The 111858-nt window shown below is 39.7% G+C and overlaps 1 protein-coding gene across 4 annotated transcripts; it reads left to right on the forward strand.

The window, feature by feature from the left end:
* Positions 1 to 15153: 15153 nt before the first annotated feature.
* Positions 15154 to 111515, forward strand: LOC146665471 (receptor-type tyrosine-protein phosphatase zeta-like). 4 transcript variants are annotated; one of them, XM_085413170.1, is made up of 31 exons: positions 15154 to 15400; positions 36738 to 36800; positions 43846 to 44025; positions 46340 to 46491; positions 47106 to 47201; positions 48682 to 48748; positions 48828 to 48985; positions 52741 to 52891; positions 66243 to 66427; positions 70678 to 70804; positions 73617 to 73657; positions 73751 to 74618; positions 75570 to 76088; positions 80556 to 80694; positions 87031 to 87113; positions 90563 to 90648; positions 91376 to 91396; positions 92406 to 92502; positions 95475 to 95557; positions 97529 to 97663; positions 97922 to 98056; positions 98446 to 98621; positions 98710 to 98845; positions 101153 to 101299; positions 101462 to 101555; positions 101648 to 101721; positions 101838 to 101954; positions 102325 to 102480; positions 102634 to 102776; positions 105116 to 105251; positions 108825 to 111515. In XM_085413170.1, the coding sequence occupies exons 1-31, from the start codon at positions 15340 to 15342 to the stop codon at positions 108975 to 108977; spliced, it is 4779 nt and encodes a 1592-aa protein (XP_085269296.1). In that variant the 5' UTR covers positions 15154 to 15339; the 3' UTR covers positions 108978 to 111515. The 4 variants fall into 4 exon arrangements, 3 of the variants coding, with proteins under 3 accessions (XP_085269296.1, XP_085269294.1, XP_085269295.1); XM_085413168.1 differs by having other exon boundaries at positions 73751 to 76088; XM_085413169.1 differs by having other exon boundaries at positions 73751 to 76088; positions 97922 to 98047; positions 108825 to 111514.
* The last annotated feature ends 343 nt before the right edge of the window (positions 111516 to 111858 follow it).

Raw genomic sequence — 111858 nt, forward strand, 5'->3', positions numbered from 1 at the left:
TTTCATCCACTCTGACAACTTGCTGTAGTATACATAATTAACAAACGCTGAAGCAATTCCCCTTCTATCATGCCTTTTGTGCGTCATCTCACATGGCTGTCAGTCACTCACCAGTTTTTACTCAGAGCAGAAGATATCCCAGACCATTATAATGCCATTGCTAACTCCCTGTGTTGTCTTGACTGTTAAACATTCAGAGCCTTTGCCCCTCATGCAGAGGTGCCCTGACACCAGTTCCTCTATTTTCAGCCACAACATTCGAGATCTAAACCCTAGCATTGCAGAACTCATCCACCTTTCCCAAGAAGATTTTATTGACAGACTCTTAGCGGGCAATCTGACCAGCTACTGGGCTGATTGGATTACATTTCATTCATTCCACAACATTGGTACCATGTATCATTTGCACATTGATTACTGTCCTTTAAAATCCCCACAATCAAAGCACATCTCAGCAGGATCCATTTCTTTGCCAAAATGTTCACAGGTTCCCCTCGCTTAACCTCAACATTATCTCAGCTGTCACAGTTCATCAAAGGTCTTTGACACAGGCACCCATTCAACCCCACAACATCTGCCCCTAAATCTGGATCTTTTATCCTTCTGCATTTTCACACCCAGGCAGAAGTATGGTCACTACTACCTGCCACGTTGCTACCAGAGCCTGGTTTCTGTCATGGTTCTCAAGATCTGGAGAGGTTGTGGTGTGTGTGTGTTTTTTGTCTTCGCCTCTCCCACCAGGGCGGAACTGGACCTTGATTCCCTGCCTCTGAACACACACCTGTGGCTCATTCACACTGATCCTGGCAGACTACTTAAGATGGCAAGAGAGGCTGCTTCCTCGCTGGATCGTTACATTACCTAGCGTCAGTGTAGCCTAGCCTTTGGAAGTATTCCTTGTGATCACCCAGAGTTTCCTCCTAATGTTGTTTTTCTCTGTGTACAGGCCTTCTAGATTCCCTGCCCGTCTTCCCTGCCGTCTGGATTTCTGTGGATGTGTGTGAGTGAGCGTGAGCATTTTGGAGTGGACATTCAGAGTGAGTTGTGGATTAAGTTGGAGAGGAGTGTATGTACCCCGCCTTGGACCGTCCCCTCGGACCCCCCTCCACCCCCTGGAGCCCCGTGTTATCTGTCTCACTGTATATATGTAGATATTCTCACTTGGTGCCACACTGTAAATAAACCCTCACCTTCTCTCTAAACTTCAGAGTCCTGCGAGTGAGTCCTCTGCCTAATAATCTGTGACAGATTCTTTCACATTTTCATCAAGTTCTCTCATTTTTCTGAATTTCTCGTAATCTTTTGTCTGGCCATTCCTTCCACATTCGTGCGGCAGCATCCACTTCTCGCAAAAGAATCCCTGACCGCTTAATCAAGCTCATGGGCCACTGGTCATCATAAGCCTACCAGTTATACATTTGCAAAAATCTCCAAGACCTCTGCCATGCTCAATCAGTACTACTTCTAGGGGATGTTTTGATGCACGCTCAATCACCCAGCTAAGGATATCCCAAAAAGCTGATTCTGTCCACCTGGACGTAGCGTTTTCAGTGTGTACTGAAAATTTCTTTAGTTGATGTATTAATCACATCACTTTAGTAATAGTAGTAACCCTTTCTGTACTCAGTATAGAAAGCTCACTCTTGACATCAGTTGTATGCATGTGGAATGTGATCACAAGTGGGCCCAAGTTTTATTGCAGCTTCACAGCAGACTCATTTTCCTCTTGAAGGCTGTAGACATCCTGTTGCAGAGGAGATGACAGTTGGTCGGAACCTAGACTGAAGAGATAAGGATCTGCTAATAATTGATCTGCTGTGGAATGTTCTTTGTTTGGGAGGTATAAAAGGGTTCAGGGTGATGTCTTTCCCTCAGAAAAATGGGTTAGGTGTGTGATCTAAACAATTTCAGTGTTTTCAAGCTCGCCTGTTGGTTGCAGTTTTATTCAAGAATTTCCATAACACGTGAAATGAGAAATTTTTCATCACTCATCCAAGTGTCTTTTTCAGTCAAGGATATGCACATCCTCATTATTGAAAGCATGGCCACTGATCTGTAGGTGTGAATAGACAGCAGAGTCTGTTGAGTTGTGCCATCTGCTTAGCCAGTGGATATTTGGTTTCCTCTATGTGTAAATCATGGTAATTGTCCTGGCACTTAACAGCATACACTATATTACTCTGTTTGTGTTGGCTGAACCAATCCTTGGGGATGGACCTATTTTTGGCATAGTGTTTTTTGGGGTTTAAAACCCACAGAGAAGCAGTGTTTAAAGAAAATGCGTCTCTACTGTTCCAATACTCCTGACACATACAGGTTTACTAAGGGTTTTTGCTAAGACAGCAGTTGTCCTTCTCTCCTGTATCGGTTGGAGCTTTCTTTAGGTGCGTTCCCAGCTTTGATAAATGTCCAGCTGGGATAACCACATTCACTCAGGACCTTCTCGATATGATGTTCTTGAAGATCAGTGGTCGTGACAATTTGCATATTAATGATCAAGAAACGGACCTCACAGCCCATTGTTCTTCAGTGGAGCTAGTTTCAGTCATTATTCAAATGTGCTGTTTATAAGCGTGGGGAAACCTGCAGTCAGCTGACACCAAAGAAGTCCCTTGGATGAGTGACAAAATGTTTCTCCCACTGAAAACTTTACGTCCAGATGAACAGAATCAGCTTTTTGGGTACTTCTAGAGGATGCTTCTCTCTTGTGATCTGACTGCACCTGGAGCTACTGCCAGTCCCCTTTGAGCCCTTTCCCCAAACTGCAGCATCAGTTCATGATTCTCCATTCACCATTTTCAAATCTAAATAAGGATGTGGTCCCAGCTAATAAATTTTCCTTTTATTGCTTGGGAACTTCCATTCTCAAAAGAATTACATGGTTATCTTAGGGTTAAATAATTATGCTTTTTGGGGTGGGAGATGAGTAAATGTTCAGAAGTTCAAATTTACAACAAATCTCAACTCCCCAGCAGAAAATAAACAAACAAAAAATACTGAACTTTCCAACCTTCCTGCCCCCAGTCACTTTCATTCAAACAGTTATGGTGCTGTGAAGCTATGTGAAGTTATATGTTCACTTATGGCTTTTATTTACACAAAGATTTGGTTTTTCGTATCAATTTGCTGCTGCAATTTTTCTCCTCCACAAAACAGATAAATCCCAGCAGTTATGCCAATGTTCAAAACAGGTCAGATTTCTTGTCTGTTGGCAGAGCCATATGTTTCAAATACAAGCTGGGTTATTGATTGCAAAGCTCATTGTTGCTGCAGGAGATGTTATGAGGAAAATCAGAGATTGTGTAGTTGGAGTGAATGCAGAAGTACCTCAACACGTTTCTGCCTCTTTAATAAAGTCATCTGTGACCTAGGCTAGCACAAAATAGAAAGTTTTTCCATTGTGTGTCTGATAATGTGTGTGGTGGTCCCAGCCAATACATAACATATCAGCCCTCTTCTCTCCTAAAAAGGATCTTGTTGTCAGTTAAGAGACCACTTAGCGCTCTTATAATCTCATCAGAGTGCAGATAAAAGCAGATCAGACCTGCTGTTTTCTGAAGCCTCCTTCACTGGAGAGGCTGGAGAGGAGCGTTTTGTTTGCCTGTTGGTATGCAGAGAGCAACCGAGGTGCACAAAAACGCTGGTAATAACAGTACATCTTTGTAAAGGTTCAAAGGCTGCCAAACAACCAGTCAACCCAACCAACTAACTGAGATTCAAACAATGGCAGAGAAACATCAAAGTTGAAGGCAGAGCAAAGTGGCCAGTTCCCATCACCTAAATCAATAAAGACTGGGCACAAAGTAAACACAAAGTTAACAGAGGAAGCCACATTCACATGTTACTAACTGCTTGTTTGGAGTCAGGATGAAATGTATTTAATCAAACGCTTAGTAACTGTTTCGTGTAGGGGCTTGGATGGGCTTGGCTGACTTAGGGTGGCTGTAGCTCAGGAGGTAGAGCAGGTCATTAACAAATCTTTGGTGGTTGGTGGTTCTATCCCTGGCTGCTCCAGTCTGAATTCAAAATATCCAGATTAACCAGTCTAAAAGCAGAAAGAAAAAAATTAAACACAGAGAGTGAGAACAAAACATGGGATACAGAAGAGCTGCCTCAGGAAGTGTGATAGCAATGGCACAGATTAGAGGATGGAAGGGTAATAACCCATTTAATCTTGAAATAATGATAAGAAGTAAACTCACACAGAAAGTTCATATTATATGTGTAATTATATGGACATGATCTGCAACAATGCTTAGGAAGATGCATCTCAGAGTAGCATCCACATGGATGGCAGAACCCAAGGTTTCAAGCAAAACAATGACCAAACATGAGACTGACTTCTGTAAAAAAAAAAAATGTGATTCATCAGACCAGACCACCTACTTCCACTGCTCTGTGGTTCAGTTCTGGTGCACAGGAAGAGGAACCCCCACACCGTCAATAACAATGTGCCAGAGGGACCAAGGCTTGGCAAGCCCCAGACCCAGGCCAAGACACACACACATCCCAGATCACCGGCCCCACACAAGTAGTAGGAAACGGGGATGTAAGAAGACCTGCCTGCTCCCCTTACTGCTTATCAAATCAAATCAAATCAAATCACTTTTATTGTCACATCACATGTGCAGGTACATTGGTACAGTACATGTGAGTGAAATTCTTGTGTGCGAGCTTCACAAGCAACAGAGTTGTGCAAAATACAATAATGTAAACAAGCAAAATACAAGAATGGCTACATCTGAAACTAATAATATCAGTGTTAAATGTGAGTGTATGAGGTATAAAAAGTGAGAGGTGAAAACTAGAGTACCATTCAAACTGAGGGGACAGATGCAACACAAACACTAAAGCCCTGTGTATTTTGACTACTATATTTCTTTATGGGACGTGTGTGTGTGTGTGTGTGTGTGTGTGTGTGTGTGTGTGTGTGTGTGTGTGTGTGTGTGTGTGTGTGTGTGTGAGAGAGAGAGAGAGAGAGAGAGAGAGAGAGAGAGAGAGAGAGAGAGAGAGAGATTAGTTGACCTCACAAACACTTGTGATTTTGGCCTGGCAAAATCAAAAGATCAAAATCTACAGGATGCTGCAAGTTCTAAGTACATTCTCCACATTTCATTTGTTTAAATGTAAACATATGAGCTCTAACACTGAGTGTGCTCTGGTTTAAACTTTACCTCTGCGATAAAGCATTATTTTCAATACTGTAGTTCAAGGAGGATCACTAGCTTTTAACCTGCATTCAGACTGCTACCAGCCACCGACCGACTTTTTCAAATGTAGTGTGAAACAAAGAATGACTGATCCCTCAGTTAGGAAAGGCTGGGGTAGGGGGGTCTACACAGTGAGTGGGGTTATACAGAAGGGGGGAGTATAATGACACCCAGTCTGGTTTGTGTGGCATGACCTCATTACCTCAATCCATGTATTCACTGTAATTCAACTTCTGCTGTTGTTTGTCATTTTTAAAGCAATTACAATTACAAATTCATTTAGGGAAGATTGCCTTTTCCCTTTCTGCCTCCTCAAGAAATATTTTCTAGCACCATCTTATTTTCTTCCTTTGTCATCATTACAAATGTAATGTAGAATGAAACAGTTAAGACTGTGAACTAATCCAGGTGGACAAACAGTAACTGTATTGACCTGAATTAACCCGAGGTTAGGTGGAGGGGCAGAACAGTACAATGCTTGGGTGAATTTCTACGCAACAGTAAAGCTTAAATGCACATCAATAAAAACTGGATGAGCTTATCTGATGTCCTAAAAAAAAAGGACTGGAGAACCTTCTCTCAAGAGATTCATTCAGTGACTGGTGCTTTTTCCCATGTAACATCATCTGTGGGTGGAACATTCCAGTAAATATGAAAAAAAAAAAAGAAAGCTCGAACAGATGACCTGGTCTGATTCAATCCCTAGACATCCCTAGACATACCTACCTTCTACCTCACCCAGGTCTAGGTTGTGGGGCCGCAGTTTAAGCAGAGATGCCCGATGTTTAGCCTCTGCTTGATGAAACCAACTGGACCACATCACCTGCAAAAAGCAGTTTCTGTTTCAGTAGTCTCAGACTGAAGAAAAAACTTGACAGAAGACATTCCTGTTGCAGTCCAGTACCTACATGGTACACCAGTTTGACTCATCTGGGAATGCGACATAAAAAGATCTTGTATAAATCACCTTTTTTGAGTCAAGTCATCAAGTGAATGCAGAAAGAGATCTTTATAATCTAACTTTGTGCTTTCCTGTAAATTCACCGCAATACTGCAGGCTAAGGTTATTACTTACATACTTCATTTTGTTTTGCAGGACTTTTCACAATATAAAAAACAGATTGCAAATTAAAATTTCCAGTTCATTGAATGCCACTGAGCAGTCTTTACCTTTAAATAGAATCTCTCTTCTTCCTCTCCTGTATGGTCTTTCTTACATCTTTTTCCATCTCTGAATGCACTATCTTGCTCGCTTTTCTCTTCCCAGAAAATACAGCAGCTGTACATACACACTATGTGACAAAAAGTTTGTGTGTTTGCTGATATTTGTTAGGCTGGCTCACGTTGGAGGGGAAAAATCACTCCCATCAAATCCAGATTGCAGGAAAGTCACTGAAAAAGCACCCAAAAAATCCCTGAATGGTTGCTCTGCGGGGGTACAACTAATTTTATTAGCCTCCTTGGAAACATTCAGCCTAAGAAATGGAAAGAAGGTCCTGCATAAATCAAAGGTAATCCAGAGTAAATTATGCAAATATATTCAATGAGATAAAGAGGGGGTAGTGTGCTCATTTGTTGTGAGGTTTAAAAAAAACAGTCAGTGGTTGAAACTGAATTGAGAAAACTTAAATGCTTGTAGGGGCTCAGCATTTTAGGAAACAACAAAGGGGTGTTGCATCAATTTTAACTCACTGAGACAATAACAAAAGAAAATCTGGTGAGAAAAAGCATACATGACAGGTGGGGTTTGTTGAAGTTATCCCACCTCTTTCTTTTCTTTTCTTTTCTTTTTTTACACACATCCAGCAGTTTCAGTTCATTTCAAACAAAACTAACAATGCTTAGATTGTTTATGAGCTTTGTTAACTGAATAAAGTACATTTAAAAGTTCGATATAATTTATTTATTCAATATCGTTGTTATATTGCAGCTTCAATAATGATCATTAATCTTTTTTTTTAAACTTCAGGTCAGCTGAGAGAAGTAATGGATGGAGGGAATTTTATTTCAGTCATAGAAATACTAAACAAGGAGGAGGTCAGGTCTTAGACTGAAATGGCAGGAAAAAACAAAAAAAATAAGATGTATTTAATTTTATACGCTATGGGACAGATTTATTAAGCTGGCCAAATTATTGTCATGCTACAATCAGAAAATGATCTATCTGTAGTTCTACATGACTTTAGAGCTACTGGGACACACCCACCTCGGCAAAAGCAGAACTGCATTCCTTTGCCCTAAAGCCATCCTTTGAATGAACTTAACTTGCACTTGCAACGGTTGTTTACAGCTGACAGAAGGCCATGGAGTATAGAAACAACATATGAGCACACCTCCTGCCCTTACAGGTCAAATCGCACTAATCCCTCCCTTTCCAAAGCAACCCTGGTTGTCTGTGGTGGCTTCTTTAAACTATAGGGATGATTTACCTGACATCGGAAAAATACTTCAACTTTCTATTTATGATACAACATTAATGTGACAAATCATTACTACCAGAACTTTTCTGGCACTACACTGTAAATGCCCAAGTCAACTACACGGAAGAGTTACATGTGGTAGTTCATTTAAGCTAGCTAGCTGATTCAGCTTTGCTTTAACGTTTAACAATTTCTTGTTCTTCATCAAAGGATAATGCCAGTTTCTGAAATTTGTTCTGGAATTGTTATTTACATCTTTCAAAGTTTAACAGAATTTATATTCTAGTTCCCAAGTATGTTATTTTCTAGTATCTAGTTTGGTATTCATAGTTCTTGATTTCTGGTTTATTTATGTTTGCTCCCATTGAGTCTAGCCTGCCTCTGTCTCATCTCTGTCTCCTGTCATTAGTGTCCCAATTTTTCTTTACCCTCAATCTCCCCAGTAATGTACCCATGTCTGTCTGGTCTATCTGAGTTCTATCTCTGCAAATGCATTTGTAGTCCTGTCCCTCTGTTTTCTCCCTGCCTGTTTCCATGTTCATCTCTCTGTGTTTTGTCCCTTTGTCCCCTCAGCCTGTCATGTTTCCATGTCTATCTATCTCGATTTCCTGTGTCAGTTTCACGTGTGGTAATCTGAGTATGAGTTTGAGAGCAGAGAGCATTGGAGAGGAGAGCGTGGGAGTATAGCCAGCGAGACTCGAGTTGGGCCTGGTAGAGTATGAAGCTTGAAATTTGAACGTTGCTAAAAGGGAGTTTTTCCTTCCCACTGTTGCCAGGTCCTTGCTCATACGGGGTTGTGTGATTGTTGGGAATCTTCTCTTTTTTATTCAACGGTCAATATAGAGGGCGTAGAGGTGAATGTTGTTGTGATTTGGCACTATATAAATAAAAATAAACAAGTTGAAATAAACAAAAATGGGCTACACACAGTTCTGTATTTTCAGAGTGAATTGGGATTTCTTTGTCATGTTAATGTTTTGGTCTCCATTTCAGTGCAAGGTGGAAGCATAATTCAGCAGTCAGAGGGACAGCAGCCCTGAGAACTCCGCCATCACACTATCAGCCATTCCAGTCAATTACTTATCACATTGTGTAAATGATTCTGTACCACTAAGTAACCACAAAGGTGGAATATGATTCACTTTGCTCGTTCATTTACCCTTGCTTTCACAGCACAGGCCTTTGTCTTTCAGACAAAGCTGCTCAGTTCAGCAAACTTCCAGCTGGCTCTAAACACACTACGGTCCCAGCGTATTATTGTGTAAAACAAGAGAGACACGATTAAATCCTGGCCTTGCCCTTAAACCCTGTGCTCAAACCCTCCACTGCATCCTTCATGCAATGGAGCCACTGCACTACTGCGTGGTCTGAACAGAGGGTGAATAATCATCCCAGAAGGTAATAGTGGAGAGAGTCAACAGTCTGCTGAATGGCCTGGCACTCCTCCACAGTGCTGTAGTGAGCATCTTGCTCGGACAGCTTACGAGTGATGTACAAAATCAGGCAGTTGATCCTTTTACCCTCTAGAACAAAATAGCCTTCTGCTTGAAGTTTTTCCTTCCCACTGTTGCCAAGTCCTTGCTCATTTGTCTGCAAAACAGAAGAGAGAGAAAAGTGTGATGGAGGTTTGTGTCTCCTGAATCCAAAGAGGGAGCTAGTTTCACATAAGAGGGGCCTGAAAGGTAAAAGCTCTGCTTCCTATTTTACTACTTATTGTAGGAACCACTACAGGTCAAATGTCCAAGGCAGCAGCCTAAGAGAGCAAAGTGCTCTATTGCGGGGATATGGTACTCTGAGCTCTGATGACGATGAATGGATTATGACACCATCCAGGTAACCAATCACAGCTTAGCATCCCTCTGGCAGGTCCAACCTAACATCAGCACCCTGGTCGGACAAACTGGATTTAACAACATGTGGGATTCCAGCAGCTGTGCTGCAAAGTAGGTTGATCTGGTGGCGATTAGTTAACTACAACACTTCTGATTTAAGAAGCCTTATTAAAAAGGAAATAAGGAAGAAACAGGTGAGGTGAGGAAAGCAGAGAAGGCGTTGCCTACTGTTGCTACTGCAGCAAACACAGAGCATGAGATAGCCAATAGCTTAGATAGAAACTCAGGTGAATCAGAGGCTCTTGGTGCTTCTAAAGTGTTTACTGTTACATGTTACTGCTGCCATCTCTGATAAACTAAGCTAGAGATTCACAAACTTCGCACACTCTGTCACACTACCATTTTCTTGATGAAACAAATTCACCTCTTATAACGAAGTTATCAAGAACATCAGGAGGACAGCGTCACAGATCTGTGACATTATAAGCATGAAACTATGCAGCTGCAGGATGGTTGCTCTCCTTTTCTTCTCTCAGATGGTCAACCAGGGCATGCACAATGGTGAGTAACCATGGTTACAGGGGGGCACTCAGAAACTCTCATGATCCCCAGTAAAAGATCTCAGGTTATAATAGCCATGCAAAATTAATTATGTACCCAAAGACTAAAACCTAAAGAAATATACTGTGAATATAGAGACATTTTAACAAGGTCAGTCCATCATTCCCTCCACGTCTCACTGTCATTCGCCACATGAGCCTTGAAGTCTGTACACATCCTTACCAACGAGCTCAGCTCCATCAACTTTAGAAGCCACTGTCCACTGACAGCCTTGTCATAGTTGGATACTCAGGCTATGGTGGACTTGGGATGCAGTAGACTATGGTCCATGGTCCACCAAACTGTGGTTTGTCTGGGGGGCACTTCTGGAGGAACAGTAGGTGGAGGTCAGGTGTGTGTATTGGGACATTCATAAACATGAGAACCCTCAGGACTTGACAAATCGTCAGTATATTACGCTTCAGGAGTGAGAATGGGCTGGGCCAGCTGACCTAAGAGACCGAGAAGGTGTGTAGGGATGAAGAAGCTCAGAGAGGTAGGGCGGGGCAAGATTGTGAAAGCATTTAAAAACAAACATAAGAATTTTAAAATGAAGCCTAAAAGACACATTGTGACAACCTCTAAATGGACTTCAATACTGATTAATGGAAAACCACTGACTGTTCAGCAGATGTTAGGCTTTTTAGGGCTGCCTTTTTTAGGCTGGTTAGAGTCTAAATCACAAATTATGTAAATATTACCCAACCTCTTTGTGACATTGTGGCACAAGCTGGCAACTGAAACTTGACAGCAACACTTATTTGGACAGTAAAGGGTGAAAATGTACTGATGTACTACAGTTCAAGACTGGACATGGAAAAGGCCAAGCTGGATACATTCAATACCTTGCAGCCCTAGTAAAAGCTATTGAAAAAAAAAAACCTAGCCACATTGTAATGTACCACCCACTAATAGTAAGCACAAATCACAGAGTGGTTACATTTCTCAGCTCATGTGCGTTCATTTTTTCCCCAGCCAGAAAACCCAGAATCTGCAGCATTTTGATAAAACCACACAACACCTATTGAACAGAAGGGATTAACATGGCAGTTGGAATGACTTCCAAAGAACATGAGCCATATGACTATGCTGAGGTGGCTGTAAAGGACATCAGATTGAGACCAGACCTGAGGACAGAGCCTTTAGAAGATCCTGATCTCACCCGATTGGGAGGGTGAGAAGGGGAACGTGGTCTCATTTGCAGTGGTACAACAATCCCCACTTGGGACATCGACTAAACCTACAGACATGAAGCTATGGGTCGACGATGGTAATTACGACAGAAACCTTACCACAACTCACTGAAGATAAGACATTATGGGAATGCAGAAACAAGCAGGAGCCAATGAAATCAATGAATGGATAAAAAAGGGGAGCTATACAGACGGATGGGCTCTTGTTCACATCATGGGAGAATAGTGGCACCAATGAAACTTTGTCAGCCTCTGATCAAGCAAGCACATGGCCCTGTGCATGTCAGTAAAAGGTTAACTCAGAGAAATATGGAAGAATTGTGATGGTACCCACAAATGGGAGACATTTTGTAGAACTACATTGCTCACTGTCTCAAGTGCAATGAGCACAACCCTTTCGTGGGAAAGTTCCCAGACGCCCCATTCAAAGACATTAGCATTGACTTCACTGTCATGGGAGCTGAACACAGAACAAAGGGATAAATATACTTACTGGTAATGGTGGACAGATTCGCTAAATGGGTGGAAGCAATTTTCTGACTGTGACTATGATAGGGAGTGCCAAGAATCATCAGGTCTGGCAAAGGGTCACATTTTAATAATAAGCACTTATCTGAGGTTGTGAGAGCTTTAGGAATAACGCACCGATTCAGGGCAGTATATCATCTGGCATCTCAGGGTATTATAAAAAGAGCAACCAAAATGACATTGGCACGATTGGCATTAATATCCTCACTGCAGAGTAAGACACATTTGACTCCACATGAACTCTTGACAGTGTGTCCAATGCCTGGACCCCAAGACTGGGAACACATCTCCTTGCTTTAGACAACTGGCAGATAGGCTGTGATGAGCACATGACTGCTCTAACCAATCTGACTCGAGATAACTCTAAACAGGTCCAGATGCCTGTAGTAAAGGTAGCTGACTGGGTGCGAGTAAAAGTTCCCAAAAGGACTTGGGCTGAGCCCAGATGGACTGGACTGTATTGAAGCCACTAGGCGCCTTCCCAGCTTTGACAGATGTCCAGCTGAGATTTTCCTGATTTGTCTATTGACAGTACAGGCTAGAATAAAAACAGGTTTTATGTCCAGTGTTGTAATTTTTGTTTTCATGGTGTTACAGTGAGGCAATGCTACTTTCACAGCATAGTTTGTCATTAATAGAATAAATAAGACTTTTGTTGTTGTGGCAGAAAGAAGACAAAAAGATAATTTTGCAACACAAATCAGTGATGCAGATTTAAGATGTACTTTAACTGAAATATAGCAAAAGTTCAAAATGTTCTGATAATGTGGGGACTTATAAAGTGTCTGCTTATTTCTATTTGTACTCTAAATTGCAAACATAAATAGCGACATTAGCTAATGTAGCTTAAACCACTAGAAGTTACTAGCTAATTTGAACTTTCTGATCCACTAGTTGGTATAGTGTGAGCTGCCTGCTAAGAAGCTGATATACTGAATTTTACTTCCAAGGATCTAGACTTTCTTTTAATTTTTTTTAAATTGAGCAAGTACCTTGAGCAATGGTTTCCAGGCTTTCTGAAGGTCTTTCAAAGTTGTTGTGGTTTATTTTACTGGCTTTTCTTCACTCAATGTCAGTCCAAGGGATCAACCAGTGTTGTATCTACACATAACAGACAACTTAGCAAAGAATCTATTTTTAACTAAACATCTGTAGGTACTAGCAGAAAGCTCCCTCAGAAAGTTCAGGCTGTGTTGAAGAATAAAGTTGCTCATACCAAATGTTGACTTCCAAGGTAATTAGTACAAACTCTGTTTTTTACCTTATATATTGTATTTTCATGTTTGGTTGCATATTATAAATAAATCACTGCACCTATTTCCCTAACAAAAACAAATAAATGGGTGGTTCAGTACTTTTGCACAACAGTTTCCAAAACATGTTTTCAACAAACTAAACTAGTTACCTCTATTTTTAGAATGATCTTAAACCAAATACTAAAGGGTGCTGGCTCCCGTCAGTCTTGTCCCAAAAGCTTATTTTTGAGAGTCTGAGCCTTGTATGTTAATTTGTGTCCATTAAAATTCAAAAATATTGTTAAATCTGTATTTCAACTCTGGTGAATAGGTTAAGTCCAAACAGCAGACCAGACATCTATGCAGTGCTAGCCAACACAGTGAGGACCACCACAGCTAAATTAAAAAATTGCAAAAATTGCACTGCAACAAGACCATCCCCTTATGAACACACACACACACACACACACACACACACACACACACACACACACACACACACACACACACACACACACACACACACAGCATACTGTACATTTGCACACATATTATACTGTGCATAGCTATTTCATCCAGTTTGGTTGCTAATCTTGACCCAACCAGACTCACACTCCCATCACTTTGAACCAAAGTAGATACTTTTGTCATATTTTTAATTAATTTAATGAAGCCATACCTTTACAATGGTATGTCATGTAAATGGAAAGTAATTATGTGTGAGTTATTGCATATCTCAATGTCACCATGCATTGCTTACAATATCCTCTAGTGGATTCCAAGAATAATAATATGAAGCTTAGTCTAAGCCTAAGTACATACATGTGCATCTGCTTAGAAATGTGTAAAAACTTACCGTGGATCAAAGAGTAAATGGTAAATGGACTGGTTCTTTTAAAGCACTTTTATACGCTGAGCACTCAAACCACTTTAGCAAGGCCAGGTGCAAGTGAGCAGATGAAGGGGACTCCTTTTTTTGTGACATACTTCTTGTAAAGACAAGAACATTAAAACAAATTCTACTTACATTTCAACTGTAAAACACACACAAGCTGTCACTCTGATGAATTAAACCTGCTAACAGTTGTCTTTGGCCACTGAGGACTGGCTTACATCCTCACCAAGTCTCAGTTATAGCATAGAGGCTAAGAGTAACCTGGTTAACAATAGAACACAAATGGATTTCCACAGTCCCTCTCTGTACGATAACTTTGAGAAAGCAAAATGTACCTGGAGTGGTATAGACTAAAGTGGTGGAACCGGGTCTGCTTTTCTGTGTAAGTATTTATTTACTCTTGTAGAGTCCAAAAATAAAAACGTGGAGCTGGAAATGAGCAGTTACTTTAACATCTCTGATCCTGGACCAGGATTTACTTGGCAATGAATCAATACCAAATTTAGTAGTATCACCCACCTCCATTTGATAAACACGGGAGCTTCTTGTTCCAGAAAATCAGATATTTCACAGAGAGGTTTGAAGTCCCTTGATCAGCCAATTAAATGCTAGACAGACCACTTATGCCTGAAGTGCACTTGTATAGGCGATAGGACAGGTCTCAGCAGGTTTGGGGGATCCCAAGAACAATCTATCCAGCTTACTCATCAACCTTATCATATAATTTTTACTAAACATAGTTTTCCCTTTTAATATTTCACTTAAATGCAAACACACAAATTCTTGAATAACTAGATCAAATGATATAATGATTAGATTAAATCGACTTATTTATGACCTTAGTTTTCTCATCTATTTACTGCTGTCATATCTTATTTCCATTTGCTGTGCCCCCTTTCCCTCTTAATATGTTTCCTTCAGTGTTTCCTAAGTTATGTATCTTCTTTAGTTCTTTATTTTCATTTTCTTCTCCCTTGTTTCATATCCTTATTACTTTCACTTCTTCTTAATCTTTCTCCCCAACCAAACCAAACTTTAAAATGTTTTTGCACTATTTTAATTCCTATTCTACCCTGACACAAATATCAATTAATAAATACAAAATTAACGGCTGAATGAAGTCGTGTAATTGCCAGTGTCTCTATTAATGGTCGTGTGGAGGAATTGAGCCAGTGAAATGTGGGCGGCGCACCGCCTCGGTGTGGCCGCTCCTCTCCAGTCAGCCAGACTGCGTGAAGAACAACGGACAGAGCGAAACGGCGTCGCACACTGGGACCTGCGAGCTGTACTACACATACGTAAATAGCCAACTCACAGCCTGCATAGTACAATATGGAGCTGTGAGGGTCGTGGACCTACTCTCTCTCGCTCTGCATAAAAAACACTACATTGTTTATTTTCCGCATTTACGAGTATTTCCACCAACATGGAGACTACAGGCTTCTGGCTGCTACTGGCTGCACACTTTATCCTTATCTGCCAACAAGGTAAGGCATGTTGTAATTAATGTTAGTGTGTTATTCACAGAAACACTTAATAGTGTTTCAAAAGTGCGGTGGCCTTTTACTTGCTGCGCCAACTTTTAGGTGATCACTAGCTTTAGGTAAGTTGAGCAGTACGCTCTCTCAAAAAACAAAACAAAAAAACTAAACGAAAAAAATCTTTTTGTAGTCTTTGTATTTTGTTAGCATTAGAAAGTTTTTTTGTCTGGTCTATATATATTTATGAACTCATTTTCCTAACTGTGGCTGAGATGCCACACACACACTTCTTTTCTTAATTACTCAGTGGGATCTCAGATTAAAATGTTCTGAGGCATAGAGTGTCACACATAAATTAAACTGGAGCTGTCAAGCATGAAAGGAGAGGTCTGGACACGGTCTAACTGGTTTATTAAGAGTGTCAGACGCTCTGTATTTATAAACAACAGCAATTGAAACCCAGTAACACATTACACAGTAACACATTATATATATATATATATATATATATATATATATATATATATATATATATATATATATATATATATATATATATGTATATATTCATACTCATGTATATAAAATATGATGTTTATATCAGAGATGTGACTTTTAGTTTTGTAGCTGTTAGTTTCTGTGGCTATGGAGACGTTTCCAGTTTTTATTTATGTATTATTTATTGATTTATTTTTTGACTGATGCCATGGGAACGTGCAATCATCATAAATGTTTAGGTTTAACTGTTTCAGTCTACTCGCACGCAAAAACTATACTTAACTGGCAAGTTAGTTGGCAGATCTATATTCGTCTTTCCACCAGAGGAACTCAGGGAGTCTAGAAGTTCCAGGCAGGCAGTTTTAAAAGCTTGTTGTAATATCTCAACATCTATGAACTTTTGAGGTGGGATTTTACAACTGCATTTAAAATGCAGTGAGATGGTGATCTGATGGCACACTGTTGGTGCACTGTTGCCTCATAGTAAGCGTGTCCAGACCCGTGTAGGATCCTTCTGTGTTGAGTTTGCATGTTCTAATCATGCTTGTGCTCCTTTCCTTCAAGAAGTCTAATTTTTTCTACCAGAAGAAAATATGAAAACTTATTTTTTCAACATTATTTTGACAAAGGGGCAGGCTTACAACTGGAGTTGGTCCATAGGCATTGCACAGTGCTGGCCCACTGCTCCCAATGCTTAAGATGGGTTAGATGTGGCTATGCTATAAATATTAGTAAAAATTATATATTGTCTTAAAATATTAGCAAGGTCATTAAAAAGAAGTAACTCACAGCCAGTCTTTGTTTATTGATTTTCATTTGGTTTTGCTGTTAGTAGCATTTAGTAGCTCTTCTGGTACTTTAATAATTTTACATGACCATCCACTGCAGGCAATGTTGTCTTTCAAGTTATTTGCTGAACCCTAGAATCAATTCCTCCGTGTTTAGTTGCTGTTCTTTCAACACTTAAAAAAAAGACTGATAAGTTGGTCCTTCTTCTTGTCTCCCCAAAAGGAATTTGTTTCTTGCACCATCTCCTAGTACTTCCTGGGACATGGTGCAAATTCTAAGTTGCTTAATGGTGCACTATATTTCAATATAAGTCAATATATTAGAGCCAATTTATAGCTTCTATGATTACTGTTTTCATAAAAAATGGAAATACAAAAATGTCTTGCGTTATATTGGTACCTCTGCAAACTTTAAAATCCACAAGAATTTACAATTCTTGTGAGGGGGGTTGTTTTAGCTTTCTGAGAAGGCAGCACAGGAATGGTGGAAGAAAAGATGTACAAGGAGAAAACTCAGCACCATCTGTCCTCCCATAAGATACTTTTGAATGGGCAGTGCAAGCCCCGTGCCCTACTGTGTCTGGGCTCATAGAATCTCCTGCCCACTTATTGTCTAACAGAGAGTCTGCTGACAGATGGCGGTCACAGTCAGCCTGTCTGACACTAAGGCACATGGAGGAGGAAGCTGTGGAAATGATACTCATCACACACAGTGAAGATGCTCACTTCTGGCAAAAATAAATGCTGTTTTTAGTCTGTGCTCACATTTTGTATGAAAACAAATGCGTCAGTGCTTTTTATTTTCGTATAGACTTTTATTTACTGAGTTACTGTATCAACTTCAATGGCCAATCAGTGTAAAGTTGGTGTGTTGAAAATGCTGGTGTTTTGATTCAACTTAAGTTTAACAATCAAATATTCTATAAAAGCCTAGATTCTGTTCTTTCTTTCAGGAAAGACATAAATGATCACCACAGACTACCTCCTGTTTCTCTTTCTTCTTTAGATTAATGTTTTTCCCCCTCTATTTATTTTATCCCTTGATATCTGTCCAGTGCTGCTTGGGGAGACTGGGAAGACATCCTTTGCTGCCCAACTGGTAGTCTGGAGAGAGGGATAAAAAGAGCAGATTTCCAGTTGTGACAGCGGGGATATTTGATGACCAGATTAGGTGGTATTAAGCATTAACTCGGGCATACAGAGAAGCCATCGGTTTAAATCCTCCTGAGTCTCCCCTCTTTTCTTTCCATGGGCCCTTGGCTGAATGCTGGCTATGGTTATTTGGGGAAACAAGCAGACGGGTATTTGGTGGAGGTCAGCTGAGGAGGCCAGTTGGTCGAGCTCAGCCCAGTGAATTATGCTGTGAGAGGGGAGATTTGTTTTGAAATAGCAGGAAAGGGGGCAATGACATACAGAAGAGAGGTCTAAGGGGTAGAATGAGGTGGAACGATGGGGTGCAGAGCAACACAGAACAGAAGAGGGTAATGGGTGTTTTTCTTCTTTTTTACAGGGGATGGGAAGGTGGGGAAGTGTGATTCACGATGGCAGTGTAATTTGTCCGAGTGGTGGTGAGGACGAGAGGGCACTGTCACACTGTGAAGCTGGTGCTGAAGTGTGAAAGCACATTTTGTTAGGAGTGGGGAATAAAGTAAAGAGTAAATGCACACATTTGCCCTCCAGTACCACAAGATTGTAGGCTCACAGAGTGATAGAGCACAGGTTAAGCAGCTCTTCTTCCTTTGTTGCATTTTAACAGCCCCAGCAAAGCCCACTGTGCATTTTGGTTCTCCAGCCTCACTTTGTAGTCCACTTTTGTGGACTATAAAATATGTCTTGGCAAAAATGCTGAGGAAAGAAACATACATGTTTGTCTCTTTCTGCTCTTATGAAACAAATGAAATAACAAAACTGTGAAAAAATGTGAGTAAAACAATACGTCGATTTACAAACACATATTCTCTTACAACATAATATGTGTCGGTCTAGGTTTACAATCGTCCAGATCATGGTAGTCTAAGGAGCTTGAAAAGAAAGTGACTGAACTTCTTTAAGTTTCTTGAAGATGCTTCATCTCTCATTTAAGAAGCTGCTTTAGTTCTAAAACCAAATGGTGGATTCCTAGGTATTTAAACCCTAGTGGGAGTTGTCCTGTCGTGTCCTGATCATTGACCCAATATTGATCATGTGACTCATCATATTAGCCAAGGTGTGAAAAAATGGCACAATTACCAGCAGAGGTTTTGGGTGAAACCTCTGTGAGACCTTGCCTCACCCTATCATGTGACCTATTGTGATCACCTGACACAAGATATGAGTGGGGGTTAATGCGCCTGAGAAGGGATCTTAAAACTGCATTGTAGCTGGCAGACAGTTGATGTCACCCTCTCAAAAATGTTCAAAGATGGTCGTCCACAGTGGATATAGATAGCCTCTTTCAAACCATCTGTCTTCTGTCCAAAATGTGAACATTGTCACCCTTGAACGAGTGATCTTTGAGCTTTAGATGCAGATGTACAGCTGTCTTGTCCTGTCAAGGTGGCTCTTCTATGTTGTCCCATGTGGAGCCGCTGTTTCGTTTCTCCAGTGTCTGAGCAGTCCTCACTGCACTGCACAGTATACAACATTTATAATATCCCAGTAAAGATTGGACGTCGGATGTGCAGGTCCATCGGTCCATGACCAATCCTGGACATGTATACAATGTGCAAACTTGGTCCACAATTTGGATCTCCAACCATGACCCAACTTGGACTTTGGGTCCTTTTTTTTTTTCTTTAGATGTCATTTGGACATCTATGACAGGTGCAAGAAATTTACATGATAAATACATTTTTTTTGTTTTATTTTTTTACAAATATCAACATTTTTTGTTATCAACATGATGCATATGAATAGAGATTATTTATAAACAAACAAAGTTTATTATGCGTTAGCCTGTTGATTTACTCAGTACATGTGGGTATTTATTTATTTTTTTGTTATTTACATTTTTTCAGTTTTTCTTTGACTGGGTTATTTATTTCAATTAATCAACTTATGTTTTTGTAACCAGGTTAAAACAGATTTTCTTTTTTTAAGTTTTCTTTAAATGTGTTGAAATCCATGTTAAAATGTAAAAATAATAATGGCATTTAGTATTTAGAATTCTTTTAAAAAATTATTTTAAAAGGAGTACAATGTGTTTAATAAGTTTAAAAGAGCAGTAATAATAATTTTTTTTCGGGGCCCTCAAAGCGCTGTACAATTCCACTATTCATTCACACACTGGTGGAGGCAGCTACAGTTGTAGCCACAGCTGCCCTGGGCCAGACTGACAGAAGCAAGGCTGCCATATCGCGCCATCGGCCCCTCTGGCCATCACCAGTAGGCGGTAGGTGAAGTGTCTTGCCCAAGGACACAACGACCGAAACTGTCCGGTTACAAGACGAACTGCCAGCTCTTTGAGCCACAATCGCCACACAGAGAGCAGTATCCTGTTTTACTGTGAAGAGCTTAGAAAGAGGTTGTGATCGGTTGCAGGACTGGGAGAAGTTGTGATGGAAAGTATGAGAAGTTTGTAAAAGTGTTTATATATGAACTGGACTATCTGCTCGACAGTCTTTATCAGTGCACACATTTTGCAAACTGCCTGTGAGAAGCTGGGGACATTTCTGCTCAATCTGCTGCTCAAATCCACCATGCAGCTGCTTACCTTTGTTTTAGCTTAAGAGCCCGCGCCATCTTGGAGAGCTCCACTAATTACGCTGCATTCCTTCACACATAGCTGTTTCTGTACAGAAATCATGCTGCCCACCCTCTGGAAACATGGGACTACAGTGCCTATAGAAGCATAATAAAAATAAAAAATGTCTAAAATGAGTTGAAGTTTGACATTGAAACAACGTCCACAACAACCACATTTTACGGAGACCAACACTAGATGTTCAGTAGATGCTGAAAAAAAAAAGTTGCCTGGCATTACAAAACAACAATGTAGTGGGATAGAGAGCCACATACATACACTTAACTGTTTCATCCAGAGGTGTGCTGACTCTCCACAGGCAGAGTTCTTCATGTTTTATATTTGAGAAGCAGCCCCACATGCCTCCCCTTTTGTTGATTTGTTCATTGATGACTGACTTCTCAAATTGTCCTGTTTGGAAGATATCGTTTCATCTCTCAACGAGCTGAATTTCAAATTGCAAGGACAGCACAATAATGGCAACATGTTCTCACATTCCACAAGTCCCTGAAGCTATGGGTTGCATGACATAGACACCAAAACCATGTCTTGCACTGTGTTATAGGACTGAGAACAGTATAATGTTACTGATGCGGAAGGGAAAACATCTTGTTGGGCTTATTCAGACACACTAGCTACGCCCATTCACAACTTTCATCACTATTTTTGAGTGACAGAAAATGGGTTCAAATTCCCTTTGAATTTGAAAGCGTGGAGGGGAAAAAGTAGAACTATTATAGCTGAGCAGTTACATGCTGAAGATGATGTAACAGTGGGCATATCACCATTAAAGACAAAGTCACCAGCAGAGATATTGAGCTATTAGGCAATGGCATGAGACTCTACTACCCACCAAGGGAAATCTAGATATAGTTTGTGATGTTTTCCATTCTGTCACTAGTAAACTGGAGATAATGTAACCCCATTTCCTCTTCCTGAGTATAATCACACCTCTTTGGATCACTCTACCCTCATTCAGCTAGTGTGTTACATGTCCCACCAGAGACAATAAAACACTGACTTACTACACAAAAGATGCATATAGCTCATCTCTCCTGTGTATAAACATTTAGAACACAGGAAGCTTTCATCCACATTGTGTAAAGAAAACCTCTGAAGGACTGTTTTGATGCAACAATGTGGGGATTGCTTTGTGATGACCATGGAGAGGACATTGATTGTCTGGTGGATTGTGTAACAGACTACATTAATTTCTGTACAGATAATGGTGTATCCCACCAGGACTGTACATCAGATTCTTGATATCAAGGGTGTTCTTAAGCAGAATAGGAGAGCCTTTTGAGTCAGGAAACAGAGAACAACTGAAGAGTATACAGAGATAGCTGAGGAGAGGCATTAGTGAGGGGAAAACACTTTTCCATTACTACCTACTCAGATTGACTTCCCAGGTTTGCCATGGTTCTCAGAGTTTTCCATTAGGTCATAGTACCTGGTACCAGGTACTAAAGTAGTACCTAATCTGCCTGGTTCCAAGCCCCCAAATATCACACTGGGAAAATCAAACAGCTGGTGATGGACTTTTACAGGCACAACCATCCTCCTTCTGCACCAGTGAACATTCAGGGAATGGACATTGAGATGGGGGACTCATAAGTACCTGGGTGTTCACCTGACCAGTAGATTGCATTAACAATTCAAAGGCCATCTACAGGAAAGGACAAAGCAGGCTGTATCTGCTACGGAAACCGAGGTTATTTGGAGTGCAGGGTCAGCTCCTAAAGACCTATGGGGGTGTCCAAACTCATAGGCTGCATCCTCCTGAGGCCGCATTTGTTGGCCGATTACGTCACAGTGTCGCGACGAAGGCTGTCCAAATTTGTAGACTCCTCCAAATGCGGCCGACAAGTGCTGCCTCCTTTTCCAATGTCAATCCAAGCTCACCTTTTAACATGTTACTTACAGTAATGGAGAGAACAGCAGCGGTCAGTTTGAGTCTTGGTATTGTTGTTATCTTAATAGGAGCAACTCTGGTCTTTGCTGTAAAGCACAATGCACTTTATCATCTTTGTTTACGTGTCTTAAATACGAACAGTGACAGTAAGAATATAAACTTGTGTCAGAAAAGCCATGCAACTCTGTTTTTACAATTTGGTCAAAGTCTTTAGGAACATAACAGTGTGATATTATGATTTTCTCTATGTTGTCTAAGTTGCTATTGTAGTTATTCCACATTGGCCTTAATTCACTGGGAAGTGGATCATCCCAGCTTGTGCCTTGTTTGCATGTCTCTTGAAGCACTCTTTTGCCTGTAAGTAGAAAAGGGGAGATGAATCTCAATGGGCCGTAAAGGGATTCAGCCATAGACGGGATGCCTTGTCTTGTAGCACGTTATTGTTGGGGCGAAAATGAAACCTGATTGTCTGCATCAATATGAGGCATCAAATACTACTCTGAGTTTGTCTGGTTTTTGGGGATGATATATCCTGCGGTGAGGAATATACCACTTTTCTCCTTCTTTTGCTTCACTGTGCACTTCCTCTGCATCACCCTTTTCTACGATTTCAATCAAACTTTATATGTTGTTCCTTGTACATTGGGTACAGTTTGGTTTGAGGCTTTGAAGCCGCACAGTGGCCATTTGCTTATTGTCTGGTAAGAAGGGTCTCTCCTTAAATGGAAGTGGCATTTCATAATGTCCTTCAGTGTTTTTGTAAATCCCTTCCTTTTAACATGTTAAGAAAGAGAATGTCATCTTGAGACACTGACCTGTTATCCTTGTTATCGTCCTTAAAGTCAGACTCAATAACCTTGATTGCATCAGCTGGAGTCACTAGTGGGAGCTCTTTAACTGCAACTCTGACACAGAGTAGACATACTAGAAGAGTCATCGTAAGACAATGCCAGGCGTGCAATTCTCCAGTCCAATGCTGTGCGAACTGCATAAGGTTCATTCTCTCCTCCTAAGATTACTTGCTTTGGAGGAGCTTAGCTTATTCCTGAGAGCAACTCTAGCCAATTAAAAGGACAACTTCACAGTCTGGTGGTTGCAGCCTATTCTGTGTTGATCTGAATTTGTGGCTGGTTTGTTGCTCATTTACCATTGTCATAGTTGAAGTTGTGCAGAGTGGAGAGCCTGAAATGATGTGATCAGGTTGCACATGATCTTGGCTTCAGAAGACATGAACTTGGCAAAGTCCTTTAAAACTGGAAACTTCCCACTTTCTTTCATAAACTGAGTAGCTTGACGATTTCACCTTGCAGCTGCCCAGTTTGGTATCATTTGAACAAGTTTTTGGTTCTCCTCACAATCGTCGAGAATATTTAAACCTTCCCCTGAATCCTGTGGAGTCATTTGTTTGGATCTTTGGCCAATTTGCCAGACTTTCTCTGAATGCTTTCTGTACATCAAATGGATGTTGTACATGCTAGGGCTGGGCCATATCATACCGTTCACGGTAATACGGGTATAATGTTTTTGGTCATATCGCCCTGCTCTAGTACATGCATCCCTGTATGCTTGACTGTCATTTCTGTAGAAGATGCCATCAAGCGTTTGTCAAGCTGGACCTCCTATGTATTTCTTTAAGTAGTGCAGTTTGTTAACAGGGGAGATGTGCAGTAAAGGAAGCTTTCCACTCGTTGAATTGTATTGGTTCACATGTTGTACATACTTGTTTTTACCATTCATCGTAAACTTTGAGAAGCCGTTTTTCCTTTCTATGGGCCTCCTCCTCCGACAGGGCAATGTAGTTGACCATTGGATCCCAGAAAACCTGGGTTGGAGCTGTGGAACTGGAACTTGAAGTGGCTCTCACTGGGACCACATAGCTGAGTGTGGGTTGATCTCCTTCTCTGTTTGGGATAGAGCTCTTTTCAGCTTGGGTCAAGCTCCTATTGAAGCATCCCCGGTTAAAAAGATGTTCTCTCAAATGGTTGGCCACTGTCCCACAAACGTTTTGGATATTGATCTGGTTCGTTAAGTAACAGAGGTGGCTGCTAATCAGTTTCAGCTGCCCTTTTTTATCTTTTCTGACATTTTTTTTTGTTTGTTCAAAACTAGTTTTGTATTTGGCTAGGGTCGGTGTCACCAGTGGTAGCATGAGGTGATACTGGACCCTACAGAGGTTGCACAGGCAGTCAAAGTCCATTGCCAAAAGGTTTGCTGTTTCGTCCCAACACAGTATCAAGAGCATGGAAGAGATTCCAGGAGACAGGCGCTCTAGGAGAGCTTGTCAGGGCTGTAGAAGGTCCTTAACCCATCAGCAAGACCACTGGTACCACTACACCACTTGCTCCTTTGTGCAATGAAAAAGCAGATTGTCAGAGCCCTACAAAATGAACTCCAGCAGGCCACTGGTGTGATTGTCTCTGACCAAACAATTGGAAACAGGCTTCATGAAGGTGGTCTGAGAGCCCAGTGTCCTCTGGTTGTCCCTGTGCTTTACAGTTTTTATAAATGAGAGCAAGTTCAGCTTAAGCACATGTGACAGACCTGAAACAGTATGGAGAAAATTACATTATTAAGCATGACTGGCTTGGTGGCGGGTCAGTGATGGTCTGGGGAGGGATGCACAGACCTCTACAGGCTGACTGTCCCTGACTGCCATTAGGTATCTGGTTGGAAAGATCAGTGGGTTTTGAGTTCCTCCTGGTTCATGACAATACTCACCCTCAGTGCAGAGAGTTTGCAGGCAGTTCCTGGAGGATGAAGGAACTGATACCACTGACTGGCCCCCGTGTTTGCCTGACCTAAAGCCAGTAGAACACCTCTGTGACAGTTTGTTTCTTTGAACTCTGGCTTGATAAATTTTATTTCCAATATATTATGTGGCTTTCTTTTGTTCCTAACCTAACATTACCGAGTATATATCTAGTAACAACTATACCAGGTATTAACTAGAGATGGACCGATCCGATATTACATATCGGTATCGGTCCGATACTGACTTAAATTACTCGATCGGATATCAGAGAGAAATAAAAATGTAATTCGATCCATTAAATATCAAAAAAGCACCTCACAAAACTTGCGACATGGCATAACTTGGCCCATAACCGTAGTACGTCGGAGCAGTATGCCTCACGTGATAGAGCGGCTGTGTGTATTTGCAGACTCGCTACCAGCCCGGCATTTCATCTCCGAGGAAGTTATCCCAGAGAGAAGTAAAGCAAGTGTGTAAGTTCATCTCTGAATGTTTGTAAAGCATAGAGATTAACAACCGATATATGGAGCGACTGCCTCTCTCTCCCTCACTCTTTTGCTGCTACTTCAATCGTGAAACTGATCAATGATCAGCTGATCGGCTTTTCTGTCGCGAGTCCGTCTCTCTTGTTTGTTTATTGCCCACTTTGTGCCAGAAAGAGGAAACCAGCGGCTGAACAACAGCAGCACGTTTAAGCTTGATAATCTGTTGTTAGAATTTATTTACTTTCTACACCAGGATCCTTTTCTACGCAGCTGACGGCTGGTAACTGTGCAGGGGCGGATCTAGCAAAGTTTAGCCAGGGGGGCTGATAGGGCATAAACAGGGAAAAGGGGGCACAAAGACATACTTTTATTTCTTATTCTTATTTAAAATGTTTAGCTTTTAATAAATAATTATCCGAATCTTACACTCAAAGTTTTAATCTGATGTAAAATGTATAGAAGTCCATTACTGTATATAGAAACTATCATGCCTCGTCCCTGTACCAAAGACGCCTCGTCCCAGTGGCCCCCAGGATTACAGGCCCGTGGCACTGACCTCCCACATCATGAAGACCCTGGAAAGGCTCATCCTGGACCAGCTGCGACCCATAGTAAGACCACATCTGGATCCCCTTCAGTTCGCTTATCAGCCTCGTCTCGGAACAGAGGACGCCATCATCTACCTGCTCAATCGTGTCTACACCCATCTGGACCAGCCGGCGAGCACTGTGAGGGTCATGTTTTTTGACTTTTCCAGTGCTTTCAACACCATCAGGCCGACCCTCCTGGGTGATAAGTTAGCAGCGATGCAGGTGGATGCTTCTCTGGTGTCCTGGATTGTTGATTACCTGACAGGAAGACCACAATATGTACGTCTCCCACAGTGTGTGTCTGACAAGGTGATTAGCAACACAGGGGCACCACAGGGGACTGTCCTCTCCCCCTTCCTCTTCACCCTCTACACCACAGACTTCAGCCACTGCACAGAGACCTGCCATCTTCAGAAGTTTTCTGATGACTCTGCGGTGGTTGGATGCATCAGCAGGGATGATGAGACAGAGTACCGGGCTGTGGTCGACTCCTTTGTCACGTGGTGTGAGCAGAATCATCTGCAGCTCAACGTGGCAAAGACCAAGGAACTGATCGTGGACTTCAGGAAGACCAGGAAACACTTGACCCCTGTTTCAATCCAGGGGGTCAGTGTTGACATTGTGGAGGACTATAAATACCTTGGAGTACACATTGACAATAAACTGGACTGGGCTAAAAACACCACAGCACTTTACAGGAAGGGCCAGAGTCGTCTCTATTTTTTGAGGCGACTGAGGTCCTTCAACATCTGCCAGAAAATGCTGAGGATTTTCTATGAGTCTGTTGTGGCCAGTGCGATCCTCTATGCTGTTGCATGCTGGGGGAGCAGGAAATCATTCCTGCCTGTGGCCATCTCCCTGTACAACGCATCCACTTAACACACTGTTTGCTGCTACAACTACACATGTTTCTTTTCCAACTATTTATTTATGAGTGACTTATGTATGTATGTATGTATATATATGTATATATTGTACTATTCTTAGTTAGCGTATTGTCTGTCTTGTCTTAATGTTGGTTTAAAATGGAGCACTGTAACAAAAAATAATTTCCCCCAGGGATCAATAAAGTATTCTGATTCTGATTCTGATTCTGATTAAGTCTAATATACCCTAGTAAGCTATAGTACTTTTTCCTTTGGGAAGGTACGATCTGTGCAGTCTGCAATTCTGTTGAAGAAAGATGTTGAATCTATTTAATTATTCTTGAAAAATAATTTATTTCTGTACATTTTTTTTCACACTTCATCAAATTAAAGTTGATTACGTCGATTAAGCATCATAAGGTGGAGGGTGGTTCCCTAATTTTTTGCTGGGAGTTTTAGAGCCCTATTAGTTAGGTTGCTTACTCTCTAAAATACCAGAATAGGGAGGATGGAGTAGGTTTAAGTTTATTAGATTGATCAGTATTGCTGAACTATGAAATATTTTGGGTGCAGTGTATTTTTTGCATACAGCTATAACAGAATAGCTTTAGTGTTTGTTTTTTTTAACTTGAGTATGAACTTATACAAAAAGCAGCAAGATATTTTAAAAAACAGCTTTATTGATTAAAAAACACACTATATTGGATTCATATCAGTATCGGCAGATATCCAAATTTATGATATCGGTATCAGACATAAAAAAGTGGTATTGTGCCATCTCTAGTATTAACCTCTCAAAGCAGCACTAATATCGCCTCTCACTCTAAGACAGCTGGGATTGGCTGCAGTCCCATCGCGAGTGGATAGGAAGGAAATGGCTTCATATTATATACAGTAAGCAGTAGGTTTCCATATAAATACACATAGAATTCTCTGTACCACTACAGCACAGTTTGGGGTAAACTCCACCCCTCCAAACTTCTTTGGAGCCACTAGAGCAAAAGTCATAGCACTAGGTAATCTCATCATGTGAAAAAAAATGCTTATTTTTGTTTGTGTTTTACAGTCATCTAAATAATTATGGTTGTTCTCCTCCAGTTCAGATAAGTAGCCATTTAGAGAGAAAAAATTAAATCCCAAATAAATGTCATCATAATAGATGTCTTTCTGAAAGTGCTTATAATATAAAGTGCCTTGAGGTAAATGATTTGGTGCTATATAAATAACTGGGAATTGAGTATTGCAAGGTCATTTAAATCATTGGAGTCCAGAATATCATTTTGCTCAAATATATGATCAAGTTGTGATAAGAAACAGATTTTGCATGAGAAATAGAGGGAGAGAAATAAAAGGATTATTAAGAAATTGCAAGTAAATAAGAAATCACCAGACAGTGCTAAAGAGGGAAAATTAAATAGAAGTATGTCAAGGTTACGAGAGGACAAATCCATAATTTCCTCTGTGTCTGCCCCCTAGCTGCTAATTTAAATTAGGTCATCTCTCAAAATAGTCATGTGTGTCCAAGGTGTTGAGAGCAAATGCCCGCCTGTTAATGAGTCAGTGATTGTGTTATTGATGATGATCACACACATCACAATGGATATATGCAAGTAAAAAACCAATTGATGTTTGGCTGCAAACTTGCAGGCAGGGTGGCTGTGGCTGCCCCCTGCAGATGATGTGGCACTGAAATCTTTAGAAGGTCAGCGGGTAGGACGCCCTGCTTAGAACACTATGGACAGAAAACTCAATCATCTTTTTTCCTGTGAGACTGAACCCATGTTTTTTCAAGTTGTGGTCTGTATGCTACAAATGGGAAACACTATTCTAATAAATACCCCATTATACAGCCACCATTTACAAGCTTATCTGTATGTGAATTCGGTAATAAAATACTTCTAGATGGAATTAAGTGCAAGATAGAACTGAGCTTTTTAGAGTAGGGGAAAAATAAATGTTATTCATGTAGTCTCGTAAATAATGGATAACTTTTGGTTAGCTGGCCATTCAGTCTTAGATAAATTTTATTCATATGTCCATTGTATATGTTAAATTTCAAATTCCTTTTTTGCAGACATACTTTTGAATGGCTCTTTACGCTAAAGCTGATTCAAACCTGTCCATTGAACCCTGATACTTTGCTCTTCACTGTAACGATATTATCACAATATCTTCTCAGTCAAATGTTGTTTTGTTGGTGTTGTGCTGCCTTTGTTGGCATATTAATATAAAAATGGGTATTTTCAGTATTATATGTGTTCTATAGACACAATGTTCATTTTCAATTTATAAATATAACACAGTTATCAGTGAGTGGAAACTGCATACTGGACATCTGCGCATCAAAAGGACCCAGTCGAGGTGGTTCAGGAATCTGATTAGTATGCCTCCTGGGTGAGGTGTTCCCAGCATGTCCCGCAGGAGGGAGGCCCTGGGGCAGACCTAGGACACAGTGGAGAGATTGCATTCCATAATTTCCTCAGGTATTAATAAAGTATTCTGATTCTCTCAGCTGAAGATGGATGGATGAATGGAAATTTAATGACTGGACTTGTTGCACAGGTGGCATCCTATTATGGTGCCACACTGAGCTCCTGAAAGCCTCCCATTCTTTCACAAATGTTTGTAAAAGGAGTCTGCGTGCCTAGGTGATTGATTTTTATACACCCGTGGCTGTGGAAGTTATTGAATTCAATGATTTGGATGAGTGATTGAATACTTTCAGCAGTATAGAAATAGACTTTATTTGATCACACATTGGGGAAATTCACTTGTTACAGTATCGCAAGGGACGTGGGACACAAGGTACAATTGAGATCTATTGGAAAAAAAAATAATTTAAACGGAAAAATATTTTTAAAATAGTATACAACAAAGAAAAATACTATACGATACAATAGTAAAATATACTATATAAAGATTGTTACTATATACAATAAGATACACCAAGAGTTTTATTTTTATATATGTATATAAAGTGCAGTGGGAGTGATAAAAATATGTATGTATTTTAAACAGTATTTTTATCCTGTGTGGATATTTTACAGTCTTAAAATGAGGTTCTCATTCAACCTTGGTCTACTACTTTTGGTGGGTTACTTCAGTGTTTACTGCCCATTTTCCCTAGTTGGCAACTTGGAAATACTACATGCCTTGGATGCAGCATTAAAATCGTCAAATTCATTCATGAAGTAGTCTTTTGATTTCACTACATGCTCTAACCGACGTCCCTAGGCATACCATTTTCAATTGATTTACTCTCCAACTGAGGATTAAGTTGACAAAGTATTTAATCCAAGAAAGAGGGCTTTACATTCATCCTCACACTTCCCTTCTCGTTGTTGTTTCTTTGGGATACAGTGCTGGCATTCTGCTCCATCCATTTAAGTCCAGTGTTTAATTAAGTTGTTTTTCTGTTGAAGGAGCTTCTCTGGGGGCCTTTGACAAACTCTTTCGTCAGTGTGTGTACAATCAGATTAGAATCAAAACACCTCTACTTAGAAGACATGCTTTATAAATAAGGAAATCTGCAAAAGAAGGTAATTCAGTGCTTAGTTTTGCAGGACTTATTAGACATTAGAAAAGGCAGAATTTTGAGTAAATAAGACAACAAATATTTGCTTTATCTCAAAAGTTGGGCAGTTATTGCCTTTGAAATACTTTTTTTTTTTAAACTTTTTTTAAATGTTGGGACAGTTTGTGTGTAAAACGATGTATGATGTTTACCTGGAAACACTTGTGCAAAATACTAAACCACCTATTTGCTTAATATTTATAACTAAATGCTAAAAATCTGGCCCTCTTTAACAATCTATTAAGTTGTTTCCTTTTCCTCTCCATGCTGCTACCTCTCTAGCAGACAACCAGATAAAAGATAACAGAAGCCATCATAGTGTCATTAAAGATCCTTATTAAACTTCTGCACACTCCAAAAGACCTCAGCCTGCCCAGCTGATGAAGCCAACTTTGGCCCACCTTGTACAGAGCATAAGTGTTATGTGACTAGTCCTGTTTATTGTTTTGGTAAATGGATTTGTACTTTAGTGTCCAAACCACAGTTATGCTGTCAATGAGCATTTTACTGGTGTTAATGAGCAGGTGGTGAGGTCACACCAGATGAAGTAGGCGATACTCTGGATCATCAGAGAACTTCTGGAGATGGCATTTTGTGGTGTTGTATCTGAAGTCCGAAGTATAGAGGATAAAAAGGAAGGGACAGAGGACCGTCCCCTGAGGGCCCCTGATGCTGCATATCACCACTTCAGACACACAGACCTGAAGCCTCACGTACTGTAGTCTTTGGATGAGGTAGTCCATTGTCCATGCAGTCACAGTGCTTCTAGTACTCTACAGCTGTGAAAGTGATCTTGCCAAAAAGTAATTCTATGGATTGCATCATCCACCCCAACACCAGGATGGTAAGCAAACAGCAGGGGTCCAGCAGCAAGAGAATGGAGGTTGTTGATCCCCTCCAGACTCTTCATCAAGTGGGAAAAGTAAAAACACAGGTCTAAAATGGTTAGGCTCCCTGGGGTATACAGTCTTTAGCACCAGAACGACACAGGAAGTTTTTCACTTTGGTGGGAGGAGTGTGAAAATGCAAAATCTTGTCCGAAGAGGGGGGAGTAGCACATTGGGAGTGGGGCTTGAATCAAAAGTCCCTTTTCCATTAGTACCTACTCAGGTCGACTTGCCATGGATCTACGTGACTCGACTCACATCGACTTGCTTTCCAGCCCAGTAGTACCTTGTTTGCGTGCTTGTTGTCATTGCAATGAATCTGCACGTCCTGCGATGTAATTACTATTGACACGACTGCGACACACCAGTTGGTGGCATGCAGTCTGATGATGTCACATTTTAGTACCTGTTTTGATCAATTGGAACCCTAGCTGAGCAGGTACTAAAAAGTGCCTGGTACCAGTTACTATGACCTAATGGAAAACCGTGGTGAACCGTGACGAGTCAATCCGAGTCAGTACTAATAGAAAAGGGGATAATCTCTCTTTAAAAAAGGGATTCAGTTCACGATTGCTCTATTCTGTAGTCTGTATCCATAACCAGTTTTGTCAATACTCTGACTGAGGGTTGGTTCACGCTTACGCAGAAGTGCAGTCAAGACAGAGCAGTTGGATAGGACTCCTTCTTTTGAGGTCCAGGGAAGCAGGACTGCCAGGCCTTCAGTTAATCATTCTGGGTATGTCTCATTCATTAGCAGCAGGTTAATTTGTGCAGCCAGACATTCATTGTTAGTTAGTTAGCTTCTTTAGCCAGTAAGTGGGATTCATATCAGGGCCTGGTGCTGTCCAACTCTTCATGCTTCATTCTTTTTTGGATATCTGCAACTGTTGACGCTTGTTCAGGGAGGTTGCTATGGTTGCTCTTAGCACCACCAGATACCCAGCATTGTTATTATGGGTTACATCCTTCTCCCACATAGTCCTCCAGTATTGCTCCATCTCCAGCCTTGTTTGTTATAGTTTCCCTGCCACTGAGTGTACACCTTCGATGGTTCAATGGAGAGCAGCTGGTTTATCCTCCTGGCTTCTAGAATAGAATAGGACTTTATTGTCATTGTACATGTACAACGAAATTGTAGGTTCTCCACACCGACTGTATCTTATGTATGTGTATGTATGTGTGTATACACACAAAACAAGAGGAAAAAAATACAAAAATAAGACAAAGGCACACATTGGAGAACAAAACAGTTGCAAAGTGCTCAGAGGCAGTGCAAAGAAAGACTTGGTCCGCGAAGAGTCAGTGTGTGAGTGGCCTGAGTGATAAAGGTTACTCAGACCATGGCTTAGATTGGTGAGGCAGGATTTCTGGGCAGCAGGTCAAACAGGTGGTGAGCGGGGTGCAAGGGGTCCCCTGTGATGGCACTGGTTTTCCTGAGACCTTCCTGACGAAGGTCTCCAGGGGTAGCAGAGGGCAGCAAATTATTTCTTGGGAGGTGTTAATTACCCTCTGTGCAGTCTTCCTGTTCTCATTAGTGGTCTGTCCATACCAAATACCCAGGCAGTAGGAGAGCACACTCCACTGAGAAACATTAGAAGGCCAGCAGCAGCTTCTCATTAAGGTTATTCTTCCTTAGGACACGAAGGAAGTGCAGCTGTTGCTGGTCCTTCTTTACCAGGACGTTGGTGTTGTCCGTCAAGGTGAGACCTGAAGTCCATTAGGAATTCTTTGTTTTAAGGACGTTCAGCTTCAGGTTGTTTTCTGAGCACCAGTGGGACAAGTTCTCTACCTCCGCCCTGTACGCTGTCTCATCTCCATCAGAGATGAGCCGAACCATGGTGGTGTCATCACTTTATGATGGTATTCAGTGCCTTCAACAAATGCACTGGGGCTTGGTTCCCAATAAATAACTTCGATGTTTCTATGTATGTGTGTGAACAGGTGACTGAAATGAGGCGTATTGCATAGTGCTTTGAGTACTATTTGAGTAGATTAAAAAAGTGCTATATAGTAATCAGTCGTTTACAATGGTTTGAGATCATATTCAGAGTTTGTTAGTGTTTGTGTGTATGAAATAATTAATTTTTTTCCTGTTGTTTTTTCTTTCATTGGATTTTCATAGAAATAAATAATTCATCCTGTATTTTTACCAGTAATTCATCCAATGAAAATATTACTAATACCACCCCCACCATGCTCAAATCCTCGTTGGCATCAAGAGCTGAGGGTCAGGGATTCGGGTGGAAGTAGAGGGGAGGGGGTTGTTACACATTCTGGCATGAGCACCAGTTCTCACCCCACAGCCTGTAGATGTCCTGGCTCTCCCAGGGTTTAGCTAATCCTCTTATTCAGCTTCTGGCTGGAGGCTGCGGGGCTCCCACAGACCGGAGCACAGAGTCGGCCACTCTCCGCTGAATAAACACAGTGACACAGTTGTGGTCTTTTTCTATTTCGTACAGGCGCTGAGCAAGAATTCTCCATAGAATCTATTCTACTCCTTCACTCTTTTCCAGTAAGCATGTTAACCCACCACCCCCAATCATCAAGACCTGAATTACATCTCTCCTACTCAGTCACCCTCCCATGTTCACTTCTTTGTTCTTCTAAAATCAGCTTTTCTCTCTTGATCCCCTTTTGCTCTATAACAGAAACCTTTTTTTTCTTCATTATTGATGGCTTCAGGAATATTTTCTCCAAACAGCGCAACAAACACTAGCCACATTGTGTAGTGTGACATCATTTTATGCTCCCTCCACAGAGGTTCCCAAGCGCTTTGCTTGCCGAGTTTACTTAACAAAGGAAAATATGATTTGTCAAAAAACCTGAACATCATGGACTGTAAATGTGCTAATTACCTCAAACTTAGCATAATGTCATCCATCCCAGTCACCTGTCCCAATCAATTTGGAAAATAAGGTTATTTTGTGCTTTCAGTTAGAGCAAAAGTGATACCAGACTACCATTTAAAAAATGAATTTGAGGCATGGTTGCAAAAAAAATCTTTCTCTTGCATGCTCATAGACTAAAAAGGAATCTGATGCTACTTCTGATCTATTAAACATGCTAAAATGTCTTAAAAAGAGCACAAATTCTCACAGCTTTGAGATATGTTTGTAAATTCAGAGACAACTGTCATTTTTAATTTGAGTTTACAAGCTTTGACTATTACAAAGTTAAAGCAAATATGGGAAAGTGTATAGATGTATATGTGACTTTTAAAACTTCAATTTAGTTGTTGGGTTCCTGTTAATATGCACTGCAAATAAAAGTCTTATTATTTTACAAGAAGAGTGCTAGAGAGCATAATTATTTCTTGATTAAATTCTATTCACATTAATTGTCAAACATTTTGATTATTGGTTGTTTTTTATGATTATTTTTAAACAGATGTCCCTAACATGAACTTGTACCAGGTTATTAAATGCTAGTTATTAATTGTCTATGTTACAAAAATCCAAGTTTTTAAGTTTCTGATTGCAAGCCACACAAAAGATGAAATTTGAATGATTTGTTTTGTTGTGTTTTTTTTAAAACAGGCAATTCCTTTATTATGTAGAAATTGTAACCTTGTGGATATGTTGTGACACAAAAACGGAGAATTTTTAAAAGTATATTTGAATCATTTGAGAGGTTAAAAAAATCTACAAACTCAACAAATAAAGTATGCGTAATCAAATTATCCAGACAAATTATTTGTCATTGGCCTAGGTTCCCAGCTTTGCCTTGTTGGGAATTAAGCTTAGAGTGTAACTTTGATAACCTGAAATTTAATCTAAAATGAAAACTTTAGTGCTCTTAACACTTTCGTGACAGATTGTTAGCTAGGGAGAGTGTGACGCCAGTGTGTATATATGTATGCACAGAGACATCTGCATACACAGGAACAGACTGTAATAAGCTCTTGTTGATATACTGGTTACAGAGCAAACAGGTGTTACATGTCAGAACTGCTTACTTACACTGTCTGGCTGACATTTCCAGCTTAAGAGAGACAGAGCTCACAATTTCCTGTCAGGGTTGGCCCTACTGACAGCACAGACCTCACACCCCAGACCTCGGCAGCATTTTAGCTTGTGTCTCCATCTTAACACGGCTTCTGTCTGTGACTGTGCCATGTTGGCTTGAGCACAACACCAGACTGTCATTAGACTGCCACTTTTGCCAAAGAAAATCTTTTTGTAGAGGTATAATGTACAGCAAAAGTCTGCCATTTGAAGTTTATTTCCTCTCATCCACAAATAGTAAATGCTTACATCTTTAGCAAAGATTTTTTTATTTGTCTAAAATATTTACATTGACTGGCAATTACTCACTTGCAGCACAGCCAGAAACCTCACCACCCTCCCGAATTAATATGCCACACACTATAGAGCAAGTTCATGCTCACATCTCTGCCCTATTAAGAAAAAAATGGGGGTAAAAAAGTAGCAAAATTTTATCACTAACAAAAAAATGGCACTGTGACACACACCCCAGAACACACACGCACACACTGGCGTTATGTTTGGGCAGCAGCCCTTTTATTTGTGGCAACAAAAATTTTCTGATATATCTGAGCAGTATTATCAGGTCCTGTCCTGCAAATGAGCTCCATTCAGCAGCTTGAATTTAATTTGGTGGCAGTACCTCTTGTTCAGCCGTAGGACTTTAATAATATCCATGAAGTTCTCCACCACCTGAAGGTTCTGGTTAAAATGACGCTTCAACTCAAAGTAACAGTTTTCTTAAGTAGAGCAAAGACTCCTGATACGAGGTGCAGTCCATGATGGTGGAGCTTGAGTCCATTTCACAGCAGCCTGGCCTATAGAGAGAAAATACATTAATGAAAAAAAATAAGCTAAAAATGAATAATTACGCAAATATCTTGCAGAATATACTTAGACTGCGTGCCCAAGTCAAATCTGTCACATCTGTGTATTTAAAAACAAACAAACAAACAAACAAACAAACAAAAAGATCCCCATGAACTAAATAGAAGAGAAGAAGTTAAAGAATTGAAACTCGGAGGTAGGGTGAGGCACGTAAACGAGAATGAACAGCTTGCAGAACTGGGCGAACCTATATAGATGACAACCGGAAGGAGCGTGTTTGGAGGTGTGGCCCCGCTCCTGAAATTCCGATACTTAATCTCCAAATAAAATACCCACTGTTATTGTAGTTAACTTGGATATGTTAAATAATTTATGTAAATAGTTCTACTATTTATAGATAAAGAAACTGAATACTCTATGTGGAACATGTGTTGGTGACCATTTGTTTCTGTCTTGCAGCTGAAGGATATGGATACAGGAATCAGCGCAAATTTTCAGAAGACATTGACTGGTCGTACGCAGGTGAGTCAACAATCACAGGTAACAAAACGAAAATGCTGAAGCAACTTCTGTGCATTCAGAACGTTCCTGAATTAGTAGAGCAACATGGTGTCAACAGATTTGGGAGGTCTTCATTTTGTTATGTGTTTGTGTACACTGCTGTTTGGTAAGACTCTTGAGTATATATATTATTAGTGTGGGTCTTTTGAAACTGAGTGGATGCTTGGTGAAGTCTTGGGACTCGTCTGCAAACTCCAATCCACTTTTTGTGGTGGGGGAATAGGTGATACCCCGAACACGGTGGTGTTCTGGGGCATTGATATTGCTGGCCCTGGACCAACCTTTTCCTAACCCATGGCAGGTTGTGGGAGATGGGGGTGCCTACTGAGCCACAGGAGGTAGAGGATTACCCTCCTTCCGGGGGTAGTCCTCAACCTCTTGGTTTTACCTGTCCCATCCTTCCCTCCTCCACACTCCCTCATACAACACATCACTCACACACGTAGTCTTGAAGGGGTGTCGTGGATTGCGTAGGTTAGTGTGTAAGGCCATGAAAGGGCCCCCTGTGTAACGGATATTCATGAATACACGGATGCGCCTTATGCCCCCCCCGTCCTCCTTTTTTAATTACACACAGGGGTGCAGGAAGGGGGACATCTTCCTACACCCCTGTTTCACACACTCTGCCTCAGATCAGGGGCAACAAGCAGTTTGTGGTGGTTTAGGGCGACATCTGCTCACCAACACCGGGGGGGGGGTGTTTGCACGTGTCTTTGTCTCTCTGTATGTCATCAGTTGGTAGGTGAGAGCGAGTGAACGAAGTGTATGAGCGTGTGTGTGTGCATGGTGGGGTCTAGGTCTGGGGCTTGCTGGGCCTTGGCCCAAGTGGGACATGGTGACCAGGTCGTGTGTACTTTTGGGAGCTGTCTGCCTTCAGGCTTCTGGGGGGCATCATTGCAGTTACCCTAATTATCAAGTACATTTGTGACAAAGACACAGTGACTGCGTGTGAGAATGCCTGACTCATACACTCTCTCCCCATCTCCTTCTCACGCTGTCCTTTCTCTCACACATACTATTGGAAAATTGTTGATTTATGTGTCTGTGTTTTTTCACATTCTTCGTGCTCCAGGTCTTGTATGTTTGTTTTTTTTGTTTTTTGTTTTTTTTTGGGGGGGGGGGGGGGGGGGGGTTGTTTTGTTTTATTTTGTTTTTGTCTCTTACTTGTGCAGTAGTTGGCAATACATTTTATTTGTTTTATTTGTTTAAAGTTTGTGGCAAGCCTATTCATGCTGTTATGCATTAAGCAAACACCAAAAGAGTATGGTAGGTATAGAAGCTCTAGCTAAAATAAAGAGTCTCAGTGGCATGTAAAGGAACAAAGAGCAGAAAGATAAATCTAAAAGACTTCCACACCCAGTACTGGACATCACTACCAACAATACAGACTGCATTGCCCTTTAGCTGCTGTTACATTAATCTTGAAACTTGATTTTTAGGCGAGAGGTTTCTTCCCTTTATGTGTTCTTAATGATCAAATACGGGCCTATCAGACTGCCAGTTTTTGTTTTGAAAGATTCATGTTTCCAAAAAAGAAAGGGGGGAAAAGGAAAAACTGGTGATAAACTGACTTTTCTTCTGTCACCATTAGAGCTGCACGATTAATCGTTAGAAAATCGCGATCTCGATTCATACTTATGAGCGATCTCATTTCCAAATGACAACGATTTACAAAAAGAAAAAAAAAAAAGACGACGACGATTGTACCGCATTTTGATCCGGGACGTAATCTGCATGAAAACAAGCGCTCACTCTTCCTGCTCAACAAATAACAAGGGCGGAGCCTTATACCACGTGATACAGAAGCTGTGCCGTGTGATGCTAAAATTAGCAGGGAAAAAACAACGGAGAGCAAGTCAGGGATGACGAGAAAGTGACAGGAGAAAATCCGTCCCGGTCAACCACCCAAACATCAATAATGGGAACCTTATACAGCGCTTCCCTATACACGTCGAACTCCCGCAGGCACAAAGAAATTACGGAGGCTATCACTTATCACCTGACCAAAGATATGGCTCCCATCAACACTGTGCAAAACGAGGGATTTAGGAAAATGATCAACACCCTAGACAAACGCTACACAGTGCCGTCCCGCAACTATTTTTCTATTGCTGCACTACCTGCTCTATACACACAGTGTCGAGCAACGGTGGAGACGGAATTTCAAGCAGTACAACATTTTGCGGCAACAACAAAACGTGAGACATTTGTTGTTTTTATGTTTATTTATTGTTTTTATGTTCAGTCTCAACTGTTACGAAGTTGATGTGCAGCTAATAAGTGCAATAAATATTTATACTGGAAAAGAAAATCGTGAGAGAATCGTGATCTCAATTCTAAGCCAAAAAATCGTGATTCTCATTTTATGCAAAATCGTGCAAAATCGTCATCGTCATATTTTGAGATTTTGGGTGATTGGATAGAACCACTGGATGAACCACTATATATGCAGGAGTATTTAGAACTATGTTCCTAGGACTATGCTCTTTTAGACCTCAGATAAGACTGCAGAGATCTCAGATGACATTCCTAGAATCTACTGGAGCCAAACAAAGTTTGGGTGGGGGGGTGGATGTTACTGCCCTGAGTGTTCCAATTACCTCAGAGACCACTGTTGCTTTCATCTTCCACATCTTTTCTAGCTCCTCTTCCGGCTCTTGACCCCTCGAGTTCCTTATGTTCCTACTTATTGGTATTGTTGTCGCTTTGCTATTGCTACATCTATCTTTACAACTTATCTTTGCTTAAGCATCTTAAAACACTTGGTTTTAGAACTAAACAAGCCTCTGGGATGAGAGGTGCAGTGTCTTCATCAAAACTTCACTAACTCCAATCACTTTCTTTCCACGCTTCTTAAACTACTATGATCTGGATAAATGAGAACCTATGCAGACATACTTCCACGATGCTTCCCTTTCTTGCTCCTCTTTTTTTCTCAGGTTTCTGAATCCCTGATGGATTCACTAAGTACATAAGTACATCAGTTTGATGACATCTGATGTACTCATGGATCTTTGTATTTTTATTGTGGACAGTGGTTCTGGTAGTGGCTATATAAATGATAGACAACTGTTAGATTGATAAATGTAAGGTTTTCCTACTTGATATTCAGTTTTTGTTGAAAAAAAAGGGGTCAGTTTCAACAAAAAATCTAAATTTGTTTCAAAGAGGAGAATACAATGCTCTCACAGTTACCCCAAGATAAAAGGAGTGATATTCTGATGTTGGAGTTTTCATGAACGTGAACTGTGCTGAAAACTGCTTCTCTGACTGAGCAAACACAAATGAATTAAACAAGCATGTTCTGACTTCTCCGATCATTCTCTAAAGTGGAAATGACTTCTCCATATTTTTAAGTTGGTCTTTGTTATGAATTCAAAATGATGTCACAAATTGGGCAGATGTCTTAACAATCATTTTAGTAACATACTCTGGACTGCATACTTTTATAAACAGGATTTTAACAGTAATCTCAGGATCAATGAATATATACAGTATATTCCAAATATTTTATAAATATTTCGTATTTAATTGTATTAAAAGACAAAACACATCAATAGCATTCACTAAGAAAGTTTTAGAGACTGGCTGAGATGGCGTGTTGCTTCTTCTCTGTAGAAAGCTCTTGCTTCACGATCTTTAAGAGGTGGCGATAGTTTCAATGTAATACAAATGAAGCGTGGCTGTGGAACATCAAGCACTTAATAAGAAAAGCAAAAAACCCTCATTTTAACATTGTCATAAAGTTCAGGAAATACAAAGAAGAGAATTGTTTATATAATGGTGTTCTGTAAATACTTTGTCAATAATTCCTACACCTTTGACACATCACAAGCATCACTTTCAGTCTTCTGTCTGGCTTCCCACAGAGTTGACATTCGCAAACCTGAAACAATGACTTGGTGATGTTCCGGGGTAGGATGAGAGCCATCTTTTCAATTTCTTCCATGTACAAGTCGGCCACAATGGGAGAAATTGGGGAGCCCATGGCACACCCATGTTTCTGTGTGTAGTACTGACCCTTGTATGTAAAATATGTGTAATGAAGACAGTTCCAAAGGTAAACACACTTGGTCGATGCTGAGAGTAGTCCTGTTGCAGAGGATGAGGTCATCCTGTAATCTCTTACAAACTACCTCCAACGCTTCCGTGACTGGAATACAAATAAAGACACATGTAACATCATATAAGGCCATTGTTTCATCTGCTCCTGTAATGACATCTCGCACCTTCTCAACAAAATCCAAAATGTTCTGGATGTGGTGTCCAGAGCTGCCTACCAAGGGGTTGAGAATCAAAGACAAAAGATTTTAAGATGTCATAGGTGACATAGTTGATTATACAGACAATTGGTTTTAAAGGTGTGCACTTTTTACCAATCTTCTGTAAACCATACAGACTTGGTGTAGATTCCCCTGGGTATAGCCCTGGGTATGATGTCCAGTTAGTGTTGTCTTGTTCTAACTGTTTCAGACAATCTATCACCCTCTTCCTGTAACCACTTCCTGGGTTTCATTTTAGGGGTTCATAACTATTTTTGTTACTGAGCAGTGGCAAAAGGATGTTCTAGTGAGTTCTATGCTAAGCAAAGCCGTAAAGGAACAAAGTTATATTAGACACTGGTCTGAAACTGATTAACAACCTAATCTGGTCAGCTACTTCAGCAGTCCCCAACCCCCGGGCCTCGGACCGGTACTGGTCCGTGCGTCGTTTGGTACCGGGCCGCGAGAGTTGAGGCTCAGGTGTGAAATGTATGGTTTTCAGGGTTTTTATTGGTTTTCAGCGTTATTTTGTTATCGTTTTTATCATTAACTCTGTTTTCCTGGGTCTTTTCACGTGTGTTATGAATAAATCTTCTTTTTTTTCGGTACCGGTACTAGTTTTATTTTGTTGTATGTATCCGCGACACCTTAAAGGCCGGTCCATGAAAATATTGTCGGGCATAAACCGGTCCGTGGCGCAAAAAAGGTTGGAGACCGCTGTCCTACTTAACTGACGAGATCAATGTTACAAGTCAGTTAAACTTCAATATCACAGAAGTTTAACTGACTTGATGCTATACTATGATTAAAAAGTGTTCTTTTAATTTTTGTAAAACGTGCACGGTGCATAAACACCTTGCATCCCCACGCACGGGGCGATCCACGCTAACTTGCTAACGGAGATTTGCCGCGTTAATGCGGTTATGGCATTAACGTCATTTTAACGAGATTAACGTTGACAGCACTAGTATATATGGATAAAGTACACATCATTTGCGTATGTTTAATCTATGTTTAAATGTCCCTTAGCATAATGTCCCTTGACCAGACACCTTTGGTAAGCACACAAGCTTTTAGCATAATTTTTCTGCTGACTTTAAAAGTTATTGGTTTTGGCAGGTTTGAGGTAATCACTTTGGAAAAATGTCGGTCTGTTTTATCCTTTCCACAACCAGCTTTGATCTGTGTTGTGTATCATTGCCCTATTGAAACGCTGAACACATTTGAACTGTTTTATTTCATTTTATCCACTTTGTACCAGTTCCGCTGGCAGCAATATTCCCCCAGTTCCAACCCAATATTTACCAGTTGGTACTATTTTCCCTGTGGTTAAGTACCTTAGCTTTATAAGTAAAGGTGAGCTAATCTGAGTTGATGTACAGTAGCTAGTATCACCAAAGGTTTTACACCCTGTGGTCTATCCAGATCTTTTCATACTGCTCAGATGACACAGAACAAACCAAAAACAAGAAAACACATTGCTATTGTGTAATAACACCCTGACATAGTTTTTAGGGTCAGATTTCTGAGGGAAACAATGTGTATAGAAGTCCCTTCTTTTCCAAAAGATTCTATATCATACAATGTTTTGATGATGCTGTGATGAACACTGGGGTGGCACAGGAGGTAGAATGGGTCAGAAGGTTGGTGGTTTGATCCCTGGCTGCTCCAGTCTGCATGCCAAATATCCTTGGGCAAGATTCGAACCTCAAGTTGCTCTCTGAAGCATCCATCAGAGTATGTGTAATGTGTAATGTGTGTGAATGTCAGATAGAAAGCACTTATGTAAAACCATACGGAAAAGTGCTTGTGTGAATGGGTGAATGAGGTGAATGAGGTATTGTGCGAAGCGTTTTGAGTGCTTCAAGAGAGTAGAAAAGCGCTATATTAGAATGAGTCCATTTGCCATTTAACACTGCTTTTGTCCAGAAATGTTACAGATGTGTATACTGTCTGTTCTATAGCAGCATGTGGCTCACGTAATATTAAAGAAAAAACATTTTAAGTCTTGAGCTCTGCTTAAGCATTTGCATTTATTTTGTTTCTCCATTCATTTATCTTTGTTTTTCCAACAGTGCGCTCACTGGTTTAACTTAACTTCTACAAAAATCAGCAGAGAAATGAGAAGTGCTTCACGTATTTAATCAACCACAAAACTTCTTTACTTATTAAGTGCAAGATTTGTTATCATATTGCAAATTTCAGAAAAAGTCATTGTAATTCATTTCCCAGATTAACTCTAATGATAAGGTACAAAGTTTACATGAATTCACAAAATGGTAAAATGTCAATTTTTTTGTATTGGAGTTTGTATTGTATTTTTTGTAGACATTTCTATATTAGATGGAGGAAAACAGGAATTTATTCTGTCATTTAAATGTTTATCTATTAGTTAATTACTTTGGTGTAGTATGAATGGACATGGAAGAGGTCTTTATTAATAGAAAAAGCTTGAAATGTCTGAAAATCTAATTAAAGGTTTAAACTCTATGCCCTCCTTCACATTTTTGAAGCTGTCCAGTGGGCAGGGCCAATTCTGGGCCCCAGGCCTTACTTTTGTGACACCCCTGAACTCGAGAGAGTCACCTACTCAACTGAAAATTATTGAAAGTAACAACTTTCACTTTTCACTATTTTTTAAAATTTATTTTGGGTTTGATTATTATTTGGTTGTCTTTCCACCAAGATCTACACCGCCCCAAAATGATTTATCTGAACACTAATTGTCTATATACACACTCCAGGAACATTAAACCAGAACAACTGGGCCAAGAAGTTTCCATCCTGCAGCAACGCCAAGCAGTCTCCCATCAACATAGAACAGAACCTGGCCCAGGTGAAACTACAGTACCAGAAGTTGAGCTTTGATGGCTGGGAGAATCTGACAACTAACAGAACAACAATCAAGAACGATGGCAAGACTGGTAATAACAGTAATGCTTTGGATTGTTTTTTTTTTTTTTGTTGTTGTTGTTGTTGTTGTTGTTTTCTAGAACAATGAGAATTTTGATCTAGTTTGGTCAGTTCTACATATTCACATATACTTATATCTCAACTACTGTATGGAATAAAATAGACATTTTACACACATTATGATCGCCAGTGGAGGAGTCCTTTTGAGCCTAGCAACTGATTTTTTTTCCTCCTCAGACAATAAAATTGAAATCTTGGAATATATTAACAGCATTTATTAGAGCACCAGCCAATGTAATTTTTAAGTCATAGCTCCTATAAATTAAGAGATTGGCACTATAACTACTATATAATTTTTTGGTTTCTGTAAGGGTCACCTGTATGTGCAAGCTCAAAATTATATATTTATTGCTACATTACAATTATTGTTATCCATTAAATTTCAAATTGTCTTTTACAAACAAGTAGAAAATAGTAAAGCACATTCTCATTTTTAAAGTAATTATTTACTTCCATCACTGAACAGAACAATGTCTTTTTGTGGTTGAAAGATTCATTCATTTCTGACTTCTTAAGTCCACAAGCTGAAATTTAGATATAAAAATGTGAATTTTTAAAAAATTAGGACAGGCTAATAAAAAGAAAAAAAACTGTATACTTGTACAAGTCAACAAGAATGAATTAGCAACAGGTTGAGCTAATATTTTCCTTACCTTAACGGGGAAATTAGATTTTTGCCAAGACAAAAAAACGTAACAGGCTTAAACTTACATGGATTAAATGGCACAAAGGGAGGCAAACAAAGAGAGATCACAGTTACCAAAACATATCAAAGGGACTTTTCTTCATGTGTTCAATAATCGGTGACTTAAAACAGGCTTAATATCATCAGTTCACAGTAAATAAGGTATTATCACAACAAAACCATAATTACATGACCGTGGCAACACGATGAAAACATGACCACCATTCAAAGTAAGTTTCGATTCTTGAGCGTATCTTTTTAGCAAGTTAAAGAAAAGGCGACTTTTATTCAGGTCTGTTTTATGGTAGAGTGCAGGTGCTGCTAGAGTATTAAATAGAGAAGATCATCTTTTGATATTCTGTATGTTTCTAATCCATTGTTTTCAGGACATTTTCACTGTGTTGTGGTTGAGTCTTCAATGCAGTAGGCAAAGAATAAAACTGAAAAATCTGGGATATCAAAAACTTGAAGCAGATCTACAGTCATTGCCACTGCAACATCTTGTTTCTTTTCTTTTTGCCATTCTGTTGTAGAGTTGTTCGATATAATGATATATATCGGTTTCGTATTACGTTATCGTTTGTTTCGTGGTGTCGCAAAATAAACAATTTAAGGGAATATTTTTTCAGCGTTTTGATGGTCACTGTAGTGGTAATATTAATTTCTTAAAGTTCTCTCTTTCTCTTATATTTAAAATAACCACACTACGCAACTGTTTTTACACATTGTCATTAGCAACAATGATGGTAAACCCATCGTGTGGCTCCACCTTTGGCTTGTTTATTTTCCACATAAACCTTTCACAATGAAGCTGAAGATCCTGTTGAGATTTTCAAAATAAACTGAAATGATGACAAGCAGAAGGACCATTCAAAACAAATCGAGGACCTTATTTCTAAACGAGGGGCTCCCTCTGTAGCATTGATATGGTTTGGTTTTGAAAAGTCTGACACGGACCAGAAAACTGTACTATGCAAATTATGCATGAAACCGGTCCCCACCTCAGACTCAAACACGGCAAACCTCTTCTACCACCTACGCAAGAATAGTGTGAAAGAGTATGGAGAGAGTTTATGGATGAAAAGCAAAAAAAAAAGCCATCATGTGCTAAAAATAAACCTTAGACTCAAACGTTAGAACAGGCTTTTCCCTGTGTAATAAATAATCACAAAGAAAATTCTGTCCGTTACAACTTGTGTCTAAAAATGTACAGTTTCACGCATCAGTCAAAACACTCAACTCCAAGTGTACGACGCCCACCTGAAAACACTTCACGCAAGTCGAGTTGCCCAAGATTCACAGAATTTACAGAAAATGTAAAATTTTTGTCATATATATCGTTGTCATGACAATAAATGTCTTATATTGGGATATGAGATTTTGGTCATATCGCACAGCGCTATTCTGTTGTAGACTTACTAGTATGCTTTTGCCCGACCCAGTTTGGGTCACGCAAGCTGTTGTACAAATGGCATCTCTCTTTATACATTAGTCTCAATGTAGCCTTTTAATAGCAATTATAAAATAAAGAAAACTCAGTCTCACACGTGCCATTTTTTCTCACATATCTTTTCTGTTAGTGACCGTCAATGTGGATGGTGACTTCTATGTCAGTGGAGCAGGTCTCAGGTCAAAGGTCAAGGTGGGGTGCATCACTTTCCACTGGGGGTGCTGCAATGCTTCTTCAGAGGGGTCAGAACATAGTCTGAATGGTGTCAAATACCCTCTAGAGGTGAGTCAGCTTATGTGAGTAGTGTTCAGCTTGGTAATGACCTAAATGTTAAATATTACTTACAGACTCAAATTCATCTGTTATGATCAGGAGAATTTAAACTATATCTATAAGTTCAGCTCTGTCCAGAAATGAAGCATTCAGCTATGTTAAACTCTAAGATCAATCTAAATATCATTAGCTGTCTTTATTATTGTGTTTTCATCATAGTTTTGTTCTGTCTTTATTTAATGATAGATTAATTAGTATTATTTACTATTTTTTGTTTTACCTCTGCAACCTTTGTTCCATTTTTATAATTTTATTTTCATTTTATTTGCTCTACTTAATTTAGTTTTATATTATTTCTTGTATTGTTTTGTTTACTACTTGACATGATGCATCTCAAGGCATTTACTTAAATATGATAAAAAATAATGTTATAATATTATATAACATTATAACCAGAATTCTTATAAAGCAACAATAAAATATCATCCTAATTTAAAACAAAATCATTTCATATTTTTAAAAAGGACCTTTACAAAAAGAAATTCAGTGTCTGAATTAAACAATCTCACTGGACTGATGGACTCAACTTGTTGGTGTTTATTTTTTTCTGTTTACTCCTGTAGATGCAAATATACTGTTATGACCCACTTCGATTTGATTCTTTGGATGAAAGCATCAAGGCTGGAGGCAGAATCACAGCACTCGCTGTTCTATTTGAGGTTTGTGGTGTGTGCATGTGTTCACTACAAGGCATATTGTTATGTGCTGAGAACAGGTTTAGAGGTTTGTATGACTTGTGTGCTTAAAGAGTAAAGCATTGAAATTCAAAAAGCTATTCAATGCATGCGTGACAATAGAAGAAGAAAGGTATTACAATAATTAAAATAAAATAAAAGTTAAGCTTGAATAAGTTACTGCAATCATTGAGGAACTTAGCATGGAGCCGCTACTCCTCTGTTGAAAAGAGCTGATTGGGGGCTTTTTAATTCACAGCAGGTAAACAGATGTTCAAAGTGATACTGCCAGTGTATGTAGTATCGTGGCTTTGTCCTGTCTTCCTACCCTAACCCCATCCAGTCACAGCAGATGATCATCCTGAGCCTGGATCTGTTGTAGGTTTCTTACTGTTAAAAGTTGTGTTGAGAAGTTTTTCCTTCTCACTTCCACCAAAGCACTTGTTCATAGGGGGTCATATGACCGCTGGGGTTTTCTTTGCTTTGCACACAGAGGGTCGTTTGATTCTTTGTATTATTGTAGGGTCTTTACCTTACAATACAAAATGCTTTGAGGAAATTGTTGTTGTGATTTGCCACTATATAAATAACATTGAATTGAATAGTAATGTTCAATCATTAGACTGAAGGTTTATTTTTATTGTTGGTTTATGATCATTGCTGTGTTCTTGTCTGTGTGCTTATGTTCAGTGTCAGGGTTCATACTGAGCATAGTAAATACTTTTTCTTAACATGCAGTCTGCTTTGTGCAGTCATGTTGCCTCTGGCCATGTTGGCATGTTAGAACTGTGAAAGGTCAGGTTGGAACAAATCTAAGACGAATGCCTCATGTGAAACAGCAGGGAATATCTGTGTGTCTTTCCAGCTAAAGCTTGGGCATAAAAACTACCAGTTAACTACCAGTTTTGTTTCTTGCCAGCAACTTTGGCAGTAACTGGGTCATAAATAATCTTCTTCTCATCGTTTTCTTTTTTTTTCTCTCAAAATTCCAAAAATGTGAACGCTTTGTTGGTGAAAGCAGTGTAACCATGAAAGTTCTGGTTTTGAATATGTCCTATAGTCTTGTTTAATATTCCCTTTGTGTTCCTTTTGTTTTTCTTAACTTTATGGTAAAATAATAAATGGAGCATTTAACAGTGCAAGATCATACATATCTTTAGCAGAACCTATATCTAAAACATAAAATCCATGACATGATGTTATGTTTATAATTTTGAGAGGAAAGGGTTGTACGTTGTTTGTTTTATTTATTCCTTCATATTTTATTACTTTGTTAACTTACAAAGTTTCAGTCATAGGAACTTATAGTTTTACAGTATACTGGCTGTCCTGTTTATTTTCTGTTTTTTTTTCCAATGGTATTAGTGTTGTTATATTTGTTAGTAAAGCTATTTTAAGATATTCATTTAGAACCTGTATGTATATGTGTGATTTATCTGAAGTAATTATGTTTTCCTTTTCACAGATAAGCACTGAAGACAACATGAACTACGCTGCTATAATAGAAGGCATCAACAGTGTGAGCAGATATGGTACAGCAGGTGGTTTTTTGTGTTTTCTCTTACCTTTTCTTGTGTTGTGTGTTTTTAAGCTGTCTTGTTTACTGTCCAGGAAAGAGTGCCAGGGTTTCACCCTTCACCCTGCAAGGTCTTCTGCCAAACTCCACTGAAAAATACTTTATCTATAATGGCTCTCTGACTACGCCACCTTGCGGCGAGATTGTTGAGTGGATCATCTTCAAGAACACAGTAGCCATCTCCGATGACCAGGTGACAAATCCAGTTCCAGTACATTTAAATTAAAATGTATACATTTTCACTTTCTATTTTGAAATCTGCTTCAAATCCTGCATGTTGTTTATTATTTTTATATTCTTGTTTTAAATGGTAACCTTCTTTATATTGATTTCTAAATGACTGCACCACTTTAGGCAATAAAATATGATGCTAGCTTTTACTGTAAACATACAGTAGAATTTAAACATATTGTAAACATAACTTTCTCAGTATAATAGAGGGGTCTTTTTGCCTTAAGTGGCTCGACAAAACCTAAAAGCCCAGTTGGAGATAATGGGTATCATGACGGAAGTTATCTGAAGTTTCTATTAGGCTAGGCTTTCACCTTCAGGGTCTGTGCATGCTCACTCTAAAAATACAGTGGCTTGCAAAAGTATTCGACCCCCTTGAACTTTCCCACATTTTGTCACATTACAGCCACAAACATGAATCAATTTTATTGGAATTCCACATGAAAGACCAACACAAAGTGGTGTACACGTGAGAAGTGGAACAAAAATCACACATGATTCCAAACATTTTTTACAAATAAATAACTGCAAAGTGGGGTGTGTGTAATTATTCAGCCCCCTGAGTCAATACTTTGTAGAACCACCTTTTGCGTTTGTGAACAGCAGTTTTCAGATCTTGCCACAGGTTCTCGATTGGATTTAGATCTGGACTTTGACTGGGCCATTCTAACACATGGATATATTTTGTTTTAAACCGTTCCATTGTTGCCCTGGCTTTATGTTTAGGGTCGTTGTCCTGCTGGAAGGTGAACCTCTGCCCCAGTCTCAAGTCTTTTGCAGACTCCAAGAGGTTTTCTTCCAAGATTGCCCTGTATTTGGCTCCATCCATCTTCCCATCAACTCTGACCAGCTTCCCTGTCCCTGCTGAAGAGAAGCATCCCCAGAGCATGATGCTGCCGCCACCATATTTGACAGTATGGTGTGTTCAGAGTGATGTGCAGTGTTAGTTTTCTGGCACACATAGCGTTTTGTATTTTGGCCAAAAAGTTCCATTTTGGTCTCATCTGACCAGAGCACCTTCTTCCACATGTTTGCTGTGTCCCCCACATGGCTTGTGGCAAACTGCAAACAGCACTTCTTATGGTTTTCTGTTAACAATGGCTTTCTTCTTGCCACTCTTCCATAAAGGCCAACTTTGTGCAGTGCACGACTAATAGTTATCCTATGGACAGATTCCCCCACCTGAGCTGTAGATCTCTGCAGCTCGTCCAGAGTCACCATGGGCCTCTTGGCTGCATTTCTGATCAGCGCTCTCCTTGTTCGGCCTGTGAGTTTAGGTGGACGGCCTTGTCTTGGTAGGTTTACAGTTGTGCCGTACGCCTTCCATTTCTGAACGATTGCTTGAACAGTGCTCCGTGGGATGTTCAAGGCTTGGGAAATCTTGTTGTAGCCTAAGCCTGCTTTACATTTCTCAATAACTTTATCCCTGACCTGTCTGGTGTGTTCTTTGGACTTCATGGTGTTGTTGCTCCTAATATTCTCTTAGACAACCTCTGAGGCCGTCACAGGGCAGCTGTATTTGTACTGACATTAGATCACACACAGGTGCACTCTATTTAGTCATTAGCACTCATCAGGCAATGTCTATGGGCAACTGACTGCACTCAGACCAAAGGGGGCTGAATAATTACGCACACCCCACTTTTCAGTTATTTATTTGTAAAAAATGTTTGGAATCATGTATGATTTTCGTTCCACTTCTCACGTGTACACCACTTTGTGTTGGTCTTTCACGTGGAATTCCAATAAAACTGATTCATGTTTGTGGCTGTAATGTGACAAAATGTGGGAAAGTTCAAGGGGACCGAATACTTTTGAAAGCCACTGTATGTGTTTTGTGGTTCATGTAACTCTGTTTCCACACAGAATGAGCTTGGAGTCCTGCTGGCTATTTACATTTAAACATTAAAGGTTACCATCCATTAACCTAATAAATAAAATTAAAAGACAGGGAAACAGTTTATTGGCAGATCATAGTGGAAATAAGTTTATTGCTTGAATAGACAGTATTGTTTTGTGTTTTGTGTTCTAAAAGCTGTAATTCCAACAGTGTAAAACACACACAGTTTGCATCACACTGGACAAATCACCACATTAAACAATAAACTGAAGTTGGTGACATAAACACTAACAACTACATGGGGAAGGGGGCAGATGGGATGGACACTCACTGAAAACTGCGACTCGATAGAGGAATCGATAGAAAAAAACCCAAAACAATTATTCCTATGTTCGTAAGCAACCCTTTAAAGAGATATTTGGGTTTCACAACAGAGAGGGGCAAGAGAGAGAGAAAGGGCGAGACAGACAGAGCATGACTGAACCCCATACAGAAGCAGTCTTTGCTTCAAACAATTATTGGCTTACAGAAGGTTTCTGAGCTATTCAGACTTGATGAAGCACATTAGACCCACATAATTGCATGTACCTGCACAAACATGTAGATGCATACAAAAGGTTTTCAACAAAAACATTCCACCATGATCCCTGCTGAGGACCAGATGTTGTTTTCAACCTGACTCATTCACTTCAAACACAGCTACCATTAGATAGGTTTCACTCTGGTGAACTGGTGACTCGGCAACACAAAAAGACCTGGATGTCCATGGAAGACAACAGTGGTGGGTGATCACAGAATCATTTCCATGGTGAAGAGAAACCCCTTCACAACAGCCAACCAAGTGAACAACACTCTCCAGGAGGCATATCAATATCCAAGTCTACCATAAAGAGAAGAGTGCTTGAAAGTAAATACAGAGGGTTCACTGGAAGATGCAAGCAACTCATAAACTTTAAGGCTAGATTAGATTTTACTAAAACACATCTAAAAAGCACAGAATGATGGCAAGAAAAGAGTATGGAGAGGGCATGGAACAGCTCACAATCCAAAGCATATCCAGGCAATATGATGGCTTGGCCGTGCATGGCTGCCAAAGGCACTGGGACACTAGTGTCTGACACAGGACAGAAGCAGCCGAATGAATTCGGAGTTTTTCAGAGACATACTGTCTGCTCACATCCAGCTAAATGGAGTCAAATTGATTGGGTTTCATAATACAGATGGACAATGACCCAAAACATACAGCCTAAGCAACACAGGAGTTTATTAAAGGAAAGAATTGGAATATTGTTGAATGGCCAAGTCAGTCACCTGATCTCAACCCTTTTGAGCATTTCAATTGCTGAAGACATCTCTGTGCAGAAGCCCCACGCTGGCAGCTAATATATATATATATATATATATATATATATATATATATATATATATATATATATATATATATATATATATATATATATATATATATATATAAAGATTATTTGGAACTGTGAGTGATGCAAAGCTGATGTAGTAAAGTGCAAAAAAAATAATGTTGGAAATTAGATTAGCGAGTCACCTTTGAGTCTTTAGTGGGGCATGTAGTCAGATATAGTTTTGAAGTTTGAATACCTTAAAAGAATCTTTTATTGTTGCCCATTCTTTTTCTAAGACGTTCACCATCATAAAAATTTCGAGGAGTTTAATAAGAAATATTTTTAGGCTACCTTTTCCTTTGTTTATTTTATTCCCAAAGTCGTTTCTGTAAAAGAACCTGCTGAAATCACAACCCCACAGTTAGTGCAACCTCACAGTACAATCACTCCTAATTATTAGGTAACCATTCATGGCAGAGTGCTGAACTCATGTTTATAACTGTATTGATTCCTCTGTTGCAGCTGGTAATGTTCTGTGAGGTGATGACGATGCAGCAGGCTGGATATGTGATGCTGATGGACTACCTGCAGAACAACTACAGGGAGCAGCAGGAGCAATTTATGGGTCTGGTGTTCTCCTCTTATACGGGCACTGAGGAGATCTTCACACGGGGTTTGTATCCAGATTTTTGTTTCTTAGGACAGTCATTTATACCAAGGGCTCTAGTCATCTGAATGAAATCGTATTTGACTGAAAACTAGTGATGTGCGGATCGATACTGAAATATCGATTCCTCCAATACCAGTCATTTATGTTCTAGAATCGATTCTCATATTAAAATATCAATATTTTAGTAATTTAGGGTAAATTTGTAGTTTATCATTAACAGGAACACAGTGGAAAGCAGCTATATCATTTGGATTGTCTACATTGGAAGGAACTACTTTCTCTTCCGCCTTTCATAGTCATGTATTTTACCTCCACAAACAGCCAAGACGCGGTTTGCGATACATGTGGCAAGACCACTAACCTCGTCAAACACCTCACTGTAAATCATATCACAGAATATGACGAGCGTATGTTGAGTCGAACTGAAGAGGAGGAGAGGGGTAGGTGCCGCTAGGGCGAGACAGATGTCTCTCGCGGAGGCCTTTAGTGCTGCAGCCAGGCAACATGCTCAAATGGCACACAACTTCAGTTTTTTTATATGATAATTCTGCATTATTAAGTGATAAGAACAAGTAATCTGAGGTCCTGTAATCATTATGAAGCTATAATTTGAGATACAATAAAAGATACAGTAAAAAAAAAAAGTTTTTGTACAACGTATCGGTATCGGATCAGTATCACCGATGCCACCCTGAATTTTACTTGGTATTGGATCGGAAAGGAAATCAGTGGTATCGCACATCACTACTTGCAAATGTTTTCTCTGATTAAATACATCAGCTGAATTGTGTAGAATACATAGTGTTTGCCTTTTTAACCTAAAGACATATAAAGCTAGTATTTGCAGAATTTTAAATAATTTTAACTTTGTTATTTAAAATTGAAATCATGATATACTTTTTAGACTAAATCATATTCCATATGCATGAAACAGGTTGAAGCATTAGTTGAGGCAGAGCTACTAACAGAGGTTGACGCCTGTAAATCTTTGGGCTGGATGTACCTGTCGTCATAAAATTATTACCTGAAATAAGTTAACACAAAAGTTGTTGGAGCATCCAAACAGACAGGTTTTCTTGTTGTTTTTGGTGACAGACCTTGTTGGAAGCTGAGATGTGGCGGTCAAACTACTGAAAACTTAAAAACCGTAAATCCTCCACTTTAGCCATGATAGAAACTTTTTTCACATGGTATTGATTAGTTTGGAACAAGTAGCAACTGAAGAACAGGGCTTAAAAATGAATTTAGTGTGGGATTCAGTTTTCCAATCAAGCTTACTAGAATTACCATTTAACTTTCTTAAATATGGGGACCTGTGGCTCCAAAAAATGAACATAGCAGCAGCCAAAATGCTAGATGATGGTAATGGGTGGCAGCAGAGTGGCCACCTCCATCTTACATGTACAGTAATCCAGTAATTGTAAACAGTAATTGACCTCGTAATCACAATTCTAGCTTACCTAAAGAACTTATTCAGATAAAATAACCCACCCATCACTTTAATCACACTCTAGATCTTGTTTTAACATATGGCATAGAAACTGAACATTTAACAGTGTTTTCCGAAAACCCTCTCTTGTCTGATCATTTCCTAAAAACATTTATGTTTACAATATTGATTACACAGCAGTGGGGAGTAGACTTCATCACAGTAGATGTCTTTCTGAAAGTGCTGTAACTGACTTTAAGAATATAATATACCTGCTGTTATCTTCTTCAATGCCCTGTACCAACACAGAGCAGAGCAGCTAGCTGAACGCTACTCAAACAGAGGTCGATTATCTTGTTAATAATTTTACCTCCTCACTTTGTATGACCCTGGATACTTTAGCTCTTGTGAAAAACAGCTGAAATCAAATCACAAGTACTTGACTCCTTGGTATAATTCTCAAACACATAGCTTAAAGCTGATAACTCGTAAGCTGCAGAGGAAATGGAGAGAAACCTTTTGGATGGTGCCAGTAGTATCCCATTAAGGAATGATGGCCATCTTCAACCAAAACGCTGACACAAATGTGACACAGGAACTGTCAGTCATTAGTCTCTGTCCCGCCTCTTCCCTTTGATACATGGCTACAATGCAAAATCAGGGTTTCCAAAAAGTTGATTCTGTTCATCTGGATGTAGCGTTTTGTGGGAGAAATGTTTCATCACTCATCCAAGTGACTTCTTCAGTCTCAGCTGACTGCAGGTTTCCCCAATCTTATAAACAGTACATTTGCATAATGACTGAAACCAGCCCACTGAAGGAACAGTGGGCTGGGAGGTCAGTTCCTTAATCTTAATTATGCAAATTCTTATGACCATTGATCAACAACCACTGATCAAAGCCCACTGATCAATGGCCATGAGTACCATTCACAGAGAGTTGGGGAATGGCTGCAATCACAGCATTGTAAGATGGCAAAAGATGTACCCTTAGGCCCCCTCCTTGATTCAGAGATGGTCTTTCCCTTTTCATGTAAATAGCCTCCTTGACTCCGCGCTCAAACCAGCGTTCCTCCCTGTCCAAGATGTGTACATCCTCATAATTGAAAGAGTATCCACTGGCCTGTAGGTGTGAATAGACTGCAGAGTCCTGGCCTGATGAGGTGGCTCTTCTGTGTTGTGCTATCCGCTTCGCCAGAGGTTGTTTGGTTTCCCCGATGTATAAATCCTGGCAATCCTCCAGGCACTTAACAGCGTGCACTATGTTACTCTGTTTGGGGGACCCGATCCTTGGGGTGGACCAGTTTTTGGCGCAGCGTGTTTTGGGGTTTAAAAGAGACCCGGTGTTTAGAAAAAATGCGTTTCAACTGCTCTGATACTCCTGACACATATGGGATCACTACAGGTTTTCGCTTGGGCAGCAGTTGTCCTTCTCTCCTGGATCGGCTGAAGCTTTCTTTAGGTGTCTTTCCAGCTTTGACAAAAGTCCAGCTAGGATAATCACATTTACTCAGGGCCTTCTTGATGTGCTGTTCTTCTGCCTCCCTGGCCGCTGTGTCTGTGGGGATGGTATGTGCTCTGTGTTGGAGCGTCCTGATGACACCCAGTTTGTGCTCCAGTGGATGATGACAGTGAAACCTTAGATACTGATCCGTATGTGTAGGTTTACGGTACACGTCAGCTTTTAGATGTCCCTCATTACTGATGGAAATCTCACAGTCTAAGAAGGCTAACCTGCCACTTTTCATATCCTCCCTGGTGAATTTGATTTGTCGGTCCACCGAGTTAATGTGATCAGTGAATTGTGGTACGTCCTGAGATTTGATTTTTACCCAGGTGTCATCCACATACCTGAACCAATGGCTTGGTGGTGTTCCAGGGTAGGATAGCAGAGCCCTCTTTTCCACTTCTTCCATGTACAAATTGGCCACGATGGATGAAACTGGGGAGCCTATGGCACACCCATGTTTCTGCCTGTAGAACTGACCCTTGTATGTGAAGTAGGTGGAATGAAGACACAGTTCCAAAAGCAAACACACTTGGTCGATGCTGAGAGTGGTCCTGTTGCTGAGGTTGGTGTCATCCTGTAATCTCTTACGGACTACCTCCAACGCTTCTGTGACTGGGATACAAGTGAAGAGAGATGTAACGTTGTACGATACCATGGTTTCATCTGCCTCCATAATGACATCTCTCACCTTCTCAACAAAATCCAGGGTGTTCTGGATGTGGTGTTCAGAGCTGCCCACCAGCGGGTTGAGGATCGAAGCCAGAAACTTGGAGGTGTTATAGGTGACCGAGTTTACGTGAAAAGGGAAAGACCATCTCTGAATCGAGGAGGGAGCCTAGGGGTACATCTTTCGCCATCTTACAATGCTGTGATTGCAGCCATTCCCCAACTCTCTGTGAATGGTACTCATGGCCATTGATCAGTGGTCTTTGATCAGTGGGTTTTGGTCAGTGGTTGTTGGTCATGGGAATTTGCATAATTAAGATTAAGGAACTGACCTCCCAGCCCACTGTTCCTTCAGTGGGCTGGTTTCAGTCATTATGCAAATGTATGTTTATAAGATTGGGGAAACCTGCAGTCAGCTGAGACTGAAGAAGTCACTTGGATGAGTGACGAAACGTTTCTCCCACAAAACGCTACATCCAGATGAACAACAACTTTTTGGAGATTTACTTTCCTGGATGACTGAGAATATATCAAGACAAAATCAGGGTTAAAAGTCTGAAAGGGAGGGAAAAAATGCCCTGAAACTGAAAAGGGGGGTTTGAAACTGAAAAAAGGGAATTTGAAGCCCCCCAAAAATTGAAACTGTAAAAAAACTAAATTGCATAATTTTGTAGTAAACAAACGGCAGACACCGTTGAGCCATTACAACAGATTTTAGGGTTCCCCACCTCCTGAATCCCACTTTCCTACTCATTTTCCTGTTTAGAAGCAAATTCACACTCTACAATTGAGAAAGGAAACTAGAGGGTTTCTTTTTTCATTTTTTTATTTGAGTACATTTCAGAGCCAGTGTTTTTTCACTTTTACTTGAAAAAAGAAATTGACACTTTTGCTGGAGTATTTTTAACACTAGTATCTGTACTTCTAATTAAGTACAGAATGTCTGTACGTTTTCCACTTCTGTCTGGCTTACCTAAGCTCAAAGTGGGCTGCATGTGGCTCACAATGTAAAATGAATTTGTTGACATCCCTATATACTACTCCGAAAGCAATTCTCTTTTGCAATGTGAAGCTTATTATTGACTATGTGCACGAGACAATGCTAACTTCCTGGTTTGAGACCGGATGTGGGGTTGTGCATTTCCGGTAGCTTTACTTTGCGGTCAATCGCTACTGCGAAGATATACCCCAAAATCATGTCCAAAACTCGAAAACGGAAAGATCGCGTTAAGTTACAAAGAGGAGAAGGTGGGAACACTCACCACTGTTGTGTCATAAAAAATCTAATGATCAATTTTGACGTTTAAAGAGTTTAGCAGTCCCTCGCAATAACGCGGTTCACCTTTCACCTCGCTGTTTCGCAGATTTTTTAGTGCAAGTTTGCATGCTTATTTTTTTTACGTCACATTGTGTCCTGCGTCCTGATCGCTGCAGACGATCTCCTCCGTGACGTCTCTCCTGTACAGTACAGAATCGCTGCATCGATCGCTAGCAGTGTGACTCTGAAGTGCAGCACTGTATGTCCACGATGTCCACGAAACGTTTTGCACCGTCAAAAAATAAAATTGGCTACTTGATTTCACCCATCGCTGGTTATTTTAGAACATAACACCCGCGATAAACGAGGGACAGCTGAGAAATATAACATTTGAATCCCTTTTCTCTTTTGCTCTGAGGCGCAGGGAAAAATATCTACAAGTCGATGAACATCATTTACAGATATATTGGGTAAATGCCCAAGACATCTATAGAAATTTAAATCGCCGCTTGATTCATTCATTTGCTTAACTTGTTTTGGACCGTAAACCAGGCGCAAATAAGACACCGGAAATAAAGCTCCCCACAGGAGTTTCCGCACCGGAAGTAGCATATGCTAACGTGCACACAGTCAATTACTGGGTGTTTAAATATAGGACTTTACATGACAGGTTTTTTTTTTACATTTTTAACCAGCAAATACTCAAACACTATGTGTGTATCTGTCCCAAAGTACAGATCCTGATTCATTTTGATTATAAGAAAGGGTGAGAATTTCAGGCTTTTAAAAATCTGCCTCACATTTCAGTGTGCGGAAAGAAAAAAAAAGGGGTCTGAAAGTGGGTCAAAAGACCATTTTTCCAAAAATATATTTTCAAAATTATTTGACATATGAAGCCTAAATTTCATCATTCCATTCTATCATATAGCTTAAAACTTTGGACCATAAACGTTTTAGGTAAATTGAAGATGATGAAGCAAAATATTCTAAACTTCTGTTGATTTTTAGACAAATGATCATGATGTAAAAATAGAGCTGAAGTGACCTGAATAAAATGTCAGTGACAGACAGAGAATGGGGTGACTTGGGTACCAATTGATTTTAACACTGCATGTTGTTTCTACTCAATAACTGGGATTGATCTTTGGCTTTGGGGAGAGTTTGTTCTGGTACCAGAGAAATATTTGATGTTGTTTTCAATTAATGTTCTAAAATATTCTTAAAACATTTGAGAAGCTGGTTTTGAATTGCCGTTGACTTTTGCCTCCACCAGTTAGTTTTGGAATATGCAACACTTTAGCATATTTTATTGGAGTTAGCAGAAATTAATTTATTAGTTGTTACACACACATCTGTATATATTTTGGCAACATTACAGGACAAAAACAATCTTCTCCATAATCAGTTCCATTTGTTTGTCTGTTTATCAGTCTAGCATCCACAGTTGTAAAGATATTTAAATATTGTGTGATGGTAGATATCAATAACAACTGAAGGTGATTTAATTTTGGTGAAAATTGTGTCAAGGTGATACCAAATGTGAAAAACAGCAAAAACTTTATATTACTTTTAAAGGATTGTCTTCAAATTTTACAATATCCTAGACCTTAGAGAACTTGACTATCTAGCTTGGCTAAGCACACACTTTATTTTTTAATATGACACACTACATCTGCTAATCTCAGCATGTTGTAGTAAAAACATAAAACATTAAAGTTTTAGTAAGCTGTTAGGATGCTAGGGCTGGGCGATAGGGCCTAAAATCCATATCATGGTATAATTTGAAGTATGTGCGGTAACGATATAGATCGCGATATATTTTTTTCTTCTGTATACCGTATTTTCTATACTTAAAATCCTTTAATTTTCTCAAAACTCGACCGTGCACCTTATAATCCGGTGCGCCTTATGTATGAATTCTGGTTGTGCTTATTGACCTCAAACAGATTTTATGTGGTACACGCTCAAAAATCTGTCAAAAATGTTTTAGTAGGACTTTGGTAAGCTACAAAGCCGCACCACTTGATGGACTGTCGGAGCATTATGGGTACCGTAGTCAGGAGCCTCGCTGAGTAACCTGGGTCCAAAACTCCGTCTGCTTCGGGTCCCAAAGTCAAACGAACACTGCAGCATCACTGAGAGTTAAAAACGGTCTAAATTCTTTCATCTTTAATAAAATGATCAGCACTGCTGCTTTACCAGGTGTAAAAATTAAGTTTAACATCCAGGCATCCATGAAAACAGAATTTATTACATTTAACAGAGTTAGAAGTTAGCAGGAAGTTAGCTCGCTCGCTTCCACCTAAACATGATATACCACGTTCTGACCAGTGTTGGTCAAGTTACTTGAAAAAAGTAATCAGTAACTAATTACTGATTACTTCCCCAAAAAAGTAACCCCGTTACTTTACTGATTACTTGTTTTCAAAAGTAATTAATTACTTAGTTACTTTTTAAAAACACGATTTACAACCTGAATAGGTGATAAAGCGATAGATCTTTCAGCCCAATTCTACTTTTTCTGCATAATCCATCATACAAAATGTAATCAAATGGAAAAGTCTATTTTTTTAACTTGTTTTATCAGTGTTAATCTTTTAACTTTATGCATCAAGTAAAAATTAAATTATATGCAACATTCTCTGACTTGAATAAATTAGTTTAACATTTAAACCTATTTTGTACACATTCCAGCACATAAAATAAAATATTTTTTGTGTTTACACTCACTCTTTCAAATAGATGCAATTAAAACACAGCAGAAAATAAATAAAGTCAAAGACTCAGGTCCTGTTGCTCTATTTTCACCTGTAAAGCAGGACTGTGGTAGGCGGAGGTTTACCCTGGTGCAGGTGTGCCGCGGTCAATGGAAGAATCCGCGAGTTTCTCTGTGAATTTTCCATTACGTCATAGCTAGGGATGGGTACCGGTATCCGGTGCCATGATGGCACCGGTTCTGACATAGACGGTAGTAACCAGACCGAAAAGCAGCGCACATTTCGGTGCTTTATTTCGGTGCTTTTTTTTCCTGAGCTGTGATACACTTCTAGCCAATCATTTTACGTTTCCGAGGATAGTAGGCGGGCCCAGGTATGTACGTTCTTTTAGAGCAGAGCTACAGATTAAAAATGCCCAAGGCGAAGCGGTCAAAAGTCTGGCTGTACTTCACAGCAAAAGATGCAAACTCAGCAGCCTGCAACAAGTGCTTTAAGCTGATACTGTGATACTGTCAAAGGAGGTAACACCTCAAATCCGATGAAATACCTGGCGACGCATAGCGTTTTTTTTTTTAAAGCCGAGAAATGCGCCGTATTTGATAGCTTGCTGCGAGACCTCACACCGAGCGCATCTACTGCGGGTGGGTTGCCTGTTATGCAACATCCCCCAAAAACACGAAGAGGAGAGTCCTGGCCCCTAGCCCTGCCAGTGTAGCAGAAATGATGAGGATGATGCAGCAGCAGCCGTTCTTCTCTGCGTGAGTAGCTTAATGTTGTTCGTGTGTAATTTACGTTGAGTAGGCTAACCACGTTATTACATTAATGCATGTAAGGTGAACTAGCAAACATCATCATAGCTACATGCGGCTGTCTTCTTGTTTGATGGCAGATACTCCCTTCACCCTGGCCAAAAAGGCTAAAAAGACCAAAGAAAAAGTGGAAAACAGTTAAACATGAGAGGTTTAGGACAAAGTTTGTGTTTTTTCCATTGTTTAAGCACTGCTTCCAGCCAAGAGTGATACCATATATGCCCCATAGCTGCAGAAAAGGCTAACATTGTTATCTTTTTACAAAAAACAGCTGAACATGAGAGGTTTTTGGACCAATTTTGTGTTCTCCATTCTTTAAGCACCGGTTTGAGCACCGTTTGAGCACCGGCACTGTTTCAAAAGTACCGATTTGGCACCGGTATCGGATAAAACCTAAACGATACCCATCCCTAGTCATAGCGCACTCGGTGCTTGCTCGGAAGTTTAGGGGTTTTTTTCGCTGTAAAAAGAAGTTTTCTTCCCACGCACAACGGACACTAATGTTTTTGTCACTTTTTATGGAATCAAACTCAAAGTAAGGTCAGTACTTCCACGCTTTAAATGCTGCACGCTCATACTCTCTCCCACACTCGATATATGATCCATTGTTGATCTGCACACAGCTGTTGTCACTAACGGCGCACTCGCTTACGTCACTGTCTTGAGACATTCTCGCAAAAAATCACGGTTTTAGTAACGCAATAACGCAACGTTCCTACGGGAAAGTAACGGTAATCTAATTACCGTTTTTGCAATAGTAATCCCTTACTTTACTCGTTACTTGAAAAAAGTAACGCGTTACTGCCCATCTCTGGTTCTGACTGAGAGATTTCTGAAAAAATTCAAACGTACAACTCTGCTGTCACTTCCAACATGAATGAAGACAGGAAACTAAACAGCAGTGACTTTTTTTAGGGTTGCTGAAGTTGGGCTAGCTGGTATATAATGATGTGCTACATGATCACTAGCGACACAGCTATGTTAGCATAACAAAAACACAGTGAAGCTGTAGGATGAACGCTAACTTTTTTCCACTCGATAAAAGTTAACGTGAGGGTTCCTGATGGTTTGGGACAAATGCAATCGCATGGCAGGATGCTATAAAGGGACCAAACTTCAGTCAGGAGAACAACTGAGATAATCCATCCACAAAACGAGGTTAGTCATTAATATACTGCAACAACATGGGAATAGAGCAGAATTCATTCATTAATGAATCAATGGTACGGAAGTGGAGGAAGCGCAGTTTTTGGCTTTCCTCATATTCCAAAATGTGCTTCGTCTCTTCGCTATTACTGTCACCCGGCATAAACTGCAGATGATATTGCTTGCAGCCGTTGCGATGCTTTTGACCAAAACAGGCGCAGCTTGATGACACCATCAACATGCACTATCAGGGTAGAGCGGTATAGTGAAAATCTCTACCATTGGCCAAATTCATATCGTTTCTACCGAATACCGTTTATACCGAATATCGTTTATACCGCCCACCCCATAGGACGCGTCCCTTTTCTGTGAAGTCTAGAGGGCATGACGGCAACAGCGCAAACTATATATAAAGTGGGTTTCCAAACAAAAACCCCATTCTTCACTGAAAGAAAAGAACACGTTAAACTCTAGAGCAGCGGTCCCCAACCACCAGGCCACGGACCGGTCTGTGAGTCGTTTGGTACCGGACCACGAGAGTTGAGGCTCAGGTGGGAAATTGATGGTTTTCAGGGTTTTTATCATTAACTCTGTTTCCCTGGGTCTTTGTAGTTGTGTCTTCTTATTATTATCTTATTTTGAAAGAAATATTTACGCGTTACCATGGTGGCCAGAGAGCAGACAGGAGGATGTTACTCTTAATGTTGGCGCATTTCAGGAGGACGCTGCTAATAAAGTTACACAATTACACAGTTAATTGGCATTTATTATTACATTTATAAAATACCACAGTTTTTGTCTTGGACGTATCATTTTATTTTGTTGTATTTGTTCGCTGCACCTTAAAGGCCGGTCCGTGAAAATCTTGTGTGACATTACACCGGTCCGTGGCGCAAAAAAGGTTGGGGACCGCTGCTCTAGAGTGAAACAACAAAGGTACAATGCCTAGGCAAAGCAATGGCAGAGCACTCCTAAAAAGCTTCTGCTAATCTTTAAACAGCAAAACAAACTAGGCCCCACAAATTTACTGCCATTATCTTCACCACTAGAACAGCAGGAACATATTTCCCGACACTTGGTAGCCAAAACAAAACAAAACGTATGCTGTAATGATAGAAAGGTGCTATACAAGTACAGTTTTGCTTATCTACTTAGAGAGTATACTCCATTAGATGTTACAAACTCATCGATGCTGGGTACTGGAATTTACACAAGCCTTAGAAGAAAACTGAAAATTACTGGAAGCAGCAGCAGTCATGCCAAACTATAATGTGCTGATCACTGTAGTTTGTTCAGTGAGTATGGTTTGATTGAATCGGTTTCCCTGATATAGGAATAGGGAAGGGTTTCAAAGTACCAAAAAAATTAGTTGCTGGTTTTAATTTAAATGTCTTATGAGATCCAAAAGTCCAAGAAAAAATTTATATATATATAAAATATATATAAAACAGGTCCGCGGCTCCGAACCATAGTAAAGGGACCTCTGGCTAATACGTCGGGTTCATGTCGGGCTCATAACCGAAAACTAGCTTTACTTTGTTGTCTGGGTCAACTTTGCTAGTGAGAGACAGAGAGACGTTGAAAGACTGCTCCAGCGGAACTTATTGTTTTCGGAGGAAAACACGAACACGGTGTACAGTCGAGTCTTAACAGCTTACTTACAGCTGGGCTTGTCAGGCACTCTTCTTGGCTGCAGTGGTTATTATTATATTTACATGCTTCCAGCTCCCGTTTCTGGTCGGTGACAACTCGTACTTTTCCTTTTTCTCCCTCCCTCGCTCACAGACACATAACAAGTATGGCAGTCCATTCTCCCTGCAGCACGGACTACACTGCCCATGAGGCTACATTCTTTAGGGCTATGCCTGTAACACTAATGCGTGTTTTGTTTGGGTTTCCACCGGTGTGGAATTATCAAAAATGGAGAGGGCATAGCCTAACATATGAAACAGGAAAAGACCGGCGTGCAATCCATTTATTTCAACAAAGTAACTGTATTCTGAATACCACCTTTTTAAACGGTAACTGTAACAGAATACAGTTACTCATATTTTGTATTTTAAATACGTAACAGCGGTACATGTATTCCGATACTCCCCAACACTGTTTATAGACATGTCAGCATAGAACAATTAATGTTGGTTTAGTCAACATAGCATAGTTTTTTTTTCTGGTCTTTTTTTTGTTATTGTTGTTGATTTTCAGGTCACTTTGGAGTGATTCATTGGTGCGTCCGCTGTTTTATTTATTACTCTTTATGTCTTATAATGATAAGACATAAAGAAAAAAGAAAGAGAAATGTCTCTTTCTGCACTCAGCAGTATGTTTGATCTGCCTTCAGTCCTGCCCTTTAACTACAAAAACACATAAACACACATACACAACCCAACCAGTCAGTCAGTCAATCAGTCAAACCACGACCACACTGAGGTTTGCCACATGGAAACACATGGTCTGTTTTCCCTGACAGTTGGTTTCAGGGAAAACAGACTAAAATTGGAGGGAGAGGGGGAGGGAGAGAGGGAGGGAGGGAGGGAGAGAGAGAGAGAGAGAGAGAGAGGTTTGTGCATTCTTTACCAAAGTTCTCGTGGTTGGCACTGCCCTCTAGTGGTCCAAGCAAAATATTTGTATTTATCAGCTTGTATTTATCTGTTCCCTCTTCTGCTGTTCGTAGCTAATGATATCAGGATTTTCACTTTGATCCCTCAGTGAACAGAGTTCAGACTGGTTAGAGCACTGAGCCTAGCTGAGATCCAGTGGAAAAGGAAATTTGCGAATGATTGGATAGAGTTTTCTGTCTGTCACCGCCAATCCTCAGCCTGCTTTAATCTGTGTTAATCCCAGACTTCATAGTGTCAGTCATCTGCATTGTCTCTGCACTACTAATCTCACCTCTGACCCAGAATCATACTTACAAACACAGACAGGAGCCATTTCAACAGCCACAATTCACGTTACTCATCCATTGCTTACTTACCGGTAGTTAATAATTCAGTTCAATTTAATTAAATTTTATATATACAGCGCCACATCGCAACAGCAGTCACCTCAAGGCAGTAACAAATAAATCAATAAACAAATAAAGGCACATCATGATGGGCGCTAGGACAGTTTATGGCCCACCAAAGTCAATTTTAAAGGTATAACTATGGCTTCACATCTAAATTGAATTAATTCTTGATTATGGCACTGAAATTGTGCTCTTCAATATAAAATTGAAGAGCATAATTTCAGTTTTATGAAATTCAGCTTTGTAGTTTTTTGTGTAATTTTCCTAATCAGCAAACAAGCATTGAACACATTTCACCACTGAGTTGCTTCAAAAGAACAAGCTATAAAACATAATGTGATGTGATAACCTGCATTCAGGATCCGGACAATTTTAAAAGCAAAATCATAAAATGTAATATTTTCCTTTTAATTGACTCTTTCTTCTTTTTAATGTAGTCAATCATACATGATAATGTATCCAGTGTTCCCCTGTTCATCAAATTTACATAAAGGCTACTGAAATAATAAAAGTTACTATAATAGAAAATAAAGTCAAGGTAGATCTTAGTTTTGGTTAGAGTTTTGGTTCCTGTATTTGAATTTGTGTCCAAAAGTGCAGGCAAAAATGGAATATACACTGTAGAATGTGACAATCAATAATACCAAGCCAGCCACACTGTAATGAGTACATTTATTTATTTATTTATTTTATCAGGATCTGAAATGACTGAGGAAATGTAAGCTGTAAACCATCTGCAGAACTCGTGGGTTTAAAAGAGTGCATCACAGCATATTTTTAAAAAGAGAGGTTTTTATCTGTGTGTTTCAGTCTGCAGTTCAGAACCGGAGAACATCCAGGTGGCACCACACAACCTTAGCAGCCTGCTGGTGACATGGGAAAGGCCACGGGCAGTGTATGACTCCAGCATCGACAAGTACTCAGTCAACTACAGACTAGCTAGTACAGAGAATGCTGTCTCATCTGAATATCTGACTGACGGAGACCAGGATGTGGTGAGAAAGCAACCAACAGTTCATAATATAAAAAACATTTTCTCTTAAATTTTGTGATATTTGCCATCTGTCCATCCATCCATCCATCCATCCATCTTCTTCCACTGATCAGGGGCCGGGTCATGGGGGGCCAGACAAGGCAGAGAAGCCCAGACCTCCCTCTCCCCTACCACCTCCTCCAGCTTGTCCAAGGGAACACCAAGGCATTCCCAGGCCAACCGAGAGATATAATCTCTCCAGCGTGTCCTGGGTCTGCCCCGGGGCCTCCTCCCAGTGGGGCATACCTGGAACACCTCGCCCAGGATGCGCCCAAGAGGCATTCTTGTCAGATGCCCAAACCATCTCAACTGGCTCCTTTCATTGTGGAGGAGCAGTGGGTCTACTCTTAGTCCTTCCCAGATGGCTGAACTCCTCACCCTATCTCTAAGGGAAAGGCCAGCCAACCTTTGGAGGAAGCCCATTTGTGCTGCTAGTATCCGCACTACCCACAGCTTGTGACTGTAGATGAGGGTAGGGACGTGGATCAACCAGTAAATTGAGAGCTTCGTTTTTACATTCAGCTCTATCTTCACCATAACAGACCAGTACAGCGTCCGCATCACTGCAGCCGCAGCACCAATCCATCTGTTAATCTCTCACTCCCTCATCACTTGTGAACAAGACCCCGAGATTTTAGTTTAATTCACTTGGGGTAGGAAGTTGTCCCTGACCCGAAGTGGGCAATTCACCCTTTTCCGGCTGAGGGCCATGGCCTCAGATTTGGAGGTGCTGATTCTCATTTCCACTGCTTCACACTCTACTGCAAGCTGTTCCAGTGCGAGCTGGAGGCCATCATACATTAAGGCTAACAGAACCGCATCATCTGCAAAAAGCAGAGATGAGATTCTGAGACCACCCAAGTGAAAGCCTCCCTCCACTTGGCTACTTCTAGAAATTCTCTCCATAAAAAAGGGCCTGTTGCAATGGGTCAGACATCCCATACTCCTGAAGCACCTCCCACAGAACACTCTGAAGGACATGGTTGAATGCCTTCTCCAAGTCCACAAAATATATGTAGACTGGTTGGGCAAACTCCCATGCACCCTCAAGTATCGTTGAGAGGGTAAAGAGCTGGTCCAGTGTTCCACGACCAGGACGAAAGCCGCATTGTTCCTCCTGTATCCGAGGTTCAACTAAAGGACGGACTCGCCAGCACCATGGCATAGACTTTCCCAAGGAGGCTGAGGGTGTGATCCCCTATAGTTGGAGCACACCCTTCTTAAGTATCCGTCGCATGACAGTTTGCCAGAATTTCTTCCTTTTCCATGGCCTCTCCAAACTCCTCTCACACTGGGTTTTTGCTTTAGTCACTGCCTGAGTCGCGTTCTGCTTGGCCTGTCAGTACCTATCAGCTGCCTCTGACGTCCCGAAAGCTAACCAAGCCCAATAGGACTCCTCCTTTAGCCTGGTGGCTCCCTTCACTTCTGGTGTCCCAACATTTGGTTCGGCGGTTACTACCACGACAGGCAGCAACCACCTTACAGCTGCAGCTCAGTGCAGCGGCTTCAGCAGTGGAGGTGCTGAACATGGTCCATTCAGACTCGATGTCCCCAATCTCCCTTGGAACGCTGTTGAAGCTCTGCCTGAGGTGTGAGTTGAAGATCTTGCAGACTGGACCTCTGCCAGGCGTTCCCAGCTCACCCTCATTATACATTTTGGTGTGTCAGGTCTGTCCAGCATCCTCCCCCCCACCACCTGATCCAACTCACCACCAGGTGGTGATCAGCTCAGCCCCTCTCTTCACCCAAAATATTTCCACAAGTCTGGTGATACGATTACAAAATCGTTTACAAAAATGTTTGTTACAACTGTGGTTTGCACAGGCGTCCAGTAACAAAACACTGCTCAGGTTCAGATCCGGGAGCCCATTCCTTCCAGTCACGCCCCCTCCAGGTCTCACTGTCATTTCTTACATGAGCGTTGAAGTCTCCCAGTAGGACAACAGTCCCCATGTGGAGCACTCTCAAGCACCCAGGGACTCCAAGAAGGCTGGGTACTTTGAAGTAAACTGCGCATAAGCGGAGACGACAGTCAGGACCTGTCCTCTGACCTGAAGGTGCAGGGTGCAAGCCCTCTTGTCCAGAAACCCCAACGTATAGGCAACAAGCCGAGGGGATACTAGAATACCCACCCCAGTCTGCTGCCTCTCAGCAAGGGCAACTCTAGACTGAGATAGAGTCTAGGCCCTCACCAGGACCCCAAGCCATGCATTGAGGTGACCCCGACTATATCTAGCAGGTACCTCTCAACCTCATGCACTAACCCAGACACCAGAGAGGTGACATTCCATGTCCCAATCACTAGTTTTGGTAGTCAGGGTTTGGTCCGACAGGGCCTCTGCTCCTGGCCGCCACCCAAAGCACATTGTACCCGACACCTATGGCACCTTCTGTGGGTAGTGGGCCTGCAGGAGGCCATGTCCCTTTTTCGAACTGTGCCTGGCTGTGCCCCATGGATGCCATTGGGCACCCTCCCCGGGCCTGGCTCCAGTGAGGGGCCCTGGAAGGGTGAACTGTTCCCTTGGACTTATTCGATTCAATTCAGTTTTATTTATATAGCGCCAAATCACAACAACAGTCGCCTCAAGGCGCTTTATATTGTACAGTAGATCCTACAATAATACATACAGAGAAAAACCCAACAATCATATGACCCCCTATGAGCAAGCACTTTGGCGACAGTGGGAAGGAAAAACTCCCTTTTAACAGGAAGAAACCTCCGGCAGAACCAGGCTCAGGGAGGGGCGGGCATCTGCTACGACCGGTGACTTATACTCATGGGGGTCTTTTGAATTCCTCATTGTTTGGTCCCTTACCCAGGACCAATTTGCCATGGGAGACACTACCAAGGGGGACAACATAGCCCCTGGAATCCCTGGAACACACAAACCCCCTCCACCACGTTAAGGTAGCAATTCACAGAGGGGTGATATTTTCGCCAATTATATTAACCATTGACCTCTGTAAAGCCTGAATAAGCAGCTGTTGCACAAATGATAATCACCGAACCTCTAAGAACTGTGCACTGCTTACTACTACTAAAAACTGTCTTCTCAAAAAGGTGTTCACTAGGCTGCTCAATGTTTTTGGTGTGGCTTTAATGGTAAATAATTCTTAGCCATATTGTTATTTCATAGTCTAGGGAGTATGTTGAAGTTCACCTGTAGGCCAACCCAAAAGTGTCGCCCTGGATTTTATGTTAGACAATAAACTTTGTGTTGAAATAAAAGTTTTATGACACTTCCACAATATGTGCAAGATACTTGCCAAAAGTAAAATGTCTTTTTTGCCAAATGATGAATGTCTGCAACAACTTCTGTGGTGTTTAATCGCAAGGTAGCAAATTAAATAAGTCTCGGACACAGAAAATTTTCAGCATTAATATCATTAGGTGATGAGGTAAGGATGCTTACTTACACTCATTAGACACTTTGTTAGGTGCACCCGTTGAACTGCTAGATAATGCAAATATCTAGTCAACCAAATCACATTGCAAAAAATGAACATTTTCTCAAAACAGAAAATATCCAGAGAATGGCATGTGTTTGGGTGAAAATGCTGTTAATGCCAGAGGTCAGAGGAGAATGGCTAGAATGCTTTGAGCTGATAGGATGGCAACAGTAATTTAGATATCTACTGGTTATAACCAAGGTATGCTTAAGAGTACAGCACGTTGAACTGTGAAGAAGATGTGTTACAGCAGCAACAGAAGAAGGCGACAATAGTTGCTGCTGTCAGCTAAGAACAGGAACCTGAGGCTATAACTTGTAGGGGATCACCAAAGTAGGACAGCAACAGCCTGGAAGAATGATGTTTGGTCTAATAAATGTAGATTTCTGCTGCAAAATTTGGATGGCAAAAATCCCAATTTGGTAACAACATGAAAGCTCTTGATACCTGCCATGTATAAAGAGCCAACAAATCTGTGGCAGCTGCATGATGCTGTCATGTCAATATGGATCAAAATATCTAAGAAATATGTATAGGAATTTGTCTACAACAGCGGTCCCCAACCCCTGGGCCACGCACCGGTACCGGACCATGAGTCGTTTGGTACCGGGCACGAGCCTAGTTTTAGGATAGCTGTAACATTCACTTGTACACTGTACTTTGACCATGGTTTAACTCCTTGTGAGTGAAATAAAGACATGCAAATGACTGTAGAGAATGGAAGTAGGTAATCTTGGCACTGATGTGATATTCTTTCACCAGGGTGCGATACTTGATGACCTCTTGGCCAACACCAGTTATATGATCCAGGTTGTGGCGGTGTGCTCCAATGGTCTGTACGGACGTTCAAGCAACCCATTGATGGTTGTCATGCCCATTGACAACCCTGGTAAGAGCAAGCGTGCCCATCACCAGGCATAACCACAAAATCTATTAATTGTGAAATAGTAAGGCTAGTGCAAATTGTGACTTTGTGACAAACCTGCAAGATAGCCAAACCTGTATATTATAAAATTAATTTGTATTGAACCTTTACAAAGTGCAAAATAATTGGTTAACACTTAGTAATGTTATTGGTCACATTACTGTTACTAAGTCATCATTTAACCATATTTTAAATATATTCCAGTCACTTTTACATATTATTAATAATTAATAATTTAAATTTAATCTAATAACGTGGATGCATTTTTTATTTCATTCAACATTTTTATTTACTATGGCATTTTATTGTTTTTTTTTTATTTTCATCATTTTCTTTTGCTATTCTCTCTTTACATTTTTCTGTTGTTTTATGGTCATAAATGGAATAAACTGCATTAGAAGATAAAAGCTTATAAATTACCACACACTAACAAGGTCACTTTTGTAACGGAAACATCTGGTTTTGGTTGAGGCTAGAGAATTTCTTTTTTCCGTCTAAAAGGGTTTTGTTTAACCTTACTTAACACAAAGACCTGAAGCTGAGGAAAAACTGCTTCAGCCCTTCAAACTAACTAAATTGTTACTGAAATATGATCATTAGGGTGCAATTAATTAACTTTTTTGGTTTCTTACACATTTTCTTTGTAAACAATTTATCCCAAATATCTGTCCTCCCCTAAATCCTGAATAAATATTTCTTGTGTTTTTCCTCATCTCCTTTTCACCCTACCCATTTTACCTTCCCTATGGTTGTACACATGTAACTGACTACATTTGATTTAACACACAAAAACATGTTTCATCTTTTCTGTGTTTTTAACTGTTTCTTTAGATTCTTAAAATATACTCTTCCTGTATTTAGAGTTAAACAATATACTTGGTTTAAAGAGTCATTTTTAGTGTTGCAAAGCTGCCATCTTTGTTTTGCTGTCATCCACATTCACATGGCATCTGTTCTGCTTCCCAAACCTTTTGTTTTTGCAGCCTTTTGTTTAGTGAGGACTGGATTGGCAGTTATAGTGACTTTGTATTTCAGCTGAACTTAATAATAAATAAACCGATATGTGTTCTTACAATCAAAAAGATGAAGTATCCTATTATCCTGTATCTTATTGTAATATTCTTCAATATTCATTAGATTTACATAAGTGAATTTTTCCTAACTTGGGTTTTGGATACATGCTAACATTCTGGCAGTCATAGCTGCCTAGAAATAGTTCTGTCACAAAAAAACATAGAAATCGACATCTTAAAAACACCTTATTATGTTAGTATTAGATTACTACTATTAGATTACTACTTATATTTAAGTAGCATTACCTTATTTTCAGGTATAAAGAAGACTCTCTGAAATTAGGAAATGGAGCGATTCTGATGTGACAGCTACTTATATTTAAGTAGCATTACCTTATTTTCAATTATATTGTAGGGTCTCTACCTTGTAAAGTGCCTTGAGGCAACTGTTGCTGTGATTTGGCACTATATGAATAAAACTGAATTGATTATGGCATTTACAAGACTGTGAGGAATAACTAACAAGGCAACGTTTTACTCACCTTTAAAATTAGTCACTTTTAAAATTGAAAAAATATTTCAGACCGAGTAAAGTGTATAGCATAACTTTATTACTGGACTGGTTGCGCAGGTCCTATCATGCTACCACACTGGAATTCACTGAGCTCCTGAGAGCAAACCATACATGATTATAGTAGGAATTTTATGATCACCAAATGAAGTACGTTCAAAATACAATTCCTATACAGAAATTTGCAAAAGTGTTATTTATGATCTATAATGATGATATGTGTTCTAGGAAAAAATACTGATATGTATTTCATTTGTAAATGCCATGGTGCTAATGTTGATAAAGTTAACACACATATCATTTCCCTGAGTCTTCTCCATCAAGCCTGTTTCTTTAAACTTGTAAAACCTCACTTCATGCTTCTCAAACAAGTCTGATCTGGTCCTTGTGGTGTGTCATTTAGCTTCAAACAGGTAAGAGCCACTAGCCCACCATTTACACACCTGCCCCCTTAAATCCCCACTGTGTGCTGTCTCTAAGTTCAGTCAGCTTGTGCAGCATTAGCAGATAACTCTCCTTATGAGTTTGTTTTATTCCTCTTAGGGAACAGGTGGATCCAGTCTGAAAACAAAAGTTTGAGACAATCGGAGTTAAAGAAGTAACTTGAAAGCTTTTTGTTCAGATTCCTTTCTGTAACTTGTCTAGTTTTATAAGAATGAAACAGGAAAAACTACAAGTTGCAAATGCTTCATGTGTTTGTGTCTTTTGGGGATAATTCCTGCATGCAGGTACCCGATATGTTGTCACCATTTGTTTTTTTCATAAATTGTCATTTTATCACATGTAGTTGTCTGAATAATCCTCCTCTTTTTCATTTTCTCCATATGGTTTTTTGTATTGTCCTTTTTTCTATCCCGAGTGACACATTCCCATTCTGATTATTGGTCCTAGAATAACAAAACTAAATGAAAGGATTAATTGTCCAGGAGCTTACCTGTTCTTGTCTGAGATGTTTTCGTCTGTGTTTCCAATTTGTTATGACCTTTGTTACCTATTTCTGCTTTTTCAGCATTTTCTTTCTTTGAACATTGTTTTTAATTCTGGAAATTAAAAATAACATGAATATAAGTTGAAGGAAACTTAAAGCCATCCTGAAGAAAATTTAAGCTAGAGTTATTTTGAAATTAAGTGATTTATTCTAGTTCTTGTTTGCATTGTATATAACTAATGTTGCATTCTGTTCCCTTTCTAGAAAATGCACTGGATCCAGCTTCTTATGAATATAGTAATGAGGTAAAAACAAAAATCCTATTTTCCCCATCTCATTGTTTAATTGTAGAATTACTGTTACTTGTCAAAGTCTGTAAACCATACTTTTACCAACAGGTCAAGTATGATCTAGATCTTACCTGGGATGAAATAGGACAAACTAAGGACCACGATCTGGATTGGAGTGCAACAAACTTGCAGAGGACAACAACTTCTGAATCACCTTTTTTGCTTTTGCCTACTATTAGAACTACAACAGTAGAGTCGGGTCACAGGAAAGTTACCAAGGATCCACTTCCTCCTCTTAGAGCCACTCAATCTGGTCAAGTGTTGAGCAATTCTGAAGAGATGCAACAACATAGTACCTCCATGTGGTCACCAGAAATGACCCTGCCACCAGAAACAAAGGGAAGAGCTAACTTCAATACCAATGCTCTGTTTAATTTAACCAAAACAACCAAAGAAAACTCACTTTATACCACCACTGCTCCTTTACACCGCACGATAAAAATAGATGGTGTTCATGGAGGCATTACCCTAAACGGAAAAGGCAAAATAAAGGGAGGTATAAGTACCACTGCTCCCACAGTCACCACTTCAAAGGCTGATTACATTAATAGAGGATTAAGTCAACAAGATTATTCTGGAAAAGTAACTACCACTACTCCTACAATTACCAGTGCAAAGACCAAAGAAGGTAATGTTTCTCAATCAGGCAACACTGCAACCAATGTCATGTCTCATATAAGTAATGTGAGCAGCACAACGTCGTCTTCTACATCCTTCATCCAAACCAAGACTGATCCACGTTTGGCACACCCAACAAACAAAGACAACACCACTGATAGAAGTCTTTCTACTAAGCCCAGAGGTATTCCAGAGATCCAGACAGAAAGCTCAACTTCCAAACCTTCCTCTTCACCTACCAAAACATCTGTCCAATTAAGCCGCATTCTCGTGCAGACCACAAAGCCACTGTCCAATGGTGAGAGCCTATTTGTGTTCCCCTCAACTTCCTCCTCCTTCACCTCCTCTCCTTTGTGTGACGCCGTGGATTCCAGCTGTGCCTCTTCCACCTGCTTGCATGATCCTACCTCCTCTTGGCCTGTATTGTCTCCCTTGGACTCACAGCTTACTGCTACATCCCTGTCACCTGTCAAAGACCCAGTTTCCCAGGCTTCAGTCTTCACGCTATCTGCCTCTACCCTGCCTTACCTCCCTCACCCCTCACACTCCCTGTCTGGTTGGGCGACTGACCCTGTCTTTCATGGTGTTGGGTTTGATGATACTGATAGCAATCATGATGTGTTGTCTGGATCTTCAAGTAATCCCTCAGTATTTAGCAGTACACCTCCACTCCAAGCACTTCTAGACCCGTCTGCTATTGTTTTCACCACCAAGCTCTCTGAATCTTCCTGGGATCAGTCTCTCTCAGCAGCATCTCTGTCTGTCATCCCCACCCTAGAACCTTCGGTTCATCTGTCTAGTAACCGCTTCCTTTTTGACCCTACCCTGGGATTATCTAGTTCTTTCTCATCTGTTTTTGACAATTCAAGATATGCCACAGGGAAAACAATAGAGACTTTTCTCAAAGAGGGCAGTGGTGACAGGTTTCCATTAGTTAGCGATGTGCATGCCCTGTGTGACTGCTCTTTGGAGCCATCAGCATCCTCCCCTTGGTTGCATTTGTTAAATGTTGAATTGTCCTCCTCAGCCTGGGACTCTATAAGTTTAGAGCTTTACTCAAGTTTGGGCTTCCTTTCAGCCACTCATGTTGACTTTGACAATTTTCTACACTCTTTATCTGTGGTGGGCTCTGATGGTCTGTCCTTAGGTCAGCCACTGTCATCCCGTAGTGCTATCTTGCCTTCATCATCTTCTTCACACTCCCAGGTTCTCCAAGCCACCCAAAGTGACCTGCCAATTTCTGTTGCAGCCACAGCATCTGCCATCATGGAATCCTGGTTCTCTGTATCATCTGTGCTAACTCCTTCACCCACAGCCTCCCCCACCACTCTCGCTTCAGAGGGACAGGTGATAGACACCAGTACCAGTGCATCTGGCTCAGGCCTGTTCCCCGACTCCCAGGAGGGCATAGATCAGGAGTGGGACATGGTTCAAACTTCAACCTCTGGGGAGAGCATGCTCCCTTACTCGATGAACGTTATTAGCAGTGCTTCCCCATCTAGCTCCTCAGAGGCTGGCCAGAACCCAGACGATCTGGATGAACACTCCTCAGCATTTTATTTTGAAAGTGAGAGTAGCAATGCATTGGGCTTCGAGGTAGGAGACACGACAACGGAAGCAGTAACCTCTGCTTCACATTGGTCGCTAGGTAGGGAGGAGGGGAGCAGCTCAGGGCAGAGTGAAAGCCTCTACGACAACGAGACATCTTCTGACTTCAGTATCTCTGAGCACACAGAAAGGGAGTTGACAGAAGAGGAGCCAGTAGCAGGTAAAACAAAACAAAAAAAAAGCTGCCAGTGCGCGGGGGACAAAAACTTCACTGCATTTGCAATTTTGCCCTGGAAACTAGGAAACACATGCTTTGTTAGAAAGAATTTTGAACATCCAAAAGACTAATCTACTTCTCTTCATTTGTAAGAGAAGAAAAAGAAAACGTCATTTATAATTTCAGTCTGTTAAATCAAAATAAAGAAAATTCACTTAACTATACAGGCCCCTTAACTATTATGAACCTTTCATCACATTCTTCACTATAATTTCAGATATATTTATCTTAATGGATTGCATCCAGCCATATATTGTTGTTTTTTCAAACTGCATATCAGGGATGTAAATAGCTCCACTTCCATGTGAAGTATTTTTCTTATTTAATATAATTCTAATGGAGCCTCTCTGATGACATGTGAGGCAGTAAGATATTCATGGCCACTAATAAAGAAGAAGATGCGAAAATGCAGGAGCCCTAAACGCTGCACTACATTTGATGACAGAATAAAACCTTTTAAAGAGGCCACACTATCATGAGATAGAGACAGAAAGTTAAAGAATATCCTGACAACAACCAAAATTATTACTGTAATTTAAAAAAAAAAAAAAAAAGATGACATGTGGTCTAGCTTTGGTCATCAAGGTTTAGTGATGCTCAAAAACCCTAAACACTGAAATGCCTTTTCAAATGTTGCTTGACATGGGCACCAGAGGGCAGCAGAGCTGTTTTGATTTTCAAAGTGGTTCACATATCTATATTATCTTTATATTGTCTCAGCTGTGCTATGTATAGGTTGTAAATATGAGTGAAAAGTGATTTAAAGTTGTAGTATTTACAAAGTAAATCAAGTAATAAATAACAGAGAAAGATTTTTTCCCTTCCTGACAGGCTTTGATTTTTAGTTTATTTAAATGAAATTCACATTGATCTTATTAAAATCTTGCTGCAGGTGGGTAATATCATAATTAATATCCCTGTTACTTCAAAGTTGCATAATAATAATAATAATAATTCTTTAAAAAACTTAAAATATCTTTTTTTTTCTTGGTTGGATTTTTCTTTTTTTTAAGATTTTCATCCATAAACCTTTGTTCGTCAAAGTGTCCTTGAAAATACCAAAATTTTATGATTTAAAAAAAAAAAGTTTTCACATGGTCTTGTTGTAGAAGGTCTTGGTGTGTTACTGCACTAATAACAACAAAGGCCAAATGTTTGCAAATGGAAAAGAAAAGTAGTGGGTCACTCCTTTTATTTTATTTTTTTAGAGGTAATTTGAGGTCAACTGATCTGTGTTGTATGATGTGTATTGAACATTGCCTTGACTTTTCTTTCAGATAAATTAAAAATAAAGCCTGCCTGGTAGCTAAATATATGTTAGGGGGAAACCTCCAACCTTTTTATTTATATTTGTTAAGAGGGGTTTTAAGACTGTTGGTTCCTTAAGTCACATATTTGATTTGATTTGATTTTTAATTTTTTGAGTTGAGTCTTCTATTTCAATTTCCTCATTGAATTGACTAATATTTTTCATCCTCTAGTAATTAGTCCAAGGTTTAAAACCGGCATAAAAAGGTGTGCTGGATGAATTATTGGATGAATTGGTTTTACTTTTAAAGCGCACCACAAACTCGATATGAGCTGGTTAACAGGTCTGACCCACTCATTCATGACAGTACAGGGTCAGTCTGTGCAGAAAAGGTCTAGCAAACAGCTTTTCAGTCATGTGTAGTTCACACTATTGTTGTTTTTACAGGCTGTCAGAAAGGATGGTTTAGCGGCTAAATTGAATTCAATTTTATTTATACAACACCAAATTACAACAACAGTCACCTCAAGGCACTTTTATATTTTAAGGTAAATCGTACAATAATATAACAGACAAATGCAAGTGCTTTGGCAACAGTGAGAAGGAAAAACTCCCTTTTAACAGGAAGAAACCTCCCGCAGAGCCAGGCTCAGGGAGGGGCAGCCATCTGCTGCGACCAGTTGAGGTAAGGGGAGCTGCTGAGTGACCTCAGGTTCAGCCATTATAGGTTATGTACTTTGAGGAATCAGTGATGGACTTTTCATTAAAGGCTTTTGTGCCTCCCTGTGTTTCAAATGGTTTGGCAGGTGTTTTTATCGTGATGAATTTTGTATTTGTACAGCACATTAGTCAATTTTGAATGAGGGAGAGCATTGTGTTTTGAGATATAAATGTGTTTTTTTATTCTAAAATAGATATTAGAGGTATGAGAATGTCCAATGTTGTTTCATAAACACTTTGAGTAAGCCAAGAAGAGCTCAGTTACATTTTATTTGCTTCTTTTTTTTCTTGTAAGTCTTCAAATTATTAATTATTCTTCACGTTTTTGGGGTCACCATTAAATTTGTATGTGTTACCTGCCAAGATGATGAAGTACAAAGGGATAGTACTATAAGTTCTAATTATTTTTGATAATAATTTATTTTGCAACAAGTTTGGAAGTTGGTCCACAACTTGTGTTTAATTAATCAGATGTGAAATTTCCATTTGAATCATGTTTCAGTTGAGTGAAATGTTGTTTAGGTCTTCCACAGCGTACATTTCTATCCACTTTTACAGGAAAGATGCACTGTGGGTATTTTTCATATATCATTAAAAATAATTAGTGAAAGCTCACAAAAATAATACCTAACACCTGGAAACAGAAGAGCACAGTGCAAAGAAATCTGTGTAACCTACGATGCTGTATTACCATTTTGCTACGTGCTCTAATGCAGCGGTCCCCGTCCCCTGGGCCACGGACCGGTACTGGTCCATGAGTCGTTTGGTACCGGGCCGCGAGGGTTGAGGCTTGGGTGGGAAATTTACGCTTTTCAGGGTTTTCATTGGTTTTTATCCTTATTTTCTTTATCGTTTTTATCGTTAACTTGGTTTTCCTGGGTCTTTTCCCGTGTGTTATAAATAAATCTCTTTTTTTTTGGTACTGGTTTTGTTTTGTTGTATTTATCCGCGGCACCTTAAAGGCCAGTCCATGAAAATATTGTCACACGTAAACTGGTCCGTGGTGCAAAAATGGTTGGGGACCGCTGCTCTAACATATAAATAAATAAATAAATTACTTATGTATTCACTTAAGTAATTTAAGTACAATGAAAAAAGTCGATACAACCCCACAAGAGAAAGGAAAGCTTGTTTTATTATTCTTGGAGGTCTCATATTGAAGTTTTGCAAATGTGACATCAGAAAACCCTTTTGATGCTGATTTTTAATTCTTTCTTTTACATTGGACCATCTATGGTTGTTTTCCTATTTTCTTTCCTCTACTTTTAAATGTTCCATGCTTATATGCTCAAAGTTTCAAATATACTTCAGGCAAAGTTGTTCAATTGAACCAAGTGGGAGAGTAAGTACAGTTTGTTGACAAGACCTGATTGATAAAATTATGATTTGCTTGACTAAATATGTCTAAATCTGTGGGCTGTAATATATTTTGAAAATGAAAGAGCAGTTAGCAAGCAAGCAGAGGACGTTATTTTTGGATTGGCAGTCGATAGTGTTACATTTGTGGTCCTATGCTTTATCAGTGTATTCTATAAATACAATAATCTGTGTAAAGATATACAGATTTGCTGAAAATGCAGTAAAGTCTGAAGGCAGGTTATAGACTTAAATTTTAACAGGTTTACAAAAAACCCAAAGCAAAAATGGTCTGTATTTATATAGCGCTTTACTAGTCCCTAAGGACCCCAAAGCGCTTTACACAACCAGTCATTCACCCATTCACACACACATTCACACACTGGTGATGGCAAGCTACATTGTAGCCACAGCTGCCCTGGGGTGCACTGACAGAGGCGAGGCTGCCGGACACTGCCACCACCGGCAAGAGCAACAATGCTCTATTTAAGGTTTCACAACATAAATTTACTATAAATTCACTAATCAGTGTACGACCATCTTTTATATATATTTTATGGATAGGAGGTCAGAAATATGGTGGCTTTAGAGACTACATTTTGGATTCTACATGGGACCAATATTTTTATACTTTCTTTTGCATTATTTCCATTGATTCTAGATTGACTTTGACCCTGTGGTTACATTTCAGGCAAAATAAGCAAAAATTTAAATGCATTTGCTGACTGTCACAAAAAAACAAAAACAAAGGAAAAGCTGGTTAAATAGTGAAAAACATGTTTGAAATAGCCATATTCTACCTTTTGTTTCACCTAATACTTACAATTTAAATGTATAAAAATACCATGACTATAATGACTTTTTTGTAATTAAAAGTTAACTATATCCAGTTTAAACTGACACGTTTAAAATATGACCCTGACTGGGTTTGTATGCCACTGGCATATAGTGTTTGTGGCTCTGTTGACCAATTTTATTATACTTCTTGAGCCTTCATCTAAAAAGTAGGTGGGTTTTGACTTTTATTTCTGCTCTCCAGCAGCGTTTTTTTAGCTGCCAACTCTTTTGGTGTTATTTCTCTACAGATGCTAGTAACAGCAGCCACGAGTCGAGAGTTGGTTCAATCAGGGAACAAGAGAGGAAGGCTGTGGTTCCTTTGGCTGTCATCTCCACCCTCACCGTCCTCGGCCTGATTGCTCTCATCTGTGTTCTCGTCTACTGGCGGTAGGTACTGCCGGTAAATCTGCATATAATGGAAAACAGTTTATGCATGCAGGATACATAGTACAATTTTATAATCCCCCATCTATTTAAAATTTACACTTTATGTAGTGAGATTCTTTTAACACATTTACGCAGGTGGTTTAGTCCAAAGGTAAGTGAGAGTTGTGAACAATATGGTTAAAACAAAGGCTTTTTTCTGCAGCCTGTTGTGCATTTACCATGAACATGGTGATGTGCAATAGAAGACCACTTCCCACCCAAATTGTGCTCCACGTGAGAATGATCCAGACAACTTGTTATCCATAGGAGGGTCATCCATCGTGGGTAATAATATCATGCAATTATTCTTGTACGTATGGTACAAGATTAACATCAGGAAGATACGTGACATTGGAATATCATTTGAAATGATTGAAAAGTTCATTTAGCCTTTTCCTGTACCAGTTTTATGTCAAAAGTGCATTTTTGTTTACTGAAAATACTGAAAAACGCTAGCACATTTAGCATCCGACTTATTGTCTAATCCAAATCCTCCTCCAATAATTTCATGATTTTTGTCACGTTTTCTTTTTCTAAAAGGTGTTAAGAATATATTCCTAGTATCTATTAAAAACACATATGCATAATCCCCATCTCCACTGCCCGCCTTCTAACCCAACTACACGTGACATATATCTTCTGATGATCAACATCAACCAGAAGATTTTCACATTTTTCTGGGAAACCTAATCTCTTCAAACATGGGCTCAATCTTGATCATGCATCGTATTGTGTGTTTTTATTTGTGTTTTGGTGAGCAAATACACACACTTCACAAATAATACCTTCTGTTCATGCTGAATGAAGCCTTTCATCTGTTACTGCAGCTCTCTGTTGATTCACTTTGGATAACCTTCAGAGATGCCATTTTTCTTTATTTATGGAGACATATGAAATGCTCAATATGAAGCAAACTGAATGTTCTTTAAGGATAGTCGTAGTTTTTTGTTTGCATGCTTTGTTTTCTCCTCGTCACAAACCCCAAACTTTTTTTTTTGTCTTGTTTTGACAACAAATCTTGAAAATCTTTCTGACCGTGAAATACCCAGCTCCAGAAATCCAATCAAAGACACGCTGTCAAATGCAGTGTAAACATTTTTAGTTATTTTTCACAGAGTACATTTGTCAGCTGCCATGTTGAAGATAAACATATTGCTCTTGTTTGGCAATCAGCTTGTTGTTGTATCCCTAAGACTGAGCAGTGCTAAACTGGTAATAATCTGTAGAGCAGGAGGATTAATCCTTAATAAAGGATGTGCTTTGGCTGCAGTGCTCTGAGCATCACTCAGAGGAGAGCGTCCTGGGAGGGCTGCAGGATCGAAAAGGACATCTGACTGATTATGTCGGATAGAAGGAATCGTATCAGCTTCTTGTAGGGCGAGCAGCAGGAGGTCAGACTGCACTAATCCTCCTGTTGTTGTGTCCTCCTTCACTAACTCACAACACGGTGCTCATTTGGCCACTGCTGCTGTGCATTTGAGATGAAGCAGGGTGAGAGGATTTCGATTGACTACAAAGTTGCAGCAAGGTGAGAGTTGTGCAGCAAATCAGGATATAGCTAAACAGTCTTTAAAGGTTTGGATATGCACAATATTAATATTTATCCTACATCCTGAGTATCTCACGGGATGTGGATGGTAGCTGTTTTCAGTTTAGAGTGTGTGATTATCTGTTAATGTGGTTGTTACTAAGCTGCAGCTCAGTTACTTAATTTAATCTGAGCTTCTCACAAGTTACTATAATCAATATCAGTATATAATCAATATAATTGCATTAAGTAGTTTCTATGGTGTTATATGTATGTCAAAAGTCATGCGGGAGAAAAAAATTATTTAATTGCACGAGTACTAATCGCTACTCGCGCAATTAAATTCGTGTAAATTCAATAATGCCCACATACAACTCAGAAGTCATGCGTTGAAATAAGCAATCAGGTATGCAAGACTGCGTTTGCGTGCGCTTCACGGTCTTACGGTTAGCTCTGTGCTCGAAGCTGAATCCTAATTGCTCCAACCAACTGACTAATTGGAGGGCGGAGCCAAAGGAAAAGTAGCCCTAATATTAAATCCTAGTGTAGCAGTGGAAATTACATTACTGCTAAAGAAATCATTAAAACTAGAGTACTCAAAGAGAAGTTCTGAAGTCTCTGAACTCCTGTTTACATTATCACACACCTTTTAAGATAAAAAAAAAAATCATAATGAGTTTCTAAGAAAAGGAAAAATAGTTTTTATTCTTTCATTCTTAATTAAATACATTTTCCAAAATGTGAACAAATAAGGTGTGCTGTCTTTTTACAACACAACACGACAGTAGTAAGTAGCTCATTTTCTGATCTGAATTAGTGGCCGATAAAACAGTTAAGGTTTTTACTATGATTTTGTGTAGCAACCTAAAGGGTCAAACTACACACCATCCTTGTAGCTGCTGTTTGCTATGTGGGCTAAGTTTTCATACTTTGCGGTCATGTCAGTCCACTACGTAAGAACGAGTTTTACCATGTACCATGTTGTAGATCCTTAAATCTGGTGTCTTGCCCTGGACTTGCAGACCAAAGGGAAAAAGCTATGCATCTGTCTGTTTGCACTGCTAAAATATTTGTACAAAATACTTGTACAATTGTCTTTTTTAAAATTATTTTAGTTTGATAAGTTTATATATTTATTAGTTGATATATTTATATACATAGTTTATAATTGTGTTCATAATAAAAGCAAGAAAAATATTAAAAACTAATTCTACTAGGTGGTTAGATTTGTGGTTATTAGTAAAATTATTATGATTTATAATATTAAATATTAATATAATTAGAATGAAACTTTTTGCAGTTGTGGAAGAAGTATCTATCCCAAATCCTATACTTAGATAAAAGTAGTCATACTACATTCTGTGAAAATAAACTTTTAATGAAGTGCAAATGTTCTGCATTAAAATATGTCAATCTCTATATAATTGCTTGTTTGTTTTTAACCTGTACTGTCAGGCAGGTTTAGCGACAGAATCATTGCCTGAATGCTTTGTTGTGCCAAACACATTTGCTTTTTCCAGGACGAGCGCTGTAGACTCTGGGGTTAATCGTTTTGTTTTTATAAATTGTGTTATTATCTGTGTGGGTATTATGCCAGAGTGGACAGTGGGTGAAGGCCAGGTTGCCGAAAGGCAAGAGGAGAAGGCGGAGGAACTGAAGAAGAAAAGGGACAGAAAGAAAGAGGGGTGGGGGATAATCAACGACCAGTTGGGAGGAGCAGGGAGAGGAACCACCCCCAACCCACCCTCAATAACGCCAGACATGCGTGTGTGCACCGCAAGAAAACTGTTGATTAATTTAACTATGCATTTTTATATTTTTGTCTTCTAGATGCTGTATGGGGTTTGGGTTTTTTTTGTTTGTTTTTTCGTCTCTTACAGGTGCAGCATTTGGCATCACATTTCTATTTGCACTCTATACTTTTATTATGTTTTTCCTGTTTTCGCCCCCTTCCATTTTTTTTTCTTCTGCTGCCTGTCAACTTAGACAAGGTCATAATATACTATATACTATATTACATATAATCTAATAAATAAAATAACACTAATAGAAAATGATAAATAAACCGATGAAAGAAACACATGAAGAAGAGGAGCCTATAGAGAATTTAGAGAGCTCGTCTTAGAAAAGCAAAATGTGTTTGGCACATTTTTGGATTCAGATCATAATGCTAATTGCAAAACCTGCCAGACAGGACTGAATTAAAAAAAAAAAAAAAAGGTAAATGGACTGGTTTTTATATAGCACTTCTGTACATAAACACTCAAAGAGACTAGGGGTTGTTGTATCCCCTCGGATTGCTGCCAGTGCATTTAGGCTTCCGCCGCTTAATGAGGACAGGATTTGTTCCCAGGTCATTTGGGTCGGGGAGCAGGTACTGACTGTTGTTTGGCATAAAAGTCCAAGCAACAGTTTAGCCTTCTTGGAGTCCCTGAAACGGGTGCTCAAGCTGCTACACCTCATTACTCTGTTGTCCTACTGGGAGACTTTAACCCTGATATAAGCAATGATAGTAAAACCTGGAGGAGTGTGACTGGCATGCACAGCCTTCCTCATCTGAAACACAGTGGTGTTTTGTTATTGCAAATCACAATTTGTCCATAATGAACACCATGTTTGAACATAATCTGCAAAGGGTGGACCAAAATCATAGTATACATATATGGAGGAGGCATATGGAACTAATCCTTTTAGCTGCAATGCTGCCTAATGTAGTATACAAAGTATTGTAGATCAATTAAATTTGTTGTTTTGGAATGTGTGAATAACCATTCAACTGCCCAATGCTGGGAACTATTGGAAGTCTACGTCAACCACTTGACTACCCTGAATTATGAACCCTCACTGATGCGACGAGACCACTCAAGGACTCTGGCTGACATTAAAAGCAAAATCATTTAAGGGATACGGGTCCTATACTCCTTTCTGCTTATAGCTCCTGTTGACCTAAACTGTGTCATTTAAAAGAAAAAGAGAAATCTTTAATCTCGTAAAGATTCCATTTATCTGGATGCAGTGTTTTCAGTAGGAGAAATACTTTATCCGAGTGAATTAACAATCATGAAGATGATTTTGTGGCTTATTGTTGCAGTGCTACTAGTTTCAGTCATTTTGCATCTGTACTGTTAGGTAAACACTAGCAGTCATCTGAGACTAAAGATTTCCTTACCTTGAGTAAGTTGTAGAACAACTATCTTAAGAAAAAAAAACTAGACTGAAGAATTAATATAGAAGTAGAATGAAGTAGAATTAATAAAGTAGAAATTATTCTGTTTGGTTTGGAAACTTGATGCAGGGCTAATCAGACTAGATTAGTGGACAGTGGGGGGCTGGCGTAAAAACCTCTGAGACCTGTTGGGAGATTGTTTTTGTTAGTCAAAGTAGTTTCTCAAAGTATTTGTCATTAATCTCCAGTGTTGGTCAAGTTACTTGAAAAAAGTAATCAGTAACTAATTACTGATTACTTCCCCCAAAAGTAAACCCGTTACTTTACTGATTACTTATTTTCAAAAGTAATTAGTTACTTAGTTACTTTTTAAAAACATGACTTAGAACCTGAATAGGTGATAAAGCGATAGATCTTTCAGCCCAATTCTACTTTTTCTGCATAATCCATCATACAAAATGTAATCAAATGGAAAAGTATCTTTTTAAAACTTGTTTTAATCTTTTAACTTTATGCATCAAGCAAAAATTAAATTATATACAAAATTCTCAGATTGGAAGAAATTAGTTTAACATTTAAACCTATTTTCTGCACATTCCAGCACATAAAATAAAATATTTTTTGTGTTTACACTCACTCTTTCAAATAGATGCAAGTAAAACACAGAAGAACATAAATAAAGTCAAAGGCTCAACGGTCCTGTTGCTCTATTTTCACCTGTAAAGCAGGAGTGGGGCAGGCGGAGGTTTACCCTGGTGCAGGTCAGAGGAAGGATTGTTATCTTTTTACAAAAAACAGCTGAACATGAGAGGTTTTTGGACCAATTTTGTGTTCTCCATTCTTTAAGCACCGTTTGAGCACCGGCACCGTTTCAAAAGTACCGATTTGGCACTGGTATCGGATAAAACCTAAACGATACCCATCCCTAGTCATAGCGCACTCGGTGCTTGCTCGGAAGTTTAGGGGTTTTTTCGCTGTAAAAATAAGTTTTCTTCCCACGCAGTGAGCAGCGGACGCTAATGTTTTTGTCACTTTTTACGGAATCAAACTCAAAGTAAGGTCAGTACTTCCACTCTTTAAACGCTGCAGGCTCATACTCTCTCCCGCACTCGATATATTATCCATTGTTGATCTGCACACAGCTGTTGCCACGACCGTCGCACTCGCTTACGTCATTGTCATGAGACATTCTCACAAAAAAATCACGGTTTTATTAACACAGTAACGCAGCGTGCTTATGGGAAAGTAACCGTAATCTAATTACCGTTTTTGCAATAGTAATCCCTTACTTTACTCGTTACTTGAAAAAAGTAATCGGATTACGCGTTACTGCCCATCTCTGTTAATCTCAGAGATCAGCTCTGATTCAGGTTTTTTTCCCCATCTGTGAAAATCCCTGATGCCCATGTCTGTCCGAGACAGTACAGAGGTGCTGTCATCTGTTTACAAACCTATTAACATCTTATTTACTGGTGTTATGGGGAGATTATTTTGTATTTTCTAAAATCTGGGCTAATGCTAAATTACATGAAAGCAAAAAGCATTTCCTGCCTATCAGTGCAATGTTGATTGTCGTCTAAAGGAAGTGTTTGTTTTTCTGCAGGTTGTGTTTCCAGTCGGCTCACTTTTACATCCATGACAGCTGCTCAACCAGAGTCATCACAGCACCAGACACTGCTATATCTGGTAACATGCACACATCGTTTTGTGTGTATCTGTGTGACATATTACATTGACATGAAGTTAAAACCCAAAATTAACATCTTAACAACGTAACATAAGCCATTTGAGGACTTACATACTAGAAAAATTGCCTTAATTTCAAAAACAATATTATACTCTCAATTTTTCTTAAATATCCTTTCCAGAAATTTAACAAACACCCCAAGTTGTCAATAAATCTCTTCACTTTGCACGAAAAACAGGTCCTTAATTTCAAAAAATGTTTTGTTTCTAAATTTTCCAGCCAACAGTGTAAAGATGCTAATTTACCAAAATGTCATTAGTTTATGGAGCTGTCCTCATTTTGCTGTAAAGTTCTCACTTGTCTAAAATATCAGAATCAGAATACTTTATTGATCCCTGGGGGAAATTATTTTTTGTTACAGTGCTCCATTATAAACCAACATTAAGACAAGACAGACAATACACTAACTAAGAATAGTACAATATATACATATATATACATACATACATACATACATAAGTCACTCATAGATAAATAGCTGAAAAAGAAACATGTGTAGTTGTAGCAGCAAACAGTGTGTTAAGTGGATGCGTTGTACAGGGAGATGGCCACAGGCAGGAATGATTTCCTGTGTCGTTCAGTGGTGCTTTTCGGTAATCTCAGTCTCTCACTGAACGTGCTCCTGTGACTGACCAGCATGTCATGGAGTGGGTGGGAGGTGTTATCCAACATTGTCTTTATCTTGGACAGCATCCGCCTCTCCGACACCACCTTGAGGGAGTCCAGCTCCATCCCCACAACATTGCTGGCCTTACGGATTAGTTTATTAAGTCTGTTGGCATCTGCGACCCTCAGCCTGCTCCCCCAGCATGCAACAGCATAGAGGATCGCACTGGCCACAACAGACTCGTAGAAAATCCTGAGCATTTTCTGGCAGATGTTGAAGGACCTCAGCCACCTCAAAAAATAGAGACGACTCTGGCCCTTCCTGTAAAGTGCTGTGGTGTTTTTAGCCCAGTCCAGTTTATTGTCAATGTGTACTCCAAGGTATTTATAGTATTTGTTTGTTCTCAATGTAACAACTTCATACATTACATTCATCCATTCATCCATCCATTTTTTCCACTTATCTGGAGCCTAAGCAAAGAAGCCCAGACCTCCCTCTCCCTAGCCACCTCCTCCAGCTCCCTGGGGGAACACCAAGGCACTCCCAGGCCAGCTGAGAGCTATGATCTCTCCAGTGTTTCCTGGGACATGCCTGGAACACCTCCCATGCCATGCCCATGCCCCCTCAACTGCCTCTACTCTGGGCCCTTTCCCAGATGGCTGAACGCTATCTTAGAGAGAAGCCAGCAACCCTTAGAGAAAGCACATTTCCGTTTCTTGTATCCGCAGTCCCATTCTTCGGTCACTACCCAAAGCTCATGACCATATGTGAGGGTAGGGAGGTAGAACGACCAGTAAATTGAGAGCTTCGCTTTTACGCTCAGGTCTCTCTTCATCACAATGAACTGGTACAGTGTCCACATCACTGCAGCCGCAGCACCAGTCTGTCTGCCAGTCCTCTGTTCCCTTCTCCCCTCACTCGTGAACAAGATGCCTGAGAAACTTAAATAGACTTGGAGGTACTGATTCTCATTCCCACTGCTTCACACTTATCTGCAAACCACACTCCAGTGCGAGCTGAAAGCCACCACCAGATGAAGCCAACAGAACCATATCATCTGTGAAAAGCAGAGACGAGATTCTGACACCACCCAAGTGGAAGCCTTCCGACACTTCGGCTTCCGAAATTCTGTCCATAAAAATTAAGAACTGAATCACAAAGGGCAACTCCCACTGGGAACGAGTCAGAAGGATCGAATAGCTCATAGCAACAGGCCACACACCCCACACTTCCAAAGCACCACCCACAGAATACTTAGAGGGACACGGTCAAATGCCTTCTCCAAATCCACAAAACACATGTAGACGGGTTGAATAAACTCTCATGCACCCTCAGGTATCCTTGCTAGGGTAAAGAGCTGGTCCAGTGTTCTACGACCAAGCCAAAAACCGCATTGTTCCTGCTGGATCCAAGGTTCGGCTAATCGATGGACTCACACACTGTGTTAGGTTTCTTGTGCACCACAGAGGTGACATTCTATGTCCCATTCGCTAGTTTTGGTAGCCAGGGATCAGTCCACCAAGGTCTCCACCCTTGGCCACCACCCAGCACACATTGCATGCGACCCCTATGGCCCTTCTTCGGGCTGTGCCCTGCCGGCCCCCATGGGCAAAGGCCAGACACCACCAGGCACTTGCCTTCGTTCACCCTCCCCAGGATTGGTTCCAGGGCGGGGCCCAGTATATCTATACTGGGGCTCCGGGATGATGGACTGTTCCCTAGGTTTCTGTGAATAGGTGTCTTTTGAATCGCTCTTTGCCTGGTCCTTCATCCAGGACCAGTTTGCCATGGGAGACCCTACCAGAGCACAAAAGCCCTCCGACAACATAGCCCCTGGCATTCCTGGGACACACAAACCCCTCAACAGATTCACGGAGGGGTTATGCATTGTATTCAAATATTTAAATACATTATCAATAACCTTGTTGTTGTTTTTTTCTAGATTTAGTTCAAAAATACTCGTCTCTTTTTTCCTGAGACTTGGTGTTTACTCCGTGATCTTAAGTTTGCACAAAGAGGGAAACTTTAACTTCTGTTTTAAACTTCCGAATTGAAAGCCAAATGTCATTGTATTTTATTACATGTACAATGTGCAGGATCTAACCCAACAGTTTTCACCATTTTTCATTTAAAGGTTCCAACATGCATGTTGCCTTTTCCAACATTCACAGGGCTCTGTTCCATGAATTCATCCTCCATAGTCATAATGTCAATGCATGTGTGTATGAGGAAGAACCTTCTGGGGAAAAAAGGACCTGTACTGTGACCTTCACTGTGGTGGTCAGTAGGCCATCAAGCCCTGAAACACAACTAATTTTAGTGCCATTGCTGAGAGTGCACCCAGTATTCACTGCCTAAAATAGGTGTGCCAAGCTTGTAGTGACATACTCATAAATAATTAAGGTAGTAATTACTGCCAAAGGTGCTTCAACAAGGTATTGACCAAAGGCTATATTCATAGCCGGATGTATTATGTTCACATTCACATTGTTTTCATCATTTACTTTTAATAAAGTTACAAGAATTTGAAATTATGTTGAATTTTGAGTTTAAAATTAATTTAATAGGTTTTGTATAAAAGCTGTAGTGCATACTTTCTGGATGCACTGCATACCTGTTTATTTAGTTAAATGTGTTATTATCACAACCAAGAAGTCCAGAAACTTTCTTTTTTGTATTACATAATGGACAAAAAATTGTTATTTGGAACATTTGTTAGTTTTTTGTTTTGTTTTGTTTTGTCTTTTGTCATTGTTGTTTTGTGGGGGTTTTGTTTCCTAGGTGAGCACAGGGCTTTTCCAGTGAGGGACTTTGTCAAGCATGTTGCTGAACTTCACCACACTCAAAGCTTCAAACGAGAGTTTGAGGTATGACAAAGATTCAATTATATAATACAATTTTACAGTGGTGCAATAGTTATAGCACAGAAAGACCGCTTTCATAGGGTGGATTCAAACCCAGGACCTTGTTGTTGAGCTCAGTTTGGATTTGATAAGCAGAAGATTGATGGAATTTTAAAAGTTTTATGTTTGAGTAGTTGTGTGAGTGGTGTTAAGCTGGTTTTATGGTCCTCTCAAATGTGTCCATCCATGTACACTACTGGGGACAGAGGGGGAAAGGGCTTTTTCACTGTACTCAGTGGCTAACTGACTGACCAACAACAATGCAAGCAAGAGTGGCCCACAGACCAGTTTTACTCTCTACTCACTACAGATCACAATGTCGTCTATAAACATCATCAGAATCCTGCCTAACCTCATCTGTCAACTTGTCCATTGGGAATGAATAAATAAATGAATACAGAAAACATTTGGGCAACCGTCATACTGACAGTTCGTGAAGTTGCTTTGAGGCACATCCTATTGTGCAACATCAAAAGTGTGATATGGGTTAACCCTAACAAATCAAAATGCTGATGGGAAAATATTTACAAACAGTTTGATGTGATTTCTCCTTCATGTTTGCAGGAGTTGTACTGTGACATAAAGCTATGTGGATCTGTAATTTGTAATTGTAATTTGCCCTTTTGCACTTCTTTGGTTTTTGTTACGGAATTGTCCTGCTTGTCTGCTGCTGATTCGCCCTCAACCTTAGAAACTGAAGCCCAGTTACGAGGTAAGCCCCTGGCATTTATTCATGTTGTTGCATACCACCAGATGTGTATCTGTCTTGTATTGCACGCTGTTTCCTTGTCATAGTATCAGTAAAGCACGTTTACTCTGTGGCAGCAGTAGAGGAAGGCATGACTGCATTATGTGAGCCGCAGGGTTATTACAAAGAGTAAAATGTGTGCATAAAGGTCATTTCTAGTTTCAAGAAATCCAACCAAAATCTGTTGGAAATCTGTTAAAATCTCAAAATCTTTTCTTTTAACCATGAACTGTTTTGGAAAACTAGTTGTATGAAGTTTTAAAATACATACACTATATTGGCAAAAGTATCCACTCGTCTGCCCTCACACGCATATGAGTGACATCCCATTATTAATCTGTAGAGTTGAATATGATATTGGCCCACCTTTTTGCAGCTAAAAAAGCTTCAGGTCTTTTTGGTAAGGCTTCCTACAAGGTTTAGCAGTATGTTTATAGTCATTTTTGACCATGCTTCTAGAAGCACATTTGTGAGGTCAAACACTGATGTTGGATGAGAAGACTCTGCTCTAATTCATCCCAAAAGTATTCTGTCTAGTTGAGGTCAGGACTATCACAGTACCACGCTGAAATTCACTGAGCTCCTGAGCGTGACCCATTCTTTCACAAATTTTTGTAGAAGCAGTCTGTATGCCTAGATGCTTTATTTTGTACACCTGTTGCCTTGGAAGTGATTCAACACCTGAATTTAATGTTTGGATGGGTGAATGAATACTTTTGGCAGTAAAGTGTATCTTAAGAGGGAATCTGATGCAATGTTTATCCTTGATGGTCTGATCCGCAGCTATTGCAACAGGCGTGTGGTAAGTGGTCTTGAGTCGAAAGGCGCTTTCTATCACAAGTTTATTTTACATTGTGTGGAATGTAAATTGAAATCTGCCAGTGTGCAATTGTACTCACTTATGATACATTTACCGAGACTTTAAGTTATCTTTGAAGACTCTAAGCTTTGCTCTGTGTGTGCATGTTTCTAGGAGGCACATATGTGCACTGTGGACATAGTGATGTCTACTGACAACGCAAATCATCCAGACAGCAAGACTGAAAACAGACACAGCAACAATTCGACCTGTAAGTACAGGTTCAGACAGTGTGATGTGCTTCATGTTCAAGATTCAGAACAGTTTCAGATTTCTAACTTTTACTAAAGGACTTATTTTCATCTCTTAATCACAAATAAGATGGATAAAAGGCATAGCATAGTTATGATTATGTTAGGTATTTTAGGATATTAATTGTTAAGATTTTGCTGAGTCTGTGTGCTCTGCTAGTGTTTATCAGATGCAAATTAATGTTTCTGTTGAGTTGAGGTTTTAAAATATTGTTTTTCAGCCGAAGTTCTTTTCATTAACAGGTACACATAAATACATGGTAAGGTATGTGTGGCCACAATACTCAACAGAGCACCACATATAGATTCTTCCATCACTGAGACTAGTCCCACAGTGCTACTGTTTATGACACACTGAACAAAACTATAAGGATTAGTAGTCACAAAATGCAGTTTTTAATTGATAGTTTCATTTATTAGAGAAAAAAATCTACTTAACCTACCTGGCTCTATGTGAAAAAAGTAGTTGTCCCTTCTTGTTAAATCTTGACTTAACTATGATCAACACGTATTTTTTTAAAACTGAGTTTAACTTCAATAGCCATGCCTAGGCCTGATTACTACCAGACATGTTGAATCAAGAAATAGCTTAAGTAGTAAAAACATTGTTTCCTTCATTCCCCTACTTACCTCCTAAAAATCAAGTGGATACTATTTTGGAAATAGATCGTTTTGGCAAAAGGCGAATCTCTGTCATATGCAAACTGATATAGAGCTTAAGGCCTATTACTTGGGAAAAAACTAAAAATAATTGGGTAAAAGACATTGGAGTGGATTTATCTGATGATGAGTGGAGATCTTGCTTGAATCGTATACATACCTCCTCCCTTTGCATTCGCCATGGTTTAATTCAGTTTAAAATTCTTCATCGTCTTCATTATACAAGAGAGAGGCTTTTAAAAATTTTCCCAGAAGCCAATCCTGCCTGTCCCAGGTGTGGACATAGTCCAGCAAATGAGGGTCACATGATGTGGTCTTGTCCTAACCTGGACAAATACTGGGTAAATATATTCAAAGTATTATCTCACATCAGTGCGCAAAATTTAGTGCTTGATTTCCGCATTGGCATTTTTGGCCTCAATACGAAATTAGTACATCTCAGGAAAATGCCATAGCATTTGCTACATTGCTTGCCCTTAGACTCATTCTATTCCACTGGAAGTCTGATAAGGCTCCTTCATATATACAATGGTTAAAGGAGGTGCTTTTCTTTTTACCACTGGAAAAACTTAGACACAGAGTTCTCTCATCACAACAAAAATTATCTGCGACTTGGAACCCATTTATTGACTATATAAAAACGTATTTTCCAGATGTGTGACGTACATTATCTGTTTGTTTTGTTTCTCTTTACATGAACCTCGGGTGGGGAGGGAGGGGGGTTCTTTTTTTTTCTTTTTTTAACTGTGCTTTATTTTTTTATGTATAATCGCAACGTTTTCATTTTGTTTTGTGACCATGATTTGTGTAAAGCGATCAAATTTAAAAAGTCAAAAAGAAAAAAGGAAAGCTAGAGTGCAGGCTCAAACTGGAAGTTTGTAGTGTCCAATTTCTATTCTATCATTCCAGTTTTTTTCCTTTTTAAGTTGAATATGTAGGCGAAGTATTTCATACGCAGTATTGCAGTTTTTTATGCAGCCAAAACATCAAGATTTAATTTGGAACAATAAAAAATATAACTTCTTTATCCACCAAAAAAAAAAGAATGAATACTGGTGCATTTGTTACACGTTTATATCCAGATGCTGGTCCGGAGATTTAATTCTTCTTCATTTGCTGCACTTTCAGCTGTGGCTGCTTGTTCATTCCTGAAGAGTCAAGACAGCAACTGGGTTTTCAGTTCAGAGCCACAGTAATTAGTTGATTAAGAAGCCTAAAATCAACCAATGAATTAATAAAAATCTTCTGTAGCCTTATCAACACACGGGACTAAGATAAAGCATTAGGCTACAAATTTTGGTTTTGTATATGTAAATGAGTAATCCATCCACATAAAAAGAAGAAAGAAATAAAATGCACTCAGCGCTCAGAGTATAAAAACATGTATATAAAAGATGGGCACACACCATGACATCACTCTGTTCTGTGAACCTTTTTCTCACTGTTTTAATCTTTGATTTGAGCATTTTTGTGATTGCTGTCTTTTTTATTTGGAGTCACAAGTGACCAAAATTGTTAAATAAATTTAAAATAACATGTAATTTCAAACTTTAATAAAAGGGAAAAAAAAGAAATAGCTTAAGTAGAACAGAGACAGAGTAAAAGGTTAAAAGATCCCAGAAAGCAACACATCATGCCATAATGTAAAGAAACAGTTGAGAAACAAAGTCAGTGACATGAATTAGTCCAGAAAGAGTTAAAGGCTTTGGGACCCCAGCACAGTGTCTGAAACATACCACCTCTGAATGGCTCAAAACCCTAACAAGTCAGGTTTAGGCAGCAATTAGTTTTTCACATTGGACCAGGTAGTTTTGGGTATATTTTTCCCTTAATAAATAAAATCATGATTTAAAAACTGCATTTGCTGTTTGGTAGGTTCTGTATTAAAATATGTTTACGTTTAAGTGTGACAGATGAGCAAAAAAAAAAAGAAACTTGGTAGGGAGGAAATAGTTTTTAACAGCACTATATGTTTATTTTTGTCAAAAGTAAAGTACAGTAGAGGATCTAGAGTAACTGGCCCATTTCAGGACTTTCCTCCAAGAGTTCAGGACCAGAATGTAATTGATAGTCATAAATTCTACACTCTATCAGTCGATGCTGAAGGAGAATGTCTCGTCATGCCCTGAAGCGTTTTAAATTTCAAAATTATATTTAATATCCAATTTATATGGAAGATGTCAAATTTACTTACATGTCTTTATCTAATGTAAAATGAATTCATCTAATTTTTTATCTTTACTGTCTGTGTGTGTCTGTCTTTGCCTGTCAGATGATGATACCCAGGTACACCTCTCACTATTGGCCAACAAAAAAGGAAAAGCAATGGATTACATTAACGCAAGCTACGTGGATGTAAGGAAAACATTTTAATAAGCTACATACAAACTGAGGCCTTCATCCTCACTCTGAAGCTCATTTCTGTTTATTCAGCCTCTCAAACAAATAGTCTGAGGGTATTTTTATTCCCAGAGCCACTCAACACTTCCCTCTAGTCTTCCAAAACCAAGTCAAGTCTCCCTGCTGCATATTTCTAAACCTATTCACGAGAGGGGACCTGCGAAGCTCTCTATTATGCTAGTAACGGCACCAATAAAACCTTATTTCCAACATCTTGTTGTTTTGTGAAAAGCAGAAGCGACACAAAAAGACCTTTCTGCAGTCATGGCCTCTCTGGAGAGCCGGCATACAGGTTAGAGTTGGTAAAAGCACATTGAGAATCTCTACAGCTCCTACTTTTGTCTGCTTTTGGCGCATTGACGACAACTTCATGCTGTCAGTCAACTGAAGGTTATCAAACTATTAAATGGAGTGATTGAACAGCGCTCTCTCCTGAGAACACGTGACAGTCTTTCGTAGGCTGGCCTTAACTAAACAAATCACCAGAATTCTGCCATCTTGACATTTTTGTTAAAAACACACACACACACACATATATACACACACATACACACACACATGTTTTGTTTGATTTGGCAATTTAGTCTCCAATTTGAGCACCTATACAGGAGCTTTCTTGGGCCCTTTCTCAGTAGTAAAAAAAATCTAGTAAATTTGAGTTGTGGGATTTAGATTGACTGTGAAGTGCATTTAAATGCTTCATTTTCAACAGGAGAACAAATAGGAAGCTCCAAGTGGACTTTGAGGAGAAAATATTTTTGAGCACATTTTGTTTTTAAAAATCAACTACAACAAGAAAAACGTTATCATAAAAAAGCTACAAATTCTAGTGAAACAGGTTGAACTCGTATTAGACTGAACACACCAGGAGTAAATGAAAATATGCTGGTATTCCTGAACTACCATCTCTTGTAGACGTGTTTCTAATTTTAGAGATATTGCACAAATCCTAAATATTGATTTAATATGAGCTTTGAAATATCCTGATCAAAAATGACTCCTAAGGTTTCTGAAAGTGTTACTGAAGGCCAAGGCAAGTCATCTACATATTCGTCTCCATTTTAGAAGGAGGAAATTCAAAAGACATGCCTGAGTTTAACTACATGATGTGAATCATCTGGCTTCATTGATAGATAAAGTTGGCTATCATCTGCATATTGTATGTTATTTATTCTAATAATATTGCCTATTATTTAAATGTATAATGTCAATAGAATTGGTCCTTGACAAAAAGAAGACTCAACATTTGCATGAACAACCTGGATAGATATAACTTAAACCACTGTAGTGCAATTTCTTTAAAATTTAATTAATTAAAAAGTCTGTAGTAAAATATTGTGCTAAGTGTTATCAAATGCTGCACTGAAGTCTAGCAGGAGTCTGACAGTGTGTAAGCTCACTGTCAGAGGCCATAAGAGGTCGTTAGTAACCTTTAGTAGTGCGGTTTCTCTTCTGTGATTCTGAATCCTGACTGAAATTCTTCAAATGAACCGTTCCTCTGCAGATAATCAGTTAACTGGAGGATGTTATAAGGCCTTGAGGCAATCAGATGTAAAACACAATATTCACGAGTGTTTTAAATCGTAAATTCTTTTTTGCCTATTTTTGATTTCTAATATTGTAATACGTTTTGGTTGGTTGGCCTTCACCTAAAGTTATTTATTAGTAATAATAAATCCAGATTCATAAAGGAATGGTGCAACTATACTTGAAATAGCTATCAATGTGGTGTTTAAGCATTCAGAGCAAAAACTCTAATGGACAATCTTTTTATTATCTCATTGTTTTTCACATTGCAATGTAAAAGTACATGAACACAACAAAGTCAGCAGAACAAATTTCCCATCTTGTACTTAGTACATCTTGCACATACACCTGTGACATTCTGATTTGCCAAAGATCATGTCAGCACTTTGTGTTTCTCAGGGTTTTAAGAAGCCACGGTTGTACATTGCTGCTCAGGGGCCTGTGAGGTCGAGCATTGAGGACTTCTGGAGGATGATATGGGAGCAGAACATCTGCATCATCGTCTTGATCAGCAACCTGGTGGAGAAAGGATGCGTAAGTGTCTCGTCATAGTTTCTGAAATTACATTTATATTTTTGAGTTGAAATATATATGAACATAATCTGATGACACACACAGAGTGAACTTGTGTTCACTCATGTTGGTCAGTAAAGAAAGAAATGATTCTGTAGTTTTAAAAAATATATTTTTTACACTTTTACAGTACTCTTTTATAAATATCGATCAACCAAAGAAGAATCTTTTCCATCACATTTCTTTTAGCATTATATGCATGTGTTTACTGTGTCTTAGAGAATATATGATCAGTACTGGCCACTAGAGGTGCAGGAGGAGTACGGCAGCTTTCTTGTGACTGTGAAGAGCACTAAAGTCCTCGCCTACTACACCCAGAGAACCTTCACCATCAGAAAAATCCAGGTAAAAAAGGTCAGCCTGTAGCAGTCACCCTTAAGTATCCTGTGTAATGACAGAATTTCACTTCATTTTCTTTTTTATAGCTCTAATTTGCAAAGATGATCACTTCAAGAGAAATAAAGACCCTAAAATATTAGAAAGGAGTTCCCTTAATGGGAACCAGTTGGGGTGAGGGGAAAGAGAAGAGAGTAGAGAGACTGCACTACATACAATATATTTAGATTTTCATGTTAATTGTAACTAGGCCAAGTAGGAGTGGCAAGAAATTATTTTAGGGTGGCAGTACCGCAGTAGATCCATCCATGGATGGCACAAGTTAGAATTTCACAACTCGAGTGATGTCAGTGAGTCACTGTTGGTATCTTCCTGTTACTGACTGCTTTGTTCTTGTCCACCTGCAGAGTTCTCAGAAGGGGCGGGCCAAGGAGGGGGCTAATGAGCGGACTGTGACACAGTATCATTACACCCAGTGGCCTGACACTGGCGTTCCAGACTTAGCTCTGCCGTTCCTCTGCTTCATCCGCAAGTCGTCCAGAGCCAGGACAGATGACATGGGGCCACTGATGGTTCACTGCAGGTGGGAACTGCCAGAAAGAGTTAAAAATCTCATTTTCATTGGCAGCTGAATATATATTCTTAACTCTAATATTCTCTTTGCCGCGCAGTGCTGGTGTTGGCCGCACGGGCACATACATTGTCCTGGACAGCATGCTGACGCAGATCCAAAATGAGGGCTCCGTCAACATCATGGGCTTCCTTAAACACATTCAAACTCAGAGGAAATGCCTGGTGCAGACAGAGGTCACCCTCATTCCTGTCCATACACACCCACACCTATAGCCAGTCAACACACCATCCATTTACTACCATTAATAATAATACTACTAATAATAATGACTTCTTTGTGGATGGTAAATCCTGAGTCTCTACATGGCAAGTTCAGTGTCATTGATCTGTGCACCCAGACTGGAACAACTGACATTAAATTGGAACCAAACACAGATGCAGCCCAGAAGATTAAAAAAAATAAAAAACGAGAACCTCACTGGCAATACTTAGATTTTTCTTCAAGCAAACCCATGCCTTGGTATGCTGAAGCATTAGCGGTGCCTTTCACTGGAACTAAGGGGTTGAGCCCAACTCCTTAAAAGTAACCCCATATCCACCAAACATTACACTTGACAGACTCATCCATCGGGCTGTCAGACGGAGAACCATGATAGAACCATGATTCATCACTTTTCACTGCATTACGCCGCTTAGATGCAGCTGCTCGGCGATGGAAACCCACCCCATGAAGCTCTTTATGCACTGTTCTTGAGCTAATCTGAAGGCACATGTGGTTTGAAGGTCTGTAGCCATTAACTGCTGAAGACGTTACACACTATCCACTTCAGCATCCGCTGACCCTGCTCTGTGGCTTTAGCGGTCTACTACTTCAAGGCTGAGTTGCTGTCATGCCCAGTCTCCTCCACTTTGTGAACCGTAGTAGTGAGGACATTTCCCAACTGGACTTGTTGCACAGGTGGAATCCTGTCACGGTAGCATACTGAAATTCACTTCAGTGCCTCAGACTGGCCCATTCTTTCACAAATTTTTGTAGAAGCAGTCTAACAGAGGTGTCTGATTTGATATCCTGGTGGCCACCTGAATTCAATGGTCTGGATGAGTGAATGATTACTTTTAGTAATGTAGTGTAGCAGTATGATATAGAGGGGTTACAGTCATTTTGATCACTGTTGTATACACCCTCTACATTCATTCCCATAATGAGTGTATATAAACCCCTGACCACAACTGTAGACCTTTCTTTCAACCATATTTTGATTCTGTGTAGAATTAATAAAATAAATTGAAATGATTGCTAGAGATCTTGTTAAATATAGCACTGAACAGAATATTCTTCTCACGAATACAGTTTTAGTTTCTATCTATATTTTTCACTGGCAGGCAGAACTAGAATGCATTAACAACCTTTTTTTTCACAAAAGTTCGTCCTGATCCCGAAGTCCCAGAAATAATCAACTTTGAATTTTTGTGACTTGTTATTTTCTGACAGCCATCTTGTTTAATTCCATCTCCCATTTCTAAGGCCCACTAGGGTTATGATGGTTTGTCAGTTTCTATTTCATGGCTAGAACTGTATCAGGTATAAATTTAGGACAAATAAACAGAAAAATAGGGAAATAAATTATGCTGCTCCTGCGACAACTTTGCCTCGCTGTTCTAAGCCCCTGCTATAAGATTAGCATGTGCACATGCTGAAGCCACACTGAAAATAAGTCTGTGATGCTTTTTGGCCTCAAACAGGACAAAATCCAAAGCCTAGAGATAACCTAGATATAACACAAGGTGCTGCCCCCCACTCCCAAGAAAAGTTCAGCAACATAGAACAACAGAAGATGCCATCAGCAGTTTGTTTGCTTCAACAGGGAATAATGCCAAAACAACAAACAATCAGCAAACATTTTACAACAATTTATCTGATCCTAACAGGACAGCGAGTCTGTACTTGCTGAAAAGAGGTCAAATTTGTCCTCTCGAACCGAGTCTGCAACTGGAGGAATAAAAATTAAAGCTGTTGGGAGAAGTTTATTTTAGAGTTTAATTTTAAAATATGCTGCAAGTGTCACATTTTCACTGATTCATTTATTTAAAGCACATTTTAAGTGTATTATAGATTTATTGGTGAGATGATGTTTTATATGTGCAGCTCGTTAAACTGCACATATAAAAAACACTAAATGAGGCACAAACTATGTGTTACATCGTGACAGGAATGTCTGGGTATTAATTTGGTGATTCAGAAAATGTATGAAATGATTGTATGTCTGAGTGTCTTTACATTACTGGAATTGTGGCTACTAGAACAAAGACCACTCACCAAAAAGACCTTCTTAATTAATCGGACTAATTTGACATTCATCTGCATCAGACTGTCAAACTCCACATCTCCTTTATTAGACAGTAAGATTTTTTTAATGTTCAAATGAATAGAGTTCAATGTTTAACATTTTAAACTTCCTACCTGGCTCAGTCTCCTGTTATGAGGCTGTTAAAAAAGTTTCAATGACAAATTTAAACGTCCTGTTTTTTTTCTTTCTGCAGGAACAGTATGTTTTTATCCACAATGCCCTGGTGGAAGCCATCTTGTCTGGTGAGACAGAGGTGGCAGTGGCTCAACTGCATACGTACGTGGACAAGCTGATGACCCCAGGGCCTGATGGAGGAACAGGGATGGACAAACAGTTCAAGGTAAGCCTTACTCTCAATATGTTTCATTGAGACAGACACAGTCTCAGGCAGTCTTCATATTATCATAAACTATTATCATACTTATTATCAGACATCTTTTAATGAAAGATGGGTTTTTTTAGTTGTTTACAGTTGTTTACAGGTTTTTGATGTTTTCCACAGATGGTTTGTTACACCAATCTGAAGCACTGTGACTATTCCACAGCTCTGCAGGACTGCAACCACAACAAGAACAGGAACTGCTCGGTGATACCCAGTGAGTCTGACACACTCGTCAGTTGCAGCTGAAAATACTGCACATACACAAAAACATCTGTCTGCACAAACATGTTCTATCTCATATTGCAGTTGAGAGGTCACGAGTGCATTTGCCGACAACAGCAGGGGAAACATCAGACTACATTAATGCATCATATATCGCAGTAAGTCATATATATATATATATATATGACTCTGTGTGTATGTGTATATAATTCATCAGTAACAGCCACCGTTTCAAGTAATGAGGTCAGTAAGTGTGGCTGACATGTTCCTCCAGGGTTACAGGCACACCAAGGAGTTCATCATTACCCAGAAACCCTTGCCTGTCACCATAAAGGACTTCTGGACAATGATATGGGACCACAACGCCCAAGTCATTTTGTCACTGCCTGGGGTGAGGAACCGTTCTTTTTAAAGACATCCCTGAAAGAATCTTGTGACTACATCCTCCTGGGGCTCTTTGTACCTGTTTGTTCCTTTAATTCAAATGTTATTTTAATATTTATTTTATATCTCAAAATATCTTTTCTGGTTTAATATTTTAATGTTTTGTGGAAAATGTATTGAGGTTTTCTTGACGTGTTAGCCCAGACTAGCGATCTGTTCAGGGTGCACCATGACCTTTTGGAGAAAGTCATGCTCTCTCTACAGTATCATGGTACATACTGTAATTACAAGCAGCCAGTTTGGAAAAAATGTAGTTGCAAGTTGGAGATATCTGTGAATTGTCACGAATGCAATGTAATGATTTCCTGTGTTGGTAGATGGAGGAAGAAGCAGAGCCATTTGTTTTCTGGCCTTATAAAGGGCAGCTGATCAGCTATGAGATGTTCACTGTCACTCAAAAGAGTGAGACTCATGTTTGTCTGTCCAACGAGGACCTGCTGGTAGTTCAGGACTACATACTGAAAGCTACAAAGGTTAGTAACATGGCAGTTTGAATTCCCTCTAAAAAATGTATCCCAGCTTTAATTTAAAACCCACGCCCATAAGAATAGTTGTCATGTGGACATGAAAACTCACTCTCATGACTGACTGTGACTGATGTTTGCTGTCTTTTCTTATCTTAATAGGATGACTACGTTCTTGAGGTGAGACACTATCGTGCTCCCAACTGGCCAAACCCAGACAGTCCCCTCATTTCCACCTTTGAACTTTTCAAACTGATGAAGGAAGAGATCCTCACAGAGGACAGCCCTACTGTGGTCCACGATAAGTAAGACCCTTGGACTACTTACAATACTGTCGTCTGGTCTGATACTTGTTTTGTAATCTTTATATTATTCACGATCCATATCTATGCATCTGTCTGTCTGTGTACCTACCTACTCAGGCCTTCTTGTCCAACCTCTGAACCTCTTGTCTGACCTCTCTGTCAGGGTGCTGGTTCAGCATTTTGAGTTTATTCTGTTTTGTGATTCTTTGTATTATTGGTTTAGGATCAAGTTTTATTCCTTGAGTTTAGTTCCTTTTATGTTTTGAGTTTTTTTTGTTGTTTATTTTTCAGTTTACCTGTTTTTATTCATGTTTGTTAGCAGCCAAAATACAGTGAGGAACATAAGTATTTGAACACCCTGCAATTTTCAAAGTTCTCCCACTTAGAAATCATGGAGGGATCTGAAATTCACATTGTAGGTGCATTCCCACTTTAAAAAAAACAATTAGGAAATGGCACTGTATGATTTTTAAAGAATGTATTTGGACACCTGAGAAAAGTAGTGTTAATATTTGATACAAAAGCCTTTGTTTGCGATTACAGAGGTCAAACGTTTCCTGTAGTTCTTGACCAGGTTTGCACACAGTGCAACAGGGATTACGGCCCACTCCTCCACACAGATCTCCTCTAGATCTGTCAGGTTTTGGGGCTGTTGCTCAGCAACATGGAGTTTCAGCTCCCTCCAAAGATTTTTTATTGGATTTAGGTCTGGAGACTGGCTAGGCCAGTGGACAGGTGTCTTTAAAGAGCTCAGACAGGTGCTAATAATTTAGATTAATAAAGGCATAGTAACAGGTCTTTGAGAGCCAGAATTCTTGCTGATTGCCAGGTGTTCAAATTTTTATGTGCAGCAGTGCAATACAAATAAATTCTTTAAAAATCATACAATGTAATTTCCTGAATTGTTTTTTAAATGCTGTCTCTCACAGTGGCAATGCACCTACAATGTGAATTTCAGACCCCACAATGATTTCTAAGTGGGAGAACTTCGAAAATCGCAGGGTGTTCAAATACTTATGCTCCTCACTGTAAATGGTTACACTTTTTGTTAAAAATCAATTTTTGCCTTTGATTGTCTGCATTTGGGTCCTCATAAAAAGCTGCATGGTCTGCAGCCACAGACCGTGGCACTCCCAAATGCGCTTCTACAAGAATGGTCAAACATTCCCATAAACATACAGTTGAAGCTGCAAAGGGTGGGCTGACATAATATTTACCCTAGGAATGAAGACAAGACAAATTGATATGCATGCGATGGCAGACAAGCAAATACTTTTGGCAATATAGTGTATATAGTGGAGATGGGAGTTGTGGGTGTATGTGTGGGTGTGTTTGTGTATGTATATAGATAAGATAGATATAGATATATAAAGAGAGACGTTGGATGTCGGACTGGAGAATAATAAAAAGGCCGCTAGAAAAGCTGCAGCCACCAAATATCAGCAGAGAATAACCTAAGTCCTAAGGCGTCAGCTGAATCGGAAGAACAAGATTCGTGCAATCAACACATACGCCCTGCCAGCTTATTATCAGACATCAATAAGCTGGCAGGCCCAAGGGAGAAGATAGAAGCCATTGACATCAAGACAATCAAGCTCCTTACCATGTATGGAGGGTTTCACCTCAAATCCAGCACCCTGAGACTGTATGCTAAGCAGAAGGAAGGTGGCCAAGAACTAGTGAGTATCAGAACTACTATCCAGGATGACACAACAAAGATCCATGAGTACATCAGGAAGATGGGCACATAGTATTGCTTAGTGAATACCTCAGGCAGCAGAAACCAGAGAAAGAAGAAGAGCAAGAGCTCCCATGATGACAGACCCGCATGTACCACCGACAAACAGAAGAAGGGATATTGAGAAATCCCACCAGTAGTTAGCTAGACTGAAAGACATCACAGAGGCAGTAATCATGGCAACAAAGGAACAAGCTCTAAGCACAAGATCCATACAGGCTGGGGTCTAACACACCAGGCAAGACCTGAGGTGCAAAGATGCCCCTGAGACAATCCAGCATAACTGCAGGGTGTAAGATGCTAGCAGGCAGGGCATACATGGAACGCCATAACCAAGTGGCGGCCTAGTCCACAAGAACATGTACTGAGTATGGCCTAGAACTCCCAAGGTCAAAATGGGAGACGCTCCCCAAGGTGGCTGAGAATGACCAGGCTAAGCTCTTGTGGGACTTCCAGATACAAACAGACAAAGTGGTAATGGCTAACCAACCGGACATAATGTAGCTATGCCAAGTAGTAGCAAAATCAGGAAAAAAGAAAACACAAGAAGTTGGAGCCACATGCCCATATAATTTTATTTATTTTGTTTTTTGTTTTTTAGTGTGGGTGGGTTTACAGCAGGACTGTTCTGTGCTCTTTCGTCTCTGACTCGCCAGTTGGATGCCGAAGCGTCAGTGGATGTCTTCCAAGTAGCCAGGCTGATGAATCTCATGAGACCTGGAACCTTCAACAACATCGTAAGTTTGTCTGTCTCACAATAATTTTATTGTAATGTAATGCTGTAAAGTGTACCTCATTAAATTTGAATATTTAAAAAATATATAATTAGCATCAAAACAACAAGGCAGCTGTTTTTATTGTAATAGGCTCTTTAAATGTTGGGTTTTTTCTGTTTGTTTAAGGGTATAATATGCCTTAATGGCTGTGGCCTTTTTCAGTAGGGAGACAACAGTGAAACGGCAAGAAGCACGACAATGAGTTTGAGGTGTTGACTTCACCTCCAAATTCTCAATCTAATCAAGCATAAGCAATTGTTTTTTTCCAGCACTTATTTTGTACTGGACAAAAAAAGTCTGATCCATGGAGATACCTTCAAGGGTCTAGTGGAGTTCATGCTGTTTTGGTGGCAAAAGGGGTACCAACATGTCAATTCATTCATCAATTGTCAATTCATGTTAATGTTATTGCCACCTTGAGGTGGCAACAATCCCTTCAAGTTTTATATTGTAAAGATCCTACAATAATGCATAAAAGATCCCAAGCGCTTCAGGGCTCGCAAAATTTCAAAATCCCTGGTAGCCCTTTGGGCAGGGACTCTTCAGTTTTTGGTAGCCCAAAATAAATTGAAGTAGCCTGAATAAAAAAGAGAGCAATTTTTTGATTGATGTTTTGTTACATTAAAGTATAATATTGTAAAGGAAACAAAACATTAATCAAAAAATTGTTGAAACACAAATTACAACATTGTATAAAAATTACAATCATCAACTCAAATACTTGGTTCTAATTGAACAGAAGTTTCTATGAACTTGTAAGAACTGTGTAGGACATGAATCAGTCTGTGTCAGATCCTGAATTTGAAATTTCCACTGAAGTCACAGGTAAGAAACAAGTGGAACCAAGATCGAGGCCATTTGCTTTTTGAAGTTTGCAAAGACTGCTAAATTGTGCCAGTGGTAGTTCACTCTTTGCAACATAGTACGCTGTTTTAAACTGATTTTCAGGTTTATTTTTAGTATGTTATTTGCAATTGGTGTTTGTTCTGGGAAAGATATTGCAGACTGAGCAATAATGCATTTCTTGCATTTCTCATGGGTTCTAATGGGGGGCCTTTCTTAAAATGACTGGTCCCAGTAACAAAGGCGCTTGTCGACTCAGAAATCGAGGGAAAACCAACAACACACCCGGCAGAACATCATGTTATTTACACAAGTGCACATAAGTGGTCCGCAGGTGCGCATTCGCTGTCAAAATAAAAGACACGCACCAGATAAGAAGTTGCAACGCGCGTTTGCGTCCATACAAAAAGCACTGTTTTTGTCCACTAGAGTGGGATTTTCACGGCACATTCTGCACCACATCTCTGTGCGTTCATCATCTGTTTGAAGCCAGCTCACCTCCTGCAACCACTTTTCCGAGAATACGCGCTTCTTTTGTGGTTCGGACTCCTTCTGACATTTCTTTGGAGGTGGAGGAAAACCAAAGTAATTGCTTAAAGGAGCTTCTTCGACATCTTTAAGAGTTCTAAATAAATGTCTGTCCTCCTCCAGAAAATCTTATGTACGCAAACACGTGTTGCAACATCTTATCTTGTGCGCGTTTTTTATTTTGGCAGCGAATGCGCACCTGCGGACCACTTATGTGCAGCCCCGGTTATATAGCTCGTCATTTTGCAGCCACAGAAATTATTTTGTCCATGAAACCATAAAGCTGCACTTTCTTTTTGCCTTATAGTCTGATTTGTCATAACTTTTCCGTTTTGTGGTAAGCTTTTCTTTGGCTGTCACTTCTTCACCCTGACCTGTCTTATTTGGCTCAGCAGAACTAAAATATAAATCCTGCTGCTTTTACACACGCACTCACATAAGCTCAGCGATTCTCTGCACGATCAACCTCTCACATGTTTAAGCTGCGGGAGATTTCACTTGTCATGTTTGCATAGTAAGCTAACGATTGATAAGACGATGTCAGAGGAATTGGTGCGCAAATTATCGTCACTCACCAATCAGTGCTGTCGCTCTCTATACACAGTTCGCACGATTGCAAAGTGAAAGCAAAAAAGAAGCGCAAATTCAAACGAAATTTCCGAAAGAATGCAAAAGCATTGACATATATTTTTCCTTCCTATGATAGCCCGACGGGCAGGGCAGAGATAGATTTTGGTAGCCCGACTGGAAAAATCGCTAGCCTCAGTTTTTAACTTGCTCTCCTGACCTCAATTTAAGCACCACACATACCAAAAACCCACACATATGGACAACAACTTGTCAGGATGCTCACGGTTTTTAAAACACATAAATATCACATTTGATCTGAATGTGATATGGAGAAGCCTCATTTTAAAGCCATTTTGTGAGAGGAGTGCAAAGTGCTTCTCTTACAGGCATGACAGAGAGAAAAGGGGCCATTTTCTCATGTCATGCCTCCCTCATTTTAATATCAATTGCGGATTGGTTGGCCTGTGTCATAGTCCTACTCCCTCACCCCTAAGGGGCACACCTACCAGTGGCTGTCATGTGTTTTGTCAGGAAGTCTGTCAGTGGCTTACAGTCTGCACTTTTACTTCTCTTGTACTGACAATTTTGGATGCAAGGGACATATTTCTCTCTTTTTTTTTAACATCTGACAACTTTCAGTATGTTTAAAACAAACAAACAAACCACTTTTACAGTGTCTGCCACTTTATTGGGCACACTTGTTTTCACTGTACACAAACAAGCTGTTTATCTAGAACTCTTTGTTCACATCCACAGTGTTCCACATCCTTGCAAAAAACGTTTTGCAATTGAATTGTAAATTCTAGTTGTTTTAGAAGGATTTTAAATTAGATTCTGGATTTAACAGGGTCAGTACTTTTGCTGCAGTATTTTGGATCAAGTAAGAGAGATTTTTTTTTGCAGAGTCCTATAATAATGAGTTACAATAGTCCAGCCTACAAATGTATGAACTGGTTTTTCAGGAAAAACTTTTTTCAGCAAGGCAGCATGGTGGTTTGGTGTTTAGCACTGTTGCTTCACAGCAAGAATATCCAGAGTTCAACTACACCATTTGGCCAGAGCCTTTGTGTGGAGTTTGCACGTTCTCCTTGTGTTTGTGTGGGTTCTCTCTGGGTACTCCAGATCCTCCCACAGTCCACAGACATGCAGTTAGTGGGGTAAGATTAACTGATGATTTTAAATTGCCCATAGGTGTGAATGTGAGTGGTTGTCTCTGTGCATCAAATTGGATCTCCAGGGTATCCCACCTCTCCCACTGTAGTAGCTGGGATAGGCTCCAGCACTACCTCCTGAGCCACCTCGCAAATGTACAGGTCATCTAGTAATTAGAAGGTTGATGGTTCAATTCCTGGCTACTCCAGTCTGCATGCCAAATATCCTTTCGCAAGATAACCCCAAGTTGCTTTCCAATGTATCTATTGTGTGTGTAAATGTTAGATAGAAAGCGCAGAAAAAGAAGTGGATCGGTGATTGTGGCAGGTTGTAAAAAGCACTGCGAGTGGTAAGGTAGAGTAGAAAAATATGCACAGCAGGTTAGTTAAACACACAAAACTGTACAATGAACATATAATGAGTTGTTTACCCATTTTCTAGGAGCAGTACCAGTTCTTGTACAAAGCCATGCTGAGTCTCATCGGGACACAAGAAGACGAGAAAACTCAGTCCTTTGACGCTAACGGGACCATCGTGACGGAAACCACCAGCATGGCTGAAAGCATTGAATCCCTGGTACCAACGAATAAATAAAACCAACAAAAAAATACTACACTTTTACAAATGAGCAACAGCATTTCGTCCCTTCCCTGAAACCACCAACAGAGCTGCTAGTGAATCCAGACTCTTGCTACAATCACTCAAGAAATCTTGTCATTCAAGACTCTGCCTTTTGTAGATTGAGACTGGTATGAGTTTCCTCTATACAGTTTTGTAATGTGTGCCTTTTTGCTCATCTTGGATTTCTAACTGTGATATGAGCTGTAGACTAATTGTTCAATGTTTTTAATGCTGTACTGCCCTGAGACTAACTGTCAACGCCAATCTTATATTTATTGGCGCTGAGCCAAATGTGGGGAAAAAGGGAAAAGCTGCATCTTTTGACATCAAATGCTAAGGTCAAAGGAAAGACTCTTTGTCAGACTCTTTCAATATTGATTTTGTTAATGTGTCTTTAACAGAGTACTTGCTCTGTTAAATGTAAATTCTGTTTAAATTGGTGTAGCATGCTGCAGTCAAATATAAAATAAGGGTATCGAATAGTAGATTAATGTACTGTAAATAATATTATAATAATACCCTGAATGGACCAAATTTCTATTTATGCTTTTCACCTTTGCTTTTATTTTTGAAGGGTTTAATTCTAATTGCCTAGCTGCTTTTATACTATGGATTTTGTAACAGTCATGCATGGGTACTGACCTTTTTGTTTTTTTGGTTTGTTTTTTAGCTATAAAGGAATCGCTGCTGGCTTATTAGCTAAGGGATTAAATAAGGGAAGGAACACCAAAGAGAGCCTGTGAGAGTGTTTTGTTACTGTGTGTTGAACCACAAATATACCTGCAAAGATGCAACAGACACATGAACTATTAGAGGTTTGCTCAGAAGTTGGTTAAATACACTGTTTTGCATACAAGTGATGTTGGAAATTTCCAATTTAAACATTTGGTACCAAGATGATGTATTAAGTCCATTGTAGACAGCAATTAGCAAAACTGTAGATTAGCAGAATGAGTTTCAGCTCATTAATATGCAGCCTTACAGAGAACCAACAGGAGGCAGGTCAAAGGTCACAAGGTCCAGACAAAAGGAACAAAAATGAGGAGAAACAGCCTTCTGTGAGCCTGACAGAGAAGAGATGTTACCGAATCAAGAAACACCGAAAATGGAGACATACCCAATTCCATTTCTAATGATGATTCTTGTCTGTGGATTATACAATTCCCTTAACAGAGTCATGGACTAATCCCTGGTTATTTCAGTTGATCTTTGCATGTGTTAATCCAGGCTAAGACACTGTAAGAAATGTGCCTTTTCAGGACAGAAAATAGGTCAGTGTCCAGACGTATCCACATTTTAATTTGCATTTTTGACTTTTCATGAATACAAACTTAATTGGTCTCTGCTTGGTGCCCTACTTTATATAACTGCCTTTAAATCAAGAAGGAGCAAAAACGCTGATCATCTTTTTCTGAAGAGTTGAGCTCAACTAATTAAGTGATCAGAACCATGTCACAAATAAAAAGGTCACAAAAAGCAATACAGGTGCAAAAGTCTGTATTACGCAATAACTGTTTTTAATATCTTAAAGCTTTGTGCTGACAAATATCAGCCATAATTGTAAACATGTACATACTGTGTATTGATGCAAAAGAAATAGTGTGCTGCAGCCTTTATCATCATTTGGCCTCTTTTGGTGTCAAGATGATATATTAAGTCCATGCTAAGCACCAATTAGCAAAGCGGTAGATTAGCAGAATGATTTTCAGCTCACTGATATCCAGCCTTACAGGGAACCAATGGGAGGTAGATAAGTAAGTAATCAATAAAAAGATAAGTAAGGGAGAACTAGTGCGTGAAATGGACAAATCAAGAGTGTGGAAAGTTCTGAAGATAACAAGAAAACTGATTGCAGCTGTAGACCGTCATAATTCTCTTCCATTTGGGTCTGTGGGTGATATGTTCCCGTTGTGGTTGGGAAGTGAAGGACTATAGCATAATAACAATTATTATTTTGCTGGTAGTGCACTTCATTCATGATTCATTTCTATTGGAATTTAATTCAAATCTTCATTCTGAGCTTTCTCAGCAAATTCTATTGAATATAATGGTATCCCTAAAATTCATAAAAAAAATCATCCTGGCTAGTTGACATTAAATTCTCAGTGGATGGATTCTCAATTGATTTAAATGTTAGCGCATTTGCAATTAAATTACTGCACTGTTTGCACTAAGATCCAAGCATTACGAACACCAAGGCCTCAAAGCTACAACACCAATGAATAAGGAAATCTTGTGGAGAAAAGGTCTTCTGCAAAATGTTGGAAGCTTAAAAATGCTCAGAATGAAGGAAAAGATTCACTTTACCCAAATACCTTGCAAACAAGAGAATTCCACCTACCTGCACGGCTTTGCTATCAACATGGCTGAATCCGATGGATTCTGTAGTGCTCTAAGCTTAAAAATAAAATTTAAAAAAGCTTAAAAAATAAAAAAGGTCAGTTATGGATATAGTAACAATCCAACGAAGAAGAAATTTAAAAAAAAAACAGACTATTACATTTATAATTGAATTGTGACAATCCGAATCTATAAAAAATGAATAAGAAATACTTCACATAATAATTTTATTCATGCAATCATTATTTTATAAAGCAAAATATCAGAACCATCTGATTGTTTTTTACTAATCAAATCTTTGATTATTGTGAAGGTCAATCAAAAAGACAAATAAAAACCATTTGTTATTATTCAGTGTCATATTCTTGTTACTAACAGATTTAACATGAACACATGAAACTGAACCACCTTAAAAATACCACCTAAAAATACCATGTGGTACTTCTAGCTCGCACTACAGAGGACGAGCGACTCTAAATCGTAAACATTGCATATTGTGGCTCCGTGCACCTTA

Source organism: Rhamphochromis longiceps, linkage group LG7, assembly GCF_057381845.1.
Source record: "Rhamphochromis longiceps isolate RC_006_pf linkage group LG7, R_longiceps_female_GT1.1, whole genome shotgun sequence".
Classification (NCBI taxonomy): Eukaryota; Metazoa; Chordata; class Actinopteri; order Cichliformes; family Cichlidae; genus Rhamphochromis; species Rhamphochromis longiceps.

Bases quoted from the DNA above. Each gene is read 5' to 3' on its own strand.
- LOC146665471 (XM_085413168.1), top strand. From the start codon at position 15,340: ATGGAGACTACAGGCTTCTGGCTGCTACTGGCTGCACACTTTATCCTT. The intron at 70,805-73,616 runs GTAAGAGCAAGC...TTCCCTTTCTAG, and splicing joins CATGCCCATTGACAACCCTG to AAAATGCACTGGATCCAGCT. The intron at 98,622-98,709 runs GTGGGAACTGCC...TTTGCCGCGCAG, and splicing joins CCACTGATGGTTCACTGCAG to TGCTGGTGTTGGCCGCACGG.